This window comes from Chionomys nivalis, chromosome 24 (genome assembly GCF_950005125.1).
Source record: "Chionomys nivalis chromosome 24, mChiNiv1.1, whole genome shotgun sequence".
NCBI lineage: Eukaryota > Metazoa > Chordata > Mammalia > Rodentia > Cricetidae > Chionomys > Chionomys nivalis.
The window spans coordinates 23,467,036-23,611,214 of record NC_080109.1 but is presented as its reverse complement, the minus strand read 5'-3'; the positions used below and the strand labels follow the sequence as shown (position 1 = coordinate 23,611,214).

At 42.9% G+C, this 144,179-nt stretch overlaps 1 protein-coding gene across 2 annotated transcripts; it reads right to left on the bottom strand.

Annotated features, from left to right (window-relative positions):
• Positions 1-102,644: 102,644 nt before the first annotated feature.
• Positions 102,645-143,642, bottom strand: Cog6 (component of oligomeric golgi complex 6). 2 transcript variants are annotated; one of them, XM_057757256.1, is made up of 19 exons: positions 143,463-143,642; positions 141,997-142,140; positions 140,612-140,683; positions 138,819-138,877; positions 136,905-137,016; positions 134,879-134,961; positions 134,467-134,537; positions 132,513-132,606; positions 127,587-127,715; positions 127,419-127,510; positions 124,752-124,816; positions 122,159-122,250; positions 120,337-120,454; positions 117,508-117,639; positions 117,024-117,191; positions 114,204-114,311; positions 113,120-113,173; positions 111,281-111,360; positions 102,645-103,667 (listed from the first exon to the last, which is right to left on the bottom strand). In XM_057757256.1, the coding sequence occupies exons 1-19, from the start codon at positions 143,613-143,615 to the stop codon at positions 103,520-103,522; spliced, it is 1,974 nt and encodes a 657-aa protein (XP_057613239.1). In that variant the 5' UTR covers positions 143,616-143,642; the 3' UTR covers positions 102,645-103,519. The 2 variants fall into 2 exon arrangements, with proteins under 2 accessions (XP_057613239.1, XP_057613240.1); XM_057757257.1 differs by lacking the exon at positions 143,463-143,642 and adding an exon at positions 142,600-142,636.
• Positions 143,643-144,179: the final 537 nt, after the last annotated feature.

The window sequence follows — 144,179 nt, the reverse complement described above, 5'->3', positions numbered from 1 at the left end:
TATGATCAAAATACATTGTATATGCATGCATGAAATTCTCAAAACTCTTAATAAAGATATTATATAAAAATGTTTCCCCTTTATTGAAAACAGATTTTTTCCTCACAGTATTCACCCTGATTTCAGTTTTCCTTCCTTTTACTCCTCCCAGCTCCTTCCCACCTTCCCTCTCATGCAGAACTGCTTCCTTTCTGTCTCTCACTAGAAAACAAACAGCCTTCTAGAGGGTTACAATGTGTCTTTGTATAAAGATACAAACAGAACTAACACATTGAAATTGGACAAAACACATCAACAGGAGGAAAAGAGCCCAAGAGAAGGCACAAGAAACAGAAATTCACTCATTTCCATACGCAGGAATCTCATAAAAACACCAAACTAAAACATTGTGTGTGTGTGTGTGTGTGTGCAAAGAACCTATGGAGTAAAAAGAAAGAAAAAAATACATAAATAAAACAAAATTAAAACTAAAATGATAAGGCAAAATGAAGAAAAGGAAGATCTATGACACAACATTATGACACAAAGAATCTCCAAAGATGCCATTGAGTTCATTTTTTGTTGGCCATCTACTTACTGCTGCGCTATTCAGCCTACTCTTAAGAGCAGTTTATTTGCCCAGTGAGGCTCCTTTCAGGGAAACTAAATTTACATTGGCAAGTAGTTATCAGGTGGAGCTAAGTTGTGGAATATCATTTTAAGATGTATTAACGTTTGTTGATGCTGTGGAACATCCGTTTTATTGGTGCAAAGGTGCGTTGTATTCTTTTACGTTGCATTTGTTTAACTCTGTAAAGCTGTGTTACTTTGCCTGTCTAAAACACCTGGTTGGCCTAATAAAGAGCTAAATGGCCAATAGCAAAGCAGGAGAAAGGATAGGCGGGGCTGGGAAGCAGAGAGAATAAATAGGAGAAATCTGGGAGAGGAGGAGGATCAAGATCGAGGAACAACAAGGAGAGGAGGATGCTAGGGGCCAGTCACCTAGCAACACCGTCAGCCATGGAGTGAGAGCGAAAGTAAGGTTACAGAAGTGAGGAAAGAGAAAAGCCCAGAGGGGAAATGTAGACGGGATCATTTAAATCAAGGAAAGCTGGCTAGACTCAAGCCAAGCTAAGACCAGGTGTTTATAAGTAATAATAAGCCTCTTGCTTGAGATTTATTTGGGAGCTGGGTGGCGGGCACCCTGAAGATTTAAGAGTTAAAGAGTTAAAGAAACAAGCAACAACAGAGCTAGCTGCTGGTTTAGGGATAGGAACATGTATCCACTTCTTTCAGCTCAGGGACACCCAACTGCTACCAACCCTCGCAGGCCCAGAGCATAGGTCTTGTTGCTTTAGAGGGCCTTGTTTCCTTGGTTTCCTCCATCCTGATTAGCCTTTGCACTGTTTTCACCTCCTCTCTGATGAATTCCCTCAGCCCTGGGGGAGGAAATCAACGGAGACTTTCTGCTTCCAAGGTCTCTCACTCTCTGTAAATTGTCTGGCAGAGGGTCTCTGTATTTGGTCCTATCTGCTACCGGAGGAAGCTTCTCTGATGGTAGGTGAGCAAGACACTAATCTGTTTCATTGGTCTGCACCAAGATTGTGTTTTAAAACAGGTACTGATCATGTGAATTGAATTGTTGTGAGAGATTCCCAGGCTGGAAACAAACGCAAGGAAAAAAAAAAAAAAAAACAGCTGGGCGATGGTGGCGCACGCCTTTAATCCCAGCACTCGGGAGGCAGAGGCAGGCGGATCTCTGTGAGTTCGAGACCAGCCTGGTCTACAGAGCTAGTTCCAGGACAGGCTCCAAAGGCACAGAGAAACCCTGTCTAGAAAAAAAAAATACAAGAAAATCCCTCAAGTGAAGAATCAAAGTTTAAAAGAACTGTTCGAATACTTACACTCAAATAACTTTTACTGTTTTTTTGTTTGGTTGGTTTTTGGTTTTTTTTTTTTTTTTTTTTTTTGTTAGGTTTTAGAGACAGAGTCTAATTATGTGCCCAGACCGGACTTGAACTTGCAGTCTTTCTGTCTGAGCCTTCTTACTCTTGAGATTACAGGTATGTGATAGTTGACAAAAAAAATAATTTTTTAAAAACATCTAAAAAAAACTCACATTAATGCTCATCAATTAGGAATTTCTGAACAATAAGCACAGAAAAATATTCTGTATTTCTAAAGCGTCTTCTGTGATATTTTAGTATGACCAAGGACTAAAATCATGGGGGAAGGACAAAGCTCGTTAAAGTCCCATATGAAGCCAAACAGTAAATCCAGTGTAACGGTAGCATGAAGATGTTCTCCAATGAACTGGGCTTTTTAAAATGTCGTCACAGTATTAGCTAGAATACAATAGTGCAGGCACGCGTTTCCCTGGTCCTCCTCTCCTCCGACCACAGCCTCCCACCCTACCCCTGCCCCCAGGGCTGGGTTGCCCCTCCTCCTCAGTTTCTAATACCCAGACGGTGCCAGAGGATCTCCACTGAGGGCCCTGGACGGCCAGAGAGTAAAAGACAGAGAAAACAAGGACTCGAAAAGACGCTTTGATAAGGTGCTTTCAAACAGCCAGGACCCATTTTCTGACTCAGTTCCAGGGCACTGTGGTTTCCAGCTATGACTTGCAGATGGGCACGGTTTTACTGTATTTGGGCAGGAAATTTAAAATCATTCAATGCCATATTTCACGGGATGCTGGTGATGATGACGATGATGAAGATGATGATGAGTCAAAGATTTCCCAGGAAGAAGAAAGCAAAAGCAAATTGTCATGAAAGTGAGCCCAGAGCTCATGATGGTGGGCCCAGACCTTCATGAAGGTGGGCCGGAGCCTCTGAGGAAACACGGGGCACCTGAGTTAGACTAAAATGTTTGTTTCATTTCCCCCACATAAGAGCATGGTTTTCAGAAGAGCCGTCAGAAAGAGGACTCCACCTCCTTTGGATACATATCTGTTCACAACAGAGTCACACATTAGGAACCCCATGTGATAGCCAGAAACACTGAGCCTCCTCTTCATTAAGCCAAAGTTACCTCCTGCTAGAATATACAGGACCTGGGAGAAGAAAAAAACGGGTGGAATTTTTTTGCAATTAAAACTGTATTCCTTTAGCTGGGGATTCCATTCCTTGTTAAGACGCAATTACTCGGAGAGATTGCAGTGTGTGAAACTGCGAGGAGCCATTGGAGTCTTGCTATGACCAAATTTTAGAGACTTTGGAAAGGCAGGATTTCATAGGTGAAAGGGGCCACCGAGTAGGAGTTAGGCAGCACACAGAGAGGCCCACCCAGCCTCTGCATGTGTCTCGGGGTCTCCACTGTTACAGCCGGCCTCAGAGGTATCTGGAAGCTTGTTCATTAACACGCAACAATGGCATCTTTACGCTAGCCCAGGTATTGCTTGAGGTTCTCAGGACTCCAGTGAACCAAGCAGATAATGAGCTCGGTCTTTAATAGAATGAGAGAGAGAAAAACATTTGCACAGTACCTAAAATTATATTAGGCAGCAGCTTAGCAAGTGACAAGTTGTTCTGGAAAAGAGTAAAGCAGAGGCTTCCGAGGTTAGGAGCACCGAGGTATTAGCAGGAGGCCCCGCTTTCCAAAGAAGCTAGCGGTTGGCGTTTTCAGGGGGAGGAACGCAATAAGGACAGCGTGGAGGACGCAATAGGGTACCACACTGAACAACTTCCGCAAATAGGATGCCGCACTGAGCAACTTCCGCACGCTGAAAACTCACACGACCCCTGGGCTAATAGGGAGCGAAGGAGCTCGTTATCCTTTTCGGATATTTACAGATGTGCAAATAGCATGACATTATCTCGTTGAGTGTTTGGTGAATACGAGGGAGGTGCTGAGCTTCACAATCAAAGGCAGAGGGAAATGCATTTTTTTGAGCTATGGCAGACGTTCCCTTCTGCCTCACCTGCAGACCTGCGCTTGTACAGAGCAAGACTAATTAGCTGGGTGTTTCTCTCATCAACGTATGGAAATGCTCAAACATTTGAATGAAATATCCTGTTATGAAATATCCTGTTACGGGACAGAAATTAGCATAAATGTTTGGGGGGTGTTGTGATCTGCCTCACACTGACAGAATAAAAGACGGGAGATAGCACTGACTGTGAACACCATCCCTGTCTAATATGCAGTCAGCCCTTAATCGGGTCCTGAGCCCCCCCCCCCCACATCATTAGCTTTCACGGGGTAGGGAAAAGCAATATTTGAAAATGGAAGCTCATTGCCATTGACAAGGGATAGCCATCACAAGCATCACACAGATGAGGAAGAATTTAAATCAATCTCATTTTGTCTCACCCCTTGGTAATTCTCTCTGTGGTGACTTTGGCCTTCAGACGGCTCACTCATACATCATAGCTAACAAACCTTGTGTGAGGACAACAGAAAAGACGTGCCTGAAGTGTCAACAATCAGACAGACGTGATTAGCAAGGAAAGGCAGACAACCAATGGCTTTCAGCCTTGTGAAGGGAGATCACATACCCTGAGCCCAAGCAACAAATGTCTCCAGCGGAAGCTTTGTGGGGAAACAGGTAGAGTCTTGCTTTAAATGTCTTGAGTTTGAAGGTTTTAAAGATCTTTATGCTAAATATTTCTTATTGTGCTGTTACGTGCCCAATTCTTAGTCCTGTAGGGAAGAAACCCTCTCTAAGTTAGGGCTAGCTAGGTTCTCTCTGTGGCTACTCCTATGACTCAAACAATGATCTACCTAGAGACTTTGCATTTTGCTTGGGATGGCAAGATGGTCGCAAGGCGGAATCAGTTCATTGCACCTGGAGTATAACCTTAATGCCAGAGGTAGCCAGCATGGTGGCAGTGCCCAGGGTTGTAGCAGGAGTGACTGCAGGGGTGGAAGAGCACATCAGCAGGGCCAATGCCTCCTTCGGTACAGCTCATTCATCTGTGAGTGTGCTTTGTCAAGTCCTGAAGGTGTCCTGTTCCAGCCCTTGAGTCAGTCTCCCCAGCCGAACCCACAACTGGACAACTTCTGGATACCCTGTAATAAAATCTCTTTCAGCTCAAGGTACCTAAGGTTGTCTCCATCCTCAATGGAGAACCTTATCTGATTCCATCCATGGGAAACTGGATTGGTTATCCATCCTCTTCATCTCATGAGAGGAGAAGATGTCTCATGGAAACTATGGCATTCTTGAGTTAGCAAGCAGCAGGGTCTTCTGAATTAAAGATACAGAAAAGATGATGAGCAATCCGCATGAAATGCAAGTCTCCAGTCAGGGGTAAAACTACTGCTCAGCCTCAGGAAGGACCTGAATCTCGGAAAGCATTTATTTAGGAAGTGACAGCTGAGATGGTTTCACAGGTAAAGCTGCTCACCACCAAGTCTGAGGACCTGAGTTCAATCCCAGGGAACCACATGGTAGAAGGGGAGACCCGCTTTACCCCAAGTTGTCCTCTGAAGTGGTTTTATAATGGGGTAATAATGAAATAATAGAAAACTGCATTTTTATATTAATGAGTTAAAGATTGGCTCTGAAAAAAAAGGATATACAATGCAGTCATTCATGGAGTCAAAAGGGCATTGTTGCCCATATGACATGGTTCTGGAGAGCAATGATAAGGTAAAAGATTAGTGGTGGTCTCTCTGGACCAGATATTTCTAGGTTCTAAGCATCTTGTTCAAAGAATAAAAGAAATACAACTGGCAAAATAGTAAGGAATGTCATTCATAAGTGAAACAAAAGTACAAGCAGAAGTACTAAGTGTAGCCAGATCCTTGAGCTAGAGTACTCAAGAACATCAAACCACCAGTTGGAAGTCTGCTTTTATGAGGTCTAAGAGGAAAAACAGTAGGTTGCCAAGGGTTGAAGCCTGTGTCTTGCTTGTTTAGGTTGACAGCCTTGTGTTGTATAAACCTTTGCTCATTGTGTATATTTTTTTCCATGAAGCACCTTATTTTAATAGTATGCAAGCTCAATCATACATAGACAGAAGATGATAAAGATAAGCTTTTCTTTAAAACTTTATTTTGAGGAACACAATTTTTCTTACTACACATGTACCCCCAAATGAGCCTAGGCTGGATTAGTTCACTGTCCCGAGTTCCTGGCTATGTTCCAGGATGAATTTGATCACAAAATGGGAGGTCCTAGGGGCTGCTAGGGAGCTGTAGTTTTGAGTGACAGTAAGTATTTGTTTAAAGGATGGTATATGTACAGCTTGGTGCAGGTGGGGTCTGAAGATTGCTAAGTGTGCTGTTGGGAATAGAATAGATTCAGAGCAAGCCAAGAGGCTTCTAGGCTTCTAAGTTATCTCTACTTTTACCTGCCTCGGATATCGGTGATTGCTTTGATAAATACTTAAAAGATTTCTAGGCTAATACATATCAATACCTATTTGTTTTTGTTGTTGGTGGTGGTTTTGTCGGCTTGGGTAATGACCATGCTGTCTCTGGAGCTTCTTGCTCACCTTGCAACACGATGCTTCGTTGGGAAGAATGAAGAGTCCCTGCATGAAGGCATGGGATATCATCGGAGATGAGCTAGCTCAAGTCTCTGAATAGCCTTGCTCAGTTTTTGTATAGAATGGAAAGGTCCAAAACAGGAGAATAAATTGGATGGAGAATAAATCTTTTAAAATCTCAGCGACAGCCTCTCCTTCCATCCCGTAAGTTGGGAATGCTTGTTAAGGTTTTATGTGAGGTTTTATGGAGCAATACAATTTATTTTTGTGATGGTGCATTTTATTATTGTTGCTGCTTTTGTAGTTGGAGAACCACCCCTGGCTATTTTATGGTCAATAATTTATGTAGCCTTGCAAAGAGTTGCTTTAAGGTCACCAGCCCATAGAACACTCACAATTGTCTCTCATCGAAAGGCTGGCTTTTAAGTCTCTAATACTGAATTTAGGATCCAAGGTATTAATAGGCTACTGTCAAGACGAAAAAGAATCACACCAGTTGTTAATTAAATCAAAGAGAAGTGATAAGTAGAAAATAATCATGTTAATCATGAATTAAGAGTTAAGTATAGCACCCACAGAGCCTGCTGAAATCTGCATTGTGGCATATAATGGTTGCCATCATCATCATCACTGCCCATGTGGCATGTCCTTCGGCATGACATACAAATGCCAGCGTGCAGGAAGGGGCAGTAGCTGAATAACGCACCAGCCCAGCATGTGACGTGAGCGTTCCATGACTTCACGGCAACTTGTTTCTCTCTTCAGCACCTACTGCCCACTACCCAGTGGAGGCAGCAAACACTGGCTAAGCCAAGATGAGAAGTCCCTGCTCCTGCACCGAACGACAGTGAGGAATGCCATCTGCTCCATTGCTGTCCCAAGGTCACGGACAGTCACTTATTTCATGGGGTCTTGCCATTAGTATTTGAGAATAGTTAAATTCAAATCCTGCTATGTCAGGGCTATGGTGTTGAGTTGAAGAGGCTCTTTCAAACACCAAACAAGGAAATATTTTTAACTACAGGCACTAAAGGAGGTGCTTTTTGCTCTTTATTATATAAAGTCTTTCAAGGCAAGATCTGAAACACTTGGGGCAGAAGAACCTGAGAAGGGGAACAAATTCCTTCTGAGAGAACAACAATATCCTTTAGATAAAAATGCAAGGTCCAAGAATTTCAGAACTAGGAACTTAGACGTTATCTGATTCAACTGTCTTGTGTTCTAGAAAGAGAAGCAGCTATATAGGGAGAGTAAGGGGGACTCTCCACATCAGAGGTGGACTAGAATCTAGTCTCCTGATTTTCCACTGCTTTTCTTTGTTGGAAAGATACCTCCTGGTGCTGGGAGTTCAGGACTTGCTTCCTTGGTTGCCGCACAAGACTACCCCTTTGCCATTTTGAACTGTGGACAAATTGTATCCATCATCACTGCCCATGTGGCATGTCCTCGGCATGACATACAAATGCCAGTGTGCAGGAAGGGGCAGTAGTTGAATAACGCACCAGCCCAGCATATGATGTGAGCGTTCCATGACTTAACGGCAACTTGTTTCTCTCTTCAGCAAACGAAGACTTGATAGAAAAATATTGAGCATTTCACTGTCCAGTCGCCTACATCTAATATGCTCACCAGTGTGGCTTGGAAAGAAGGCTGAAGTTAAGGGGCTTTTTACCGTTTGGCACAGGAATTGTTACAGGGGAGACAGAGGCAGGCCACCGTTACTCGGTTATTTGTTCTACTATACCTTGCCAATCACGGCCACAACTCTAATGTACTTTGGTGTACACTGTTACCTAAATGTCAATTTTGGTGCTTGTCCCTGACCTATTCAACCATACCTATTAACTGTCATTGACCCAAGCGGCACTCACTTTCAACTTGAGAAAATGTCTCTATTTCTCTCTCTCCCCCTTTGGGAAACTTTGTAGCGTTTTTGCAAAATGGCTTGCCTTTGGGTCAGCTGAAGTTTCATTGCTGTAGGTTATTTCTTTGAAAGTGCTACAGAATAATGTCCAATAAGATGGCATCTAACTTTGATTTCCATTAGAAATTCCTAAGAAATAAAAGCCTACAGTTAAAAATCTATAGATTTTATATCTATGTAAATACAATGCTTCTTTTTTATTTTAACGCTAAACAACATGTGTAGGGGGAGGTGGTCAAAATCACGCCCTCATGTATAATAGGCCCATGCTGTTTCTATGGTGCTATGTAGATATGAACACAGCACCACCGGGCAGCATACAAGGCACGGCTTGTGCAATTCATCCCCATTAGTCTCCTTCAGTAACCAGATGATTCATTCTTTACTTTTGCTCAAGTCTTCAGTGATGGATAATATTGTATTGGTCACCTAACTAGCAATCAAATTAATTTGAGCTTGCTTAATCTTTCTTTCAAAGTCACATATGGTTTTATTATTATTCCATTCCTTCCTATGTACTTAGATACGCCCCCAAAACAATGGGAACCCAAGCTGAAAAAATAAGAGCATATACTACTTCCAAGTAGCATATGAGGTCTGTTATGAGAAATAGTTTCCACAGGAACTGTGGAAGCAGGATGTGGTGGAAACCGGGTTGAGAGCGCTTGCTCCCATCTCTAGTTCTCAGATGATGATTTAAATCTATGTGCTATTTATCACTCCATTATGGTATGGCTAACACTCTTTCCTTTGAGTCTGGCTTATTTAGCACTATAATTGTAATATTCGCTTTTTCTAAGTTCTTGTTTTACATAATATTTATTACTTTTGTAAGACACATGCTAGATTTTGCGCATACAGTCCATAGGATCTTTGTATAGTGCCATCCCTTTTGTGTGACCTCGTGCCCTAGTAGAAACGCATTACCAGCATCCCAAGAGTTCCCATCTCTCATAATCAAAGCTCTCAGCATCATAGATTAGCATTTGGACCTTATTTTATTTGCAGCTTTTCTTCTTCATTGCTGAGCAACTGTCCCAGTTAGGGATACCACTGCTGAGACAAAACACCACAGCCAAAAACAAGTTTGGCAGGAAACGGTTTATTCAGCTTCCAGGTCTACAGCATAGTCCGTTACTGAAGTCAGGAGAGGAACTCAAGCAGAGCTGGTACTGGAGGCCGGAGCTGATGCAGAGACCAGAGAGGGGTGCTACTTAGTGGCTTGCTTTCCATGGCTTGCTCAGCTTGTTTTCTTATAGAATCTAAGTTTACCAGCCCAGGGGTGGCCCCACCACAATGGACTGGGCCCTCCCCCATCAATCACTAATTAATAAAATGTCCTACAGTCTTGCTTACAGTTCTGTCTTATGGAGGTATTTTTTAACTGAAACTCCCACCTCTCTGATGACTTTAGCTTGTGACAAGTCAACATAAAACCAATCAGAACGGCAAATATATAATAGTTCTGATTCTGAACCTCTCAACACACACGCATGCACGCACATTAAATTCCTTAGGATATATCTTATTTCTTGTTTTTTTTAAGGAATGTAATAACAGAGGTCCTTGCCCAGTAATGTCACATTCATCATCAAACCCATATTTCTTCCCACTTATTACTGGTCAGACTTCAAAGTTCCTCTAGTCTGCATACCTACTAACTCCATCAAGGGACCATTGTTCTCTCCTGTCACCAGCTGTCCTCCAGGTTGCCCTGCTCAGGGTCCACCTTCCTTCAGCATCTCAGTGGGAGATGTGTTTTATATGTTTCAAGGTGGAATTCCCCCTCCTCCGTGATTCACTGCACAGCTGTGCTTTTTTCGTCTTAAAAGAAAATTAAAATCCCCTATGTATTAATTAGAGAGAAAGGCTTTGTTTCCTAAAGACTCCTTGAGGCACTCACAAGCACTTTTCTCTCATTTCTCTGGACTGATTTAGTTGCTTTTTTCCCCTTTAAATATTGAAATCTAGGAATGATGCCTCCTCTTGCTTTGGGCTCTGCATCCATCAAGTTTTACTGTACGAGACTCAGTTGGAGACTTGTGTTGCCTGCTCTATGGCTCTCATTCCTGTTCACTTCTCTCCCCTGTGTCAGAGTAAAATGCTGTCTGGGGCTCCCTTCTCTGCTGCTCACACTGATGCTTCCTCCTCTGTCTAAAGGCCAGCTCGGATGATGCAAATGTGAAGGGTCTCTTTCCCAGAGGAGGGCCAGAATGACTATCCCCGAGGAAACGGCTTGAGTGCTTTGAAGAATTTAAAGAGTCGACACTCTAACGACATCTCGCATTTGTGATAGAGTTGAACTCTGGGGATACAGAATATTATAGATGATGAAGCTCTTGATGGGGAGACAAGGAACACATGTTCTTTGCTCAGGCAAGCGCTAACTGGCCGTGGGACTATTGCAGGATAATCTTCCTTTATCTGCAGGATTATTAAAGGAATTCACAGTGGGTACCAGACGTGTGCATTTAGACCTTCAGAGGATACATAAGAAATGCCCAAGGCTGCAATTTCATGCCCTTAAATATAACAAGACAAATTCTTCAAAATTAGCCTGGGTTATAAAGATACATGGAAGCTTTATTGCATGGAGATATGGGTTTTAAAATGTCAAGCAAGATTATCTTCAGGGTCTTTAATTTCTGATATTTTTGAAGAGTATCTCTAGGCTCCTTTAATTTCTTGAATGGTTAGCTATATCTGTCATTCTTTTGGGGGATACTGTGCTCTCAGGCAATCTGCTATATAGTTTATGATACCCTCGGGATTCTGGCCTCTCTAGTTTTGCCCATGAAGATAAACACTTCCTTTCACTCAGAAAGTAATATAATAAAAAACCAAGGAGCTGAGTTCATTGAGAAGGAAGCCTGACCCTCCCGCCCAGGGCCCCAAACTTGGCTCTGTCAGAATTACAACCCTGACTGAGCATGGGGTGGAAGTAAGTTCCAAGCCTTTTAGGTTCTGCGCTAATTGTTGACGGGTTCCAGGACATACAACCCCAAAATACTTCAAGCTAAAAGAATTTGAGAAAACAGCAGAAGCAGGAAGGTTATTCTGACCTATGCTCCACCCTTCTTCCCCAAGCAGACCATAAAATCTAGGAAGGATTTATGTGACCTCCCCTGAAATAGATTGCAGACCCTTCCTTCTGTAAGAGGGGCTCTTATCTCAGAAGGCACAAGGCAAGGACAGGAATCCAAACAAACGAAATGCCTTGCTAAATGCCCTGTTTATTATCATTGGGTCATATACTCCCTTTGTCCAATTGTATTTCTTCAAGATCTTGTACTCTTTACCATGCTTAGCATAAAAACAAACACGTTGCTATTTCTTTGGTCCTTAACTCCTTTATAACGGTCCTGGTGTCACTTTTAACTCGTGTTAAACGAGTGCGCGTTTTTCTTCAGTTGATCTGTCTTTGTTATAGACAAAGTTGCAGCCATAGACCTAGATATTTTTCCCTTTCCAACACTGTGGGAAATAGGCATGGTGTTTCAACACTAGGGCTCAATCCTTGAAGAACAATTTGCTGTTTATTCCTCTGTATATTCTTAAAGTTGGCTGGAATCACCCATGGGGTGAGCTTCCTTGTTATAATAACAAAACTCCGGGGCACTCCGTTGACCAAATAAACTTTGCATCTCCAACTAAGGTTTTCACACCAGTGGTGCTGGGCTAAGCAGGGCGGAGGAGCCCTCTCAGCAGACTTCACGATAAGCCATGCCAGAATAACAGTGTTTGTGGAAACGGCGTTTGAATGATAGGAGACAACAGCTCTCCTATTCATGTCTCAGACCTGTGGAGCCACCAAAAAGGACAATGGAATAAAAGAATTTCTTAATGGCCTCTGTTGTAACAAGATGTCCCAATAAAAACAACTTCAGGGAAAAGGATGGTTCGGGCTCACAATCCCAGGTTATGGTCCATTGCCGAGAAAGTCAAAGTGAGAGAATCTTGGAACAGCTGGTCACAGCATACCCACAGCCAAGAGCAGGTAGCAATGCATGTCAGCTATAGAGTTCCAAATTCCTAGGGAATGGAGCCACCCACAGTGGCAGGGTCTTCCCACATCAATTATCATGATCAAAATAATCTCCTGTAGACATAACCACAGTCTAGCCAAATCTAGGGAGTCCGTCACTGAGACTATTTTCTGAGACGATTGGATATTGTGTCTAGCTGACAAAACTAACCATCGTAGTGGAGAATGGTGACCCCTAGGAAACAAACTCTGAGATCTTACTTCTAACAGCTCAAGATATTTAGGATGTGAACGAAGCCAGGAAAGGAAGCAGGGGTCCGAGTCTTGAGATAATCACAGACTTAAGTTATTGGAACACAGTTTTAGGGTAAGTTGAATGTCACCATAACATCTGTCTTACATTGTCACTTGACCGCACCTAAGAACTAAATCCAGATAGTGAATCTCAGCAAGAATCCTAGGTGAGCCTTTTCTTCTCTTAGGAAAATGTATTAGAAAGAAGCACATTACCCTGGGTACCAGCATTCAAAGAAGAGTTCAATAGAAAGCAGAGAAGGATAACAAGGAGGACAGATGGGTTCCCATGAGTGCAGGGCTTTTCCCCAGACCCTTAACACCTCATTTGCATGCGACAAGGATACATTGTAACTGTAAAGAATTAGCTGGCATAAGTAAAGCAGTGACCCCTCCCCATGCAAAAAAAAAAAGGTTAAAGTTTTTTACATCAATGCGCACACGGGTGCACAAGGGTATGTACATACATGTACGTTCATGCGTGGGCACACAGATACAGCAAACACACCTGCATAATGGACCTTTCTTTCCTCGTGACTGTCAGGAGCTATGGTGTCCCTCCATTACACAGCATGGTGAGCAGAGGGGCTCATCCCAGGACTTGGAGGTGTTTTGGTCAAAGGCATGGAAGGGATGAGTCTGTTTTGCTGACTCCCACGGGAAGTGGTGGGCGGAATCCAGCTACAGGCTTTCCTGTGTTCTGTAAATTGACCCAGTGTGGGTAAAACATTTTTCTCTGATGAAGAACGAAGCCTGTCTGCATGCCAAAACTAGGGAAATGTACTGTGTCTCTGCATCTCTGTCTCTGTCTGTTTCTCTGTCTGTCTGCTTGTCTGTCTGTCTCTGTCTCTCTCTGTCTCTTCTACCTCTTGTTCTTTCAAGCCATTTTCATTTTTGGCAATCACTCAGGGCTCTGGGGTTCTTTCTAGTTTCTCACATGGTTTTGATTAGGGAAAAAAAATTCAACAGACACCAGAATTGATGTTCTTTTTTTCCCGTCCCTTTTGGGGGAAAATATATGCTTAATTGTTAAACTTTATGTTCATATTAAAAGTGACAGACAGCATAGGTAACCTAAAAACACCCGTTTTTAACCTACTTATTTTTGAAAGCTGCCTTAGATCTTTAAGTGTACTAAAAAGAAATAATCAAAAACCCTTTACCAAATGTCATTTGTCTTCCAGAAAGACCCACTCGAGCTGATGATCAGTTATCTGGCTTCTGATTCTGCATCTAAGTAGCTCTGTGATTTTTCTTTTTCTTTAAGCTTCTGGCGTTAACTCTCTCATCTGTAACCACAGCTAAGTTAGATCAGGTCATCTTCTGGGAACCTGCCTGGTGCATGTGACTATCTTCCACGTCAACCACCATGTTGGGGAGTTAGACCTCTCCCAGCTGGACTTGGTGATGGCTTATACCTCGTCATGGATGAGCGAGCATGGTCACAAGATCCTCAGCAGGGTGTACTACTACCTATGAAATAAGACAGGGCACAAAATCAAAGCACACTTCAATTTAATTTCATTGTGTTATTAATAGGTTATGTGCAGCAGGGTCATGGATTTCAGAGCTGCTCACAGGGTATGGCCTTCAGTGTGTATGTACACAGTCAATGAAACCTGAAGGAGGCACTGTTTTGACCGTAAATGGCCTGGAACCAGAGTGCAGACTACATAAAACTTCCTACTTAACAACCGTGTGATTTAGAATTTGTCTCAACCTTGGTTTCTCTAACTACAAAGCGGGGTTAACTTCAAATCTGACTTGGAAACTCCAACAACATAACAAGCATGGAAAGAATTTGCAAACGGGAAGATAGTTGGCATATGTTCTGCTTGTTCGGGGAGCATCTCGTAGCGTGCTCGCTGCTGCCTTCGACTGAGCATGCGCTGGACAATTTTGACCCCTCACTCATTTCTCCCTGAATTACAGCTGCCTCTGGAAACATACCCCATCAGCGATGTGAATGAACAAGAAGAGTAGACTCGCGCAAATAATTTTTAAAAGCTTCCCAATAAATTCTTCTCACCATATGGGGGGGAAAAAGTATTCTCTCTCAACTCTCCAAGAGGGGCTAGAAGTTTTTTCAGGGTAAATATGTCCCATTCAAGGCAGAGACCTAGAGCAGCCTGCCTCTATTATGACCCCAGGATTTTTACTCATTTATTGACAAGTTTTTAAAGCTTTTTATTTGGAAGTATTTTCAAATTTCAGTAACTTTAAAAATTAAAATTAGTACAAATGCCTACAAACCTTTGTCCGTATTCACTTCACATTTATTTGTATGTTTTATTATTTGTGATCTGCCTACCTGTCTAATTTACCTACTATCTATCTATCCATCTATCTATCTATCTATCATCTATCTATCCATTATCTATCTATCTGTCTATTTACCTACTATCTATCCATTATCTACCTATCTGTCTAATTTACCTACTATCTATCTATCTATCTATCTATCTATCTATCTCTACCTATCTATTTGAGGCTAGTTAATCTTTTTCACCTCTAAATATCTCAGTGCTCATTAATAAAGTATAACGTAGCCAGAGTATAGTGATCAAGTTCTCAGGATACTTTTTCAGGACCCATAGCTTCCACAAAAGATGGCAGAATGTCTGGGGGTCAGGATTCTGTTTCCATCTGATTCCTCACTAACCCTTGTAAGTACAACATACAGCTTCTTCATGCCTTAGTCTGTATAACAAGGAAGGTGGCCTCCATGGCCCAGAAGGGCCTCAGGTTTATGCATCTGTTACCCGTGACACGATACATTCTGCCCTAGTTTTCCTGACCCTTAGGCTCCAGGCAACTTGGAGTAATACTTGTTGTGTCTAGAGGTTTGGAGAGGGAGGCGAGGAGAACCACACAACCTCACCCTTGGCCTTACATTGCATAACTGGATCCTTCTTTGAAGACATTTCCTGGCACAGTCGGCTCATCTTGCTAACCTTTAACTGCGACTGAGACATTCCACCCAGGGTTCAGTGGACCGCTATCATCAAAACACCCTGGTCCCAAAATACAAGATACTGCCCCTTTCTATCAGTGTTTATGCATGCAGTGTGCTGAAGGGGAAAACGAGCTGTCATAAGCAGCAAAAGGAGTCGATATGTTGTTTTCCACCTCAACTTAGGGATCGTGATTTTTATCTCACCATTTAGTGAAAACAAGCCCATTTGCTAGTAAGAATATCCCAAAGTTGCAACGGAAAGATGAATGCTTACAGGCTCCCCTAAAATTTATATTGCGTACTATGAAACTGGGTTATTATTGTATCGCGGACGGAGGGAAGTGTTTTTGCTAGAAGGATGCAGCTCACAATTGTTCCACTCTTGGGTGACCTGGAGGGACCGAGACAGGCTTTTCTACTGCCTTGTCTGCCTGTCAGACTTCTCCGAAGGAACGTGCAAAGTGTTAATGCTCCTGACACAGATGAGTTCCAGGGTCAACAACCTGCTGGATAGGTGATTTGTGAGAACAACTGTCAGGCTGAAGAAAGAAAGAATAAAAATGTTTGAGGAGCGAAGCAAGGAACAAACTCCCAATTGCAATGTAAACATCTTTTGAAGTTGGTGACATTTACAGTTGGGGGTTTTACTCACAGTTGTCTCTTGCGTGCCCCCAAATGACTGTCGTTACGATTATTCATCCCTCACGAGCCTGAGTGTCACCAGCAGAGGGAGGGGTGTCTGTGCTATTTTTAAACACAGAGCCTCAGGGAGCAGAGGACACATACCACATCCATGCTGCTGAAGGCTGGCCGCACCCTGTCTCATTGACAGTCGCTGGGCAGCAGCCCACACTGGGTGTGTGTGTGTGTGTGTGTGAGAGAGAGAGAGAGACACTCTACTGAGGCTTGTTCCAAGGGGAGTTATGTGGTCGTGAAGGCTTGCAGGTGATGAGAAGGAAGGGCGTCCCAGACAGGAGCTCGAGTCATGGTTTACTGTTCACTGCGGTCTCAGAGACTGTCAGAATTCAGTCAACCAAGATGTCCAGGATAGACCCAGACTCCTCCGTAGGCACAGAGGACACACAGGATGAGGTGAACACTGCACTAGAGGGAAGAATTTGGCTTTGAAGAATTTTTAAACACCTAGATTCTGAAGAATTGTGTGTGGCGAGGGGGTGGATTTATCTTTGCCAGATCAGGTTCCAAGAAAACCGCGAGGTTCTGAAGTGTGAAGCCAACATACTGTTAAAGCCTACTCAACCAGTATCACTCCAAGGGGCTCTGTGGCTTGCTAAACGTTAAGTGCCCCTCCCATCATTGTCACCTCTGATGGAGGACAAGAAGGAACCAAACTTACGGCTTTATCTCTAGAATACGCCAGTAAAAATTAAGTCAGGTGCCAGGAACTCCTTGCCCAGAAATCCCACATCTCTGCCTGAGAGAAAAAGATCTGCCCTGTTAGGTTGAATGAAAGGCTCTCAAATTGGGTCATAGATTTTGGCACTTTATCTGCATTTTTGCTAACTAGCCTAGACATACCACCATAAGACAGAACACCTAACCTAGTCTGATAGCTGAGCCCCTTCCCCAGTGCCAGCTGCTGTTCCCAGTGCCAGCTGCCATGGCGCTAAAACTAATAGACATGAAAGTGACTTTAAAGGTATAAAACACAAAAATCCAGAGGTATGCAGAAGCGCATTTCTGAGTCTCTCTACCAAATGAAGATCATCCCAAAAGCCCTCTTTCCTTGTAATGGTCCAAGCAAACAAATGTGGCAGGATTTTGGAGACTGAGCATGCCTGCATTTCATCAATTTGTCAGGAAGCTGAACAATGTACCCATTAAAAACTCATAAAATTGGAAACCATAATTCTTATTTTTATTTATAACTGAATTCAGTGAGTTGGCACCAACCTTTAGAGAGAGTTTTTTTTTTCTTCAAAACAGAGCATGACTCTGAGTCAAAGCCAAATTGATTCCAGCTTTCTCAGCTTATGAACGTCTTTTTAGTTTCTGTAGCTTCTACAGCCACCACCATTGAGACCACATTATGGAGCCGTTGGTTCCATGGGCACCTCTGTTTTCCTGGAGATCGTGTAAAGAAGGGCAGGGTCGGCCTTAGCGGTTCAATGTCACTACAGAGTAAGAAAGTCCAAGGCCACATGTTATCAGTAAAAACAAGCACACAAGGAAAGAAGCAGTGCATTCTTATCAGTGAGGAATGGGAGCAGGAATGGAGACACTAAAGAACATTCATTTATTAAACCAGTTATGTGGGTAGTGGCTTCTCCTTTTTTAATAAATTTATTTATTTATTTATTTTTATTTACTTGTTTTACAGCCTGGTCCCAGTTTCCCCCACTCCTTTCCTCCCAGTCCTCAGTCCCTCCTGCTACCTTCACCCCTCTGACAGTGGCTACTCTTAAGTCACATCTTGGAAACGTTATTGGATTCTTCTCAGGTGTCCAAACAAAAGGCACACATACAGTATCCTTTGCAATCTCAAAATCTGAACATACATTCTACATCTAGTCTTTACTGGGCTATATCTTGAAAATTTATTTTAGTACTGTGGGATTTATACGTAGTAGAAAATCCATTTTCCAATATTACTTGGTTTTAGTTTTGTCTTGAAGATTCAAAGCATTGCCTAGTAAATGCCTACTGCAGTTTTGGACACGTACGTATCACATCAGAGGTATCCATCCTATGTGGAGCTGTCCACATGATTCCACTAATTAATGTGATATACTGCACAGATTGCTTCTCGAGTGTCAAACCATCCTGCATTCTGGGAATACAGCTCACCTGCTCCTGGATGCAGGCGCCCACCTCTTAGATGGTGTTGAGCTTGCTTTGCCAGCGCTTTCAAGAGGCCTTTTCCAGCAATATATAAACGGAACGTTGTTCTTCAGTTTCCTTTGGTGGTAGGTGGAGTGTTTTGCTGGCCCCAATATCAGATAACGCTGAGAGAATGAGTTATAACAGCTTCCCTCTTGCCAAGTATTTTTGGAAGATTTGGAGGCTGAAAAAAAATCTCAGAAACCCTAAAACTCACCCATTAATTCATTTGTCCCAAGGCTTCTCTGTGCTGGGAGGCTTTTGACTACTGATTCAGTACCGTTTCTAGTTACAAGACTAGCTGGATCCCGTTTCCATATGATTCAACTGTGGTGGGTATTTCTAGGAACTTCAGAAAGTTCCCTGACTGGTTGACTCACAAATGTGGATGGCACCACCGTATGACATGTGTTCTCATTATAAAACCAGTAGTGATGTTGCAATTCGACTTCTGATTTTCGCTTTAATTATTCGAGTCTCCTCTGTGTTCTCTTGGCCAGTCTAGTTAACATACTTGTCAGTTAGCTCATTGGTTCAAAGAACTGCCTGTTACTTTAATTGACTTGTTTGTTTTTTTTTAATTGCTTTTCTAACTTTGTTGGTTTGTTGGAGACAGGGTCCTACACTATAGCTCAGGCTGGTCTGGAGCTCAGTCTGTAGCCTAAGCTGGCCTTGAATTCATGGTAATCCTCCTGCCTCAGTTGTCCTGAGTGCTGAGATCAAAGTCAAGTAAGTACCATCACATCCCAGTGCATGCTGCTTATCTCTGCTCAAAGGGTCCATCGTTAGCTCATCCTTTTGCAAACAATGAGTTTAGTTATTTTTCTTCCCACAGGTGAAGAGTGAAGTTACAGCACTGGTTTGGGTAATTGTTGTTTTGTTTGTTTGTTTTCTCTGTAGCTTTGGAGCCTGTCCTGGAACTAGCTCTTGTAGACCAGGCTGGCCTTGAACTCACAGAGATCCTCCTGCCTCTGCCTCCTGAGTGCTGGGATTAAAAGTGTGCACCACCGCTGCCTGGTGGTTTGGGTAATTTTTAATATAAGATTTTGCTTGGAATTTGCTCTTAGAACTGATTTTTTTTCATTCTATATCTTTTTGGTATGTTGTGTTATATATTTGTTTTACCCATCTCCAAGTAACTTAGTTTCTTTTTTGATCAACGGGTTAAAAGTTTCTTGTTTAGTTTCTATATATTTGAATTTGTTTCTTGTCAGTCTTCTGCCATTTAATAGTTAATTATCCCACTATGGTCAATATATAATTATAGTTGTGTAATTATAATATATTGAAACTTATTAAGACTTGTTTGTGGCCATTCTGATGAATGTTCCATATATAAGTGAGAAAAATATGCATTATGTTATTATTTGGTGGGGTGGTCTATATGTCCGCCAGATCCAATTGCTCTATAACCTCCATCAAGCCTACTGTTACTCATCCTTAGTTCGCTTGTTCTACCCATTAATTGGGAGACACCGAAATCTCTGTATTGGGCTTTCTGTCTGTTTCCTTCATATCTATCAATATTTGCTTTATGCATAGCTGGTACGTTCCCTTCATGAGTCAACCCTTTTAACAGTATATAATACTCATTTCTTAAAGCAGCATTTCCTTCCAAACCAATTATGTCTAATATTTCTACATAACTACTAAATTATCATTCTCTTAGCTACTATAGAGATATAATGTATTTTTGCAGACTTTCAACTCAGTTCTATATTTAGGTCTGAAGTGAGTCTGCTGCCAATAGCTCATAGCTCTCACTTGAAAAGAAAATGATCTCTGTTGGTGCATACCTTTAAGACATCCACATTAATGCAATTACTCCTAAGGACCAGTGTGCTATTTTTATTTTGTTGTTTCTTTTTGTATGTCTTACATATACATTTTGGGGGGTTGTCAACTTCTGTCACTGCTTCCTTTTCTGTATTTGTTGAGTTTTGGTAGTAACATCGGTCTTATCTAATGTTATGTGTATTCTAGAAATGCTTTCTTTATTGAAACCATGACAGTTTTGTACACTCCCCTAAAGTTAGAGCAACCTAATTCGAATTGATATGACATTAGCTCTAGTACACACAAGCTGTGTGCAGGAAGTGCTACCCTCTTACCCTTTTATTAATTTTATATTAGCATTTACATACTAAATTAGTGTTATATATTGCTAACAGATTTGTAATTGCTTCTTATACACGCATCATCTAATCTTGTAAATACTAAAGAATAAGGTCAAAACCTCGTTTCAAAATACTGACCATTATGTTTGCTCAGCTATCGACATCTAAGGAAGATTTTCACATCTCCATTCAGTGAAAGGACTTCCTTTAGATTCTACGGTTACTTTGTTATAGAGCCTCACCATTAGTCCAGGCTGGCCTTGAATCCACTGTGTATCCTAGGATGTGTTAGAAGTGGCAGGAATCCTCCTGCCTCAGCCTTCAGAGTGTTGTGATTACAGGCATATGCTACTGTGCCCTTTACGGTTTCCTGTGAGCCAAGCCTGGAGCTGAAAACTCCCTTTAGGCGTTGCATCTTTCACCAACTCTATTTACAGTCTCACTTTGGAGCAGCTTCGCCAAGCACAGATTTATCAGTTGACATCTTTTTTAGAATTCTGGGTAGACCGAACCCCACAGTCTCTGGTGTTTTAGTTTCTGCTGAGAAGCTGGCACGCCATCTGACTGAGGGGGCCTAAGTCTGACAAATTTTTCTCCATTACCACATCTAAGAGTTTCCCCTCAGCTTTGGCTCTCGCCGATTGATTGAAGTATGTCTTCATGTAGGTCTCTTCAAATGCTACCAGGTTTAGACTCAGCCAAGACTGCTTGATTCATGTCTTTCATGAAACTGGAGGACATTTTTAAAATTAAACTCCTTGCCGTTTTCTCTCTCTGCCTCCATTTGGGATTTCCATAGTGTCTATGTTGGATTTCTTGAGGAGGTCTCCAAGTCCTTCAAGGTCTGCCCAGTTTTGTTATGCTTTTTCCTTTCTACTACGCAGACTCAGTAATCTCAAATATTTTATAGTCAATATCTCTCAGTATTTCTTTCACCATTTCCAGTCAGTTTCTGAATCCCAGCACCTGCTGTTATTTAGTGATTGTAGCCCTGAGCTCCAGAGTTACTGTTGGGTTTTCTGTCACAATTCTGTCACCATTGTTGGCACTTTTTCTCGATTTCCTCTAGCTCTTTGTCCACATTTCTCTTAGCACTTTGAGCACATTTAAAAGATTTATTTTAAAGTCTGATGTCTGGGATCTCTTGGGGACAGTCATTGTTGATTCTTTTTGTTCACTTTAGTGAGTCATAGTTTCCTGTATGAGGACATTTTATTCTCATTGTATCTCATGATTTTTTTCTTGTTAAACATTGATCATTTGATTATTAAAATGTTATGATTCTGAAAGTCACATTTTCCACTTGCCTCAGTATTTGCTGTTTTGGGTCTGGCTTGATTGTTGAAGATGACGGCAGTTCTTTTGTTTAGAGATCTTGTTTTCATACTGTCTTTACAAAGTGTTCCTTATCACGTGTGCCCACTGAAGTCTCTGTGTCTCTAGTTATGTAAAGGTAATGTTTTGATCGAAATTCTTGAATACAGGAGCAGGGAGATGGTTCTGTGGGTAAAATGCTTACTGAGAAAACACGAGAACCTAATTCAGATCCCCTCTATCCATTTCATGCATACAAACAAGTGGGTGCAGCTACACACACACACACGCATACACACACACGCACAACACACACATACATGCACAAACATACATACACACACACATGAACAAACATAAACACACATACAAACACACACACACATGAACAAACATACACACACGCACACACAAGTAGAGGGTCATCTCTTTGATTCTATACTGTAGGTTGCCCTGTTTTGGTTTGTTCTAACATAGAGACCAGACCTAGTGAAAATCTAAGGCTTTCCTAACTGCTAACATTTGTGTTTATTAAGGTAGACAGGTAGCTTCTAGATCACCCTCCAAACAGCTGCTCTTTGCTATCCTGATTTCTCAAGAAGATTCATTCCAGCTTCTCCTCTTGCCTTTAGGTGGTTTATTTAACGTCTCCAGTGAGAATCTCACCTCTAGAACTTGTGGATTTATTGTTCCTCGGTAGGTTCTGTGATAAGTACCCATTGCATTGCCCTCCAGTTACACGGTACAGTCCCCCCCACGCCCCACCTCGCCCTAGGAATTCCCAGGTAGACGAGAACAGATATACACAATAATTTCCAGGTAAAGTCTGTTTTCTTGCTCTGGGTCAGAGAGCTGGGAACCAGGTTGCTGCCAATCAGGAACAACAGAGGACAGGAAGACAAAAGTAGATCAAAGACTACAGAGACGACCTGCAGCTCTGACGGTGATTGGCTGTTGGTCAGGCATTTTCTTTCTTGTTATGTGTGGGGCTGGGCTTTTTTTCTATTTGTTTTTGAGAGAGGGTCTCAGCACATGCCTATCCTTGAAAGACTAGGCTCAATCAGTCCTTGTCCAACCTCCACATAACAGAGTCTGAGAGCACGAGACTCTTTTATATTAGCATGAAAGAATGAATTTGGGACTTAGGTGTTTGCCATTGCCCTAATGCCTATGAGCTGGGATTTCACCCTCTGTTCTATAGTCCTATTGTCACCTTTGACCGTCCTAGGGTCTGTCCTACAAAGTGAGCTGATAGGCTTCAGGCTTCAATTGACTTCCTACACTGGCAGGAGAAAAGGGAAACACCATTTAATTCCCTTCCTAAAGAATGCACAAGTTGACCATGTTTTCCAGCAAAAGCCATGGCTTCCTTCCAGTGACCATCTTCGAGAGTTAACATCTTTGAAACTCAGACATGGTGTATTTCCTTCCCAACCAGGGGTAGTTGAGCGTTCATCTCTCATCATCACCTCTTCCTGCCGCAGCCCACCACCCTTCAGCATCCCTTGAGCATCTTCCCACACTCCTAGAAACCACCATTGTACTAAGACCTCTCATTTAATCCAGTTTGAAAGTGCTATTTTCTGCTGACAGGCATACTGCATTGTTGGCCTTTTTTTTTTCCCCCTTCCAGACAAATGCATTTGGATCTATGAAACTATGCTCAGATACTATCAGATTCAAGGGTCAAGAGACGGGAATTCACTCTCCTGAATGAACTGAAAGTAGTCATCGGGGACTAACAACAATACCATTACTGTCATCACAAATCACCCTGAGGGTCAGAAAATGACACTCATGAGACACACCGCCTTAGTCTGGTCTTGTTGTTAGACACAGGAACAAATTTACTACTCAATTTCCACAAGCAAAGAGAGTGTAGAGTGCATATCCTTCCTCTCCTCTCACAAGGACAGTGAAGGACAGCGATCCTTTGTCACAGTGCCCTGTCCCAACAGCACGATCATCTTGCCTTCCTCAAGCCGAGGTGACCAGTCAGTACTCAGGAAGAAATAAAATCGGCGAAGCTAGAGAATCTTGTGTGTAGAAGAGAGCTGCCTACAATCAAGCATATTAAGTGTTTCCTCTGAATTTCACCCTCTTCTGACAAACCCCTCTGTACTAGATTTGGTAAAGGTCACCTTCAGCCACAAAACAAAGATGACAACTATTTAGCCTATAGGCAGCCACGCTCATCTTCCATGGCACGCTCATTACACAGAGCCACCTCAGTCTTGGATCTTCTTACCACAGCTCCCAAGTGGCACAGGCGCATGTGCACACACACACCCCCCCCGCAACACACACACACACACACAGTTTTATAGTGCAATGAGGCAGTAAACCTATTTTCCAAACTTGCCCTTCAAGATATAGTAATTCAAATCAAAAGCCTAGGATTCCAAAATGTGAGCCTAAACCTCCTATTCCCTTGCGCTGTCTTTACCCCTTTGCACCTTTCTTGGCACACATGGAATAATCTGAATATCTGTTAGACATTTATAATTCTGGGATTTAAAGTTTTCTTTACACATGGGCATATGCAGCATTTAAACTTAGAACTGAATGTAGTTGGAGCCAAATATGTTTGCAGTTGGCAGCTGGACCAGATAAAATTTGCAAATTAGTATGATATATTTTTATGCATTTATTTAATCACTTAAAGGATCGAGTATGTCTACTAGATAAAAATAAGAAATATAGTCCTTATAGATCAAAATCTGCATGAAGCTCACTAGCCTTCACCTGGTCCCTTCAAATTCTAGGCCCTGGTGGCATTGGTCCTCTTACAGTAGAGGAGCTAACACCTTCACACATGAGATCAACTGTTTTCTTAACCGTAGCCCAGCTCACCAGACTGTAACACCTTACTTCTGAATCTGGCTCCAAAGAAGGTCACAAACTGCTGTCCCATTATCCTTCTCAAGTCCCAGTTTCTTCTGTCCTCAGGAAAAGCCAACTGCATTGTCGCTGCTGGCTCAGTGGAGCTATAGGCTTGTTAGCAGTCATTTACTGACTCTGCATTAGAATTTCAAATTCTGTTTCCTAAACAGAAGAGTAGAACAACGACAAAATCCCAGCACCTTTAAAAATAGAATCCAATCTTAAGCTGTAAACAGATTCTGCACACATCCAACTCTGACCCTTCAGCGCCGGCGAGCATCCACCCAGTCAGTGCTCACATTTAGTACACGGCATTCGGGGTCAGGTTGGAGGCCAAGAGAGGTCATTGTCTGCTCTGCCGGAGTGTGGAGGCCCCGGAGGGTAGAAGACATGGACACACACTGCTGTCGTTGTTACTGTCCAATCACTCATTTTAAACTGGATTCTGTGAGTAACATTTTTCCAAGCTAGCCCTGATTGTACACTTTGTTGTGTGGTGGGGAATGCCTTTTCGTTTTTCCCTCTGTAAAGCGGACATGATTTATTTCATTTCAAATGTGAAGAAAGTAAGGCTCAGAAAGTATGGACAATGCAAGGTCAATTTACTCGTAAGCTCTTGTTTCCAAGAAGCCAGAAGTTAACGATGGCAGAGATATGCTTTTAGGTAGACACACTGAAAGTGTTAAAATGTTGTAACAAGGTACAAATCATTCAAACAGTAAGCTGTCCATTCCTGGATAATTCAAGCTATCCCAAAAATGTGGTGGTAGACAGCCCCAGAGACAGTTTATGTTCTGAGCAATTTCTTTCTTACCAAGATCTTAAAAAATAAAATAAAACCCACTGGAAAATATTTTCAAAATCTTTTTGAAAGCAGCAAAAACAAATTTAAACCCGTTTTTTAAAAAAATGATTGTAGATTCTGATCTCAGCACAGGATTTATCTTTATAAATAACCCAGGGTGGTATGTGGATGTGTGGCCAAAAGTGATAAGATTTAAAAATACCAACTAGAAAGACAGTCACAATAGTGGAGTCTGGGAGTGAAAATTATTTTTTAGATTGGGCATATTTGAAATGGCTTCATTTATATTATTGCGCCAGCATGTTTTGAATGTGGAAACAGAGGGTAAGTTAGCTCCAGTAATACTTTCGCTAGGGAGAACTTTGAATTCTGGGTAGTTACCAGTTGAAGAAGCAAAATATGAAATCCAATTACTCTGTTAAGAAATTAAAATCGTTAAAAAAAATAATCAAAGAAATGTGCATTTCTTCAAGGAGATTCATTCATTCATCAATTCATTTATTCATTGTACTTCTGAGCCAAAGTCTCATCACACAGACTAGTCTCCAACTCATCATGTAGCTGAGGCTGTCACTTAACTCCTGATCCTCTGTCTCTACCTCCTGGTTGCTAGGACCGTAGGCATGCACCGCTATGAGCAGCCTGGGTTATGAAGCTCTCCTCACCAGAGATGGATTCCTGTCTCTTCTGTCTCAGGCCTCCCCTTCAGTCAGGGGTTGATCAGGAGCTTTATAACCCAGGCTGCTCATAGCGGTGCATGCCTGTGGTCCTAGCAACCAGGAGGTAGAGACAGAGGATCAGGAGTTAAGTGCCAACCTCAGCTACATGGTGAGTTGGAGACTAGCCTGAGACTATACCTCAAAAGAACAATGAATGAATGAATCTTCCCTGGAAGACTGTGAGCTATGCTCCAGATCAACTCCTCCCCCTCTTCCCTTCCTTTCATTTCTTCTTCTTCCTCCTGCCTAACGTATTTATTGACTACCTAGGCTATACACCTGCGGTAATATTCTACTCTCTGGGTTTAGGTCAAGCTCTTGAGTTTAAGATAACGGCAGATAGAGTTAAGTTGTTGATACCTAGAAAGAGGAAAATTTTTGGGTAAGTGTTGATTAAGTGGTCTTGAAATAACTAGAAAACTGAGTTATTTGGACTCCTGTAATTTAGACTTAAAGTGGCCTATGGGGAAAAAAGAACACCTCTGAGAAGAGGTGACATAGGACAGACAGGGTAAAAATAGGTCAGGGAAACAGCTGACATCTGTTTCTTAACCTGACCTGGGTCAGGGACAATGAGGGATGGGGGGGGCGAGTGGGCTAGGTCCTCTATAGTAGCTTTGGGACGGTGACATTGGGAACCGCCTGCCAGTAGCATCAGGCACGGATTTCCCCAGGGATTGCTGAACCTGTGGCAGAGACAGGAGCGGGCATGTGGCCTTCCCAAGAAGGAAAACGTCATGGTGATGAATCACTGTGTCTAGAAGGATTTTCTTGATTCAGTTTCCAGCGGATTCCCTTCTCGGGGGGCAGTGGGCTGTGATGCTACGGTGGCACTTGCGTTGTATTTATGTTTCATAATATTCCAAAAGGTTATGTAAATCCAAGCAGCTCCTGGAGGTTCTGAGTAACATTTCGACATCTCGGAAAACGGCTGGTTTTATGGAAGGATCTAGCTCTGTCTAACGAGGGCTGGTGTTTTTGATTGCAGAAGTCTAGCCTTAGCCTTTGTCTTTTAATACGTGTTCTCAGTTCAAAATGAAAGCCCTTGCGCTCCCTTGGGTATGTGACTGAAGTCAGTTGTATCCGTCTAAGTCTGTTAGTATTAGATTATGAACGCACAGCTGCAATGTTCTGATGAGCATTTTCAAATTCTTATCATTTAAATCTTTGTTTCCGTCCCCGCTTTTTGCTAGTTGGAGCTTAATGCCTCTCAGGCTTCCTAGGCTGGCAAGTTCATGTTCATCTCTGCGGCTGACCCCCGCGATATTTACTTTTGACATTCATAAAAATACCCTGCATGCCAAAACTGTCCGCTGCAGGAAGATGATAAAACATGAAAATATTTAATCAGCCAGTGGGAATTCCCTTGCATGCTAAATCAAAGGCTCTCTCAGAGGGTCCACAGTGACCTTGGAAGGCCGACAGAGTCACCCCTGCTAAGCAACAGCAGGGGGGAAGGCTGCAAAGCCCTGCTCTGGTCAGGGCCCCTTTGTGTCTCAAATAATAATAATAATATAATAACCCAACCCTGCAGAGGAAGCTTGGCTTCTTTGTGGAGGTAAAGGGGTCAGGGTTTCAGATACCACAAAGCTTTTCGGATGGAGTTTGGATGGCTCGCTATATTTTCCCCAGGTCCCTCCTACTCAGGACTCCTATTCTCTTCTTTCTTCTGAGTATGTACCCTCTTTCTCTGATGGGAGGACCACGGAAGAGTTCTAAGAGGAAAGGCTTGAGATGATAAAGAAAGAGAGGTGTTGGGAGAAGCATCCTGGAGAAGAAGTTCTCTGCCAGCACCTGGGGCAAATTACACTGAAGCTCCGGAAGCTCACAGGTGTTTGCTTTCAGCCCCAGTAGGTTCCCCTTTCGAGGAGAACTTGCCCAGAGTGCTGGCATTTATTCACTAGTCCTCTAATGCCCATGTCGGTCAGCTCCATCCTCTCCAGTCTGGGTCTTTGGATATTGTACACATGATTGATTCACAAGTGTATATATTTGCAAACTGTCTTGCTCATAATAAAGGAGGTTTAAACACAATTGGATCAAAAGGAGATATTCATTCAGTATAGACATAATTTGGAACTCAACACTACCCTGGAGTCCAATTTCTTGACATTCCTCATGGAGAGCTGTTCCCTGCTCCCACTACACAACCAATGGAACACAGCACTGAGTCAGCCTATGTAAGAGGAGAATTTGCATCGTATGGTTCTCGAACACAACCCTGCATTTGCAAATTCCACAGGGTGAGCATGGGATGAAATGCCTTTCTCTCCTTGGAGTTATTTTCTGCAAGAATAGAAGCAAGAAAGTATACTCATGTCTCTACCATCTGCCAAAATAGTGATGGTGTTGTTGTTGCTTTTTTTTTTTTTTAAATATATCTCGTCTTTGAATTTTGACATAACCGTTTCCCTTCCCAGGACTCAGGAAACTGGAGAGTATTGTATTGAGATACAGATGAGTGACAGGCAGCATGATAACTTGGAGTCACTTAGTCTCTCACTGTAGATGCTTTGCTGTGGGGCCAAGCTTGCCCTGAGGTGATCTTTTCCAGACTCAGGACATTGTGTAAACAATTTCCAGAAACAGCCAGCAGAGGAGCTCACCCAAGTCCCAGGAGTGGATGTCACTAGCCCGGCCGCCTTTATCACGCATTCTTCTTTTGTTCCAGAACCTTTTTTGCGAAAGCCACACAAAGCGAGTTAAAATTACACCATTGCCAACTCGATAGAGCAATCCTGCAATCTGAGCACTCAAGACATAGAGGCAAGGGGATTGCAATTTCAGTCAGTATAACCTGGACTATGTGGAAAGTGTGGGGCCATTGTCAAATCATTTTACCGTTTGATTTAGCCATCTGTCATGATAGATGCCTAAGCTTTTGTCCTTGACTCGATTGTGTATCACTGTGATAGATAACACTGATTCAAAGTTCTATTGTTAAATTCAAATAACAACAACTTAACTGGAAAACCATAAAGAATTTTAACATTCAGCTACTAAATAAAATCTACAACCACAACATCAAAAGATGGTCCTGTTGACATCCTGTGTGTTTGTTCACAACTTCTCCACATATAGGCAGCTTTCTTTTACAGCAATTAGGTCATTGGCACACGAAGCATCATGACTCACTGGTCTGACTTTAAACAATAACACCTGACTGGTTTCTCTTATTAACTTACCTTCTTCTGCAATATAATTTACGATGAACAAAATTAACTCAACGATAACATTTTACAATAGAATTTTGACTTTTAGGAGGCCCTCCACATCACCCAATTTTTATGACATCATTCTAACTTTTATCATTGGGATTCTAGTATCTAAGGGAATTATTTTAGGAAAGATTTATTTTGGTTTTAATGGTGTGTGTGCACTACCCTCAGAGACCCAAAGAGGGAGGTAGATTTTTTATAAGCATCTGTGAATTACCTGTTGCTGGAGCCCAAACTAGGATCCCCTACAAGAGCAGCGTTTGCTCTTAGTGGCTGAGCCATATCCCCAGCCTCAAAAGAAATGCTTTACAAAAATATTAAGCATTTTAAATCAATATTGCCCAATTTTACCTTGGCAAGATGAACTAGTAAATATTGGTTTTTATAGTTTTTAATCTTTACTAATTGACAGAGGAGGAGCAATATCTTGGTCTTGCTTTTAATTTAAAATTGTTTGCATAATAGTAAAAATAAATAGTATTGGTCATGTTCCTGTCTTTGTTGGGCAGTGTCTACTCATGTTATTTCTCATTTCCCTTCTGCTGTGCTCATCTATTGTCCATTTCTAAGAACTGATTATATATAATTTAAGAGTTCTTTTTGATTTATATGTAACAAATACATTTTTCTAGTGCTCTGACTTTCTTTAATGTTTAGGCGATTTATGCTACAAATAACTATTATTCCTTTTCTGACCTGTGTTTACATCATGTTTAGAAAGTGATTTATGACTCCCAAGGTTATTACAAACATTGATTTATTAACATGCAAAGGTTCTAATGATTTTTGATGCTAATGATGCCACTCGTATTTCTGTTCTGATAACAATGTTTTGTTTATATGCCTTTTCCCTATTCATTTTAATTTCCTATTCCATTCACACCCAGGCATTCACTCGGTCCTGCTCAGCCTCCTTCTTTTTCTGTGTTTCTATTTTTAGCTATCATGCTTTTAAACGATTCTGCCACCAACACAGCACGTCTCAGTTTTTATAATGGCATAATATCCTTCTAGGCAATTCTCTTTTCTTAACTCGGCCTGGTATTTTATCTGAATAAATAAATAATTCATACACCTTTGATACAGATGGATTCATTTACATGTCTGTCATAATGCCTCTATGTGCCCCTGCTTTTTAAAATCAGTTCAGAAACAATCAGGATGTTTGGGTAGCCTAAATTGATTGCTCCAAGGCAAAATTTGAAAATATACTAAGGTAGACGTTGAGTTCAATTGCACCAAAATGTCTCACTTCTCTTACTTTGTTCTTGTCACACCGTAAAGGAAACTCTCTAGGCTGCCACCCTTCTTCCCAAGTCTCAGAGCTTTATGGTTAGTTACAGAATAATTGTTTTTTTAAGAGTGGCCAAAGAAACGCAGAAAGTGCAATAAAGTAGTAACTCTTTGTGTTTGCTGAATTTTTGTTATTTTTTGACTTGGAGATGTGTATTTGAAGGGAAAAAGTTCCTACAAGCACTATGAAAATACACGGAGCTGAGAGGCATATTCCAGAATAAAGAGACCTACTCGACACAGGTTTCCAAAGAGCCCAAGAAAGTGTGGGGTGAAGGGGAGTAACCTGGGCTTTCATTGAGATTAAGATCTCTTCATTAACCACACTCTGTGAAGAACTCAAGAATCAAGTATGTGCCCATTTTTCGCTGTTATCTTAATAGTTCAGTTAATTAAGCAACAAACATTTGTGAACTTAATAATGTTAAGTATTGTTCTAGACATCAAATGCAGCATTGAACAAAAGGGCAAAGCCCCTTGGAAGCACAGACTCAAGTGGTACAGATCAATCATCGTTAGCTGGCGATGTACTATCGCAATAATGCTTGATGAAATATAGAATTACTTAATTGGTTAGAGAGTCAACTTATTGAACAAAATACTGACTTCATGAACACTAAACAAAGGCCCAGGGGTGAGACCATAACGATGAAGTCTATATTTATAATAGGTCATTCATAAATCAAATTCTTTGAGCTAGGGAGAAAGCAAATTGTTACTTTAGGATTCCCGGCTCTATCTGCTCATCTTTCTTTCTGCCTGTCTATAACATTTACTAAAGGCAAGATAGTGGACACATATCTGAGTGTGTTTGGTTGGACCATACTATGTAGGGGCGCAACTCTCTCCTACTTCTTCAGGTTAAAACAAAACAAAACCAAAAAAGTTTTATTTCCTCCACTCCTATCCATTCCTACTCAACTCCCAGTTTGAACCAACCATCAGTATGTTTTAGCTTTAACTTGAACACATTCTTGAATGTGTCCTCTGCCCTGTTACTACTGCAATTGCTTTAGGCTAAGCCAAATGTGTAGACACCATCCCAACTTGATCTCCCCCTTTCCTCTCTTCCTTCTTGCCATCCCTTTCCACAGGGTAGTCAAAGGAAAAACATTTGAAGGTAAATCATATTAATCCACTCTCCACTTAAACTTTGCTCTGGCTTCTCCAAGCCCTGTGGCTAAATAACATCTTCCCATGGTCATGAAGTCATCATGAACCTCTAGAAGGGTTTTTTGGTTTTGCCTCCACACACACCCTGCACGATGCCCTGCCTTGCTACCTCTCTCCGTACTCTCCCAGCAAGCCCAGCTCACTCTGACTTAAGAGCTTCTGTATGGATGTGCTGCTGGGATCATACATACAGCTGGCTACTTCCCAACCTTTACACTTGAGCTCCAGAATGCTCTTAGAGAAAGGTGATGTGACTATCGTCTCATTATACCTCTGGATACAGTGCCCACGGTAGGCTGGCCATGCCTCTCTTCTTTGTGCTCTTAAACTAGCAAGAGAATGATGAGAAGTAGGACTACGGGGACAAAGAAGAAGAGCGCAAAGAGGGGAGAGGAAATCCATACTCTTGTTGCATACAATTTCTATTGATAATTCCCCAAAAGTCTCTCAGTTGAGTGGGCAGAAAGGGGCTGTGGTCCACACAACAGCCATAACAGAGGGAAGCCAGCGGACGTTGGCTGAGACCATTGGCTCTGACCATTCCAGTCAAATCTAGACGCGGTCCTTGAAATGCCCTCCTCTAAAAAATTCCCACCCAGTGTTGATTTTAATGCATAAGCCACTGGTAACAAGAAACATCCAGGCCCCGGTCTGAAACAATGAGGCAAAGCTGTATGCACGGAACAGCTCAGCTGCAGAGGAGTCCCTGAGTCAACTAGTGCAGAGGTTCCTGATTGTATCAGGGTCTCATTCTCTCCCTCTCATTGCATTTGGCCTGGCTCAGCGTGGGTTTGTCTTCAGGATAACTCTGTTAGTGGCTGGCTGCCGCAGCTCCAGGCACCTCACTCAGACCTCCCAAAGTCCATTGGAAGAAATGGTCACTATTCTCAATGACTTTATTTCTACAAATAAAAAAGGCCTTGTCAGAATCTTTCATCCAATTTTCCTTGCTTCTTATCAGCCAGAAATAGCATCTAAGCAAATGGTTAAAGTGAGTACTATTTCATTGCGTAATACTATATGCAACTTACCCTGAGTACGCTTAGGTTTATTTCCCTGAAATACGAATGCCTACTAACAAGAAACAGGTAGGGAGAGGGATGGGCTTTGAGTTGTCAGCTAACAGGAACTGCTACACACATCCTTCCTATAATCTTTGCCAGTTCTAACTTTTCCTTATTTGAATCTAGTTCAAGTTATCAGTAGGGATTGGAGTTATTAATCTGATGCTATCTGCAAATCAGTGACACTGACCTATGAGTTGGAAAGAGGACACAGGTCCAAAGAGCTTGTCTAGGACATTCCAGTACACAAAGGTCAGAGATATCAGTTGGAATCTCAAAGAAGACTGAGAAAGAGAACCAAGGAATGTGGTAACTTGGTGGACAAATTTAGAAACAGATTCGAGGAGGAGGGAGTGGCAAGTCTTACCGTGTATGGTTCAAAAGATAGGCGGAGGTTTGAAGTGTTGGATTCAGCAACACTGAGGTCCTAGATTAAGTGGTGAAAACAAAGGCATTATCGGAATAAGCTTCAGAGAGAATGGGAGACAAGAAAATGGAGACGCTTAGTATAGCCAACTCTGCTAGGAGTTCTGATGTCAAGGGTAGGAAGGGAATTTGTCCTCTCCACAGGGAAAGGACAGAAATAGAAACCGTTCCAAAGGTGGTAGGAGAAAGACGACTGCTCAACAAACAGAGGAAAGAATCGCTAGGCAGTGTCCTTGACTAGAACTCAGGAAGCAGAAGTTTAGTTTCATCAGAAAGTTCAGATGTTCATCTTGCCAAGGAGTCAAGATGCTACATCCTATTTGAAGAAAGGGATTCCATCGTACCAGTCTCATGTGCAAAGCCAGTAAGATGTCATAAAATACTTATGGGGGTTCACTTTTGATTGCCTTTAATTTTCTCAGGTAAAAAGTTATTAGTTCAAAGTAAGAATAGGGCAGAGAAAGTTCCAGGGGAGAAAAGGTTTGAAGAAAGAAAGTATGAAAAGAATTCCAGTGAGCGTGGAAAATAGAATAGTCTAAAAAAACTGCAGGCGAATTTCTTTACTTGGATGTTGCTATATATCAAATTCCAGGCTAAAATCTAGAATGAACTCATACCATGCCAAGATAATTAATCTGCACTTATGAGGTGCCAGAAAAAGAGGTCACCATACTCTCTCAGAGACAGCCAAGCAGCCCACTATAAAACAGAGGACAACGTCTGCTTGCTCACCCAAACCAGAGTCCCAGCTCTGACATTTACTGACCACGAAGCTTCTCCATCGAAGACACTCATACCTTCGGCGATTGGCTATATTGATGGCAACAAGCTAGGTCATGTTAGCATTGTCTACTGTAGGGTGATATGGGCTTTAACACCACCAGGTGCGTGTCACCTCTCCATGGACCACAGCCATGCATGATTTGGTCACCTAACACATAACATAGTGGCTGGAACAATAGGTGTAGGTACCACTTACACTGGAACTCTGACCCCAGCTCCTGCGATATGGCTTGAACTGGCCCCTAACTCATTGTGCCTGTTCCCTCATCTGTGAATCCGAACAAAAATAAAGTTGTTATGTGCCCTGCTGAGTGAAGCAATCAAGTAAGGAGCCCAGAACTGTGCTGGTGCACTGTAAACGCTCATAAATATTAACTGCTTTTTATGGTCATTAGTCATTGTTCAAAACTAAGAAGTTCCTGGAACTGGTCACTAAGAAGAACAAATCAAGAACTGACCCTGCCTGGCTGTAAACTAAGGCGGAGGTCTCCCGGGTGTGCTGTGCCTTCCTTAGTTCAAGTGAAATTTATCTCGCACCAAGCTTTCAACACGAATCTGTTAAATCAAAAATAACAACAATAACGAAACTGGATTAGTTGCATGGAAACATATATAATAGCTTCATGCACCTATATCTACAAATGTTGATATTAGCTTCCATCTGAGGGTGCTTCACCAGGTAGAAATTAGGGTAATTTAGTTCCTCAGTGCCAGAGGCTGGGCCTCAATTAAGCTCAGCTTCATGTGTTCAGTGCCTTGGTTTCCCTCAAGGTACTCATGTGGGGCTGACCGCCCTCCCTTATAGTACTGGCTCTGGAAGGCTGTGGCCACAAGACCTCTTGAGTCTTCACTTCGGCCTCATAAAGACAAAACTGTACTTTCAGAATGTCCACATATTTATTGATTGCTCCCCTGTCTTATTGATTTCCTCCAAGGCATTGAACCATATAAACTTCCTGTCCTCTGGATCAGGGTCCTCTCATAATCCATCATTCATTTTCTGTGGTCTGTAAATTTAATTCCCTCATCTACATGATCTCGGAGCAACCTGCCCTTTCTGTCCCAGCCCCTTTCATACTTTCCTGGTTTCATTTGTAATTATCTCTCTCCTACCCGTTCATCATTTCTAACTCACTACAACATCTTAAACCTTTTATACAAGGCCCAATACATAAAAATGAAATAGCCAACCACGAGTGAGCCCGTATATCTATGCTGACTTCCTATGCTCCTTCCTACTGCATAACTGCTGGAATTTTCACAGATATGTTTTGCATCAAAAGAAAATAAGTTCAAGCAAACCCTTGACTCTAGTTAGTTATTTATAACCTGATACTTAGGGGGAGCTTACTTTGATAGACTCTAGAAACTAAGATGGACTCCTGGTGGATGTCACTGTGGGGGCTTGCACAGGCACACAACAGGAATGCCATAAGGGAAGTAGAAAACATCCATCAGCATTCTGTGGCAGGGTTATGGATGCTTATTGTGAAAGCCTTTCCTTTTGTTTGGCGACCCTCACAATAAAATGATTAGAGAGAAAATGGTGGCTGGAGTGTGATTAAATGACTATCTGAGGCTGGGCTGAGACCCAAATCTACTCCATCAGATCCAAGTTCCCATGCTTAACAGGGCCACTTAAGAAAAGTCATTCTTGTTCAGTGTTTAAACAAAGGCGCTAGCAGTACCAGAAAGCACTAAATCCTGGCTAACCAGCCCGGCACACCAGCTCTTCCATAAAAGGGATGCTCTTTCAGAGGAGAATATATTTTAAATCCCAGAGATTCCTCCCTGGGAGTATCGCCCCCTTCATCTTGGTCCCTTTGGGGTCTTTGACATTTACTGTAATGGTGCCGCTTTGCTCAGAGGGAGCACTTTCAGGATTTAAAAATACTTCACACGTTCTCAGTGATGACAAACCCTTGTCCTTTTAAAGGATCCAAATGTCACCTGCAAGCCCAGTCAGGTGCATAAAATTCAAGGTTTGCAATACCCGAGCCAAGCTCCCTGGTACAGACAAAACATCAAAGATGCTTTTGTTCATTTGGGTTGCTTTGTCTTTTTAAATGAGACAGACCGCTAGAGTAACAAAGCCCCCTTTCCTAACGTGGCCAAGAATGCCATCCCCAAAGGCTTGCTTCCCAGTGCCTGCGTAGGGCTCTTGTGCCTTACCCACAGCAGCCCTTACCAACCTGCATGAAAACAACATGCTTAGTGACTGTCTTCTGTGGTCATGAGGAATTTCACAAGACAGGGACCTTCCAAGGTTTCTCATGCCTTCTAACACAGTATTTCATTTTTATTTAGGAATAATTGCTTGGTCAAAGTATGACTTCGTGAGTGGATGAATGGGTGAACGGACTGATCACATCATCTGCCTTCAAACACTGAGGCTGCCTGCTGTCTCTTGAACACACGGCCGGTATTTGTATTGTCATGTGCTTTCCTTAGTGTGATGGCCTAAATATGCGATGTTATACAATGATTGGAAAAGAACAAAACCACATGTTACCCTAACGTTTGCTATCGATTTCTTTGGGGGGGGGGCTTGTAATTGTCATGAATAATTTTTGGCTATCATCCTTCAATCTTTGAAGTAAACAATTTCATATTTTATGATAGCAAGTCTTCATTTTCCTCTTGCCTTCTTTCTGTAGAATCGTAGGTAGCAGTATAGATCATTACAATCATGAAGAAGGGATCATTGCGGGGGCTGGAAAGATGGCTCAGGGGTTAAGAGCATTGCCTGCTCTTCCAAAGGTCCTGAGTTCAATTCCCAGCAACCACATGGTGGCTCACAACCATCTGAAATGAGATCTGATGCCCTCTTCTGGCCTGCAGGCAGACACACAAGACAGAATATTGTATACAAGCCGGGCGATGGTGGCGCAGGCCTTTAATCCCAGCACTCGGGAGGCAGAGGCAGGCGGATCTCTGTGAGTTCGAGACCAGCTTGGTCTACAAGAGCTAGTTCCAGGACAGGTTCCAAAGCCATAGAGAAACCCTGTCTCAAAACAACAACAACAACAAAAAAAAATGTATACATAATAAATAAATAAATATTAAAAAAGGGATTGTTGCAGCAACAAAAAAAACAAAGCACAAACATTTTTCATCTCTGTATGTGTAGTTTTATTCATAGATAGACTTTGAATATTATTGGATTTCTTCACACTATGTTAGGACAAGTCTATGTGCTATCTTGTGCTATGGTTACCATTATAGAGTAGCCAACATCCATACCACATGTTCTTATATAAAGTAATAACACCATCCATGTGTGTATTGGAAGAAACAAGCCAGCAAAACCCTTGAAAAGCTGGGCTTCATAGTTGATGTCAGTCAGTGATGCATATTGCCTGTGTTGAAGTGTTCTCAGCTCCAGAGTACTGAGCCAGCTCTGCTCTGTGTGTCCTGGTACAGTTGGATCCCCATTGTCCCTGCTTAACTATTATATTTAAAATTCCACTTCCCAGCTCCACTTGTCTCTGGGTCCTTGGTTCTCTTCCTCAGCCATATGGCTCCTGGGGGTTGAATTCAGGTCAACAGGCTTCACCACTGAGTCATATCATTGTCCCTTATCTCTGGGTCCTTGGTTCCAATCTTCCTTCAGATCTTAGCTGCTTTCTTCTAGACTCTGTTTATTATTCTGGCCATTCTGGCCTCCTTCCTCCTCCAAGTGTGCAAATGCCATCCCTCCCAGGACTCAGAGATTTTCCCATCAGCTGTAGCAGCGTCACACTAGGAGCCTATACGAGTTTTGCCACTGAGCATACATCCTTTGGCTTGACACTAACAGAAGAGAGAAGGAAAGGTTTAGTGCAACGAGTCAAACCAAAAAAAGTGAATTTTGAAGCTTCATTTAGAATGTGAACAATAACAACAACAAAACCAAAAAAAAAGATAAAACTGTAACCCATCAGGCAGCCTACAAAGCACAAGGCCTTTGTCTGAGAGCTGATTTAGTCCGTGGTTAGAAATGTTAGATGTTAGCTTGAGATCACTTGGTACTGCTGCTATCCAATCCCCCTCCTTCACTGTTTGGATCTTATTCTGTTCTGGTGCTACTTACATAGCAACTGCTACTCCATGTCTTGGTTGCAAGTATGGTTGCTGCAAATACAGTTGAAAATCACATAACTCCCCCGCTCTTGTTTCCTTACAGAAATCACAAAATGTCTTTTATAGTCTGAGTCTTGAAGTCGCTGCCTTTGGGAGGGTTGGCAGTTACTGTGTACTTCAAGGACTGGAGATGTAAAGCATCCTACTCCACAGGTCTTTGGATGGAAAGGGTCCAAACTTTGGGAGCAGACAGAGATGCTAATGGAATAGAGTGGCTGGGGCTCGATGCTCTGACAACAAGCACAAAAAGAGGATGGAGTTGAACAGCAGGCATTGGTAAGAACTGTAAACACCTAGACCTCTAAAGAACACAAAGTCGTGGCTAAGGCCTGGTTGTATATGTACCAGGTACTGTGGCTTTAACAATGGCAGCGGTCTACATGGTGGTGTCTGGTATGTAAGATTAAACCACTATAGTGGTGTTATCTGCAACCCCCCCTTTAACTTTAGAAACCAGGTTTTCCTTGTTGTAAAGAGACACCATAACTATGGCAACTCTTATCAAGGTTTAATTGAGGTGGCAGCGTACAGTTTCAGAGGTTCAGTCCATTGTCATCATGACAGAGAGCATGGCGGCATGCAGGCAGAAAAGATTCTGGAAGAGTGCCGGGTGGTGGTGGCGCACGCCTTTAATCCCAGCACTCGGGAGGCAGAGGCAGAGGCAGGCGGATCTCTGTGAGTTCGAGACCAGCCTGGTCTACAAGAGCTAGTTCCAGGACAGGCTCCAAAACCACAGAGAAACCCTGTCTCGAAAAACAACAAACAAACAAACAAACAAAAAAAAGATTCTGGAAGAGTAGCTGAGAGTCCTCTGTCTTGTAGGCAGCAGGAAGTTGACTGACACACTGGGTGGTGTTCCAAGCATAGGCAACCTCAAAGGCCGCTTTCACAGTGACACACGTCCTCCAGCAAGACCGTACCCACTTCAACGAAGACACACCGCCTCATAGTGCCACTCCTTGAGAGATGATGAGGGCCAGTAACACTGAAACTGCCACATATGCCAATCATAAAATTGCAGGGTATTGGGTATTGTGTTAACTCTTCCTGGGGAAATCAAATGTGTCATCACCCCAGATGTGCATCCACAGCAGCATCCATGGCAGGTCAAAGGTGAGACTGATGAGCTTATGGGGCTTCCTTACAGCCCATGAGATGGGGAGGTATTTACAGGAACATGAGTAACGCCTCCTCCCACAATGAGCTGCATTCTCACCAAGTCCCTCTCCATCATGGGATGGTGATCTCATTGAATACAGATTTCAATTAACCCTTTCATTTCCCATACACTCTAGCATCTCTCATCGGGGAAGGCTCCCAAGTGATGGTCTCCTAATCCTTCCTTCCTTGACTATTTAGGGAGGCAATAGCTCTGTCACCATTACCATATACCCAGCTGATACAGTACTGCTCTGCTCCAGTTGTCACGGCTACCAGGGACAGGCCAAGATGTCATTTTAACCTACCCAGAGGAAAAGTCACCATGCAGTGCAAGCACCAACCACTAGACTCCTTCCCGCTTGCTGAAGCAACAGAATTCTAATAAGATTTGGTGAAGGCAAGAGGTGGGAAAGTTCAAACTATTATCTGGCTTTGTGTATCTTACAAAAGCTTTCTCAACAATAAGATTTTGTTGATATTTAATGTGGAGCACATGTGATTTCTTTAATTAACTTAACAATGGACACTTACTAGATTTATCTTTTACTATAGCCATACCTTTTCTTATAAATTATCTTACACTCCCTTTAGGAAATACCCAGATTATAAACATATTAGCTACTTTTCTTATTGCTGTAACCAAACACCTGACTATACTCTGAGAGGCTGAGCTATCATGGCCGGAAAGGCGAGGAGCCAGGAAGGTGAAGACGCTTGCTTGTGTGTGGATGGATCAGGAAGCTGGCTAAAAGGAATTCCCATACTCAGCTGGTGTGGTTGCTGGATCTAATTGTCAGCTTGACAGAGTCTAGAATCACCTGGGCAGGAGTCCCAATGAGGAACTGTCTACATTAGGCCGGCCTGTGGGCATGCCTATTGAGGACTGTTTGGATTAGGGGAGACCAGCCCCCTGTGGGTGGTACCGTTCTCTAGGTGGTGGAACAGGGAGTGAATGACAGAGAACGGGGCTGTATCGCCTTCTGCTCTTAGCTGCAGAAGTGATGTGGCCGCTGCTTTAAGTCCCTGCTTCCTTGACTTCCTGCAGCGATGAACTGTGGCCTGGAACTGTGAGACAGCAAACTCCTTTCTCCCTTAAGTTATTTTCTCGTTAATAACTGTTAGTGCTAGCAGTACGTGTGCGGGTGTAGCATCCTCTACTGGAGCGTGGGCAGCCTCCCAGGGGTCACAGCTTTGAAGAAAACTGACTCTTCCACCCCCAGCGGCTGCCATCACCCAGCAGCCTTCAGGTGTTGGTATGTCCTCAGGTTTGGGTAAGGGCTTCCTTAGCCCCTTCCCCCATTGCTAGGCTCTCTCCTGGCTTGGTTTTGTACTTGTTTTCTGATGCAGGCGCATCCACTGTGAGTTTATGTGTGCAATAGCCCTGACCCTGGGAACATTCCCCGAATGAAGGTCATCCACTATGAGTTCACCTGCGCCACAATCCTGTGTTGTCCAGAGAAGGGTTTTGCCGTGGTCACCCATTACTTCTGACTCTGACAGTCTTTCTGCTCCCTCTTCCTCGACGATCCCTTAAACTTGGGAAGAAGAGATGTGATGCAGATATCATCACATCTGTACCAAGGGGACCAGTGATGTCCCCCGTGGGTAGGTCAGTGACAGTCTTGTCAGGTTCTCTTCTCCAATCTGAACAGAACAGCCAAGGTAATAAAGACAACTCATGGTATGTCTCAAGGTCACCATGACCCTGGAAATCTACTTAACTCATCACTACAAGGGTTTCTTTCCCAGCAGGCTTAGAAATGAGATCAACTAGAACATTAAGGAGAGCTCCTTGTCTGGGTAAGACTTGCATCAGCTGCACAGTGCAGAATAAAAAAGTATCAGCATCTGGAGGGCCGGATGAGATGAAAAGGCTCTTGGGTGCAAATGATGCGTCAAGGAGACAGGTGACCCAAAGATGCCAAGATCAGAGGTCAAATCAATGTTCTAAGGGGAGCATGGTCACCTACAAACTGGATAACCAAGACTTACGGGGGTGGGGATGGGCAAGTGTGGGTGCCTCCAGCACCCTGTGTTTCTCCAATGCCCCAAGAGGTTGTGGCTCAGTATTTTTTTCTAAATGTTGTGTTAGATAGTCATAGTTATTTCAAATATATGTCTGAAACAAAATTTATTTTTCTCCTAATGTAGGAATGACTCTCTTAAAGCAAATAGCTTTTTTGTTGTTTTGTGTGGGTTTTTGTTGTTGTTGTTTTGGCTTTTGGTTGTTTTTTTTGTTTTGTCTTGTTTTTTTGTTTTGGTTTTTTGAGACAGGGTTTCTCTGTAGCTTTGGAGCCTGTCCTGGAACTAGCTCTTGTAGACCAGGCTGGCCTCGAACTCAGAGAACTGCCTGCCTCTGCCTCCCGAGTGCTGGGATTAAAGGCATGTGCCACCACTGCTCCGCAGTAAGTAGCATTTTTAAATCAGAAAAGGAAAACAGGTTGGTCTCAGAAATGTGTACAGAAATGAGAAACCACCTGTTGATATTTTCATGTCAACTGGTAGTTCCAGGTTTCAGGGGTTCCCAGCCAAATGGCAGGCACATCCTCCAGTAGAAGTGGGTGACTGAATGCCAGCAGCCATAAAGACCGTCCAACTCAGCCCCCTTTTCTTCATTCTCAAATCATTAAGTTTTGATTTCTCTTGTAGCTTTGTGTATAAAAGTCTCTGAACAAATAGGAGGGCCTGGTCTGTTGCTTTGCTCCGTCCATACGTTTCCATTTTGGCTATTATACATAAGTGACTGAAACTCAGCCAATGTGTCTGACCCAGAGAAGGACCTATTTTTAATTATTCTTTTCGTCTCTTCTCCAAGCCTGCTGGGCTCCAGACAAAACCCCAGTTATAAGGAGTGAACTGATGGCAATATTTCCACCGAGCATCTTGTGTTTTACAGCTGCTATGGGGGTGAGTTTATACTCAACCACAAAGTCACATTCTCAGTGAGTAAGAGAATCATCTCCTCTTGTTTTAAAGCCTTACCAATTTCAGCTGTGATTTTTCTCAGACTTAATAAACATGGTAATAGAATATTTATGAACTATGATCACTAGTGAAAGCAGGGATTTTTAATTGTTTGTTGAATCCTATTGACTGTACTTGCTGTAATTGCTACAAGGCAGGTAAGTGCAGAAGAATATATTCATATTTTACCATTTTATCAACAGTTTACCACAGAGACAAAATAAAGTCAGAATCTATACTATCCCCTCTGAAAAATGTTAGGTCACCATATGTTTGTACAATGTACTTAAAATAACTGTTGCTTAGTAAGCAACTAAACATTTCTACCAGAGTGTTTATATTCTTGAACAAACTATTTTTTCAGAAGTATGTGAAGCTGTAATAATCTTATGATAAAATGACTCAAAACCATGAAATTCTTAAGAGAAAACACATACTCCAGCTTGCTAGCGTTGGTATCTGGAATGGGTCATTTGTCTGCTATTTTTTTATGATTCAAAGCTAAGGGAAAGATGCAAGAGAGATTTGGACAGATAACTGTGTCATTAAAATGCAGGAGCTGTAACCAGTTTTCTTTTTCTCTGTGCTCGTTTGTGTGCATGTGTGTGTGCCTGTTTATATGTGCCTATGTGTGTGCATGTGAATGTCCATGTGTGTGCATTGTGTGTGCATTTTTATGTGTGCCTGTATATGTGCATGTGGATGTCCATGTGTGCATGTGTGTGTGCATGTTTGATGTGTATATGCATATGGATGTGTATGTTCATGTAGGTGCCTGTATGTGTGAACGTGCATGTGTATTCCTATGCAGGTATGTGAGGCAGAAGACAGCATAGGTGTCATCCCACAAGAACTATCTGCTTTGTTTTATACTTACCATTCACTTACTAATGTGTATGTGCATGTGTGTGTGCTTGCATGCATTTAGGTGCACCATGAATGTGCAAGAGCCTGTGGAAACCAAAAGAGAGCACTAGATCTCCTAGAATGGGAGTTATGGACAGTTGTGAACCGCTGGGAACTGAACCCGGGTCCTCTGAAAAGCAGCAAGAGTTCTTAACTGCTGAGCCCTCCAACTTTCTTTATTGGTACAGGATCTCTTACTGGCCTGGAGCTTGCTAAGCAGGCTAGGCTAGGAGGAAGTCCCAGGGATCTGTCCATCTCTGCCAGCCCAGCACTTGGGCAACAATACTGTACCAACCTCCATAGCTTCTTTCCATGGGTCCTGAGTGTCAGGCAGGTCCTCACACTGGTACAGTGAATTACCAGCTGGACTATCTCCTCAGCCCCCACTTTCTTTCTTTTCTTTCTCTAGATATGGAAATAGCTCAAACAAAGTTAACCCAAGAGGCATATATGCCTCTGAGAAATGGGATTGTTGTTTACATGATTTCAACCTTTGAAGAGCAATCTCACTTCTCTATGTTCAGCTTTAGGGAGTATGAAGAGGGGAGAAAGGCAACAGCTTTATGCTTGGCTACCATGTTTATTGCCAGTATGCCAGTACTAGACTTTTTCATTTGCCTTATAGCTCTTGTCTACCCTTGTGTGTGGTCAGTTAGCCCTGAGGAATTGGACTGAGGATGAAACCCACATTCCTCATATCCCCTGGCTTCCAGCTGGTTTTGGCAAATGAGGAAGCTACAGAGATGGGGTGGGAAGGCAGGCTTTGAGTTGTTATTCCTCCGGCTTCCTTCAGCAGGGTCAGGACAGTCATGCTGCCTTCTCTAGTTGCAGAAGACTCTCTTGCTGCAGACTTCCATGTGTCTGTAATGTTCTGTACATCCTCACCATCATGTCTGGGGTGGTTAGAACTCAGCACAACACTACCGCCAGAATACTGACAACCCACTACTTCTGGACCACATTCTTGCTGTGTAGATGCCAACCTTACACTGCAGCTGTATCTGGGCATAACCATCGGTGCCTGAAAATACTACAAATAGAAATTCATTCAATCCACCTATGAACATCACACCTTAGCAGCATAGAATAGTACAGCTAATGGCCATTGTTTCCCTTCTGGAGCATCGGGCTTACTGTAAGCTGCAATCCCCTGAAACCCAGGATATCAAGATAAATGGGACAGAATATCCCTGACCTGAGAAAAGACAAAAATTCAGAGGATAATTTATACTGCATTCATTTTGCTTCCCCAACACTGTGAAGTGAAAATATAACTTCAGAATCACCTGGAGTTAGGACCAACTTCACCCCATTCATCTCAAGTTACCCACAGTGAGTGTCCACCCCGTCCTTTTATTTCCTGGGATTCTCTTGTAGACATTATCTTGGTTGTCTCTTGTCTTGATCTCCATTAGACCCTTTCTTAGGTAATGAAGCGAGAGTCTGTGGATGCTGTAATACTGTAGTTAACACATATTTAAAGGGTAAGAATTAGAGAGAGCTTCCATTTGCCAAAAGACGGTCAATCAACTCTTTCACTAACACCGAACTTAAGTTTGGGTCTCCTCACTGACATAATCACACCCTCTAACAGAAAAGTGAGGTTAAGCGCTTTAGACCTAATACCCTACCTGGAAGTAAAGATACATCCTAAATTAAGACTCGAGGGCTAAAAGCTAGAGAGAAGAACCTGAGTGGTCTCTGCCATTCCTCTTACGCTAACAACAACGAGAGCTGAGAGTGAACGGTAAGTACATGGAGAGTCGGGGTCAAGGGTTCTACCTGTATCAGCTGATTAAATGCCCAAACAGATCTATAGTGTGAATCTTGGTTTAAAGTGGAGAAATGAAGAATGGAAGATAAAATCACTTGGCTATAGTGATACTTTTCATGCTACTCCTCCATGGTTTCTGGAATATTCTAACCAGTTGGTTCCTATTCATCAATTCTAATATACTAATGTTTTAACTTGAAAACACTTGTGTTGTTCTTCCATCTTGTAGATGACTTGGGGTCCAGCACCTTCAGTGATAACAACGCTGAGTTTTGTGAGGTTTTAACTTCAGTGATTGTTCAAATAAAACGATCCTCATTCATCCTGACAGCCTCAACAAAAGGTATTTCCATTTCTGACCATCTTGCTCAGTAAGCACACCTGGGATTGTGAACTAAAGCAAACCCTTTCCCCCTCAAGTTATTTCTGTCAGCGTCTTTGATCTCACAGCGACAGAAATGAGACACTCAAGCTAGAGTTATGCATTCCACAGCCAATAGCGCCACGCCATGTGATGGTTTGAGGCACAAGCTCCGATATCAGGAAATTGGAGTCAGCTCAAGCTCAGACTTTTCACTTGATGGTTGTTTCAGGGAAAAGTGCTTAATCTCGCCAGTCCCCGGCTTTCTCATCAGTGAAGTGGGAATGGCAAAATCCAAGAAGTGGGATTAGTGTATTAGGTCAACCATGCCTTAAGCAAAGTACTCAATAAAATGCTTAGCCATGTACATTGTTACTGCAACAGTTCACTTTTTACATGCATCCTTTGGGAAACGAGCAGATAAATTTGCCCAACACAGACAGCTGATAACCCCTGTTATCATGTAGAGCACCCTGTTAAAAGGATTATATAAGGGTGTGGGTATCTGAAAAGATCACCCAGGAGTATGCATCTCTTTTAAGTCGTTCTATATTTTAACTTAATCTACTTTATTTAAGCTAGGAAGCTCAGAAGCACAGTTGCACAGCTGAAGAGATGTATAGGACCTGGCTTTCTGACCATTCCAGGTAAACAATGAGCCAAAGACTGTAATGCTTAAAAGCGAGGTCATTCATTACCAGCTAAACTCTGTATCTTAGAAGGGAGGTTAAAACTCTTCAATCAGATCTTAAGTTCATAGGTGACAAACAAACCTGGCAGAATCCTTGCAGAATGAATAAATAAATAAATAAATAAATAAATAAATAAATAAAGGAGGGAGGGAGGGAGGAAGAGAGGGAGAGAGGGAGGGAGGGAGGGAGGGAAGGAGGGAGAAAGGGAAGGAGAAAGAAATTAACTCTGTATTCTAAATTGCAAGTTGATTCTCAAACATTCTAAGTAATGTTTTGTTTTAAATATCAGGGTTGCCATCAGACAGCGATGAAGGCCATCGTCATTCCTACATTGCAGTATGGTGTGACTCTCTTTTATACAAATGCATCGTGTCTCCAGATGCTATCCAAGTGAGATTTCCCATGCTGCGAAGACACGTTCACCAAAAATAACTTGGGGAAAGATGGGTTTTACAGGTTACAGGATTTTCTGGAGGGAAGGCTGGGCAGGAACTCAAGGCAGGAACCCGGGGGAGGAACTGAGGCAGCATGGAGGAGCATTGCGTGCTGGCTTGCTTCCTTGATTGCTCAGCTGCCTTTTTTTTTTTTTTTTTTTTTTTTTTTTTGGTTTTTCAAGACAGGGTTTCTCTGTGGCTTTGGAGCCTGTCCTGGAACTAGCTCTTGTAGACCAGGCTTGTCTCGAACTCACAGAGATTCACCTGTCTCTGCCTCCCAAGTGCTGGGATTAAAGGCGTGCGCCACCACTGCCCGGCTTCAGCTGCCTTTTTTTTATTACTGTAAGGTAGCACCCACGGTGATCTGCACCCTCAATGAGCAATCACGGAAACACTCCCACAGACCCTGCACAGACCAATCCGATGGAGCAGTTCCCATGTTGAGGTTTCCTTTTCCCAGGTGTGTCAAGCTTCCAACTGAAGCTAAGTGTGCCAGATGCAGAGTGAAGGACTCAAAGGTGTGTGTGGGGGGGCATTAGAATATTAGGCAGTATCTTAAAATTCAATAAATGTGAAATAACAAATTCATTCATGGGCGATGTCGTCTCAATTTTATGACTGTGCTTTTATCTTATTTCATTCGCCCTTTAAGAGCCGTGGTCATTAAGATATTCTTTTAAAAAAAACTCATCCCCAAAAAATCTAAAACTGTATCAATATGTATTCACAGCTTGTCATTTCTCTTTATGTTTAGGCAATAGATGCTGGCTACAGTCAGCTATGTAACCGTACTGAAATAATAAGTGGTTATTATTTCCTATTTTCAACAGTCAAGCTCTCTACTTTTGTCTGCTGCTCTTTGTTCAGCGTTGGCTTCTGTTCCATCTCTGAATATGTGTAAAAAATATTTCATCTCACATGTTTCCAGTGCTTGCATTAGACCCAGAGCTGCTGGCTTCTCCAAGTAGCCAAATCTAGGGAGTCAGGGCTTCTGATCCCAGATCCCATTTGTTCATTGATTCAACAAGAACATCAAGTCTGTGTCAAGAGGCCAACAAGATGGCTCAGGTGGTAAAGGCACCTGCGTCCATGCCTGACAACCCAGGTTCTAGCCTCAGGACCTTCATGGGAGAAGAACTCTTGAAAGCTCTGGCTGTCCTCACACACTGTGGAGCAGACAGCATCGCCACCATCCGTGAACAATAAAGGTAATTTTTAAAAAAGACTGTGTTAGAATTAGATGAATCGGAACAGTGAAACCCATCAACCATCTCCCCCCACGTATTAAGAAGAAATAGGCACTGTGTGTAATCAGTCTTTCTGGGTTGTACAGTTGATTGATTAATTGCCTTCATTGTGAATCTCTTTTCTGTGGGTTTGCGCTGTAACCTGGGATACTGGTCACAATTGCATCAGGTAAGTAGAGTGGGCATTTAATCCATCTGTTTCCAGGGAAAGAAGGGTACAACTTAATGACATAAATGCACCTACAGAAAACAGCCATGAAGCCACAAAATGAATTCAATAGGAACTTGAATTCTACAGTGGAAAGGAGAAAATGAGGGAGGGGTACCCAGCTGAGCTTTAACTGTTGATAAAAACTGTTCTGTTTCTTTAACACGATTAGACACAAGAAGCAGACAGCAAACCTGCTAGATTTGGTTGAAAGAGCTCTCTTAGTGCCGGTTAGACAGTTTCCTGAGACTTGAAGTATTTCAGGTTTAAAAAGTTTACCATGATGGGAAGACGACTTTTAACAGGGGAAAATCCCAAAGCTTGAAAACCTACCTGAATACCCGGTTTGAGAAAAGCTGAAAGACAGTAACTTTCCAGACAAAAATTAAAAACAGAATGTGTACCTCATCTGTGTGCTTTAGTGACCACTTCCTGGTGTGGAGCTCTGGATCGCGTCAAGCGCGCTCACACGTCAAGCGTATTCACACTCCACGTCTATGCTTTGGGAATTGAACTACCACCTTATTTTCAGTTATTCTGTTTCTTTTTGAGTAATTCCTTGACCTTCAGAAATTTGAAATAGAAATTTGCCCAGTAGTATTTAAAAATTCTTAAGCATCAGGTCTTGGTGGATGACTCAGCCATTAAGTATCTTTTCTCCTCTTGTAGAGGATCCAGGTTTGATTTTCAACATCCATATGGCAGCTCCCCAGAGTCTACTCTTGTCTTGGGGATATGATGCCCTCTTCTGGTCTCTGTGGGCGCTACATACATGTGGTACACTGGCATATAGGCAAACACTCATACACATAAAATAAAAAATAATACAAATTATAACTATTATAAGAATGTGATATACATGAGTAATGGATCTAACTGCTTACTGTCAACTCAACACTTTAGCTGTGGTATTTTGGAAATTTTAATATATGATCAGAAGGAGAGAGAAGCAATGGGGCAAAAGCTGTATTGGAGGAAGGACAAGACTAAAAAAGAAAAGAGAAGAATGACTAGGAGGAGGAAGGAGAGAGGAAAGAAGAGGAGGAAGAAGGAGTGATACAATGTAGCATGTCCAGGGACCAGGACGTCTGATCATTGACAACTACTTTCTATTATTCTTGTATACACGCATGCACATTTACAAGGGTCTGGTCCAGAGGTGAGCTCCTAGTGTTCTGAAATCAAACTGTAAACATTTCCCCACTGGTATGTTTTTGATTGATACGGGATTTTCCTCTGTATGCTGTGATTACCATTAATGAATAAAGAAACTGCTTTGGACCTATAGCAGGGCAGGACTTAGGTAGGCAGGGAAGACGGAACTGAATGCTGGGAGAAAGAAAGACAGAGTCAGAGAGATGCCATGGAGCCTCCAGAGAGAGACACTGGTCAGAATTTTAGCTGGTAAGCCACAGCCATGTGGCAATACACAGATTAATAAAATGGGTTAAATTAATACAAAAGTTAGCCAATAAGAAGCTAAAACTACTGACCCAAGCACTGATTTAAATAATATGGTTTCTGTGTGATTATTTCGGGGCTGAGCAGCTGGGAACAAACAAGCGACTCTCCTTGCAACATTTGGTATTTGGATTCTTATCCCAAAAGAGCGATAAATGAAGCCAAACTTCACTGTATTTCTTTCTGACCTGAGGTCACACACACAGACAGGAGCTGTTTCCTTGACTCCAACAGGATTAAAAGCTAGTTTTAACATCTAACTGCTAAAAATAAAAAAAAAAAGGGCAAAATTGACATTTCTGGGTTCCTCCTGTTTTGGAAAATTCCTTCCAAAATGTCTGTGAAGTTTGTCATAGTGTGCTATATATCTAGGCTCCTGTAAAGTTTGAAAACTTAAGAGGCCTTGAAAATCCATTTTCTTTCAAAGGAAGCCCCAGTTTTCAAGGGTCAGTTCCCACAAAGCTAGGGCCTGTCCTGGAGCAGATTGTCTGTTCAGACTGAGGTCTGCACTTGAGCATTTAAGAACATAACTGTGCAAAACAGATCTGGAAGTCGGCCACAGGAGGGCCTGAGGGACGACGGAGGTGGTGGGGATGTTAGAGAAGTCTCAAGCATCCTTTCGGGTCCTTATTGTCAAGAATTTTTTCAAGTTGTCCCCTCCTCCATGGTAGTTGCTTAAAGTATGGGTTTTGGCTACTTGAGTCTGCATTATGTTTTACATATTTATATACATACATATGTATATATATATGTATGCATATACACACATATGTATACACACACATATATACATTTAGATAAATGTCTTCAAAACATTTTCAAGTGTGTATTTTCCTTTCTATAAGTTACGCGGTGACTGTGTTTGAGACTAAACTCTCAAACATCAAGTAACAAAAGCCACTAATCCCTAAGACTATCAGATAGCACTGCATTATGTAAATGAAACGTAATAATATAATCCCAGATACCAACACACAATGAGTTCTGTGCTGAATAATGGAGAAAGTTGAACACTTGCATTTACTTCAATTCCAAGAATGGTCTTACGAGCAAGTGAACTCAATGTACCCGCGGTAACCCTGAAACAATACTCTCATTGGTTACACCTGAGGTGTGGAATAACATAACTCTGCTTGGCGTTGTTTTCAAGGTGAAGAAAGCGGGGTCTGGAGGAGTTAATTCTACACCAGGGAACACCAACGCTGGCATTTCTCTTTTTGATCATACGCCAGGCACCAGGGAGCCCTCACCGCATTCTCTGGGACACCGAACACAGCCTCGTCAGTAAACCAGGTCTAGACTAAGAACACATAATGGCCCGGCGATAGGGAGGAAGTTCGGGGATAAACACCCCGCGCGACGTCCTCCCATCCATTTGTCGCAACTGCTTCATATTTTGACACCTTCTTAACATGACTTCATTCTCATAAATACTTGTCTTTAAGAAAAATAAGCCATTTATCCCCCTGATGGCTGAGGCAACTCTTCTTTCCCAGTGACTCTCTGTGGTGGACGATGACTGAGAATTCTGTCTTTTGACTCGGCTCTCCCAATGACCTCACACGGTTGGTGCCCAAGTCTCCACTTGCTCCCCCATGACCCAGTGCTTCGGGCAGACTCTTGCTTTCTCTGGCTGGACACACTGTGTGAAGCCATCTGTCTAAACACGGAGTCCCTTAGGCCACACCCTCTCGTAGCTCATGTTGGGCCCTCTCAGCGGTCTCCAGCTACAGCCTTGGCAAACATCAACAAAACAACTCATGGCGCTACCTCTATTTTGAATTGTATTTAATCATGGAAAGTTAAGTTTCATAATAAATGATGTTTTTAATCGCCTATGCGTGGCTTTTCTTTCATCATCTTGACTCTCAAAGCAACAGGTAGAAAAGATTCCCCCCCCCCAAAAAAATAGGCTATTTTGAAGGAGAAAACTAATCAAATAAAAGTGGGGTATTTATACATCTATATGTCATCTTAACAGTGCTTATGGAACTATCTAGTGATGGGGGAATGGAGGGTACCTTTACTCCCTCCTCCCGGTAATTCTGCAACATAGTTGAGGCCTCACCTCCCTGAAGGGACAACTTCTGAGACTCTGTATACTTTCTTTCACGGCTTTCAGTGAGAAGTCTGAAGAACACATATTTTCCCTATTTCAGTGGACCTGGGCCTTATTTACAAAACCCAGTCCCTAAATAATTAGGCTAAGGAACCTTCCCTCCAGCCCACCCGGCCCCATGCTACCATTTAAATCTGTTCCTGAACTGAATGTATGCTCGTGGATAAAAGCCCCACCGTGTGGCATGATAGTGACTACCAAGTTCACCTTGCTTTCATGAAGTGATTGCCAAACCCTGAAGTGATCCAGACAGATGAATAAATCTTTGGAGCAGGTGATAGCATGGTTCCTGGGAGAAATGGAGAAGAAAATCAATCAGGATACTCATCTGAATAGTACCTAAAATTCACTTGTAAGTCCATTCTGAACCATGGGGAGGAAGAAGTACATCATTTGGACACAAAACATTTTGGTTAAGGAAAAATATAAATTCAAAAATCCCTTCAAATAGAATATGAAACTGAACTGCAATGACTTCTCCTTCTCCTTCTCCTCCTTCTCCTTCTCCTTCTCCTTCTCCTCCTCCTCCTCCTCCTCCTCCTCCTCCTCCTCCTCCTCCTCCTCCTCTTTCTTCTTCTTCTTCTTTTTTTTGGCAGCGACCACTTTAGATGTTTGCCTAATAGGAACTGTACAAATAAATCATCAGAATTTACTATTATAAGTGAGTGCCTTCATTAGGAAATTTACAACCCTGGAAAAACGTGGAGTTAAGCAGCCAGCCTGAGTGTTACTGGGAATGGGGAGCAAAGTCCTGAAAAAAGGCAATGTGTGTGTGTGTGTGTGTGTGTGTGTGTGTGCGTGCAGTCTACTGCTGAGAAAACAAAGTACCTTTTTCTATAGCAATGTCTCAACCTTCCTAGCGCTGTGGTTCTTTAGCACAGTTCCTCATATTGTAGTGACTGCAACTATAAAATTATTGTCGTTGCTACTTCATAACTACTGTTATGAATCATAATGTAAATCTCTGTGTTTTTCATGATCTTAGGTGACCCCATGAGAAAGTCATTAGACACCCAGAAGGATCTCAACCCACAGGCTGAGAGTTGCTGTTCTGGAAACTGCTCCTCCACAAAGACAACACTAATGGTGGTGCCTTGATTCCTCTTGATTCCCCACTCCCAGTGTGTACTTTTTCCCTGTAATATTTACCTTGAGAAGTCAAGGAGAACTTCCATTCCACTCCAGACAGACTGCAAAGGGCAGTGGCTGGAATCAGTGACACCATTGTCAGTGCTACCCAAGTGGCAGAGCCAACCAGTGCTCGTGTCCCAAATTTGTGACTTCCTCAAAGAGCCATGCTGCAACTAATTGGAGTCAGTGGATTTCATTTCTTTTTTTCCCCAATGAGATGATTCAGCTGCAGTAATTAAGACAGACGTTCCCCGCAGCAAGGACCAGCACTCTCTGATGGCCAACAGCATCTCAATCAGACCACTTCTCTAGTACAGAAGCACGCTAGGGATCATGGGCCTAAATTATGGGTTGGATAAATTGTGTTTTCTTTTTCCCAAAGTGGAAAAATTGAATAACCTGTGTTTGTTGCTTTGCTGTTAGTCACAGCAAAAGGTCAAACCGCTAAGTTGATTTCACAATTCTTTGGACATGTCTTTTACGATAGAAACATTCAGACAAAGACTAGTTGTTTTATTTTGTTATATCATCACCATCATTATTATTACATTATCATTATTATTACTGCTGGGGATCAAACCTAGAGCCTCTTGCATGTAAGACAATGGCTCTACCGCTGAATTAACTCCCCAGTCCAGACTGTGTTGTGGAATATTCCTTTATACTGTGTGAAGATGTGTCACTGTGATTGGTTTAATAATGAGCTGAATGGCCAATAGCTAGGCGGGGAGAGGTTAGGCAGGACTTCTGGGGACAAAGAGGTCTTGGAGGAGAAGAAAGGCGAGAGACATCAGAGGGCATGGAGAGGAAACAGGAGGTGCAAGATGGAAGGGTGGTAAAAGCCACGAGGCAAAACATCGATTACTATAAATGAGTTAATTTAAGTTGTAAGAGCCAATGGGACAAGCCTAAGATGTAAAATAACCTTTCATAGTTAATAATAAGCCTCTGTGTTGTTTTTTGTGATCTATCCACCCAAAGAAAAATATGTCTACAAGATTGTCTTTTCTTTCATGAAAGAGTCCCCTGCTGAACATAGGTGAGGTTACTCTTGCCTATACCAGCACATCAGTTAGGGTCCTTCTGAACATTTCTGCTTAAACAGCCCCAGGCCCAGGACTGATCTTAAAAAGGACTTTCTTGGGACACTCTCCAGCTGAGTCACGTTCAGACTCACCTGTCATCCTGAGACTCTCAGAGCCCCACAGCCTTCCTCATGTTGTGGTGACCCTAGCCATGACATTATTTCGTTGTTACTTCATAACTGTAATTTTGCTACTGTTACAAACTGTAATGTAAATATCTGATATGCAGGATATCTGATATGCGACCCCCAAAGAAACTGCACCCCACATGTTGAGATCCACTGGATTAGAGTCACACTCAATTGCGTATTCTGACCTGAGAGATGCATCCACACAATCTATACCACAGAAAACAGAAAATGAGCTCGCTGGGTTTCTTCCTTTTAGAACTTATCTACTCTCATCTCAACCTTGATAAGCAGGTTCATATGCCCCCTTCCCGCTTCTCATTAGCTGTGCAACATGTGGTCTACCTAGAAGTCCCCTGTCAGCTTGTCCCAACATTCCAGACACATGGCTCCAGTGTAGATGCATGGCTCTAGAGTAGACACAGACGCATGGCTCCAGTGTAGACACAGACGCATGGCTCCAGTGTAGACACAGACGCATGGCTCCAGTGTAGACACAGACGCATGGCTCCAGTGTAGACACATGGCTCCAGTGTAGACAGACACATGGCTCCAGTGTAGACGCATGGCTCCAGTGTAGACGCCTTGGTGCTTCTCTACAGGGTGGTTCTGCCACTTCTCCTGTGGTCTGTATCCGGAGTAAGGAACATGGCCACAGCAGCGTCGATTCTTTCGGAATGAATGAATGTCTAGTTAATATTACCCTAGACAATACATGTGCATTTAATCAGAATAGAATATTACTTGCCCGAGAGACTTACTATGCACATTTACTAGTTATCTGACGATACATCTAGTATCTCTGGTTTACAAAAAAGAAATGTCAGAGCACTGGATGTAACTTACCGTCAACTAGGTGGAGAGAAAGTAAACCGTATCTGGGCACAGTGACCCATGGCTGTAATCCTTGAACTTGGGAGGTAGAGGTAGATTTCTGAGTTCAAGATCAGCCTGACCTACATGATGAGTTCCAGACCAGCTGGGTCTACATAATGAGACCTTGTCTCATAAAAAAAAAAAAGTAAATAAAGATAAAGTGAATTGTATCATTAAAAAATATTTTTGGGCCTTTCACTAGGTGACTGACACTAGGTTAATGTGTGACTTATTTTCCACATGACTGTGACCAAAATATCTGACAAAACACCTTAAGGGAAAAAAGACCTGTTTGGTTCATTGTATCAAGGATCCCAGGCTGTCTTGGTAAGGAAAGACCATAGGAGCATCCTCACACCTGGACTGCATGGTCTCAGACAGGAAGCAGAATAAGGCAGCCTAGAACCAGGGAGAATATAGCCTCCAGAGCCTGCCCCTTTTAACCTACTTCTGCCAATCAAGCCCCCCTTCCTTAGGTCTCCACCGCCTGCAAAACAGCAAAGCAAATGAAGAACCCCATTTGCACAACACGTACCTGGAGGGTACATTTCAGATAAAACCTGTTGACAACAGGGCAGTGGTGGCGCACGCCTTTAATCCCAGCATTCGGGAGGCAGAGGCAGGCAGATCTCTATGAGTTTGAGAACAGCCTGGTCTACAAGAGCTAGTTCCATGTCAGGCTCCAAAGCTACAGAGAAACCCTGTCCCCCAAAAGACAAAAAAACAAAAAACAAAACAAAAACAAAAAAAAAACCCTGCTAACAGCTGGGAGCAGGCAGTCAGGACCCTAAATTCATTGGAAATCCTTTTTTTCCCAACTTGCAAGGTAGACTCCTGGGAATGACCCTTCCTTGGCTGTCTGCTTCTGTCCCTCCTATGGTAAACTCTGTCTCTTGTCTTCACTTCTCTCCATTTTCCCCTCTGCTAGGTCCATCCAGATTGGACTTTTCCCATAGCTGTCTTCCGAGTGCCACACTTGATCCTCCGTCTTTCTCCAGTCATTTCCCAAACATTGCGACAGAAAACTTTCCCAAGGATGTGCTGAAGCCATCACAGGCTGTTTCCTCTGCCAGGTGCCCAGTCGCATTTCCAAAGGATACTCACCTCCCTTCATTTTTCAGATTTTAGTTTAGCGGTCTCTTTCTTCTTTGTGTGGATTTGCTTACTCTCCTATTTGCTCATTCTTTCTCATTTATTGGTATTGTCTGCGTCTCTCAATGGCCTCTGATACCCAGGCAAAACATGATGCTTTATTAACTAACAAACAAGCCTAGCAGGCAAATTGCTGGACTTTAAATAACTCAGCCATCTCGCATGGCTTTTCCAAAGTGAACAAGACGTTTGTGAAGAAAGCCTGGCAGAGAGAGACATTGGGGAAGCTCTTCGGAGTGTAAGCACATGCCCATGGCAAGGAACTGGCAGGTGAGGGAGGCTGACACCGTGATACCCAGTCATTTACTGCCCATAAGAAGCTTGGATGAAGACAGCGGAGGATTTGAGATGTCACTTAGAAGCCATTTAATTCTCCACCTTTATAACCAATGGGGAATTAAACACCAGAACAACAGACCAACTAAAGGTCTCCAGGGAGAAATGAACTAGGGTGTTCCTGGTAAATCTGATCATTGTCATGGGATCTCCCTCCTCCACTCAAGACTTTAATCCTACAGTAAAAGGGCCAGGTGGGTGGGACACAGTTCTTGTATTCACCAGCAACCAGACCACAGTCATTCCTCCCAGGTTTGGATCAACAGCATCTCCTAGCCTGGCGGCGGGGAAGAGAGCCTGGGTGATGATGTTGCAGTAAGATTCTTAGGCCAGAGGAAAGCCTGTGATTTGTCAAAGAAAAGAACAATAAGAAGGAGAGGCACAACCTTGGCCTTTATCCTCTGGTATGAGGAGCCAGATATGGGAGTGCAATGTTGGCATAGCTCCCGAAGGTTTCTTAATCTCCCGGGGAGAGTGATGTTAGGCTCCTAAATACCGCATTGTGTGAGTTGCTCACCTGTAGGAAACTGTAAGCATACTCAGAAGGTACCGAATTCCTTGCCCTAGTTAGCTCTCTGATTTATGGTTCGCTGTTCAGTCTTGTATGTTGTGATTGGGGTCTGATATGTACAGTGTTCCACATGGTCTGTGCCTGAAGACGGAGACGTCAGATCCAAGAGAGTTACGTAGAAATGAGCAAATGATGTCTGTCATGAAGCTTCGAGAAGTTGTGGCCTTTAGCCTTTCAGGACCAGACTTGTTAATTCAGCTTTATTAAGGGTGTGAGAGAGGAAAGGGAGTGGAGTAGATTGTCATAAGAGAAGAGAATTAGATGTTTAGGGCTCAAATCACCACACATCTGAACAGCTAGAACTGACAGCTGTCTTACTCTCTCCCACAGACAGCAGCTTTCTATGATGTCAAGTGCCCACCCTGACAGCCACCGGGAAGCCCATTGCACACTGGAGAAGACCACTTCTCCCCACAACGGCTTGGATCTCAAGTCTTATAAAAGCTCCTGGGAGGCAGTGGGACCTTTAAGAAGTGGAGCTTCCTGAGAGGCCCTTGAAGAGGATCTTGAGACCTTGATCCTCCTTTCTCTTCACCACAGGTGAGTGGTTGGCTCCCCCAGAGAGCCGGGAAACAGAAGAACACTACTCAACTGTGTGTGACCATTCCCTGGCATTAACAGGATCTACCCAAAGGTTTTTCTCACTACCATCTATGAATCCATTCTTCATCGGAGATGCAGAAGAGACCCAGTAAGAGCCATGCGCATCTCTTGACTCCCAGACACTTTCTGCAAGCAGCTCCACCCAAGGGACTCCAGTCACAGCGTGTCAAAGTGACTTTTAGCATACATAATAATATATCACATTTTAATCAAAGTACCATTTGATTTTGTTATTAATTATCAAACATAAGTTAAATATTAGATATTAATGAGACATTAATGTAAATTAAGTTTCCTTAGTCTAGTAGTACTTCCTGGAAACAAACAGAAGCTAGTGTTTCTTAATTGTCTGGGAAATATTGCAGATGGAAATCTTTATTTCCATCTGTCTCCGCTTGTGACACCTTAGGATTCTTCCATTCCTACTCTGAGTTCTATCTAGAGTGCTGTCCTATCTTGTTCCTTATTACCACCAATCTATTCTCCATTTCCACAACCTATAAGATGTTTACAAATGGACAAAAGCAACATTATGATAAGCTGAATAAAAGTGCACCAAAGTACTAACATGTAATAACACTAATTCCATATGCCGACTACATTACACTAGATGGCAAAAGATCCTCTACAGATGTAATTAGGGATCTGAAGGAGAAAAGAACACCCCAGATTGTCTGGGCAGGTCCAATATAATTACAAATATTCTAATGGTAAGAATGCAGGGAGGTGAGAGCTACAATAATGAACAGAATGACGATAAAGCATTTAGGAGGCACAACAGAATGAAGCCACAATGGAGGAAAGTGGTCTTGGGATAATCCCACTGACAGTCATCTGTACTGTACGAATCAATGGACTTGCTTTCATAGGCTGAATAGTAATCACAGTGTACATGGAAGACAGTGTTTAACTTCTCCCCTATTGAGGGGTGTTTGGCTTGTTCCCACTTCCAGACTTCTTTCTCAAGATGATACAAGCACCACACACAGGTTTGGATGTGAACACAGCTTTCCATTCCTCTGTGGTGCATGAGGAAGGGTGTGATTGTCAAGCCCCATGATGATCAAATGTCTCATTTTGCAAGAAATGTCCATACTTTTCCAGAGTGACTGTACATTCCTCCCAGAAATGTCCAGATGGTCCCCTTCCACTTCTGTGCTTGAGGGTTCTACCTCCTTTCTCTTTAGATATTAACTGGAGTGTGGCAACACTCCATTCTGTTTTAGTTTTCTCTTTCTTAACCACGAATCTTTAAGTCAATGGTCCACATTAAGTTGATTTTTGTTGTAGATAGGGGCTTTAGTTTAGCATCTGTTGTTTATTTAACCTGTAGGAAAAAGACGCCCTCATCACTCTACTTTTCTCCCACATCTAAAGAGCTTATTTATGTTGATACACTTCCAGGATCTCTGCCCCATCACGCTGTTTCCCGATTATAGTTTTCGCGGTATAGTTCTGCTTCCCGATTAGCACCAGTCTCGCTTACAGAAGAACTGTGTCTTTCTTCTGTATCACCATTTTTTTGTCAGGATTGTTTGAACTGCTCTAATGTTTGCATTTTTGTTGCTGCTGTGTTTGAGACAGAGTTTCTCTGTGTAACATGTAACAGCTCTGTTCCAGCTGTTCTGGAACTTAGGTTGTAGACTAGGTTGGCTTCGAACTCACAGGGATGATAAGTGCTGGGATAAAGGTGTATACTACCACTGCCCAGCTAATGTTTGCATTCTATATGCAAACTTTATAATAAGGTTGTCTAAAAAGCTTTGCTGCTATTTTAGAAGGAATTGCATTGCCCTATTGACTGATTTAGGGAGTATAGACATCTTTACTATACCAAAATTTCCAACCTATGAAAGTTGAGACTATGCAAAGAAGTGTTGCATTTGTTTAACTATGAAAAGATGTGTTGCTGTTTTACCTAAGGCACCTGATTAGTCTAATAAAAAGCTAAATAACCAATAGTGATGGAAGGAGTATAGGTGGAAATTTCAGGCAGGGAGAGTAAGCAGGAGGAAGAATTTAGGCTACGGGGTGTGGAGGTGGGGTGGGGGGAAAAAAGAAACACCGTGAAGATACCAGGAGACAGACAGACAGACAGACAGACACAGAGGAAGAAGGAAAGTAGAACACACAGAATGAAAAAAAAGGCAAAGCCCCAAGGCAAAAATGTAGATGAATAAAAACAGGTTAAATTAAGTTGTTGTTGTTTTTAAAAAAAAAAAAAAAACCTAGTGGGACAAGCATAAGCCAAGGCTGAACATTCATGATTAATAATAAGTCTCTGTGTCTTTATTTGGGAGCTGGTTGGTGGTCCAAAGAAAATGCTAATGACATATGAACATAATATGCATCTCCAAATTATTTAGTTTTTGTAATTGTTATGTTTTGTTAGTTTTGTTTGTTATGACAAAGTCCCTGGCTACGGTGAAACTCAGTATGCACACCAGGCTGACTTCAAACTCACAGAGATACCTGCCTCTGCCTGTCTGCCTCTCTGCCTCTGCCTCTGCCAGAATATTGGGATTAAAGACATATGCCACCATGCTCAGGTGGTTAGCATGAAGAGACAAGGAATTCACCAAGCAAGCTGACTTCCTAGGCTAGTTGAATGGGCAATCTCTGGGCTAGAGTGAGAGATCATTCCTCAATATACAATGTGAAGACCAAGTGAAGGAGACAGCCAGTGTCAACCTCTAACCTCAACATGTACGCGTGTACATGTGTACCTGCACACACAAGTGCACCCACATGCATGCATATCACATACATACACAAGAAAGGAAGGAAAGGCAAAGAGAATGAGTTTGCCCATATCTGCTTAAAAAGATGACTATGATCATGTGGACAACTTTTTTTCAAGACAGGGTCTCTCTGTAGTTTTAGAGCTTGTCCTAGAACTAGCTCTTGTAGACCAGGTTGGCCTCAAACTCACAGAGATCCGCCTGTCTCTGCCTCCTAAGTGCTGGGATTAAAGGCGTGTGCTATCACCACCCGGCATAAGGCAATTTTATAAATTTTCATTAAAAGAATGTTAAAATTTGGTGTTAATACATTTGAAAAAAAGAAGTAACTTCAGTTCGGTGCTTCTGGAATTGCTGCTGAAGATGAAAAGGCTTCCTGTCAGCTGGCTCCCCTCGGCTGTCCTCTGCAATAGGAGCCGGCCCTGCCATGCTTGTCCTTGGCTGCAATGAGCATCCCATTTCTTCTTCTCCCTCATAGCGGAAACAGCTCTGAGACTGTCTGAAAGTGGAGAGACAAAGCCAGGTCACAGCAATGCCTCCAACCCTCTGCTGTTGTTTGTTGACTGGGAGGGATCCTGCAGAGACAATGCCTGCAGAATCAGCCCATACTCATCCGTTACCGCACAGGTCGCCAGATGTATTCTGCTTCTTTAGTTGAATTGGCCCATTATTGATAAATGTGGGTTTCCAATGAAAAACGAATAAAAGTCTAAATAACTCAGCCCAAACAGCACACGGGCCCTTTCCAGGGAACATCATAAACAATTTATCTGCCATTTGTTTTTCAAGGATGAGGAGGGGGATCTGGTATTAAGTTGAAATCTAAAGTAAGGTACATTGATTTACAGGAAATTGTCCCTGTACACAGAAATCCATCATCTGCAAATATTGTTTCAGGGACGGTGCTGGAGGAAGGCTTGTTTTCTGAGTCACACATGCCACCATCTGTGTGTCTGTTTATAAACAGATTTTTAGCAATTCAAGGATTCAAAGTTTACAAAAATTACTTTTTTGTTTTAAGTCACCCCAAGTAGGCAGCACCAAAGGCTTAGGGTTTGTGTGCATGATAAAAGTGTAAGGCATGTAGAGAGACTGGGGACACACAGGGTGTAGCCCACCGAAGAGTTAATGCCATTTCCCTAGGGGATGGTGTTGCATTGTGTCTTTCTGAAACCAAAAGAGAATGGGGGCATAATCCAGTCTCTGCTGGTGTGAGGACTTTAAAAATCCCCATGGCTTTCCGCTTGTCACCGAGTTCACAGACAGCCCTTTCATTGCCTCGCAGATTTATTGGTAGAACTTGGTGTCCATATGCTATGGAAGATACGAGCCTTTAGTGACAGGTAACAAGATGTGTCCTGAAACCACTTTCCGGAGCCCAGAGACTTGACTTGCTGATGAAGGGTGATGCAGTGTGGGGGGGGGGGGGGCTGGAGTTGCTTGCTATGGCTGTCAGCTTTGCCTGGCTTCCTTCTCCACCTCTCCCCCCACTTCCTCCATTTCCTCTCATTTTCAGCTCAGTTAGGACCGTGAGCCAGGACAGTTGGCCATTTCTGATTCTCTTCATTCAAGGTCAAATGCTAACAGTCTTTGTATTTCTGATGCAAAGGGCCTGAGAGGGCCAAGTGTGCCGCCGCCAGCCAAGTGACTGTATGTGCCCATAGGGACAGAATGGTGCCAACTGCTGTGCTGGCTTCAGATATGGGTTATCCAGGTAGAAAATACTAGGTGGTAGGAAATAGGGGTAGGGGTTATTTTGCTTTCTGCTCTGTCTCTAGTTCTCTATCTGTCTCTCTGTCTCTGTCTCTCTGTGTGTCTCGATTTCTGCCTCTCTCTGTCTCAGTCTCTTTCTGTCTCTGTCTCTCTCTCTCTCTTGTTTCAAACAAAATACTCAAAAATCAATGATGTGGGATTTCCCTCTGTATGCTGTGATTACCACTAATGAGTAAAGAAACTACTTTGGGCCTATAACAGAGCTATAGGGGAACAGAGCTAGGTGGGAAAAACTAAATGGAATGCGGGCGGCGTGGGGGGGGGGGTAGGCGGGGAAGAAAGCAGAGTCAGAGAGAAGTCATGGAGCCGCTGCCAGAGTCAGACATGCTGAAACTTTGCTGGTAGGCCACGACCTCATGGCGATGCACAGATTAATGGAGATGGATTAAATTAAGTTGTAAGAGTTAGCCAATAAGAAGCTAGAGCTAATGGGCCAAGCAGTGATTGAAATAATATAGTTTCTGTGTGATTATTTTGGGACTGAGCAGCCAGAAACAAACAAGTAGCCCCTCCAACAAATCAATGAATGTATATTTTAGACATGCCTGGTCCCTTCCTAGAACCCTAAGCCATTCCTGTGTGACTGAAAGGCGCCGGGATTCTGAAACCCAGGCAAGATGCTAGCCTCAAAGACATCTGAGCAGGCCAGAAGCTGGTGACTTCGTTTTTACTTCCTGTGTAATCCTGTGCAGAAATATGAAGAACCAGCAATCAGTCACCAACACCAGCTTCCATCCTGAATGCTCATTTTTCATTCATGTTACCTTGAAAAGAAGGTTTGATGTTGGTCAGTTTCCAAAGCAGTGATTTACTGTGATTTGTTTGCTTCCTTGTGCCATGTCTCAGCACTGAGCGCTGAAGAGTTGTCGTAGGCTGAGGGTGACCTGTCTCATGCCTATTGCTATAGAATAGAGCACAAAACCACACACGCATGCACAGGTTCACGCATGCACACACACACATATGCACAGGCTCTCGCGCATGCGCGCACATACAGACACACCAAGGAGCCAGAAAAGGAAGAGCAGAGCTGGCTCCTGCACCAGACCTCTTGCTACATTCCCAGAGACCAGTAGCACTTCCCAGGCCCATGCCCTATGGCTCCCATGGCTCCAGAACACACTGCAGCCAAGTCGGATGCTTTTCAGCCAAGACTCACCAAGTTGCACCAGGTCTTCCCTAGGATCTCATCCTATGGGCTCTGAAGGCATCTTTTTTTTTTTTTTTTTTTGGTTTTTTGAGACAGGGTTTCTCTGTGGTTTTGGAGCCTGTCCTGGAACTAGCTCTTGTAGACCAGGCTGGTCTCGAACTCACAGAGATCCGCCTACCTCTGCCTCCCGAGTGCTGGGATTAAAGGCGTGTGCCACCACCGCCCGGCCTTCTGAAGGCATCTTTTAAGAGGCAGATTGAGATGATGTCCGCAGCCAGCCACCTCATTGCCATGTTGACTTAGAGAAAAGTTTGTGGCTTCTTTCAGTTTGGCTTGTTTTATTATTTTTAGCCTAGGTTTCAAACAAGAGAAAATGAAAAACAAATTCACATCTATTCTGTGTACCCACATCCTTTACCCTGATATAAGGCTTTCATTTATATTTCCATGTTTTCACCCTTTCTATGGTCTCCACTAGGCATCTACGGATTGTCACCCAGGACCATGCTAACAACACCTAACTTTTGTGTTCCTAAAAGGGGACCTTCCATTATAGACTAGATATGGCCACATTTTTAACTAGAAGATACTCTTTTCCAAAGCCCCATACACCTACGGGCTCTTCTTCAATACATACTAATATTTAGGATTCCACTGGGTTTAAATAAAATTGCTTTCTAATTGCTTCTGACTGGTTACTGTGGGCTGATCCCTAACACCTTCCTCCCCCATCACGCCATGTTTGCATGCTATTTCTTTCTTTAACCCTCCTGCCAATCAAGTTCATATAATCCATTTCAGGTAATGACAGAAAACTCTCACTGTGGCGATTAGCCACAGCTCATCAACAGCTTCGGGAACCTGCTGGAATTTTCCTCAGAAATCAGTGCATTCAACTGTGGTATTCTGATTGAGATAATGAGCTGCAAGATGAAAATTAAGAAATAATGGAATAGATATCTTTTTTTTTTTTGTCTCTGCATGAGGAGAAAAGGATGGAAAAAGAAGAGAAGGAACCAAATTTAATGTCTTCCCGCAGCTCTGCAGCCTGAAGCGGTCCCTGCCCTGCTGTCCCCTAAGCAGGGTGAAGTTGAGCTAAAAGAGAAAGACTGGCCTGGATACTCTGATGCTGCAGCTCGTGTTTTAGGGCGAGCAGGTTCAGCGCAAATCTTTGTCCTTTTTGTTTTCCTGCCACCTGATGAACTTCGATTGTGAGATTTGCTAAGGCTGAAAGTGAGACGTCACAGTGTGGAGTGTGGACACAGTGTGCATGCACAGACACACGTGTTTGTGATGGCCTGCGTTGGGGCCGTGAGTGTGAATTCAGAAGACGTCATGTCTGGAGCAGATATCAAACATTATGTCTGCAAATCCAGGCGGCTCTCACTCCGGACATCTTGCTGCAGGCCTGACAACACTCCTCTAATCCCGGTGGAGCCTGTGGCTTGTTTATGAGTTGCCTTTCGTCACGATGGGCAACGCTGTCTGTGAGCCTGCTTTCAACGGCCACTTTAGAGATCACAGTGTCCCTCAGAAAATATGAAATGCTCATGTGTGCGCTCGCGTAAATCTACAGCTTGAAACGAGACTTATATATGTTCAACAGCTTGAAACTCATTAAAAGTGATTAAATTTCACATGAAAATGTTACTTCCTAGATATCATTATATATTCATACATGTGTGTGTACATGTACACACACACATGCAGTAGAAGAAACACATTGCCACAATGGGTACATTTCCTTTTTCCTCACAGTTTTCTGGCACTTTATTCTTTCTTTCTTTACAACTTATTGTCTCTTTCCCAAGGACGGACTACTGGATATGAGAGGAGACAGCCTCGCTGTGGGGAAATGCCCAGAGCTGCTGAGTTCAAATCCTTCCACTCTATACCAATGCATCAATGTTCTTAACTCATTCCTTCAACTTTGTGTGCCTTGTCCCCATGAAGAAAGGAGCTCATGTATTAAGGAGAGGATGGAAACCGACTCCTTGCTAACATTGGACCTATTGAGATTCTCAGCTCTGTTTGCTCTAATGTATCCCCACATTCCAATGTCTCTCAATCTGCATTGTCCTGTGATGGCTAATATAGCATGTTACCTTGGTAGTACATTGTTTTCCTTAATAGTAAATTAAACAATGGTACTTTTTACAATTGTATCTAGGCTTAAGAGAATTAAATTGGGATTGAAAACAGTGGAGGCTCACACCTTTAATCCCAGCAACAGTTTTTTCCTATCCCCCTTACTCCAGTAGAAAATTGACACTGACTACAGATATTTTTAATTGTCATAATGAGGGTTAACTATTAACATCAACTACCTAGAGGCCAGGGATGCTAAACATTCTAAAATACGCAGGGAAAAAAAGTACCTGTCTGTGGTGGTTTGAAAGAAAATGGCTCCCATACATTCATAGAGAGTGGCATTATTACAAGACATGGCTTTGTTGGAGTGGGTGTGGCCTTGTGAGAGGAAATATGTCACCAGGAGGCAGGCTTTGAGGTCCCATATATGCTCAAGCCACACCCAATGCCTCAGTTCACTTCCTGTTGCCTGCCGATCAAGATGCAGGACTCTCAGCTCCAACACCATGTCTGCTTGCATGCTGCCAGGTACCACCATGATGATGATGATGATGGACTAAACCCCTGAACCTTAAGCCAGCCCCAATTATATGGTTTCCTTTATAAGAGTTGCCATGGTCATGGTGTCTCTTTACAGCAATAGAAACCCTAACTAAGACACTGTCCTCAAGTATCAATAGTACTGAAGTTAAGAAACCCGGCTCTCTTTTATTCATAGAAACAACAACAAAAAAAGTAATAAGAGGATTGACTGACCTCTTTAAGAATTACTCTCGCGATCTCTAAAATGGGTCATTCCAACTTTGGATGAGTCACCTCATCCGCACCTCATCTCTAGAAAGAAGCCAAGTGTCCTGTCCTCTCTGCTATTTCCTTCACTCCTTCTCTGCATTTTTACTCCTCAAACTCCTGCAGACACAGTTGCCTCCAGTATTTGGACCATCTCTGTCCCCTGCCTACAGTTTAAACAGCTGGAAGCTTGACTTTGACAAGCAAAAATCAGGAGTCTTGAAACTCCAGGAAGCAAAAAGGAAATGTGTGCAGATGCTTAAAAATATCCCCCCTCAAAGTATGTCAAGGGGAGAGTCTCTAATCATAAGCGTTAGGGGATATTCTAAAAATGTTCAAGTAGAATCTGAAAATCTGACTGAACATCTTCTCTCAGTTTGCTGTTACATGCGAATCAGCGTGAAGCAGTGAAGGTTAGACTATTAATTCGTAGGCCCTTCAATGAGAACACTATCTTCCCTGCCCTGTTTGAAACTTTAGCCATCACCCCCATGGGGTTTTGGTTCTTATGCCAATTTATTTTTCATCATACTTCTGCCTCTATTTTCGTTCTTCAATGTAATGTAGAACCATAACGTCGGTGGGCATTCCTATTGCGAGTATTTGCATTTTTGAACAACATCTGAGTGGCATTCATGAGTTCAGATAATTTAAAATTATGAGCCTTGCGGGTAGCAAGCAAAATGATTTTGCACAGATAAAAATTACTGCACTATGCAGGGAACCACAGCAGTGTGCTCTAATCCATGAAAGAAACCAGCCACAAAAGTGTGAGAAGTGTGAACATTTGCCTTAAACAAAGCAGAGCTGATCTCACACAGCATCCGTGTACGGGAGCTGTTTGTGTTTTTACAGTTTGTGAATATGTGCTCTTCGTGAATCCACTCACGAAGAGCCGGTCCCCCACACACATGCTCACAGATGTCCGCTCCTCATGCAGGTTTCCAGTTATCACCTGTCTCAAATATGCCTCAAATTTGACCTTATAAAAAAAAAAGAGTTATTAGATGAGCATGCTGAGGGATTTCAGAAGCTGACGATCTGCTCCAGACTTACACTTACCTCGTGTCTAGGCAGGCGAAGCCCCTTTCCAGCACATCTTATGTATTTCCACACTGAAGTATGATTCTTTAAAGAATACATTTTGCAGTCACTCAGAAACAATAGGGTAATGCAAGCAACATTTCTGAAATTACTGAAAAATCTTCCATAATTGGTGTCAGTAACAAATGAAGGGATTTTGATCATAAGAAAAAGAAAATCTTCAAGATGGAAAGAAGCAGCTGTGAGAAGGGAACCTTGCCCGTTAAGACATGATATTAAAGGAGAAAATACAACCTAAAATGGCAATATTTTCAACTATGGATTTGAATTGCTTATATTCTACTTCAGTTTCATTTTTTCTGAGGGAGAAAGTAGGGTAAAGCACTTCCTTGCGTCTCAGTATCTACAAATGTAAAACAGGGTAAGCAACCGGAGTTAGCATTTGATGTAACCAGAGTTACACTTGATTTAACTGCTTAAAGAAGGGCTTTGGGATGTGGCACCTTTACATTGCAAGGGCGATATTACATACCCAGGAGAAAGCATGGCTCCCAGCATCACTGACTCTGTGGTTAGTGTACTCTTCTCTGCTCTTCCTTAATGATTCCAAGGCAACCAGTCATCATCTACCAAACAGATGAGCCCATGATCTCCCAGTATCTCCTACTCCAGACTGTTACAGGGTGGTACTCACTGTTATGAATGAGGAAAATGGCCCTGCTGTCATTTTCATGTCTGTGTCAAATAAAATGATGAGGCTAGAATTTAATAACCTTTTCAAGGCTCAAACAGTAGCTGACTTTCATTGACTGATTAATGTCAGACTCAAGCCCGAGTTCTTCATATGGGTCTTATTTAAGGCTTACTGCAAATTGGTTTTTAACAAAGAGTATTGTAGGTATTGGGACCCCTCCTTTACTTATGGGGAAACCGAGGCTTAACAAATTCAGTAGTCTGAGTAGCTCAGATCATAAGGCAACTAAGCTTTGGATTTGAAAGACTATGACGATGACTGGTCACGCAGTCAAGTGGCATTGGGATATGGGTAGACACTGAAGACAAGGAAGGAGAAGTTGACAGAAGTCACTACATTTGAGGTGTCAGTCACATCAGGTTAAGGCTTGAAGGGGTTGGAGGAGGCAGTGCATCTGCCCTGCCAGCAAACCAGCTAGCCTAGACACGTATGTGCTTCCCTTTGTGTGACAGACAATTGAAACAAAGGCCCCAAATAACTCAAATCTCCCATGCAAGGAGATGGGAAAGGAAGGAGCCCTGGCGTCAGGCAGAGGATAACTTCCGTCCCAGGAAGGGATGCCACCAAGTACCAATAACTTGTCAGTCCACTTTGCAGAACCAGCTGAATCTAGATCCAACTGGATCTAGACAGACTGGTTATGTCAGTCAGACCACTTGCCATCTATTTAACTCTAAGTTTCATGTCAGAAACTCAAAGACAGACTTGAGGATCACTGGTTCCTTTTGTTAAGTCTTGTCCTTAAGGGCTGCTGGAGCCCAGACTGACTTTTACCTAAAATCTCCAGCAACAGAAGTCATATTCTAAGATAAAGATGGAACCAGGTACAAAGAGGTTAATATGAACCCAGGTTGCTGAAGCAGTTGGAAGGACAGGCAAAAGAGGCTGGGGCCGAGGAACCCATGACTGTAAGAAAGAGCCAGGGCACAGTACAAGTTCCTATTGGAGCTTGGCCCCTGTCTCTGCATACATGATGCAAAGAACAGGCTGTCATTTCCTATTCCTCCCTCTGCCTTACCAGGTAGCCTTTCTGTGCTTATCAAGGCATTGTGAATTTCAAAGCTTTGGTCTAATAGCTCATAGCCAGAAAGGTTTACTGAGTCAGGAAGGTTGAGTAGTGCCCATTTGTGAGAAATTACTTACAGATTTCCTTTACCAATGTTCCAAACACCACCTTTGCACACAAACAATAGATTTTATCGTTTTGATCACAAGGCATGATTGTAAGCGACAGGTTTGTCTTGAGGAGTTTCTCCAGAAGAATTTTACAGACATAAACAGCATCAGGATGATTCTATAAGCACCGTGTTCTTCCCTGCTCTTGTATAATTTATTGTGCTGTATGCGATGTGCCGGCCTTGCCAATTGTCTCCTACTAGCTGCTGAAGCTGTACTGAGTCATTTGCTACCTTGGTGAGGGATTTTTTTTTTCCTGTTTTCACATTTATGAATTTGTTCCCCTGGGAAACATCAAGGTCAATTTCTGCCATTTGTTTCAAAATGCAGAGGGTTTAACTGAAGGTAATGTTGATCATGCCTGTAGCTGAATATAGACCTGGGTCTTAATGCACCTATTTAAGAACTGAAAACACTGACACAGGAACATGAAATGGTGCAAAGTAAACAAGAAAAAGTGAAACCGAAAGAAAAAGAAAAGTGGAACAAAATAGGAATTGTGTGACCTTAACTCCCAGTGTCCCACTGTGTGAGAAGGCCTGACCTGACCTCTGCCAGGGCTGGTCTGGGTTAACTAGAAGAGAGGAGAATGAACATAGAATGGTGATGGACAGCGGCTAACAAATGAAGTTTTCAGTTATTTCAGGGTCTTAGCTTAGTCCAGTGGTTCTCAAACTTCCTAAAATGCTATGACCCTTTAATATGGTTCCTCATGCTGTGGTGACTAACCCAAGCATAAAAAGACTTTTGTTGCTATTTTAAAATTAAAATAAATTGTTTCTGTTGTGAACTGCAATGTAAATATTTTTGGAGATAGTGGTTCTTCTACGGGGGTCGTGACCCACAGGTTGAGAAGCAACTGCTTTAGTTGCTGTACTTCTTTGTGGATATGCTAATTTTGTTTGCTTGCTTGCTTGCTTTGTTTTGTTCTGGTTTTTCGAGATAGGGTCACAGTGCATTAGCTCAGGCTGGCTCTGTACCTGTCATTCTCCTGAATAATGGATTACAGATGTGAGATACCATACTCAGCTATTTTTAAAGAAAGTAAATAGCCAATCTAACTTCAAGAGAAGGCTTTAGCCCATGGACAACTTATTGAGTATCTTTCTAGACACTTGGCTTATGGCTCTGGAACCCCAACTGTGTTGTCTACACGCAAGAAGCCAAGGACAGAAGGTAACCAGAGAACACCAGGGCATGGGATTCAACAGCTACCCTGATACTGTGAGGGAAACGTGAAGAAAAACTGTGAGGGAAACATGAAGAAAAATAGTCTTCAAGATAGAAATCGTGTTTCATAAAAACTAAATGACAAAGGCCATATGGAAGCCAATGTAGATGAACATAAGCACAATGAGACAGCTGCAGTGCTAACTTGGATGCCAAAAGGAACAGAGCTTTGGGTGGTCATAGCAGAACCATGCTGTAACAATAAAGGCCAGAGAGACGTTCTAAACACTCAGGGCTCTGAAGATTTAATGCCCAGGCATCCTTTCTAATGACCATTATCCACAAAAAGAAGGGAATAAATCAAGAGCCAGACTGAGGAAGCAGGGGCTCCCATAATAGATCTGGGAAGATCTATTAACCCCTGGAGATTGCCCAATCCAGATTAAAAGGAGAGAGAGATCATGGGTGGGTGGCTGCCAGGAGAAAGGGAATTGGTAGGCCATGAAACCAAATACAAATAATTTTTATTTTTTTTTATTATTAAAAATTTCTGCCTCCTCCCCACCTCCCATCTTCCTCCCCCTCCCCCCAACAAATAATTTTTAGATGTAAATTTTATATGAGAGTACTATTGTCTTTTCTTTCTCTTCTACCCAGTTTTTGTTGTTAGATTTATTGTATATGTATAGTGTTTTGCTAGTGTGCATGCCTTGTGCCCATGGAGGTCAAATGAAGGCATAGGATCCCCTGGAACTAGAGTTTTGAATAGTTGTGAGACTCCATTCTTATACACACAATAAATAAATCTAAATTTTTATCTGTCTGTCTATGTATTCTCTGTCTATCTGTCTATCTATTATCAATCATCTATCTATCATCAATTTATATACTATCTGTAGGCTTAGATGTTTCCATAAGGGTAGGGTGCCAAAGACTGAACTAGTGTCCTTATAAGAAGAAAGTCAGAGCTCTTGTTCTCTTTCCATCTCCTCCCTGGCTAGCCCTCATCTTCTTTGCTGGATAAGTAAGAAGGAGCTACCTCCATCCAGGGAGCGGGCCCTCTTAGACACTGTCCTTGCTGACACATTTAAATAACTGAGCCTTCAAGACTACAACTTTGAGGGAAATAAAGTTTTGGTATGAAAGCCACTATGTGCATAGTATGGGTCCGTGGCAGCCATTGCTAACTGTGGCAGAATTTATTGAGCAATTTCTATACGCCCCCCCCCGCATAAATGCTGAGGGTGCAAGACAAAGAAAGTACAGTGTTTACTTTGGGGAATCATAGTCTAGCTTGGGCAACAATATATAACCAAAAATTTCAGTACAATTTGACCAATGCATGGGACCATATGTCCCGACAGAGATCTTCCAAACTGTTGTCGCCAAACAGCTCTGTCTAACCACTTGTGATGCTGAACTTCTGAGACCCCAGGAAATAATGGGTTTCCTTGTGAGTTTGGCTACTTTTCAGTCCTTCAATAGAAGAAGAATCGTTGCGCCTGCTCTTAGTACAATCAAACCCTTTCAGCTTTTTGTTTCTAAGTTTACCAGCTGTTGGTTTGATGTTAACATTGGTCACGAATGTCTATATAAAGGTAGATTGAACAAGGCTTGAAGCAAAGAACGAGAGAAAAAACAAATGTCCGTGCTCCATTCATATGATGAAAAACAATGTGGGGAAATCGCAAACAAATATAACCAGTAAGTCTAACTCTAATCCGATCTGTGTGGCCTTCCATAGTACAGTATGCCTATCCTTGTTTACCCTCAGTTTTTATAGCCATAGGTTGGGATAATAATAGTCTATATTAATAGAGTTATCCTGAGGGTGAAGTAAGGTCAATTATGGGTCATACATGATAAGTCTTCATTGGCTCTTACATTAATACTGACATCAAAAACTTTAGGAAAATCTGAATCAAGCAAGCCTTGTGGAGTGGTTTGTAGGGTGGAGACATTTGATATGGACCTTGAAGGGAGATAAAATTAATGTGAAGGCAATATCAACTTTTACTGTCACCCCCATCACACATTGGTTCAACAGTCTTCAGGGTAGATTAAACAGGGTGTTTTTCTTTTTGTGTTTGAAGGAGAAAACGGCCTCAATGAGTAGATTTGGCTAGGGAGGTGAGGGGAGGGGAGAGTTGCTCTTGAATACTGTCAATGAGTTCTGAAATGGTTTGTTGATCCTTCACACTAGAGCACTGATATCTTAAGAAAAGATCTCAGATCTCTGGAAACCATGACAAACCAGCCTGGCTCTACAGCACAACAGCTCCATTTACCGTTAGTATATAAACACTGGTGTGGCAATAACATAGACCATATGAGCCAGAGGGCCCCATTCGTAAGTAAACTATTTGGATAAGAAGAAATGCCACTACAAACACAATCTGTCTATGAAGACAAATTAGGGGGAAGAAAAGGCATGGATTTAAAGACTGACATTGGCATCAAGAAATACTTTGGATATATGAAAATAACTTGGCTAATTGGCTGTGTGGAAAATTCAAGAATTCTTCCAAACTGGTTAACCACAATTACCAAGTTCTTCAAGTGGCGGGCAAATGAACAATGCTCAAAATATGTAGCAAAATGGCAGAATCGAACAAAACTGGTACAAAACAGAAATTATCCACCAGTCAGAGCCAATATCAGCTGTTACATGTGGTTTGACTCTTCTTAGATAGACCTATTGATGACCAAACTGGGGTGAGCATCATCATCACCACCACCACCATCATCATCATCATTATCATCATCATCCTTCTCTCTCTTTCTCTCTTCTTTTCCTCACAATGGACTCTTCCAGCTCTTTAATTCAAAACTTCAACCTTTCTCTGTGATTGAAAGCTACAGCAACAATTTCCATTTTTATTGGAAAGATATGTAAGAGAAGAAAAGAGATTTAAAAATTAAAACTTTTTCAAAAGCTGGAAGTCATCACGTAGAATGTTGCTAGCGTTGTATTATGGGGGGACATGGCAGAGGAAGATAACAGAGGAATGAACAGTTGTGTGAGTCCTATCTGTGGCAAAGCCGAGAACACCATGTATTCTTCTAGAATAGCTGAAGAAGAGAAGTAGAAAATCAAGACCCTGGGAGAGACTGAAAAAAAAAGAAGAAGCACGACATCCATCTCCAATGTTTGTGCCTTAAAGGGATAAGAATCTATATTTTCTTTCTACACCTGCCGAAACAAATGCTCTTAATAGCTTCAAGTAGTATGATTTGAAGAATTAATGAGAAAGAATGGGGATGTAGCTCAGTGATACACAGCTCAGTATATACTTAGTGTATACAGGTTCAATCCATAGTCGCGCACACATGCATGCAAGTGTGCACGTGTATACACACACACACAGAAGATTAAATGAGAAATCATACAGATAAGTCAATTATTGCAGAAAATAGTCTGCCAATGAGATCAGGTGGCAGAGTACTGAGCTTACTGATGTGTGTGTGTGTGTGTGTGTATGTGTGAATGGATTCAACAAGTCATCACTTGTGCAAACAACCTTAAATATTTAAAAAACCCCTTCTAGTCTGAACCTTGGCATTGATTCCTCTTCCACACAATTCTCCTACAAATCACTGTCCCCCCCCCACAGCTCAACCCCTTTAAGGATGCCACCAAGGAGGTAGAAAAGGATTGCTTCATAGATTCAAAGTAATATGCAAAATACTTACATATCTAACAAGTAAACATTTTGACCCAACATATTCCTGTGAATTTCAAATCTTCACGTCAAACACTTCTCCTAAATCAGCAGCATGAAGCAGAAACACAAGGTCTAAGAGACGGCACGGTAGGACAGAAGGAAGACAAGATGTACGTCAGCTTTCATTTGAAAGGACTTTGGCACTGCTCCTCTCGAAATGATCTTTCTGCCCCTCTTTTTATTGCTCAGGACAGGAGATGAAGACAAGCTAGGCAGTTTTAGGGTGAAAGAACACAAAGGAAATCCAGTAAAATTTTACTAAAATCCAGTAAAGTTCTTGGACCTGTGTTGGTAGCTTCATACTGGAGGCCACAGATGCCAGGAAGACAGTCTGGATTTTCCTTGTCGTCTTCCCTGCAGTGAGCACTCATTTCTGGAAACCTGGAATGGATACAGGACAGACCAGTTCATCACTGACTGTCTCCATTCCTTTATCAGGTAAAGCCTTAGTAACTCCAAGACAGCAAGTGACCCTCAAATGGCACCCCACTCCCGGAGACCCCTCTTACATACCGGGGCTCTCATTGACTTTCTTCCTTCTTTTAAGATCCTTATAATAAAATACTTCTTTCTAAAACTCAGCCACTGCAGTCCATGAATTTCATTCTTCAAATTCATAAGACAAGAACCCAAAAGCCACTCACTCAGGAGCGGGGGTGACTTTGCTTTCCTCAGATTATAGGGACTTATCCCTCCCACACCCCAAGTTAAGCTCACCAAGGGCCAAGAAAGGCTCTTTCATTCTTGAAAATACCCTAGTGTCCCTGTTCACAGAATGCATCTGAATACTGATATTTCACAGGTCCCTCGGGTTCTGGTTCCTTCCTTAAAGTATTTTAATTTTTGCATTTCAAAACTTCAAATGGCTTGCTTTATTCTCTGGTGTCTTTGAATATCTGACCATGGACATGCCATTACCTGCTCATAATTACACATTTTAAAATTAGTGACCACAAGGGTGGACACTGTAATCATCCTCTGTGTGATAGGACATTTGCTGACTGAAGAAACTAACTTTGTGTGGACAGAGAGGAGAATCGGGAAGTGTAAGAAAAAAAAATAAGAAAAAAATGACAGAGGAAAAAATTGTTCAGTAAATGGAACTTTAGGACAAGTTTTTAGATCACCTATCCTTTAATAATTTACAGATAAATCTTCAGAGAGCAACACACAAGAATATCAATGACAGAAACAGTTAACATGCATGTAATTCTGCCAGACACCATTTCCAGTGCTGTGTGTGTAATTTATTCATGTAACTTCATAGCATTCCTACATATGCTCTGTGTGTGTGTGTGTGTGTGTGTGTGTGTGTGTGTGTGATTATCTGAAGAGTTAAATGGAATTTCCCTTTGGGTGACCCAGCACAGCATTGTATCAAATCAAGAGCTGCAGATAAGGCCGATGACAAAGTCACCTGGCCACACTCTAGACAGGCTAGAGTTTTCCAAGACATCATTGTCACCTCCCATCTCTGGCACGGCTCCAGAAACACAAGGTCCTGCATGGGTCACACGATTGATGATGATGATGATGATAATGGCAGAGACAGCAGCAGCCATGGGGTGGCCCAAACAGGAGCACACGTCAGCATTCAAAGACAATGTTGTCACTGGTGGGATTTCCTGCTCTGAAAAGGTTCACATTCCTGAGTATTCACAGTGAGAGCTGAAAGAAAGATTTATCCAGGGTCATCTGACGGGGATGGGTGGAGACAGACAAGGCAATAAGGTTTTCTGCACACACAGGTTTGAGATAATGTGATGTATCTAAATGGCTCACAATGTTGGATGAGTCTACGTTGGCTTGGGAGAGAGAAAACAAGGGGCGGGCACCTGGATACCCAGGTCTTTCTTCCCTGGCCCCAGGCGGCCACACCCTAGCCAAATGTGATTGGCTGAGCTCTCCCATCATCAGTGGTTGTGAAGTGAGAAGATCCACATCCCAACCTGCCTTCTTTCCTCCGTTCCCGCCTACATATCTAAAGTCGCGAAATTCCACAGGAAGTTTACCTACTGTCTGGTAACCCAACCTTTTAAATGAATATGTGCTTATGGGTGATTAACCTTAAATAAACTATATTTTACAACCTAACGCAGGGAAGTAAGCCAGATGTGTGCTATAAATCTTCCCTCTGTGCCTTAAATCAAAATCACTTCAACGGTTGTCTTTTGTAAGATGGGCTGATTCTCTTTTATAAGATTGTTGTGAGGATTACACGCACGCATAGACACACACCACTTCACAGAATGCAGCCCGACACCAAAGCATTTGGTTAACCGGTCTGCTAGTGCTAGCTAGCATCAGTTCCCTCCCACTTCCTCCAACCCAATTAACCCCATCCTCTTGGCAGACAAAGGCAGAGTACTTGGCGGAACTCAGCCTGAGCACCTTGCCTGGAACTAGGTCTGGGTGCCCCGTAATCACCCACGCACTTCTGCTCGCTCCCCTCCCTTCACCTTTGACCCAGTCCGCTCACTGCAGTCCACGGGGTGGTGAGCCAATAACACAAAGAAAAGGGACATTTCCTACCTTTGAAAAGAACGGGCAGAGACCCAGCAGACTTGTGGTGCCTGCCATTTCCCATCTGTAAATTTCTCAAAAGACTTTCCTGTAAATGCTCTCTCAGAGCTCCTATCGTGATGAACAGCGCTAACCGTCTCCGTCATTGTGAGCCTTCTCAAGAAACTGGTTTCTGAAGAACAAACAGTTGCTAAGCTATGAATGGGAGACGGCCTCCACCACTCTTCGGGTTGCATGTATGCTAGAATCTCGGGGGCGTTGCCGAAATTAATCAACTAGTAAATGCTTCTGCTTGATTCCAACAAGGAATTAATGGTATCATTGTGGCTGAAGGCCCAAGGTCACCTCCAGAATGTGGGGCCCTCAGTCAGCAGGCGGCAACAGAACTGGCGGCTCTTTCTGAGAGCACTTGAAGAAACAACTCTCACTTTCACTGTTTGAAAGGCCAAGTTGAACGCTACAGGTTCCCTTGTGAATGGACCTTCCCCTATCATTTTAGTGGGATGGGGTCGTCTTGACTCCCGTTCCTACCTATGCCCCACCCACTCAGCCATAACGCTGCAAGGTCCCACTATTGTGCAGCGCTGCACGCCTTCTTCCAGTCCTCCCCATTCTTCCCCCACTCCACGCCAGATAGATTTAGACAGGCTGCGCCGGGGCTGCGGGGCCGCGCTCTCTTTATCTGCCTTCACATCCCTTCCTCTGCCTATTCATGCCGCTGTGTAGGGCTGGACCGGCTTCCTGAAATCTTGTGGGATATGGGGGCTTTTCTCCCTGTAGCATGGCCTCTGAGCCTCGTTGTTTTGGATCAGTAATTTCCTCCCTTCTCACTGGAGGACACAGCTTCCTTTGCTCAGCCTGTTCGCCCCCTTGCACCGCTGAGAAGTTTGCCTGAGCCGGGGGGCCCTCCCTGTGCTCTTTAATTTCCTGCTGTCAGAATGCAGGATTTCCTGCCTGGAGGCGTATATGGTTGAGGGATGGGCTAGGCTTTATCCTGACCACACCTCTCAGGCATCCCCTTCCTCGCTGTACAATGTATCATACTTACGTCCCAGGGTGATGAGTTCTGTCCCTCTGTCTTTGCCTTGATAAATCATTTCCTTCATTCCTCTAGGCCAAACAAACCACAAAGTCCTCGGTCATCTACTTACTCTTAACCCTGTTTTAATTGGAAAAGCTTTTCTTTTTGTGTGTGTGTGCTTCAGTCTTTAATTGGAAGGATTTCTTTAAAATAGCATTTAAATAGCTAGGCAAGAACGTGTTGCAAGAAGTTGAGTCCCACTGAAATCTCTTTTGGTACCCTATTAAAAACAGTGGGTAGCTAAAGAAAATAAATAAATAAAAAGGTTGGGAGAAACACGGAAGAGCGTGCTCTCTGGTATCTTATCTACTGAGCATGCGTGAGCACCACTGCGTGCCTTGACAATTCCCAGGTGTTTCCTAGACTCTGCAGGGAGCACCAGCCTTACTGGTGGAGCAGAACCTCAGAGGCGCCCCTTCAATTACCTTCATTGCTGCAGCCCAGCACCCAGGTTTCCACCCAGGACAGAGTAGGGTGAGCTCCAGACAGTTCAGAGAAGTGCCTTTTGCCTATACCAGAGTCGCAAAGCTGAAGCAGTGACATTTGGCCATGAGCAATAATGCTGCCAGCACGAGGCTGGGCTACCCTCCAGTTCCAGCTCAGGGTAGCTCATCAAGTTCAACTTCCTCATCCACAAGGCAATGCTCACTTACGTGTTCCTACAATTGAATGGGCCTAAGTTCTCCACATTGACACCAACCCTTTTTTTTTCTTTCTTATTTGTTTGTTTTGTTTTTTTCTCGGTCCGTCCTGGAACTCACTCTGTAGACCAGGCTGGCCTCGAATTCACAAAGATCCGCCTGTCTCTGCCTCTTGGGTGCTGGGATTAAAGACGTGTGCCACCACCACTCAGCTCCAACTCCTTTTCGTAGGCACATCCCTAAACAATGGAGTGTCCTCAAGGGGAACCTATACATTGGGGGCTCCTGAGCAACCTGCTTCCTTCAACAGATGCCCCAGGGTAAGGACCAATTTAGAGAGAGAACCCAGTTCTATCCTCTTAAGGAATTTACCTGGATAGCTTCACTCTTCCCCCTGGGTCTTGACTAAGGACCTCCTCTTAACATTTATTAATTATTTATTTATTATGTATACAATATTCTGCCTCCATGTATGCCCGCACGTCAGAGGAGGGCACCAGATCTCAGTACAGATGGTTGTGAGCCACCATGTGGTTGCTGGGAATTGAACTCAGGACCTCTGGAAGAGCAGCCAGTGCTCTTAACCTCTGAGCCATCTCTCCAGCCCCCAACATTTCTTAACTTTGAATCAAAGGGAATAAGGACCTAGAAATCTTGCAAAATCCAGACAATGACTAGGTGAATTATTCATCCCCTCTCAGGAGACTAAACCCTTCCACTAACCCCAACTCAGTTATCAGCCTCCTTGTTCTAGCTTTGGAACTCACTGTGAGCACGGTTGTGTCTGATCCCTACAGCATCTTGGATAGAGCAGATGTTCTGTATAAATTGGTCGGGTGAATCTGGTGCCCCTCGGTCATCTTTTCTTTCAAGGTGGCATTCGTCTATTCTAATTCTCTGTTGGATTTTCTCAACTAATTCCAGCCTTTATTTCTAGAATCCACTTACTGCTCCCAGAGCTTCTGTCTATAAGTTGTCATTGTGACAAACACCCGAGGTAAATCCACTTGAAGGAATGAGGAAGGGCTTTTCTGGGCTGGTATTTTCAGGAATTTCCACCACAGTTCCACGGCATTCTTGCTCGGGGCATTTGGTCACGTAGTACCCTAGGGTGGAAGCAAGGTGTGACAGAGGAAGTAGCCAGGGTCCCTGACTCTCTTCCAAAGCACTCAGCTCCTTCTACTGGGTCCAACTTAAAGACACACTGTTTCTGAACACTGCAGAGAGGTAATTAAGCCTTCACCACATGGGACACTCCATGTTCTTTCCTTATCATACTGCTTCCGCCCCCCGCAAAAGTTCATTTCCAAGTCAGTCCACCTCAAAGTGTACCCAGAGTCCTAACAGCTCCAGCACTGCTCAGAAGCCCAAGTGCAAAGTCTCCTCAGAGGAACCAAGAAAATCATTAGCTCTGGGCCCTGTCAAAATCAATAGAGCAGGCTATAAACTTAGCCCATTAAGCAGGTTAAGTGTCCCCATTCTGTAAGTGGGGAATAGAGGTATAGACCAAAGATAGTAAAAACCACAAGACAGAAAACACTGAGTGTGTAAACACTCCTGGTGTGAGCTCCAAAGAGCTTGGAAAGTGCAACCCTTGTGGCCTTGCTGGCTGCAGCCCACATGCTCACACCTCTTGGGGTGGCGCTGCAGCTTCCTTTGGCACAGTTCCTGATCCTGGTATCTCCAAGTTTCTGGAGTCTGTAGGGACGCTTTGGCTCCACTCTCACAGGCCCCCTGTCGGAGCCACGTGCAGACTTTGCCCTGCGACACACTGGCATCCCAGGCTTTTCTTCTGAAATCACAGAGGAAGTTTCTGTGACACCCCCACCCCCCCATAAAGTCAGCAGTGTCTGGATATTCTGAAGGCTCGCCAGCAGGAAGAGTTACCTCAGAGCCCCTGGACCATGTCTGCATCGGGGCCTGCCTTCCTCAACTGCTCACCACAGGGAAGTAAATCCCAAGGGAACCGTTCTGTGGGTTTCTCACCATGCATGCAAGGCTCCCTGAGACTCTCTTCTCAAATAAAAGATTTAAAAGGACTTTTAATTTTTAGATCTTCAGGGACTGTAATGGGTAGGTTCTTGAAGATTTTTGAGATGCCTTCAAGGCCTCTTTCCTATTGTCCTAGAAGAAAAATTTGGCTTCTTTTTCATGACACCGGCCTGGAATGTCACATGCCTTTCTATTTTTGGGGCGGGGGACGGGGGAGGTGGGGTAAACTGCTAAGTTTCAGAACTTTCCACCTAGCTTTTTCCCCTTCAGTTTTGCTATCTGACTATAAGCAGCTGGCAACAGTGTGCAGGATGGAGCCTGGATTTTGTGCTATCTTGTTATTTTTTTCTACCTCGATACTCAGCCACACATGGCACGGACAGAATATTCTGAGATTCTTGGCCGGTGTGCACCATGGCGGGACTGTAGTCCAATCTCCAGCAGTTCTTACTCCCATCTGAAACCTCTTACTGTTCCTCCTGAGCCCAAACGGACCATAACCCTAACGGTTCACATTTCTACCAGAATTATTTATTTTATTTTAGAAAGCCAGCGCCAAACATTTTTATTGCAATAATAAAACTCAAAACGTACAGGTGGCATACGGAGTGGGAGACAAAGCATCACTCCTCTCACCCAATCACTTCACAGAAGAGTAAAGGTTAGGACGGGTCTTAAAGGAGGACGAGCCAAGAAGCTGAGATGAGCATCCAGTACCAAAACCCAGGAGATGCTGAAGCTGCAGCGGCCAACATCACCTCTCAGAGAACAAAGGGTTTGTCCCGACAGCTGGGCTCTTATTGGATGATAACAAACAGTGCCTCCAAACTTAAACCTAACACGCTTAAAGCTTAGGAAACAGAGTTTGGATAGTTGGAAGATTACAAGTCCTAAAAAATCTACTAAAAAAATTGCAGGATGGGAAAGAAAATTAAGCCAGGTCACAAAGAAGGCTTCTGGGGACCCTGCTAGTCTAGGGACAGATGCCTGTACCAGTGACACAGCAGCAAAGGGACTCATTTTAGAAGGCAGAGGATAGCAGCAGGTGGAAGGGGCAGGCTGACAAAGGTTTCTTTGCCTCTCCCCAGGGCATCTTGGGTAGGGCTTTAAATTATGAGAAGGACTTCGCTCCCGTGGGAGAACAACACAGCCCTCAACACTGCAGAACCTGCCAGGCCTCGGCAGCACGGCAGCAAGGATGTCTTATTATATAATAGATTAAGATTTCACTTAAAAATAAACATTGGCGTAACTCACACCACATCCAATAGTCCAAAGGAAACCCTTCGTCTGTGCCTCGATGAGATGTGTACTTGGAAGCCTAGATCCCATTGACTGAAGCTGGTGTTTCACTCCACGCCAAAATGAGTGTCTTGAGGTTTATGACATATAGTTTAGGTCCCATTTACAAGAAAGAGGGAGAGGACATGGAGGTGTTCAAAGCCATGTGACAAGTATGTATTGGGTAGGGTAGACAGCTATACAAGAAACACAGCGGAACATCAGGAAAAACTCTAGATGGATTTGTGGATATGAGTCTGGAGACACCAGAAATTCCTACGACAGAGCTATGTGCAAGGTGCTGAGGGAGAAGGTCACTTCGGCCCTTCTAGGTTTAGAAGCTCTACATCGAAGACAGGAGTGACGTGTGGTAGGGTGATGCCTGGGTGCCCAGTGGCTCCATAGGCATATTCTGGAGAGGGCCTCAGATGACCATGGTGCCCTCTCATGAAAACTGCCGACAGCAGCGTCTCTGAAAGATAGTAGTCCCGGGTTCTCGTGCCAAGACTTTAACAGGAAGCAAAGAAGAAAGTGAGAGAATTTTAAAACACGTTCTCATTTATTGTATTTCTAGGTAAGGTCACTCTATGACCTTGTGCTAGCCAGGATTTTACAAGGACAACATTTACTTCCCTCTGAGAAGTCAGCATTTCTTAACAAAGGGCCTAGGACTGAATGATGCAGCTTTGTCTCCACCTGCAGGCATGAAAAGAATTATTTCTTGATTGAAAATATATGAAGTCTCATAGATTCTCATAGAAATCTATAGAAGTCTCATAGTATAATAATAGACTGTTATTAAAATATAAAATGGAAAGAGAAAGTATATTCAACAAATGATGCTGGCATAGCTGGGTATCAACATATAGAAGAATGAAAATAGACCCATATCTATCACCATGCACAAAACTCAAGTCCAAATGGATCAAAGACCTCAATATAAAACCAACCACACTGAACTTCATAAAGAGAAAGTGGGAAGTACACTTGAAAGCATTGAACAGGAGACCACTTCCTAAATATAACCCCCGTAGCACAGACACTGAGAGAAACTATTAATAAATGGGACCTCCTGAAACTGAAAAGCTTCTGTAAAGCAAAGGACACAGTCAACAAGACAAAACGGCAGCCTACAGAATGGGAAAAGGCCTTCACCAACCCCACATCAGACAGAGATCTGATCTCCAAAATATACAAAGAACTTAAGAAATTGGTCATCAAAAGAACAAATCATCCAATTAAAAAAAATGGAGTATAGACCTAAACAGAGAACTCTCAACAGAGGAATCTAAAATGGCTGAAAGACACTTAAGGAAATGCTTGACATCCTTAACCATCAGAGAAATGCAAATCAAAAGTGAGGTATAATTAGTAACTCTTATGGTATACTCATTCATTTTCCTATAAGAAAGAAGGTCATTTCCTTCCAAAGAAGGTCAGGAAAAAGAAATGTCTAATTGGTGTCAACCATTGTACTCCTTCTGTGATAAAATAAAAAGACTTATTTTAAAAATGTTTTTATTTTATGTGTATCGGTGTTTTTCCTACATGTGTGTCTGTGCACAAGTGTGTAGTACCTACGGAGCCCAGAAGAGGGTGATGGAGTGTCTGGAACTGAGTTGCGTATGGTTGTTAGCAGCTTCATGGGAGCTAGGAACTGAAACCAGGTCCCCTGCAAAAGTAATAAATACTCTTAGCCACTGAGCCGTTTCTCCAACCACTTGTTTTCTCACATTTTAACTGAACTATATTGTACATCTAGGGGTGTCCAGCCATCAATGCACAGCTTCATTAAGGATGAAGCCATCCATCCCCGATGTACGGCCACAAGTGGACGCAGCTGTGGAACTACCATCCACAGCAAGACTTAGACATCACCTGGGGCGCTCTCATGCTCTGCACTTGCTTTTAAGTAAGGACCCAGATTCTTAGTTCTTTACTTAACCGTCAGTCACAAACCACAGGAGAAAGGACGGTGGGCGAGAGACGAGAAACGGGTTGTAGGGTGTGTTTTTGTCCCCTGAGCACCGTGGTCCAGGAGCTGCCCCCAAGGACCATCACCTGTGTCAGCTTCCATGGCGGTTAGGGGTCAGCCCTTGACCTTCTGTGGCTCCCTGCTGCAACTTTGGATGCTATCAGTTGGGGCTTTTGCTCCACTATGGGTCTACCTTCATCTTCATTTACATGGTCCTAAGACTCATCCGTACAAAAACTAAACAGAGGTGGAGGTTTCTTTTTTAAGGATGTCTCAGGGAACCATGGTTCACAGATTTAGGGAGGAGTCTTGTCTAACAAGATGAGAGTGAGGTACCAAAGGTTCCCAGCACCCACCGGGCGGAAATCAACATTTTACACCCACATCAAATAAGCAGTTGGAGGTCTCTGCATGTGGCCCATACTGTAACTTCTAACCAAAACAGTTCCTACCCATTTTAGGTCACCTGAAGCCCAGGATCTCCTGACCATTGTTTCAGGGACTTTATCAGGTTTTGTTTGTTTCAGAAAAAAAGGTTACCCTTAGGCCCTTTCCTCATCTGGCAGGAAAAATTGACAGTGTTCTTCCGTGACCACCTCTTGAGAAGGACAGAAGTTCCGGTCCCACAAAACACCAGGCAGTTCTTAACCTCTCTGTATGTAACAGCTGACTTCCCCTTTTCCTGACCTATGCGGTTGCTAGTTGTGTGATCACAAAGTCTATTTCCAGGCTTAGATTTAGGATCAATTGAAGATGTCATCTCCATCCACCAGTCCCTCCGGGAGACAGCAATTTCACCGGGTGATGCTGCCAACCAGGGAAGGGGCGCCAGCAGATAGGAGGAGAAAGACGGATGGAAAGCTCAGCAAATCACAGGAGGCTTTGTCTTCTTGCCCCTTGAAAAAGCCTTATTAAGAATCACTCACTAGACATTTCTTATACCAGACTGTTCTTGTTAAAGTTATCAAAAAAAATAAAAATAAAAAAAAATAATTACAAGTGAGTGCTTTTCAGTCGGAGTTTAAGCCCATCTCCAGAGGGACCTAGGGAGGCTGCCAGGTGCTTTTGGTAATGGACATAACTAACTCATCTAGTGCACACATATTTTGGGCACACTTTAGCTATTCAAAGCCAGATGGAGGAAATAGAGGAGTGGGGTAGGGGAGGGATGGGATTTAGAGCATGAATAAAGAGGCAAAAATGTCCCCAAACTCTTTGCTGTGGCTCTCCATGGCTTGAAAGCCCACATTGTGTGAAGCAGCAAATCAAAATAAGGTTATTCAGCAATCACAGACTGCATCAAAAATACGAAATTGTTCTCTTCTAGCTGGCTAGTTTCTCATACTGCTGAATAAAAAAAGCCTCTTCATTAACGACTGTGGTTTATTGTCCTAGGGGCCACAGTCACTTCATATTTTCAGGGAAACATAATTTTAAAAATTTTTTCTAACTTGTCAACTAATTTTGCAAAGTCCAGTAAATATAGATGAATTCTCAGACCTAATTTGATGTTAAAAAGAAAAAAAAGTCCTCCAGCCAGCGGACTCTTAAGTGTCTATGTATTCTGTGGGAGAGCCGCCCTCCCTTCTGTGTCCTCAGAGGGTCCCTGTCCCCAACCCAGCCCCTTCACCTCTGTCTATTCTCCTTGCATAAGAGCCTCACAATGAATAGGCAACTTTTTTTTAAGAAAGGAAGAGGAGAGGGCATTATTGAGAAAGAGAATTAGAGGTCAAATGGGGCCCTTGGAGGAAAAGGAATTCAACGACTAATATAACTCAATGGCATTCCCTTTGCAGAGAGTAATGAACTTTATACTTAGCTAGCCACAGTTCCCCTCATGTCCTCAACTCATCTGAGACCATTTTTCAAGAATAAAGAAAGCCATGTGGGTCTCAGCACCATCTCTGAGCAGTGCAAACCTCCGTCTGCCTTTTCTGCTGGATTTTTGTGCTGGGAACGCAAAAGCTCCTCCCTTTGTCTCCCTCCTGCTTCCTTGGGTGGCGTTCTTTTGTAGAAAGAAATGGAAAAGTTGATGGTTTGCCACCTATATGGAAAAGGTAAATTTTGCCTGAAAAATATATGCGTGCCATAATTTGGTATAATCTTCCATGTGCAAATGTCCTCAGATGTCCCCGAATAACAGAGTGTATATGAAACACCCAAATATTTATCCCAAAGTTGGCTGAAAGTATAATGTTGTAAGAAACTACAAGATCTCTTTTTCTTGTTTCTTCTGTGTTAATACCGGTGCCTCGCCAGTCATAGTAATTTTCATGTGCTATGTTACTATCTATACATTACTTCATTCCAGATAAAAGGCGTATTTCCTCCAGGAAGAGTCGGTCTCCGGGACCCTCAAGCTCCCCCACGGCTCTGGATTTTCTTTTGTTTTATGTATTCCAAGGTAATGTTATTTTGCGTTTAATTTGGTTAGATACTTGGAGTGGGATTACCTGAACCCCTCGAATGTTGTGTGTTTGGAAGAACACATGCTGACACGAAAGCACATCTGGGAGAAACAAGCCGTAGTTGGATTTCCGGAGTGAACTTGATGTATTCATAAGTCCAAAGTTAGAAACACTCATTATCCAACCTTCTGAGACATCCTTGGAATATCATTGTGCATTTGTACTCCAGGAGATTAATCTCTCAAAGTTCTAACACCGTTGCAAACATATTTATTCCTCACTCATTTGAAAGTTTATTCCAAATCAGCAAACACTGTGAAACTTCACAGATCCTACCTAGTAAGTGGGTAGTAGCTGGATTTATTATAGGATGCAATTTGCATGGACTATTTGGTTACTAGATTCTTGAACATTCTTATAATATTTATTCATGATAATTCAGTTGTTAGGAGTGAAATCAAGATAGAGGTCCCTTTTTTGTAACATCAGAGACCTACTTCTAAGGTGACTTCAGGTCAGATTCCTAAAGAGGCTCTGGTTTGATGAAGCCACAGTGAAAATCTAAAAGAGTCTATTCAAGGGCTCCCGGATAGCTCCTGGAGATGTCATCTGAGATTTATACCTCTGATTTCTCCAGCACCCCTGGGCTCCATTTGACATCCCTCCCCCCCACCTCCTTACTGTTGAATCTGAAAGTCCCAGCCTGGAGGCGCCTTGCCCGTTCACTTCCTCTAGTGGGCAAAAATAACAAGATTTACAAAGGAGAATGTGTGCTATCTGGGCTGAGTTTCCAGACCATGCAGGAACAGTGCTTTGGTTCATGGAAGTCTGGAAGGACCACATAGAGATTAGCTTGCTTATATAATAGGAATAATCAGTTTATGGCTCCCCCTCCAAACTGCCAGCATATAATGTTCTGCAGAGTTGTGGAGCCTCCTGGTACCTCCATCATAGGTTAAAAAGGTCCAGAATAGAATAAATAACCAGCATAATTGCTGATATTTATTGAGCACTTAGCCATTTGTCTTGTATCATGCTAAGGTCATGTCTTAGTTGGGGTTTCTATTGCTATGTGGAAACACCATGACCATGGCAACTCTTATAAAGAAAAAATTTAACTGGGGTGGCTCTCTTACAGTTCAGAGGTTCAGTCCATTATCATCATGGTGGGACATGGTACTCGTGCAGCAGAGATGGTGCTGGAGAAGGAGCTGAGAGTCCTACATTCTGCAGGCAACAGGAAGTAGTCTATGATACTGGGCGGTATCTTGAGCATAGAAGACCTCAAAGCCCTCCCCACAGTGACACACTTCCTCTGACTAGAGTGCCATTCCCTATGAGATTATGGGGGTCAATTACATTCAAGCTACCACAGGTCCTTTCAGTAATTATTATTTCAAGTGGAGAAACCAGGGCAGGGGATTTAAAATGACTCGTACTGATCAAATAGTATGATGATTCAAATGCGTGCAAAATGCTTTGCAACTCCTTCCAGAGTTGAAATCCAATTCTACTCTCTTTGTTTGAGCTGACAGTAGAGACCACATCCTAATGAACATGATGCCATTTGAGGGATGTGATGCTCCCTAGGCTAAAGTTCAAAACGTTTCCCTATCTTAGTACGTGCTCTCATGGGTTTCTCCCTCCCGGGGATGTATGCAGCCTTGCAGTGCCATGGCCAAGCCATCGGAACACAGAATTTGAAGGCAGCCATCACACTCTACCATTCTGCCCTTCCTGAGAGCAAAGGAGGCTACTGGAGGAGTTGCGGGTCTGATAATTTGCTCATACTTGATGAGCATCTCACTGAAACTGCGAAGAACGGAGTCTATTTCTGGAACCTCAGAAGTCCAGTGATGGCAATATCCACATCAGCTACCTAGGATCACTCATTTCCTCAGAGATTCTGAATTGGTGCTGGTTGAGACCTTTTGTCCGAGCCTTCCTTTTCAAGGCTCCAGACAGAGTTACCTTTATCTGTCAACACATTACCTCAGGCAGGGCTGTTGTATCATCAATCAGATCATAGCTTCTCTAAGGGCTGCTTCTGTCCTGAGGATACCCTGCAGTTGCCACCACATTGGATACAATGTCAGTCTATAAGTCTAAAACATGAATTATCTTTTTATCTTCTATCACATTGGGGGTATAAGTAAAAGACAAGCAATTCACCTCTTTGACTGGACTACTTTGGCGAGAGGTTGTCCCCCGTGAGAACTGTTAAGACTCATTTTTTAGAACCTTTTTCTCCTGTGGCCATCTTATTATTACAATTAATTTTTATGGCCACAACACTCGGCTGAGTCAATGACAGCTCTTGACTCTCCTGTACATGCAGTTAGGAGTGTTAGTCTTCCTTAGAAACTGTTAGGCAGCTTTCAATAAGCAACCATTAACTCATGGGGTATAGGAAATATACTTTCCCCAATACCTACATTTTAGTACCAAGGTACTTGGTATATGCTCTATCCAGGGAGTCAGGAAGTCCTTGGTGATAGGTTTCCTAATTACTTAGCGCTAAGGGAGAATGGCAGTGTGTTGAGATTTTCATCACTGGGACAAATAGCTGAGAAAAGCATGTTAAAGGAGGAAGGGTTTATGTTGCTCATTGTTTCAGGGGTCATAAGCCATCAGGGGTCATAGGTTGTGGCTGGATGGGTTGTATTGTTTCTCTGTGGTAAAGTAGAACATCACGGGTTGAGAGGTGAAGCTGCTCAGTTCACAGTGACCATGGAGTAGCAACGAGGCTCAGGCCACGGCAAGAAACAGGCCCAAGGACACATCCCCATCTAGGACTGGAACCTCCCCAAACAGTGCCGCCAACTGGGGACCAAGCCTTTAACACTTAAGCCTGTGGGGATATTTCGTATTTAAACTGGGACACATGACCGTAAGGATACGCGAAAGAGAAGGGAGAAGAGTTAACCTGACTCTGCAATTTCACATCTTTTAAAGGGCAGGCACCACCACTTCTTTGCCGCCACCTCTGCGGGCTTTCTCCATAGCAGCCTCGTGGCTCCTCCGCCTGCACTTTAGGAGTTAGCTTCCCCTAAGTAACACAAAGCTTTTCACTCCTGGGCCTGGCCTCGCTCATCTCCTAATTCCTCTCACGGTTTCCACTCTAGTAACACCTGACAACCATTCCTTCCAGCTTCACACCCCTTTCCAACTCAGGCAATTCTTACTGGTTAGGGACTCGGTAGGTGGCCTGTGATCTGGGATATCACCCCCTCACCCAACCTGGTCTCTGCTCTTGACCCTCTCCACTGTGGGAGTTGACCCCCCTTTCCACTCCATGCCCCAGTTATTCTGAAGAGAGCCCATGTTGTTCTGGTAGTCTCGGTGGAACGCTTCCTTCCCGTTTGTAATAAACTCACAGACCTCATCAGAGATGTTTCTGTGTGCTGTGCATGGCAGTCCATGCAGACACTCAAAACTGTCAAAGCACAGGCAGGAAAGGTGTCTGTCGGTGGCGTGCTGAGCCACAGATGAGGTTCCTGTGTGACACCCACAGCCTCCCAGGCTCAGATCCGTGGAGAAGTGGGACAGAAAGCTTGTGAGATCCAGAGACTGGGAGACCTGGGGGGGAAACAGCATCTTCTAGATATGACAGGACCCCTGCGTGTGGCGTCACGGCAGATGATCTGGGCTGCACAACACCTGCATAAGTCAGTCAGCCTTCCAGCACGGATGAGGAGCAGTGTGTGAACCCCAACTCCTAGACGAGGGGCTCTCGTTAGCCTCTGAGGGAAGAAGACAGATTTTCTCTGAGGATGTCGTCCCTGGTAGGAAGGTCCAGTGGATGATCACAAACCCACACTCTACTCGAGCAGTACAAATCGGACTCGGTGAGTTATTTAACAAAGGGGGGGGGGTGTGAAGTCAGGAAGTGGTGCAGAGGTTGGGGTAGGTCTGGGAGGAGCTATGGGAGGAGTAGCTGTGAATTTGATCAAAACACATTGTATGCATTGTGAAACTATGAAAGAATTAATAAACATACTTTTTTAAAGAAAAGAGATCATGTGTGCAAAGTCCTCTACCTACCTCGTGACACAGTGCTCACGTGTGGCTGTTGCTGTTGCTAGTGTGCAGCCGAATCAATGGTTAAGCTCTCCTATTCCTGGCAACCGTGAAAGAGAGGAAGGTTGAAAGATAGGTAGAAAAAGACACAGGGAAATCAATGAAGGCTCTTAAAAACAGGTAGGAAACCAAGCGAGCCAAAGCAATGAGACTAACAAGAACATTAAACAGAGCGAGGGAAATCTGGCAAGCCTTCCCAGTAGCCAGGCTGTTCTTGCTAGGAGAGAAGCAAAGTCCCTCTAATGTGTCACTAAAGACCAGACCAGACAGGCCATTCCACTGACGCAAGACCAGCCATCAGCCTTCTGACTGGCTTGGGACTTGAGTCCTCAGTTTCTTAGATTCCTTCATAAAGTATTTATAGCAGACCATGAAACACCCTTTACATCTTTCCCATTTATTCTTTCATCCCCTCTTCCCACCCAGGGCAAAGTGTGTGGTATCAGTTTCACATATTAAAATTACTGAGCAAGGGGACTTTGCAAACCTAGAGTGCCTTATATTCAGCAACACAACCGGGAAGAGAGACAGCCCTTATACTGGGAGCCATCTTTTTAACTTGCCTTCATTGTTTTTATTGGGTCTACATTGGAAATAAGAAAACAAAAACAGGGCAGAGTGCTTCCGGGTATTTGTTGATTTATTCTTTGAATAAAATTGGTCAGAACACATTTTCTTAAAATAACCACCACATACAACATACAAGGTATACTTTGTTCCCCTGGCCCCCGCTGCCTCCTCTGGCTCCTCCCCTCTCTGCCCATTTTCAACTAATAGTTCCTAGAATCGAAGGCAAACACTAAGAGAGCTGATATTATTGCTCTCTTGTATTTCATTTTTTAAAAGGCTTTTAAAATACAGCCATTTCCCCCAATTCTTTGTTGATCAGAATTCTGCCTAGAAAATATCTTTCAGAAGTATCTCTCGAAAGATTATTTTAGAATGTTGGTATTGCTTTCTTTAGGTGCCTGCTCAGTGCTTTAGTATTGCCTTAGAATACTGTAATACCAAAGTAACGACTAAGTGATTAGGGTTCTGTTCACTGCATGCGCAAGATCACAGGATGTGAAAAGAGGAAAGACCCATTTTATTGATGAGGAAACCAAGTCAGAACTCTACCCCGGATGGCCTCGCCCTTCACCTAAAACCTTTTCTATCATTCCTTGAATTTCAAGTAGCAACAACACACTGCTGTGTTTTATTTCCTCCGCTCTAATACAAGCTGCATAACAACAGCGAATGCGAACAACTAGCAGCCAGAGGACCCTTATTTTGTGAACTGAATTGTTCAATAATTCTTATCTCTAAAGCCATTTGAGTCACAAGATCATTAGAGATGTCAGTCTGCTAGGATAATCTATATGAAGTGGCAGGTGACAGGCATAGGACAGGACTCCAGATACCCACACGTTATAATGGATGGTCTCTCTGCAATCAGGTTTCTCTCTCGGGTCGTGAGAGCATAGCGTCACCTGTTCCCCATAGCCTTGCACCTTCAGCTCATTAAGAATGGGTTTTCGCCAGGTGGTGTTGCATGCCTTTAATCCTAGCACTCAGGAGGCAGAGGCGGGTGGATCTCTATGAGTTTGAGGCCAGTCTGGTCTACGGAGTAAGTTCCAGGGCAGCTAGAGATACACAGAAAAACCCTGTCTTGAGCCCGGCCCCCCAAGAAGTGTTTTCAATCTCCTTCCTTTGGAATTATCTCAATACAGTAGCATTAATTTTGTAATGATGTACAGGTATGAGCATTGCCACTGTTTTAATATTTTCCAAACTACCCTAACATTAACTACTAAAAATCTGCTCCAAACTGCTGATAAAGTGATTATAAACACGAGCACCTGCCACATTGTATAAAAAGACACAGAAGGAAAGAAATTTCACAACATCCCAACTCGCTGACCAGATCTGTGGAGCATTATATAAATGGTATTGGATCTAAATATAACTCTTCTTGTTTTTTTCTTTTTTCAAAACACAATTTAATGAGTATTTGATATTCTGTTCTAAACAACAGAAACAATTGGCCTGAGAATTTATAGAAACATCTTTCCACTGGCAAAGAGAAAGCTTCATAAAGCCTTAAAATTACATGTTGTTTAGGAAACAATAGGGATGCGTTAGACTTTGAAAGTCATGACTAAGGGTTCCTTACAAAGACATAAACTTGAAACTGATTAATGAGAATTCTATCAGTGGTGTGTTCCCACCTGCCCTTGAGAATATTAAAGAAAACAGTGGCTCGAGCCTGTCCCTTTAATTCAGCACCCTGTCTTCTATTCTGTGGAGTACCTCTGAGCCTGTGCACTGGCCACACACCATTCACCTGCATATGTGACCGCAAGGACTCCTGACAAGCGTGTTCCTTTGTGTGACGAATGTTTAAGTCATGTCATTAGCATCCACGCACTATGTGGTAAAAAGTAAAAAGTTAGCAAACAGACAAAAGAAATCAAGACGTTTATAATTTATATAATTTATATTTATAATTTCCATTTCCATCTGGACCATTAAGTCAGCAGATTTTAACAGTGTCCACCTCAGTATTTCTGATTCTAAGACTTTTTTAAGCGGCGAGGGACTAGTTATGAGGAGGGTGGACGGAAGTCATAGAAAAGTCCTTTAACCCGTGTGCAAAGAGCACCAACAGATTCTGGAAGGAGCCAGCCTCATGTGGACAAAGGTCCATGAGGGGACCCATATCTGTAACCTACAGGGCACTGTCAACCTAACCTCACACGACCTTCAGTTCCCCATTTTCACTTTGCTTTCCTCTTGGTCTAATAGAAGCAGAGATAGAAACAGGAAACCAGCTCCTGTAATTGACCCTCTTGGTAGCCTGGGTTCTCTGTTGTCAGTGGGCACCTTAGTAACTTTCACATCACCATGGCACAGACAACCTAAGGGGGGGAATCATTTACGTACATGAATTCGGACACTTTCAGTCAGTTGACCCCAATGGGCTGGCATGGTGGGCAGCTCTGTCCCTGGAAGCAGGACTGTCAGGTAAAGGCTGTCCCCATCATGGTGAACCCAGGAACAGAGTGGACAGAACAAGAGGTAGCTATAACCTCAAAAGCCCTGCCCCCGGTGATCACCCCACCAAAGCTCCTCAGCCTCCCAAAATGTCACCAAGGTCTAGGGAATAAGTGTTCAAGACATGAGCTAGTAAGGATGGTACATTTTCAGAACCCAACTATGATGGGGGAAAAAGTCTAAGGTTTTTTTTTTTTGTTTTGTTTTTTTGTTTTTTGAGGCAGGGTTTCTCTGTAGCTTTTGGAGCCTGTCCTGGAACTAGCTCTTGTAGACCAGGCTGGCCTCGAACTCATAGAGTTCAAAGAAATGTGTGGAGATCTCAGAGTACAGCTAAATCCCCATGGGTGGGGGAGAGCAGAGGATGGTTGGAACTGTTACCTGCTGAGCACTGCCCAACTGGTCCTGAGTTGCTGGGCATGGACAATTGTCCCATCAGCCTCGCAAGGGCTGCTGGTGATGGCGTACCTGCTGCTCAGGGCACTAATGAAGCAGGGTTGTTTGGTTTTGGGGGTGGGAGGTAGGGGACTGTGTATTTTTTAAGACAAAGAACACTAAAAAGACAATTAATACAAACGAACAAGGAAGGTGACGGGGCAGGAAAATGGTTTTGAGAGAAGAGCACGGGAACACAACACTTCAGTTGTTACTAACCTTGGCAATAATTACAACTTGATCGTGAAGATCGCGAAGCGTGAAAGGCTGTGACCGCAAGCCTTTTTCATGACAAAGGAGCTTTCCAGGATTCATTCCCCAGCCTTTCCTGTTAACACAGTTGCCAACAAACTTTGTTCCGTGATTCTGACTAATGGCTATTGCCAACTGGAGACACAAACGGATTTCCTTCTCGTCTTAATACAGGAAGATGGATTAAGCTAAACAGCGTTGAAAGGAACAATGGATAAGCAAATGCTAAGGAGCAAAAGGTGCTGAAAGGCAGAGAAATCACTGAGCCGATGAGGGAAGGACCAGAGGCTTTAGAAGGGCTTTAGCCTCTTCTCATCTCCTCTTCATTTGTGAAAGATTGAAAGTAACTGTAAGCTGGCGGACCCCTATGAGGAGGCCAAGGAAAGGCTGCATGGGGCTGCTTCCCGAAGGCTCAGAGAGAATGATGCTGCTCCCAGCATCCCATTGGGATGCTCCATTGCTGTCACAGAGCCTTGGTGTAACATGGGCTGCCTGTGAGCTCTGAAGGGGATGACACTACCTGACAGCCCCAAGGGAAAACCCAATATGCTGAAGACAAGGGCCGCAGTGGTTGATGCTAATTAAGTAAAATCACCCAACTGCCACCTGTAATAACAAACCAGAGAACATTTTTACCTTATGGTATTAATCTCTATTTTTTAGGGCAGGGTTGTGTGACTTCTTATATGGAAATATGAACAAATGTCTATTGACCCAAGATAGGGCACTGAAGACAGATTAATTAGTGAAATTCATCAGTCCAAGCCTAGCTTGGTTACTTACAGGAGCAGGAATGACTCAAAGGCAGCTCTGTATCACCCGAAAGTCACCTCAGCATCTGCATCCCTGGAACTCCCTTCAGGACTCATAGGCAGCTCAGCTGGTTGGAGAGCGCTTCACTTGAGTTAACTGTTATCCTGAATTTCTTGGCCTATCACTTATGATTTTGACTACGAGGTCTGTTCATAATTTAAATGTGTCTCTTGTGTAGCTATTTCCCCTGAGTTGACATTTTCCTTCCTGGAGGGAAAAGGGAGGCTGATAGATTCAAGAAGTGAAGGAAATTTACAAGGCTCAGGAAGTAAACAAAACTTACAAGACTGAGGATCCTGCAACAAGATTCACAAGGCCTTTTTCTGAGGCTATACAAGGAATAATCAATTATCAAAGCACTGGGTTAAGAGGGATGCTACATTTCATGATGTAAGGAGTTCACCAATGTGACTAGCAGATGTTACTTTAAAAGATTTTTTTTTGTATATGAATGTTTTGTCTGCATGTACATATGTGTAACATGCCCATGTAGTGCCAGCAAGGCCAGAAGAGGGTATTGGATGCCCAGAGGCCAGAAAAGGCTCATAGATCCCCCAGAACCAGAGTGATAGATGGTCATGAGCCATCATGTGAGTGCTGAGACCCAAGCCTGGGTCTTCTGCAAGAGCAATGAGTGCTGTAAATCACTGAGCCATCTTTCCAAAAGTACGGGATGCTTCCTGAACCTGTCATCTGCACAGCCGCCATGCTAGCCCTCTCTCTATCATTCCAGTTCTGTGTGCTGTCCAAATGAACACTACACGCTTCATCAATCTGTTTTTTATTAAAATAACCAAATACTGTAGCATGGGAACCTATGATAGAAACCTACTGTTTACAGCTGTCATAGCCAAGAGGTCCAAGGGCTCAGCAGATTAAAGGCCCTGGGGGCTTTTCCATTCTCAACAGTACTCCAAGGGTGAACAGATGAAGAAGCTTCCCTTGGCTTCTTTTCTAAAGGCACTAGATACAAATACCGATTTATGAATCACCTGCAGAAGGATCCCCTCTTCATCCCCTCACCCTCAGGGTTCAGTTTCTGCATGGGGGTGAGGGATGAATACAGAAAGCATTAGAATGGTGCATTTGACTCTTTCCCTCCACTCTCAGCTCTGGGCCTCACACATAGCTAATGGGCATTATTAGTGTCTGTTGCTATGGTAGACTATTTGGCATGCACAGATTAGCTAATTCTCCTAGCAAGCCCGTCCCACCTTACTAGAGTCAACTACCCTCCTTTACAGAGGAGGGAACATGGTCATTCACATTGTAGCAAATGCGTCAAAAAGTCAAAGGGAAGTCACCTCGAGAAGGATGCGGCCTTAAAAGAGTCAGAGCAAGCAGATCTAGCAGTAACAAACATTTGTACATGGAAAAGGTTAAAAAAAATCCTCAAATGAGAGGTAAGAGGAAATTCTAGCAGTTTCCTTCGTGGACAGGCAGGCGGGACACGGAGGACTACGGGAGAGCACTGAGGACATTCCAGGTATGTAACGTTCGTAGGTCACGGCTCTGTCATGCTTTTTGGTTCACATTTTATAAGTTGGCTGTAATATTTTGAACAAAGTGTAGGCCTATCTTTTAAAAAGTGGCCATTGATGGGGGCTGGAGAGACGGCTCAGCGATTAAAAGCTTTGCTGTTCAGTTCACAACCGTCCACAACTCTAGTTCCAGAGGATCCAAGGCCCTCTCCTAGTCTCTGTAGGCACCAGGCATGTGTGCAGTGTGCTTATTAGAGGCAGGAGCTTAAACATATAAAATAAATAAATACCTAAATAAAATATCTATAAAATAAAATACCTATAAAATAAAAACAATCTTTTTTTAAAAAAAAAAAACTTACCATCGAGACTTAGCTACAAAGCGAAATGGCTGAATCAGGAGCCTCCTCTTCCTTCCCCCAACCCCAGGCATGAACGCCCACATAAGTACCAAAGGGAAGTCATCAGTCCCAGGTGCACGGCTGTGATTAACCAGGCCTGTTTTTCTGGTCCCTCCAAACTAAAGGACTACCTGGGGCTCTGGAGCCTGGATAAATAATCCTGGCAGCACAGAGAAGCAGATGAGGAAGATGTAGGCCACCCACACAGGAATCAAGAGATCCTCTGGGTGGGCCAGGAAACCCTAATTATCCCTGCTCCGTATCTCGCTAAACCACTAGCAGAATCCCAGCAGGGGCAGCATTGGTACCCGTGTGCACAGAGCCCTCTGGCCCAGTGGACCAGTAAGACCCACTCACAGGTCAACGCCCACATGGTGTGGCTGAAGCAGTTCCAGAGGGTGCACAATTGCACACAATGGAGCAAAAACATAATTACCTCGTTAAAATGGGTCACTCAGTGTCTTTAGCCTGAGTGTGGAGAAGACAGGCTCCTGTGACAGGGCAAGATGAGCGGAGGGATCTGAGCGTGCCTGGCAGTGTCACCTAAGGGGCAAGAGACCCTGGCTCCTCTTGGGCCGTGTGTGAAACCCACATCTCTTCTTCTACAAGGAGGTCTACATTTGGGGAACCTTAGCTCTTGCTTCGGAGACACTCACTCTCTGTTATTTTCAGTTTGTCCATGCATGGTCACCTGAGCCAGCTGTGGCAGTCACTTCCCTGGGAGAGTTCAGAAGAGGAACTAGGGAGGTCTAAGGATCAGAGCATGGCTACTCCTGCAGAGCTACACCTGCCACTCCAGAGGTAAAAGAGCCCCCACAAGTCACAGCCTCCCTTCCTCCACTGGAAGTTTGCACAGGACCCAGGCTGTGCTTGGGCACAGTCAATGGTCCCAGCATCCCCCCCCCCCCCCCCCAGATAAATCTATACTCAATCCCAGAAACTGCCACTGCTCCTACTAGGAGTTCCCCAGAGAAGACAGTCTCGGATGCTCGCTGATTTTGGAAGGCTTTGAAATAAATCATGATTCCTGACAGTACTCCCATAATGCCTTAAGAGGTTGTGGGTTCTCTAACTGGAGAACAGTCTGACAATTAGCACAACTTAGGAAGGAGCAAAGTTAGCTCCTGAGCCAGAGCCCTCACACACTGAAGTGTCAAGACTAATGAGTTGTTTTCTTTTCCCTATTAGAAGGCAGATAAATGCTAACAAATTGGTGTCACTAAGTGTCTGCAACAAAGCTCACAGCATGTAGAATGTCTATTGTAGGCACAGCTTAGGCAAGGGGGCGGAGAAAGAAAAATCAAAAAGGCAAGGAAGAAGAGGGCGCATACCCCAACTCCAGCTCACGCCCCCGATTGTGGTCCATCGCCCTGAAAATCAGGAAACACCAAGGCCAAGGAGGGTTAATTGCTTACTCCAGGTCCACTAGCTTCCTTGCTGTCTCTGCTGTATGCCCGACTTCACAGGCAGCCGTCGCTTTCAGGGACAGATCTGTTTCTCTGCATGATTCAACACTGCTGGTTCCCCGGATAAGTTCAGGAGTGCAGAAGAGGAGGAGAAGCATTTTAATTATAAGCAATTCAGCTTGGCATACAGAACTCTCAACCTGTCCAAGTCCCAGACTTCTGACCCTCTCCAAGACGGCCATCTGCTTCTACTGTGGCAGCCTGGGGAGGGGCTGCCCATGCAAGTTCCCGCACAAAGAGAGAATCTGGGGCCAAATGCTTAGTGCTAAGAAGGACTTAGTTCTGTTGAGATATTCCATGGCTCTGGTTTTGGAGTAGAGGAAAATGGGGTACTGTGAGGGAGCTGACAGAACCCGAGTTCAGTCCATATTGATGGAATGTAGGAGTTACAAAGGCTACTCTTGTTCCCTCCGCCCCTCCTGGGTTTCTGGTGCAGTTCAGGGTGGGCTGGCTGCTACAATCCTCTGAAAGGCTCTAACTGGGTTCCTGTGCTGGCTTTCCTTGAGTGGCAGGCCACCCCAGAAGCCTCTCAATGCAGGCCCTGAAATGTTCAAAAGCGAGTTGGCAATGCTCTCCTTCCAGACCTCCAGGCTGATGAAGCGCTGGGGGCATTGTTGCTAGAGGCACAGGAAAAGGGGAGTGTGATGTCTGTTTAGTGTAGTGAGCCAACTGGCAATGTGCTCCCAGCCCCCACAGGTCAAAGTCAGGCAAAGAGGGCAGAGGCTGTGCAGCATGGGATCCAGAAGGCAGAGCGGGCTGGGTAGCAGCTGCAGTGTACCATCCAGGCTGCCACAGCTATCAGGGATCCGAGGCGCCCCCCTCTGGCGAGGCAAGGCTTGGCCACTTCATCCTGTAACTGAACCTTGGTTGCAGTGACTGGACTTTTGAGCCTCCAAGGCAATGGCACCTGGCTAATGGCTGAGAATATGTGCCCAGCAAAGAGGAACCCCTTCTTCATACTCCGTAACTATGTGCACACAGCAGTGAAGCTAAGAAGTCTGGGTTCCGCTCACTCCTTTGCTAACAGCAAAAGTTCTATGAAAGTTTCTCTGAGGCTACTGGCTTTGAATGAAACTCAAGAGTTTTACGGTAAGTGCAGGTTCAGGATTAGAGATAGTTTTAAAACAAGCAAGAGATCCACCACACGAGAAAAGATCTTCCCGGGCTGGAGAGATAGCTCAGTGGTTAAGAGCATTGCCTGCTCTTCCAAAGGTCCTGAGTTCAATTCCTGGCAACCACATGGTGGCTCACAACCATCAGTAATGAGGTCTGGTGCCCTCTTCTGGCCTGCAGACATTCCAAAAATATAAATGTATATATAGAAAACCCAATTCAGAGGAAACAATGTCAGTTAGGAAGCGGCCTGAATGAAGTATAGTCAACAGGTACAGTTAACTACATTTCATCGTACGACAGCACACAGAACTTTAAAATGTAATATAAATTCATGATATCCATACTAAAGAACTGTAGCATAGAAATAAAAATACAAAGTTTTGTTTATCCTGTAAGGGGAGAGTTATCAAAAGTTGTTTGGAAGACAGTAACTCCCCCAATTAGGAAATATTAATATATTATGATTTTGATGATCAGAAATAAATTAGTTCAAAATACATAAGCACATAATTCATGCTAATATATAAGTAAATTGCTTTTCCGGTGGCAGAGCTATAACATTTATATGAAATATAAGATCTCTGAAAATTTTAGAGTAGCTCAGACTTCACTGTTTTTAAATAGACAATTCCACTTTGCCAGAAAGTTACATATCCCCCAAAGTGAGCAAATTTTTTATATGATTTGATACATTTGATCCTGTCTAAAATTCCCTCCAGTTCAGCTCAGTTTATAAGCTTACTATTATGGCGAGCTTTTAGTTATTTTCACTGCAGATGCTTTTTAATATTCACTGGCATTAATGCTAGCTGGATTTGATAGATTGGCATGCTATTATTAATGCAACTTTTACCCCAGTTTCTCAGCTAACATGATAATTTTATATTTGGATCTATATTATTGCATCTGTTTTCAAAAATAATTTGAGCATTAAAGTATTTTCATAAACATATGACTGATAATCACACTTAAATACAATTAGCACCTCCAAATGACCATATGTAGGTCTGGCCACACTATCTAAAAAGCTAATTTAACTTAAAAAAAAATGGCCAGGGGAGATGGATCGGTTGTTGAGGGAACATCTGAAGCAAGCATGAGGAATTGAACTTGGATCCCATCATCCATGTAAAAAGTCAGGTCCAGGGGCCTGCAATCAGCAATCCTTTTGCTAAGGTGTCGCTAGGAGAATCCTTGGGTCTTTCTGGCCAGCCAGTCAAGCTGTACTAGTGAGCTCCAAGTTCTGAGAGACCCTCCTACAAAATAGAGAGACACAGAGGCCTGATTTCACCTCTGGCTTTGGAAGGCTGTGCACACACCTGTACCCCTTCCCACACATGAGAAAAATAACCTGTTGCAAGAAGTCAGTATTATTGATCAACTCTTCATTCTACTCAAGAATTCAGTATCCACTGTTTAGAAAAGATAAATATTCCTGACGGACAGTTGATAACACTCCACTGACACTCACAGGAAAACACGCCTTACCCTCTGCTTCCCAACAGGCTGCGGGGTGGTGGTGTTTCTAAATCTCAAAATCACTTCAGATGGTAATATTTGAGTTTAAGATATGCCAACTGGCATGTTTTCACTTTCTGTTAACTTTTTTTTTTTTAAAATCAAAACTTGTCAAAAGTTTAAATTTACCAAGTGGCAAATTCAAAGAGTACAACGCAGTAGTTTGATAGTATAGTCAATATTACGACTACATCACTCCTAATTGCAGAGTCTTTCTGCCTTCCTCCAAAGGGACCTGGCATAGTCAGTTCCCACTTCCTTGTCCCTCCGCCCCTGCAAGCTGCTAAGCTCTTACCACCCGCACACCTCACACAGAAGTCAAGCTAGATGCCGCCTTTTGTGCTGGCTTCTTTCCGTCAAGCCTCGGCTACACTGCAGCACGTATCAAAATTTCACTCTTTTCTAAAATGGGTAAATGACACTGATGAACTTTTGGATCCTATCACTTGGGGTGGTTATAGACGCTGCCTTAAACAGTCCTAGAAAAGTTGCGTGTAGATGTGCTTTTCTAATCACCTTGGCACTCTGGATTGCTAAGTCATATGGCGATCCTCTTGAATTTTTAAAAAAGCCATCATGTTATTTTCCACACCCATTTTACACTCTCAGCAGCATGCATAACAACTACTCACTCCCACACTATTGCCGTTTAAAAAATGTTAATGTTAGTTGGTGGTGGCAGCAGAGCGCACACCTTTAATCCCAGCACCCAGGAGGTAGAGGCAGGTGGATCTCTGTGAGTTCAAGTCCAGTCTGGTTTACAAAAGCTAGTTTCAGGACAGCTAGGACTGTTACACAGAGAAACCCTGTCTCAAAAAAACAAAACAAAAAACTGTTACCCTGCTATGTGTGAAATGGCATCCTGCTGTGGCTTCAACTTGCACTTCCCTAGTACCTATCAGGATGGAGCTTCTGTCCTCAAGCTTGCTGGCCGCTTCTGTGCCTTCTTCTCAGGGGCTTATTAGCCATCTTTTGTATCTTCTTTGGGTAAATGCTTACGCAGAATGCACCTATAAAAACTCAGTCATATTGGAGTTGTACATTGTATTCTGAAGACATGTGGTCTGCACAACAGGCCTTGTCAAATACATAGACAGGGTTTTTCTGGGTAGCTCGGGCTGTCCTGAAACTCGCTCTGTAGACCAGGTGAACCTCAAACTCACATAGATTCTCCTGTCTCTGCCTCCCGAGAGCTGAGATTAAAGGTGTGCACCACCATTCCTGGCTTGTTTTTCATTTTAATTTTTTATATTAATTCTTTAAGAATTTCATACAATGTATTTTGGTCATATTTATTCCCTTCTTCCTGTTCCCAGGCCTACCTCCACCACAACCCAATTTCATGCTCTCTCTTAATCAAACCCCTTGAGTTATATTGTGCTGGCCAACTACTCTTGTGCGATCTGCCCTGGCATGTGGTAAACACACCAGAGGTCGCAACAATAAAGAAAACTGACTTTGCTTCTCCTCAGAAGCTAAAGGCTGAGTGCAGACCTCCCCGTCTATGCTGGGATTTTATCTGGTTGGATTTGTATAAGCCTTGCCCTTTAACACACATTTTAAAACATCTACTGAAATCTATCCCCCTCCCACTGGGTGTGGTGGACAGCAGCAAGTCAAGCCAGCCCATTGTCACCAGCACACGCTCCTAATGCTCTACGTTGGTGCTGTGTGGCCGAGTTCTGCTGTCATATGGTTAGGCAGATGGAATATATTTCCAACTGGGCACTGCCCACTTACTCTGGGCTTCTCAGGACAGAGCCCCATAGCAGCCCATCCTGGTAGCAGTATACACTGTTCTGAGTACTAATACACTATGGTTGGTTTTGTGTTTAAATAAATATTAGGGGCAGTTTGTCCATTTCTGAAAGAAAAAACAAGGCAGATGGAATTTCATAGGGACAGCACTGATCTGGTCACTGGGTGCACTGCCACCTTGAATCTCCAGTTCCGCACACAACTCATTCCCATGCACCACGTCATCTTTAATGAGGTTATAGTCCTGCAAATCAACACAGCCCAGGATACAAAGCCTGGCATCAGCAGACCTCGGTGTTGCGTCTGTGCTGCCCCCCCAACCTTCCATTTCACCGCGCTTCTCAGCTTAATACTGCACCACACCCTACCTGCTCTTTCCCTCCGCTGTACAGGACACATCTGTGAGAAGTGTAAAAATACTACAAAGACTGTTGTTCCAGAAATAGTTTAATATATATTAAGAAAACCAAGTAACAAGAAAAAATATATTTTCTCTTAGCAAATATGCTAAGTGTGTCAATCTTTTTCACAGTAGAAATAAATTACACACAGTGTACGCTCCTGCCTTGTATTCTGCTGTTTTATAAAATATGCCACATATATTCACTGAAAAGACCAACAAGACAGACTGACACCACAATGGATAACATATAGTTACTTTTGCTCTGAACAACCTTTTTAGTGTGAACACAGAACAGAGATTGTAGGTGGCTAGATTAGGTGAATACCCACCCGGAAACACGAGGCTTTCCATGTGCAGGCTTTCTGACCTTTCAGCCCAGTGTATATTTAAACACACACAAATGTCTGCAAGGAACGAGGCTGCAGGTACAAAAGTAAGAGAAAGGAGACGACAGCCTCAACTTTGCTTCTTTCTAACAAACCCTGTGACGCTTATCTGGTTTAAGGTTTAAGAAGCAATTCATTGCAAGGAATGCAGAGGAATCTTCAATAAAGGGACATTCATTACCAACAACAGCTGCAGTTTATGTCACATGGTACTTAATCCTGAAATCTTCCCTCTGACTTTCTGCCTCCATCTATAATCCCAAATCAGGGAGACCTTTAAGCTGCTATGTAGAGGCAGCCAATGAAAACAGAACGTTGCTACCTAGAAAGGAGACATAGCAGTATAGACTCAAGTCAAAATTGATTTATCTCCATGCAAGCTGAGAATGAAAGAAACTGACCTACAATCTTATATTAAGAAAACTATAATCCCCAAATTTCAAAATAAAGACTAAGATTAAAAACCCAAACCACCCTTGGTGTTGCCAGGCAGCAGTAATCTGCAAATGCCATCAAGATCATCAGGAGAGCAGTGTCTTCACTTGCTCAGGCGACCTGTGTAGGATGCTCTCCGGATCTTTGTATGCGTTGACGGGATTCATCACGGCTGCATGAACTTCCTCATAGGCTCTGCAGACCAGCTCGGTAGACTGCTTTACGATCTGCTCCCTGTTGATGAGCAAACAAAGCCAGAACATGACATGACCCCAGGGACTCTACGATCACACATCTGAATGACACCTGAATGATACGCTTCATCTCCATGCTGAGCAGTTCCTACTGATGGGGTGAGTAACTACTGTTTACTAAAGTCTTCCTCATTAACATGCAGCCTCCAAAAGTCAGGGGCTGCGCTTCACCCGCCGCTTGGCCATCACGACTAAAACAGCACCTCACATACAAAGGTTCCTTGACTCAGGGTGGGCTTACATCTTGATGAATCAAGCTAAAAACATGGGAGAAGAAAAAAGCATTTAACATCCTTAGCCGACCAAACAGTACAACCCAGAATACCTTAAATGTGTTCAGAACACTTAACCTCAGCTTAGAGTTGCGTCAAACCATCTGATAAAGGCAGTAAAAAATTATTCTCGTTGTCATACATGTCTATGCAATGAAGTTGCCAATAATAGATGATAATTCTTTAAGATATCTTTCTGGGATCTATGTTCTTCTCTATAATAATGCCCCAAATAATTTGTAAGGCGATCTACAGACACAAGTCTGTGATTTGTAAGTACAGTATGTGGATGGGAGCAGGAGAGGAGTCCATTCCGAGATGTTGGGTCAACAGTACCTGGTTCGGATCTATCCTTATTAAGTTAAAGAAACTTGATTATTTTTTCAAAAATTGCTAAATATTGCAAAATAAGAGCAGAGAGAAGGAAGGCACGTTGAATAAATGCTCTGAACACAGTGCACTGATGTTTACTTTCTGCTAGGAAGGCGGGTGCCAGAGATTGACGGAGAGCAAATAAGGCTCAGCAGTTAAGACTACTTGTTCTGCCATCAAGAGGATCCAGCGGCCATGTAAACTGCCTAGAACCCTAACCCCAAGACAATAGGATTTGGGGGACTTGATGGCTACAAGGTTCAGCATGGAAACATAAGCTCCAGGTTCAGGGAGAGACCATGACTCATGGGAATAAGCAGAGAATGACAGAGGAAGAAACTCCACCTTCACACCCAGATGCACTCACACAGATAAACCCTAAGAAATAAGGAAGAAACTGGTTGGGAATCTACTTAGTCCCATGAGACTTCATGTGATCTACTGTCTGGTGAATTATCCTGTAGTTAACTGACCTTTACAACAAGTGTATCAAAATAATATCAAAACTATTCTTCATAAGTAAAACAGTCAAAGCCTGTTCTGAGATGGCAATTAACAACTGTGACATACATTTGAAAACCACATTTTGTTGGTTCTTTTTTTTTTTTTTCATTTTGTTTTGTTTTTCAACAAGTCAGAAGTGAACTTTAGAAGCTGTTTCTAGCTCATCACTCAGAGCAGGATGATGGATGTTGTTATTAGCCCAGCCTCACACCTCATAGTTTGTTGTAATCTGACTACAACATAAAGAATATATGGAAAAAAGACTATGCTGCCATACAACGGGTTTAAAATCATAAGGCACAAGAGGGCATTAAATATCATTTTAAAAACAAACAACTGACAAGAGTAACACACTGAAAAATCTTATATAGTAATTTAATTTTAGTTTTTAAGTCATTATAAAAAATTAGTAAAACCAAGTTGCAATTTGTACCACGTTTCTAAGCTAAATTAGCTTACAAATGTCAATAATTAACAACAGTTGAAAATCAGGATAAAGGTGAAATACAGATGTTCTGAGTGTTGGAATGTGACAGCCCGGCCTTCCCCATGCTGCTCCCCGTTTCAGAGGCCACTGAGATAGGGAAGGAGTTAAAACTGAACACGGACTGTGGAAGACAGAGACAGCAGAGGTGGTGGATCAACAGTCTTGGAAGCAGTCAGACAGTGGAGGGAGGAAAGGCAGGGTTCCTTCTCCCTGCCAGCTCAGCCACAGCCAGAGGCGAGCCAGAAGTGGGGATTCCCTGCAGTGAGCCACGTCTAACCCTCAGTTGAGACTCATGAACTCTGACAGTGTGGGATCTCCACCAAGTCCACACATTCGCTTTCCTTAAATGTTTCCCGGGGAAGTCTATATGGCATGGTAGAGAAAAAACAATACTGGGAAGAAATTCTAAAGCCTGGAACTCGGGCTAAGGCTGTGGCATTCATTACAGTTACCTTGACTGTACTCTGTGTGTCCGTACAAAGCTCTGCGTAGATAAATCTTTGTAGAACATCTTCAGCATTTAAACTATACGACTCAGTCGACAGATGAGAGCTTTTTAATGAGCTTGTCTTAAAAAAACCTATACATTCATCTTAGTGCACACACACACACACACACACACACACACACACACACACACACCATTCTACACAGAGGAAATGCGGTCCTAAATAGGCTGTTGGCTCTCTGCATGTTAGCTGTTATTTATGCAGTGCTCAAACGACTCTGCTTCTATTTCATTTTGAATTCTCTCCTCTCTCTCCTCTCTCTCTCTCTCTCTCTCTCTCTCTCTCTCTCTCTCTCTCTCTCTTTTTCCTTCAAATAGAAACTACCCTGCAAGCTCACCCTTTATCCTGGAAAGCCTATGTAGGTGTTCTGTCTGTGCACCACACTGTTTTCCTTCCTGCCTGGTGTCAGGCTATCGCGCTAATTAGCAGTCTCATGAAATAGTCTGAAATTACGAGACGCATCACAGTGACAAACTACTGATGTCTAAAATGGAACAGCTTGAGGGACTGTGTAGTGAAATCCAAAGTGATCAAGAAATCATCTAAGTCCAGTTGTGTGCTTGGGACCTTGGCCCTCTTGCAGGCAAGCTTCTCAGCGGTGCTGTGGAGCAGGACTTCGAGCCTGGGCACCCACCCACCTGCATTTACATCAATCACAGTCAAGTTCACGGCTGATGGATGAGAGCTAGGTTCAGAATGCTTTCTGTGGTACAAAGACTCTAAGCACCAGAGGGACTGGCCGGCTATAGTGAAATGGTTTTCCAGACCCAGCAGGCTAGTTATCTGCTCCTATGCACTCAAGAGTGGCCAGGGCTGCAAGCACAAGTCCCGCACAAGGTCAAGCCAGCCACGCCAGTGCGGACAGTGGAGGAGCACACCAGACAAACTCCCAGGGAACTACTGGTGACTGATGGCTGCTGGGGAAAGGAAAAGTCACCTTTCTCCAAGGTGGTGGCTCCTGAGAGGCTGCATAGTTTGAGACCTTTAAGTTCCAAGAGCAGAGCCAAGTAAAGGCTCACCTCCTCCACGGGTCTCCCCTGTGGGGCAGGTTGGCAGTCAATGACACCAAGAAACTAGGCTACTCTCCAAGACCTAGTAACTCCCCAACACATCTCACAGTTAGAGGGCGGCTGGCCACACCAAGGATCACACGCAAACAGCATAACCACGGGGCTAAACTACCATGAGAAAATGAGTGAACTGAATCTTAACGTCACATTTTTACTAAAAGGCAGTGCCGTTTGTTCCCCTGTACTTCAGGATGCTGGACATTAAGAACTTGTTTACAAATGTCAAAATTTCAAAACTCTTAATACAGACCACTACGGAAGTGCACAGAGAAATCATTCTCATTAAAATCTGCTCATGCAAATTGGTTGTATTTTAAACAAGTTATATACAGAACTGAGCTAGCAAATGAACCGCTTGCTTCTAGAATCAGGGAGCTTGTTAACCAGCACTTAGGATTCTCGTTGCCTAACAACCTGGTGCAACTTCAGCATTACCATAAACCTACTGTTCCTAAAAATAGCTTCTTTCCACACGCAGGTTCTGAGATCACTAAGCGTGAGCTTTGGTGAGGCCCAACCATGTGCACACCAGGAGAAGGCTTGCCCAGTTAAGGGCTGGGAAGATAAAACATTGAGGAATCATGAGTGTTGGTGTGTGCAGCTTTAGCATTGCTAGTTTGGTTTTGTGTTTAGCTCTGGCTGGCCTGGAACTTGTTATTTAGACCAGGATAGCCCGGAGCCCGCAGAGATCTGGGTAGCTTGGCCTCCTGTGTCACCATCCCTGGCTCCATAACTACTGTACTCCATGCTCTTCAGTGCTACTGTTAGACAAATGCACCAGCACCCTTTATGAACTGATGCCATTATCACCGGGAAGTGTTTTCTGTTTCTCACGTTAGCACCTCGTCTAATTCCCCTGGTGTTGACACAGCTATCTCAGTGTTATTGTGATTAGTGCTGCCTGGCTTCTACCGTCCTTTTAATTGTACACTGTCTTCTGCACTCAGGGTGTATGTATTACAGACCGCAGGCACACTGTCTTCTGCACTCAGGGTGTGTGTATTACAGACCGCAGGCACACTGTCTTCTGCACTCAGGGTGTGTGTATTACAGACCGCAGGCACACTGTCTTCTGCACTCAGGGTGTGTGTATTACAGACCGCAGGCACCTGGGCCATGTTTTGTAATTCAGTCTAAGGTACCACTGCCTGTCTATTGGAGCACACTGTCTTCTACAGTTACCTGCCAGGCTGCACGTCCATCTATTGTCTTGCTGTTTTCTCCTGTCCCATTTGCATTTCTCTCCTTCTTTGCTTGTCTGCTTCAGAGACTGCTGGGCAGTTTCCTGTGTATCCTCCAACAGCACTGCACACCCCACCTCACAACAGCACACTCCTCCTTCCCTTGACATCAGTGGTTCACATGGATTGCGACCTCTTTTGGGGTCAAACAACCCTCTCACAGGGGTCACTGAAGCCCACCAGAAAACACAGATGTTTACATTATAATGTATTACAGCAGCACAATTACAGTGACGAGGCAGCTAGGAAATAATCTTATGGTGGGGGTCACCTCAACATGAGGAATCGTATTAAAGGGTCCTGGCATCGGGAAGGTTGGGAGCCACTGCTCTAGGCGCTCCCTTAAATGTCCACAGTTCACTTTCATGTTTAGCCTGTCTTCACTCTTCATCACTCTGAGGTTACTTTCCTTCATCCTCAAGAATTCCCTTTATTATCTCCGACACTGCAATATGCTGGTGTTTTTGTAGATGGTAAGATGTATTAATTTTGCTATTAGCTTTCAAGGATTTTTTTCCTTTGGTATAATTTTTGGTTTACTGGGGCTAGGAATTGAAGCCAGGGCTGCAAACACCCTAAGTAAACTCTCTACCACTGAGCTGAGGGTCACACATTTCATGCTGTCACTGTAGTTCAGTGTGCTACCAACACCACACTATCTTGTAGTTGTATTGTTTCTAACACAGAGTCAGTTCCTATGAACACCAACTCGTCCCCCTGGCTGCTCTAGATGGTGCTGTTTACAATCAGCTTTTGATGATCTGACGACAGGATGCCCCGTGCATTCTGCTCGGTTTAACTTATTGGGGATGAGGATTCCCATTTGACATCACATCTGGAGAAAGTTTTCCTTCCATTAAATGTTTTTTTCCGATAACGGGACATTCCTATCACATATAATTGAGTGTACACACATGTATGTGTGCTTACTTCCCTCTTTAGCTGGTGCTGTTTCCCTCAGGAAGGACGAAGGCTTCATTTTACATACTGGACTTTCCAGGGGTAAGTGCAGCAGCCTCAGGGAAGTGTCCTTCTTTACTCTCTCAGCATAATGAAGCTTTCCTGTAATCCCTGGACACACTTCCAATATTGCTATAACTATCTGCTAGTTCTGTAAGCATCGTCTGTGGGTCTGTCTCTATTAATGGATCTCTTGTCTCCTTTGGGTTCATATTTTCCTGCTCCTAAGCAGTTCTGGGGACTCACGCCTCTATGTGAGGCACCAGCAGGCATCCTTCAGAAGCCCAACTGTGTTTGGAAGGTAGCGCACTGAGTTGGAGATTAGTGTGGTACTTAGCGTGAGTTGAAGGTTTGGGCTTTCTGAGGTCTCGAGAATGTTGTCCAGGCTATAGCTGCTTTTCAGTTGAAAGGTCACCAGGAGTTATTCTTTCACTAATGTTTCTTTTCCTTTTCTTAATTAAAAACTTGTTTCAGTTTTGTTTATCTATGTTTAGTTTTGATTATACAGATAATGAATACAAGTGCTCTCAAATCTTCCTTAAATCAAACAAAACAATTATTTCACTGAATCTGTGTTTTTACTTTTAATATAAGAAAAAATGGAAGAAAGAAATTGACCCTAAAGAAACAGTTCTTCAGTCACATAGCCTTTCCTGCGAACTTGTCCGGAAGCACGCACACTCCCTCCTCTTGTCAAGCCCTATGAACTCTGCTCTGATGCCGACATGGCCATAACTGCAGACTCTGTGGTGCACAAGGTGAACCCTGGGGGCTGGCGGCGAAGAGAACAGCGCCTTTCTAATTTATCCCAGGGAAAAAGGAAAAACTCTTTAAAACCACTTAATTTTTCTATTTCTTTCTTCGTTTTCTTGACAGCCTTACTTCCTAGTCCCTTAAATATGCTCAATATTTTCCTTTATGACTGAATGTCCAATCAAAACTCTCCTTTGAAAGCCAAATCTTAAGACAAAAAAAAAAAAAAAAAAAACCAAAACAAAACAACAACCACCCGAGAGTGGAGCACCTGTACAATCACAACTCAGAACAGCAGCAGCAGGGGGGCAGGGGTGCGGAGGATGCTCACACTACACAGACCCCTGCAGGGCAGGGACTAAGGGCATAAGGTTGCATATATATTTACTTTTGCCTAAAATGAGTATCATTTTGGAGAGACTCGCAATTTAACTAGATAAAAGTTATCTGTTCCTACTTCAAGTACTATATAAATAAGATCAAATATACCCTGCAATGGATATGAGAAATGCCTAGTTTTGAAGGAAAAGAAACGCTACCAGCTAAAAAGAGAAAGATGTCTAATTAGCATACACACTTCAGTGCTGACTGTGTACACTGCTCTCTATGATCTAAATGTTAGAGAACAGGACAGGCAGGATGGTCAGTCAACAGCAGTGCCTCTGCCAAGTCACAATCTGACTTTAATCCCTGAGGCCCACAGAGGTGTAAGGACACAATCCCACTCCCTCAAGCATCTTCTGACCTCCACAAGTGCATTGTGGCAGCATATGCCACACACACCCCCCAAATGTTATAAAAGTTTAAAAAGTAAACAAACTGAAAATATTTAAACAAAAACTGATAACATGATTTTAAGATAGCAATGCTATTTTTAATTTTTTTTCTTAGAAACACAACTTGAGGTATAATACACTGTTTCTTTAAGAACTCTCAGGTGCTTAAACTCAGTTACAGGATAATAAAATAATATCACCAAACACATTAAATTTATTATTTAAAAGTCATATAATATGAGAATTTCTTGAACCTCTATGCAAGAGAGCTAAGTTCTTTCCATGGAGCCTATTTTGATGCTTCTGGCTCTCACTTCCAGCTGCTAGATTTGGTTCCTGTTCCCCATCCGTGCAGAGGACTGTGATCTAAGACAGTGATCTCCTCTAAAAAAATAACCCTTTATTATATGTAATTCTGAACTAGTGTGGGATTATTTTGTAACTTCCATCATCAGAAGATTACATATTAATGAGAAGGAGGGAAATACAAGTAAGGAATAAGTATTGCCAAGGTTAATTCCCTAGGGTGCAAAGGCAGGAAAAACACTGAAAACTAGCTCTTCAAAGGCGAATGTCTGTCTGAAAAGGAGAACTATCTACTGTTTAAAAGGTTCCGATTCTCTCCCACCTCCCTCTGAGCAGCACTTACTTCACTGTGGCACTGAGGAGGAAGTTCAGCTGCGGCATCAGAAGGTGGTCTGGGGCTGAGAGGTAGCGGTCAAACTGAGCCTGAGAGAAGAATGAGTGAGAGATGTATGGACCCGCTAAGGAGCTACTGAACAGCCACTTCTGGGGAGTGCTAAAACTTCAGACCCTGCCCCCCAAACACAACTGTCCAGGGATTTTTGTTCAAATGAGCACTTCCTATAACGGACATACCCTAAAACTGCCTATATTAACTTATTTAGAAAGGTTGGCAAGGGATAGTGGGTAGTCAAAGAGTGTGTGTGCATATTACTGTGTGCACGTTTGTGGGTGCCTGTCTACACGTGTGCATGTGTATTCAGAGGATGGAGGGCAAGGCTGGGCATATCTATGATGCAGGCACAGAACAAACACAGTACAGAAGACCATGCTACATGAAGTGGTGCTCATACTGAAAGGAAGGAGTAGGGTGTGTGTGTGCATGTGCGTACGCATGAGTGTATGTATATGTGTTGGAAATATATAGGTGTGTTAATGACTATGTGAATTTGAGTCTGTCTGAGTGTGTATAAATATGTATGAGTGCATGTGTGTATCATGCATGAGACTGTAACTATATGTTTGTGAGTGTGTGTATGAGTAGGAATGTGTGTATCAGTGTAAATGTGCATATGTGTGTGCCTGTGCGAATGTGTATCGGTGAGTCTATGTATGAGTGTGCTCATGTGTGTGCCGGTGCGAATGTGTATCGGTGAGTCTATGTATGAGTGTGCTCATGTGTGTGCCGGTGCGAATGTGTATCGGTGAGTCTATGTATGAGTGTGCTCATGTGTGTGCCTGTGCGAATGTGTATCGGTGAGTCTATGTATGAGTGTGCTCATGTGTGTGCCTGTGCGAATGTGTATCGGTGAGTCTAGTCTATGTATGAGTGTGTTCATGTGTGTGCCTGTGCGAATGGGTATCGGTGAGTCTATGTATGAGTGTGCTCATGTGTGTGCCGGTGCGAATGGGTATCGGTGAGTCTATGTATGAGTGTGCTCATGTGTGTGCCGGTGCGAATGGGTATCGGTGAGTCTATGTATGAGTGTGCTCATGTGTGTGCCTGTGCAAATGTGTATCGGTGAGTCTATGTATGAGTGTGCTCATGTGTGTGCCTGTGCGAATGTGTATCGGTGAGTCTATGTATGAGTGTGCTCATGTGTGTGCCTGTGCGAATGTGTATCGGTGAGTCTAGTCTATGTATGAGTGTGTTCATGTGTGTGCCTGTGCGAATGTGTATCGGTGAGTCTATGTATGAGTGTGCTCATGTGTGTGCCTGTGTCTTAGTGTACATGTTGTACAGTGCTGAGGCCTGAGCACAGGACGGTGTACATGCCAGGAAAGCATTCTACCACTGCTGCAATTGTTTCCTCGAAAACAAAGCCTAAGCTAAAGGCTTTGTGACTCTCGTGCTGAAAGTAAGATGCTATTCTAAAACAGGAATCTGAGTTCAGTTAGCATCTCAAAAAGAACAAAATACAAAAAAAAAGACAGGCGTTTAAGCCAGGAATCACGGCCAAAGAAAGTCTGCAGTTCACAGCCCAACCCCACATGTGCCACCACTCCTGTCCCCATCAGATCAGGAACCAAGCTCTGAAGATGAGGAGATCCTAAACTGCAGTACATCTGAGGGGAGAGGACAACAAAAGGCAACCCTGGGCAGGGCTGATAAAAGGAGCAGACACAGAGCTGCAGGGCACATCACGGGAGGAAACCTATCACCCAGGATGTCGTCACCGCACAGTGAAGCACAGCCAGTAGTGCCTAAGGACGTCCACCTTGAAAGGGTTTGCGATGCACTTACCATTGCAGCCTTCAGTGCCACCGAGTCTAGGTTGGGCAAATTGGCTAAAGAACCCTATGAAAAAGTTATAAAAATGGTCTGTTAGAAGATTTCAGAAAAATCGTGTAGTTGCTTCTAGAGAAGAGTTTGCTCTTCACTGCAGTAAGAGAAGGGCCATAAACGAGGGGCAAAACCACATTTATCAACAAGGGAAATACCACCACACTTGAGATTTACTCAAGCAAGACAAGCAAGCGACATAAAACTTGGAGGACGCTGGTGAGGTGTGGGGACCACGGTGATTTAGGGAGCAGACAACGTGAGGAACTGACTCCCCTGTCAGTCAGCTACAGTAACACAGAAGGGTGGAAGCTGTGAGTTCCTTGCTTTCTGAGGCAGCTTATTTTTTGGTTTGCTCCGCATTTATGGCCCTATTCTTACTGCGGTTAAGAGAAAACGCTTTTCTTTGGAAGCACTTACATGAGTTTCTGAACTTGGGCAATCTTCTAAAATCTTACTTTGTGTTAGGGTTTCCCACCTCTCCAGGACCTCTTCCTATTGGGGTTCTGTAAGATCATTTTGGCTCAGAACATTTTCCTTCACGGATCTGCTAAACTAGATGGAGGATAATTTTACTTTCATAGTAATCCATTTATTCATTTGGCTGAAGGTGAAATGGGACTTTAAAAATTCACCAGGACAGTCGGGTGGTGGTGGTGCACGCCTTTAATCCCACCACTTGGGAGGCAGAGACAGGCAGATCTCCATGAGTTTAAGGCCAGTTTGGTCTACAGAGCAAGTTCCAGGATAGGCTCCAAATCTACATGGAGAAACCCTGTCTAAAAAGGAAAAAAAAAATCACCAGTATGAACGTCTTGTATACTTTATAATACTCATTTCTGTGTATTTACATCATATGACAGTAATTCCTAAATATTGTCATTACTTGTAACCAAGAATTATCTGCATTTTCAGGCACTCTCCTGATCCATGACAGACACTGATTAGGCCTGTCTCAGCAGAGGACAGAGAGAGCCGCCAAGCAGTGGCAGAGCCAAGTTAAAATCTACAGGTCCATCTCTAGAAGCCACCCCTCAGTGCTCACCTGCTCAGGTTTGTGTTGCTGTACAGTATTGTAAATGTAGCTCAGGCCAACTCGAGTCAAAACATAAGACGCTTGCTCATTTATCAGAGTGTCCAAATGGGCTTCAATCTAAAATAAATACAGAAGAAAAAACACTGTAGAAGAGAACCAGCGGAGACACAGTAAAGGAAGAGCATGCTGGGGCTGTCGTCACAGCCTTGTCTTGCTGTGGCCCAGATTATGGGACCCAAGGCAGCCTCCACAGCAGATTTTTCTTCCCTCTGCGACTTAAGAAGTTACAACTAAAGAGGATTCTAAGACGGCCACCAGCTAAGGAACATGGATTGATTCTCAGCTATTTCAAAAGAGAACTCAAACAAAAGTCACAATGACTATGTAAAAGAAATTACTCGGGGATAAGAAGGGCTTGAAGGCTGCATTCTGAGCCTCCCCTCCACTCCCTGAGGAGCCCCATCTCTCAAGAACCCTGATGGGACCTGGCCCTGCAGCTGAGGAATGGGGCCCCTGAAGAAAAGCACTCCAATAGAAGAGGCTGCTCCTTCCATCTGCCTGGTCCTCCCCATTCACACCACAGGGTGTCCCCAGTTTAACCTGTTTGCTTGCCAGCGACACAGAGCACCCGCCAGCTCTTTCTGTCGCCACATGAGAGCCGCCTAGTTCGAGTGACTCCAACACCTGTATTCCTCCCACAAAGAAGCCTGCCACATTGTTCTTAATGAAAATACTCAAGGAAGTACAATTAAGAGTCGTTATTTCTTGGATTTATGGAAAACCAAATATTAGTAATAATTATAATAATTTGCTTAAATATAAGCATTTAATGAAAGTGAAAAGGAAACTAGTTGATGCTAACAACCAAATTAGTGACCTGAAGGAAAAATAGAAGAGAGAGAAAGTATCAAAGAAACATGCTAAAGAGAGAGAATAAATTGGAGAACAGATTCATAACATAAAATAAAACAAAGACAGGACCTGCAGAACATAAGATAGTAACACACAGAGAAATTATTTCAAAAAAAATTAATGAGTAAATGAAAGGTTTGAATCTCCAAACTGAAATTGCTCTCATTGTCTAAGATGGCAATAATAAGAGAAACGCCTAAAATATTTCGGGGACGTACCTGAGCCCAAAGGAAGATCTTTACAGGCCTCTAGGTAGACAGAGCCAGTTGCTCCAAACAGGAGACTCAGATTTCCCTGGTGTTACCAGCCATGCTGGGGAAAGCTGAGGGGGAGTTCAGGGAGATGTCGCCTGGGCATCTAGAACCCACGGTCTAACAACATAAGCTGTGTCTCTGGAGGACTCTGAGGAGCCGTGGCTTCTAGCACAGCCCTTGCCTGTCTCTGACATGCGTGTGAAGAGTCCAGCTGACACATGAGATGTGGGTGGGGAGAACAGACCCTGGACACACTAACAAACTCCACTGAACAGGTACGGGATGTCATGCTGGCAGGAAAGGTGCACAACACTGTGGAGAAACATCACACGGCTGACAATGCAGAATAATGGCACTGTAAGAACATACATCTGAACCTTTCAAGAAAGAGACAAACGGCAGAGATATCGATAAAAACCATATTATGAAGTTAAGTCCGCGGAAATAAAGTTATTGAAGACAGGAAGTGTAATCACTCTCTCCGACACGGCTCAGCTAGCACAGTATCTGTGCTGACAACGTTCAGCGCAGCAGGGGTCTCACTGTCCAGCTGCAGTGGGAAGACGAGAAAGTTCGGGGCGAGGCCATCACCCGTCTGGAAGCATATGTGTAGGGACCAAGAAAGCCTGGGGATCATGAGACAGGAGGATGAGGGCGTGAGGGAGGTGGGACACGGAGAGCAACAGAAGACATAAAATATGCAGGAGGAGGGACTGAGGGGATGAAGGTCACCAGCTGGAGAGGGGGGGGAGGGCAATGGAGGAAGAGTGAAGGAGACCAAAGAATCAAGCCTCTCTACAATCTCAAGTGGCAACACATACAAGTATTTAGAACTACCAAGATAAATTAAAAAAAAAAAAAAAAAAAAAAAGAACATCCAGAGAGACAAATGGGAGAGATTGAGAACTGTGCCTTTTTACAATAAACTCCAAAATTATTAAGACTTTATGATTACTGATCATTCTCAAATGTTCTCAAATGAATTAGAAATTAGAAAATTTAGATGTATCAAAGTCACTCTTCAGAAAAATGCAAGGCTACAAATCAAACTTCATTATACCCACTATCAGTCTTCAGGCTTTTAGTGGCAGACATTTTGGGCTCTTTGCTTCAGCCTTGTTCTCCTGAACATTGCCTCTACCAGTACTATGTCAGTACCAGAACCCAAGTATTATGTACCTTATGAATGGCTTTGATTTAGCCATCATACAGACTTTTGAGAGACACCAGCTGGCTTATGGGAACAGTGACTGCTAGACCAGGGCATTTTGGCTAATACTGCTTTACACACGGACAGAATATGTCTGGTCTTTGTAACACTTGCTGCACCCGCTACATGCCCTGCAAATTACAATTGCAATATAACACGACATCTGCACACAGCACTGAACACTCAAATGAATCAGAGAGCTTTCTCATACCATCCTATGATATAATATAATCAAGTTCCTTAACCATTTCACACTGTGGCTTCTTTAAAGCTGAAAATCAGAAGTGTGTGTGCATGTGTGTGTATGTGAGAGTGTGTGTGCACATCCTTCAGACAAACTGCCTTAAGCAACTGATGAAGTCAGGCCATTAACATATGTCAAAAGTTAGTAACTTAGAGCTATCACACTGAAAAAGCAGACTCACAGAGAAGCCACTTCCTAGCAAAGTTTACCTGAAACTGAAGCATCTCCAGGCGCCTGTCTGTGAATTCAAACAGAGCCAATGTCGTCTTCATCATGTACAGTGAGTTGACCATGAACGTGGCCATGTCAGCTGTGCCTAAATTGCTGGCTGATACTGTACACATCTGGAGGAGAGGATCTAAGACACATGACAAAACCTGTAAATGATAAAGAAATGGATTCTTATTTCTTAATCAGAATATAGTCCTGGGGTTATAGCCTTTCAGAATTAAATGCCAAGCTAACTGGAAGACAGCCAACTTATAAAAGTCCATGAGGTCAAGATTTAATAACAAAACCAAATAGCACAAAAATGGGCATCATTGAATTCCCCTTTAAAATCAAGAACTGACTTAATATTTAAGAAACATCAAAAGTAAAGGGGTTGTCAAAGTATACAGACGCATACGCCACCACCATCTCACAGAATGTCTAACAGAAGGTGAGCAAGCAATCAAGGAATTTACAAGCTACCTGCACGAAGTCAGCCTGCCGAGCATCCAAGGGGACAACTGAAGAATCGTGTGACGCCAGAACCTCCCGCAGCAAAGTGAGTGTCTGACTGAGGGCAGAGCTGGGTCCAAGGTCAGGTGGTGGGAGTTCAACCTGCACCAGAAGAACAGTTTACCTGCTGCCCAGGTTTTCTTCAGAAGGTTGAAGCACATAGAGGGCTCATGATAAAAACATAAGGATAACACAGCGCATGTCTGATGTATTAAAAACTCACAACTTATTGCCAGTTTATTTTGAAGTATGTTGCTCAGAGTGACAAGGTTTTACCAGCCTGCCCCAGAATTGTTATTATGACTTTCTACGTTAAAGCTCAAGAATTTATGAGAAAACTTGATGTTTACTTGAATTGTAGAATTACATTTGTTTTATACCAAACATAACCTGGTTTTATTTTGTTTTTAGCCCAAATTATAAGAATAAAAAAATCCCCACAGCAGCAGTATCACTGGAGAATCATCATCTGCTCTTATGGCTCGGGGTCTAGGAATAGGCTCTTGACTCCCTTCTCCATCAAGGGCCCCTGGAGAATTCCAGGTTAACCCATAAGCTATGCACTTTGAAAAGTGGTTCACAGAAAATAAGTACCACTAAAATCTTGAGAGATAGGTTTAATCTTCTCACGGCTACATCCTCAGAGCGTCAGAGGGTCTCTGAAGGGCTAGGTGGAATCCTGTATCAGCTGTTGACTTGAGCCTGAGTTACTCTGGAAAGGGAAGCCAAGTCCAATGTCACTGCTGCTTAGAAGGACCACCAGAGGGCCCCTGTGAACTTCCTTTTTACTATTATTTCTTTTTAATACAAAAAAGAACTTGCAAGTTTGAGATTCTGCCTAGAAAACTTTAGAAGGGTATCAGAATACTTTTAACTTTAACAGATATGTATTGTAAATAAAACAAAATTTGGCAATTAGAAGTCTTCACAAGACACTATAGCCTTGTGTTGGACATAAAAAGAGGAAACTTTTAAATGTCAGGATTTATTTAAAATTTTTATACATAAAGTTAATGAGTAATTGACATTAGTAGAAATGGCAGAGTGACCTGTAAAAATACTTTCTTTTCTGAAAGTAGTATTAACAAGAAAAGTTATGAGACACATGAGTAGACAAGAAAATGTGGTCTGTGACAGCCAAAGGGAAGGACGGAAACAACGGTGCAACAGACACAACTGACTACCAAAGCGCTACAGGTGAACACTAACTGGAAGACAACTTCACTACAGCGTTCGCCAACAGATGTGAGCAGGCACAGAAAGGCCACTGAACTTGAAGAGGGGCAGAAAGAACGAAAATGAACAGAGCCCCATGGGACCAACCTCAGCTTAATCCAAAAGAAACAGAGAACAAGGAACAGGAAGTGCCTGAAGAAACAATGGCAGATGACCGCCTCCCCCCCCCCCAAATCTGCTGAACACTCAACTCAATGGCCAAATAGCTGACTGAATTCCAACATAAATCTGCAGTGGTCTCCATGGAGACAGAGCATAACTCAAAAGAGAAGGGCTGGGGAAGATGGTTCAATGGTGAGGAAGATGGTTCAGTGGTGAGGACCACAGGCCAGTGTTTCTTCAGCACCTGGATTCAACTCCCAGCGCCCACATGGTGGCTCGCAACCTTCTGTAACTCACTAAGATTAACAGCCAATGTATCACCAGAATGCACCAAATATTGCATACTTAAGGATTGGAAGAAGTAAAACGGCAGCCAACAATTGTGTTTCTGGGAGAAGTAGTCTTCAGAATGCAGGAGAACATGATACTATCAATACAAAAATATTTTTTTAGTAATTTTGTTTATATTTTCTTTTCCTCTTTGTGAATGAAAAGATTACTTCATGAAGACAAACCGCATGCGGTAAGACCAGCACAAGAAAGAGGAGAGCTATAGAAGAGGGGAGCTATATAGTAAAGGACAGAATGGCGAGACAGGGATGAAGACAGAGGAAAAGAAACTCTACTCTCAGGAAGTCATCAGGATGTAAATGGGTTACACATACTAATTGAAAGGCAAAGACTTGAGGATAAATTATTTTTTAAAAACCATACTCAAACTGCATGTTATCTTTTAACAAGTTCAAAGGAAAAGAACATAAAAAGACATGATTTGCAAATAGCCAAACGAAAGCTAGTATAGTCACACTAACACAAGACAAAACACCAGTAAGACAAAAGCATCACCAGACATAAAGGCCATCTTCTGACAGTAAAAGGATCAACACGTGATGAGGACCACACAGCAGCTATGTCCACAGACACATCCAGCAAGACAAGTCTGAAGCTGACAAAGAACAATCGTTCCTGCTGCAGAACTCTGTGAGAGTTACAACGCTAGACAGACAGGTCCCTCGGATGTAGCTGTTTGCTTATATCACATGGAGCTTCTCTACTCGCGTTCATAAACGTTCATGGGTGTGACACAGAAGATAAAGCTGCGCCACTGGGAGGCGAAACTACAAAACCGTCTGGGAACATCTGCAGGGGCTCCAGGTTTCATAGGTCGCAGTGGCTCTCACTAAACAGAAGACTAAGCTCGTCCTAGTTACACATATTTGGAATGGAAAACTCTGCCCTGAAAAATGTTTAAAATTGAAACGTTTAGAAAACGAGGTAGTGAAACTCACCTTGAGATATTTCTCCAATTAGGATACAGTTATGCTAATCCAGAGAGATGAGCTATGACCTGAGGTACACTAAGCTTCCCCAACATGAATTTGAAGGGGAAAAAAGTCACTAAAGTCAGAACATGAAAGAAGTCCATTATGGCTGCAGCTCAGGGAGGCTGAGCACACCCACCTTGTCCATCAGTTTACTTGCATGCAGACTCAAGCTATTGAAGAATATTTTTTTGCTTAGCAAGTGCATTTCTTCAATTGTCGTCAGTAGAGTAGCTGCACTATTTCCAACGATGCCACTAAACAAAGAACATTTCATTTCAGATTGGAAAACAGAAGCTAACACAATTCAGCTCACTGAGCACAGCGCTTTAAAAAGAGATCTCGATGTGGAGGCTGGGGAAATGCACAATGAGTAAGACTGCTGTTTTCTAGCTGGAGGGGCTGAGTGTGACCCCTAGCACACAGAAAGCCATGCCGGCTGCATGTGCCTGGAACCCCAGCACCAGGGGCCCCAGGAGCCCCGTGACCAGTCTAAAAGGCAAGCTGCAGGCCCTCAAGGGAATAAGGCAGACAGTGAGAGAAGTCCCCTGGCATGGGCTCCACAAGCAGGATGGGCATATGTCACACGCATGCACATACACCGTGGGCGAGGGGAGGGGGTACTAGTAGACTGACCTGGGCTACAACAGTGAGAGCTAGCAACAAAAACAGATTTATACAGGAGTGTGTGTGTGTGTGTGTGTGTGTGTAAGAGACAGAGACAGAGAGAGACAGAGAGAGATCTACACACCAATCACTCCAGTTTCATAAAAAATGTCAGTTTCCTTTTCATTTGAGTAAGGAAATTAAAAAGGGAAAGAAGCAAACTAAAGTTTGAGCAGCCATAGTACCGGAATCTGAAATACGAAACTGTACATCACTGTTTAGAAAGCTTTGGGTATTTAGATGAGTGGTGTTGGATTGTTAGAGGCTTTTATAACTACTCCACAATCCTGATCCCAAGCATTCTGGGTAAGGTTTAGTTAACTTGTACCACGCTTCCAATATTTCCTAACATATTCTAGCAAGGCTGTGAGTCAGGACTGACATCTGTGACATGCAAACACTGTCTTCTCAGCACAACAGACATGCATCCCGATTACACAGCAAAGTCTGGTTTTAATTTTAAGAAAGAATCAACAGCTCATACCGATTTGATAATTAGATTGCATAATACTGAGTTCTTTTCAATAAAACTAGCATACCTATCAAAAATATATCTACAAACTAGTTATTAGACTTTATACAGCTGCTTAAGTAGCATTATATTTAAGACTAATTATAAAACTATGCTATTTTGAAATAGTTATATTAGCATATCTGGTAATATTCAATTTTCTATTAAATAGATGCTTATTAGAGCTATCTAAAGAGATTTCTCCTGTTTTGCAAGGAGATAAGTATGTACAGTTATTTTCCTCATTGATACATTAGAAGGGATTTCAATTATAATATATTTAGGTAAGACACAAGATTTCCAATTCAATAAACTTACTTTTCTGGAGAGAAGATGAAGCTATGTCTATGTTATCATTCATGCAAAACTAAATGCTAACAAAGAATTGAGGACACTGGTGCCCAGATAACAGAGTTCACCCATTATGTCCTATTCTACCTATAGCAATGGCTCCAGCTGTCATGGATCTCAATTACTAAAGCAGCAAGGCTTACTTTGTAGAATATTTTGTTATGTATATTGTACGCCTCTCTATGTATGTGTGTGTCTCTGTATGTGTGTCTATGTCTGTGTCATCTGTGTGTGTATGCCTCTCTCTCTCTCGTGTGTGTGTGTGTGTGTGTGTGATTCACGGAACAGGAAGGGGAGAAGAATGACAGCCCCCAAGGCATACAGGAACACTGAGCATGCATGGTCTTACATGATACACACAGAGGAAACAGAAGTGTGTACTGAATACAGAGAAACACTCCAGGGTACACAAGCACATTTACTATCCAGTTACCTGATTGTATGGTGGTAAAACTTGAGGAGGTTAGAAATTTTATATAATAAAACTGCCCCAGGTTCAGCAAGTATTACTTGTTCAATTCGAACCTATGAAAACAAGAAGAAAAAAAATCCTGAACATTTATTTCTTAAAAGTATACCTTTTCTTCATTAATAATGAGGTATAAACAACATAAAAATACTTGAAACAATTTCATTATTGCAGTAATCCCAAAATGCTTTCTAAAGAAATTCTGTATATTAAATTATAACATATGATAAACATTTTAATACAAATTCTTAAAAGTGACTATCCACAACATTTGGCTCAAAGCAGGCAATACTGGAAACGAGAGCAGGGCCACTGTGAGGTTGAGCACCACTGTGTAAGTAGACCTGGTTAAGACTAAACTGCAAAAGCAGTGCAGCGTTACTGAACAGATGCTTAGCCAGCAGCACTCATAAAAACGAGAGAAAGAATTCTGTCTGCATTACACGTTTGTTCCTATTAGCAGAGAGTAAAGTCATAAGTGAATATCAACAAATCCGTCTGGCTGTAAGGCTACCGGTATGAAGATGAACTTACTCTTCCAGGAATCTTCCAATTAACTCCTCCCACCCACTGCTCTCCTTGGTCAGCATCCCTCGTTACTGATGATGCCCACACCATCCACTCTGTCTGTCCTTACGCTGCTACTCCTACGGTCACCTTCCTGCTTTCTAAACAGACACTGTTTCTTACTCCAATCTCTGCAGCATCTGGTACAACAGTGCGCACATGTTCAATAAGCCCTCTCAAGGATGACGTTTCTCTGTTCTGTGCTCCCAGGATATAGACTCTGTAAGCAAATATGTGTATATTGTATGTGTAACATTTTCAAAGACCTCTCTCTATTCATGGGAATTAATTTATCTTCACACTTGCATGTTTATGAAAGTGACTCCTCTTTGGCGTGAGGCAATAAGACAAGGAATGACATTTACATTGAAAAATAATCAATTTCTGTATGAACACCTTTTTTGGTGTGTGGATACGTGCACACACGTGCATGCTGCACGCAGGTGTGAATACTATTGCATGCAATCTACACAAGGTGTCTTCCTTTATCACTCTCAACCTTGTCTTTTGAACACGGTCTTTCACTGAACCTGGAGCTCACTGGCTGACCCCACGCTTATAATTACGTATTACATCACTAAAAATGGTGTTTTTTGAATGTTAACACAATCATGAAACTGTAAAGGACGTTAATTGTAAACAGAAGGACAGAGAGAGCAAGGCAGCACATAGTACCAACCTCTGCCTCTGCCTCAACTTCTGCTGCTAGGATCCTGCCCTGACTTCCCTCAGTGATGGACTGTGACGTGAAAATACGAGTAAAATAAACCATTTCCCCCCAAGTTGCTGATGATCATGCTGTTTTATCACAGCAACAGAAGCACTAACCAACACAACTTTCATTTTAATAAATATTTTTCTTAGTGACCTACTTGCTTTACCTCACTAATGTAAAATTCATTCAGCTAATGGTCTCCTAATAACATAATAGATGTTTTGGCTATTAAGAAAAGTTGGAGGAAAATAAAATTTTGGGGTGGTGGTATTAACACAGGGTGTTTCTGTGCTGTGCAGACTGGCCTCAAACTTATTTGTTATCCCGGTTGTTCTCAAACTCAGTCTTCCTCCACAGCCTCCTAAAGTGCTGGCATTATAGGTATGCACCACCACATTTGGTAAGAGCTTAATTTCACTCTCTCTTTTAATCTTTTTAACAACCAGCAGTATACAAAGCAAGTAAAATGTATATGGATTAGGAATGTCTGAACATCACACTGGAGGATGTATTTCATTTAGTGAAAGACATAAAATAATTTCAAGCACTTATTATCAAGTTATGGTGAGATTTGAATTTATAAACATATTACACTGTCAAAAGGTAGGTTATCTGAGGTTTTTTTTTCCTGGATCAAAACACCAAAGAAATTCTTAAATAATAAAAAAAAGTTCAGTTCATAATAAGAATAAATAGTAAAACGTAACGTCTACACAGTAGAGGGGAGTCATAACGGAGAGGAGCCTGCGGCAGGAGCAGCCCTGGGAACCATGCAGCTCATCTGCCTCACTTTGCCCTCGACACTGTGCAGAGGAGGCACCCAAGCAGGGCCCACGGGAGCACACTGCAGCCCAGAAAAGTTAAGGCCTGGGACAGGAGCAGAATGAGTTCTGAACCTGCTGACTCCAAAGCTTGCCCCTGGGTGGCAACAGGTAAATATGTTCACATTTGGAGTAAACATTATTTATTAGTATGATAAATGGAAGAAGGTACTGTGCTCGAGGTAACACATTAAATGCACTCATTCGCTGTTGTTCAATTTAATGCTTTTCCTTGCATGCTTACCAGTGGCACAGGAAATATAAACTATAAAATCAGTTCATAAATGCAAACTAAAGCTCTTCCTATTGTAGAGAGCAGGCAGTGGTTTCAGTTTAAGTGTACTTTATCAGCCTAGGTGATGTATTAATTTGACAAAATTGTAGCTCGATTTCAAGCTGTTACTTATCAACTTATCTAAACTCCTAAGAACAAGTCAGTACTTTGGTCAGATACCTTCAGAGGCCGACACACACCCTCAGTGATATGTCCAACAACTTCTTGAATATTTTCTTCAACACCTAAAATTAAGTACAACATTTATTTCTTCCCAAGTTATACTTGACTCATACGTTTTAAGAACTATTAATCAAAAATAATTAATTAAATGTCATGAATAGCATTTAAAATAAACAGCAACATTTTGTTAAGTATAATTTTTGACATGTTTCTAATGGTGCTAGTACCCAGTATGTATCTACAAAATGCTGATAATTTGTATGAACAATGATTAACAAAATGAACCCTGTTGTAGAATATTATTTTAAGATGTGTTACATTTGTTTATGCTGGGGAACATCTACTTAATGATGCAAAGATGTGTTGCATTCTTTCATGCTATATTTGTTTAACTCTGTGAAGCTGTTACTTTGCCCATCTAAAATATGTTGCATTCTTTTATGTTGCAATTGTTTAACTCTGTGAAACTGTGTTACTTTGCCTATGTAAAACACCTGATGGGTCTAATAAAGAGCTGAATGGCCAATAGTAAGGCAGGAGAAAAGAAAGGTAGGGCTGGCAGACAGAAAGAATAAATAGGAGGAGCTTGAGAAATGAGAAAAGGAAGAGAGAGGACTCCAGGTGCTAGCCACCCAGTTACACAGCAAACCACGGAGTAGGAAATTAAGAAAAGTATTTAGAATAGAGAAAGATAAAAGCCCAGAGACAAATGGTAAATGGGATAATTTAAGTTAAGAAAAGTTGGCTAGAAATGAGTCAAGCTAAGGCTGGGCATTAATAAGAAAGAACAAGACTTTGTGTGATTTATTTATGTATTTGGGAGCTGAATGGTGGGCCCCCAAAGAGATAATCATCATCATCATCATCATCATCATCAAACCAACTACAGTACCCTTGTGTGAAGAACCCGACTGGAGCCCTGTGAGCCGGAAGAGGCAGGGAAAAACAGCAGGAGGGGTCTGGAGATCCTCGCCTGAGCACGGAGTGGCTAACATACAATGGAGTAGAAGGCTGAAAACTGATCACGCCACACCAGGAGAGATGACATTGCTGCGCGATGATCATTACCAAGCACCAGGCATTTATAAGGTGAGGCAGACAGGTAACCATTTTCATCTTCAGGCTCAGAATTTAACCGAACAATAATCTATTTTCAAAGTTCTAAACAGTCTCTTATATAAACTGTTCTAAAGGCACCTTCAAGGAAACACATCCCTTCTTCCACCCCACACTCCCACTCTGGGGAGGGGGTAGGGCCTTACTATGTAGCCCTGGCTGGCCTAGAGCTCACTATGTATAGACCAGGCTAGCCTCAAACTCACAGAGATTGCCAGTCTCTGCTTCCTGGGTGCTGGGATTAAGGTGTGCACCACTGTGTTCAGTCTGGAAATGCATTCTTTTAAAACTGCGTAAGAATAGTAACAAAGGAACAACAACAACAACAAAATGAGTACAATTTCATTCATGCCTATAATTTCAGCACTTAGAAGGTTGAGACAGGAAAGACAGTTTGAGGCCAGTTGGGATACACAGAAGACTATGTCAGACTGTGCCTTACATAACAAAAAATGCAAACTTCTTCCCAATCTAAGACATATGCTTCATCAAGTCTCAATACTGAAGAGCTGAGCCTGCGACACAGTGCCACCACCAAATTGCACGTGGCTTCTCCCACAAACCATCTGATGAGCTACTCTGTACCACCCAGTCAGGTGATACCACGAACAGTACTTCTACTTCCTATCAAAATCAGAACACCCTTATCTTACACACTAAACCCTATGCTCTAAAATAAGTCTCCTGTAATGCCTGATTGCATCAATCTGACTAGATTTTAGAATCAATCAAGACACAAGTATCTGGGTATTTTTGTGAAGGCATTTTCTAGAGTCGTCTAATTTAGGCAGAATATTCACCCTAAATGTGGACTGGGTCCAAACTGATTCAAATGGGAAGAAAAACAAGAGTGCCCGAGACACACCAGAATCATCTCTCTCTGCTTCCTGACTAGACCGCTATGACCAACCACCTCCCATGCCTTGCCTGCCTCAGTGGAGCTCTTTCCCACCGTATATTGCTTTTGATGGGAATTTCATCACAGCAACCAAAAAAGTAGCTAACATACCTCTTAAGAAAGCTACAACTAAGAAAATTAGAAGTTTTACAGACATCAGCACCTCTAGAATATAGCTGTTATTCTCACTTAAAACCCAAACTAACATTTTAAGCACCTATGGTAATTAAAAAAAAAAAAAAAAAGCAAAACAAAGCAAAGTGCCCTGAGAATGAAGAGTCTGGGTGGCAGAAACAAGCCATTCCAGCTCAGTGATAACAGTAATATAAGGAACACTCAGCCTGTGCACTGTATTCCCACTGGTCTGAGCTAACGTATGCTGGGCACTCCAGTCATGTCTTAAGAGAAAGCAGCAGTGTAGCAGAAGGTAAGCAGATCCTAAGCAACAGACAACAATAGCACAGAAGTCTATTAAATAGAAGTAGGGCGTGTGTGTGTGTGTGTGTGTGTGTGTGTGTGTGTAAGGACAGCAGGAAGCTTATGTGCCATCTAAGTGTGAAGTGTTTATCTTAGTGAAGACAGCAATGGAAACACAGGAGCCACGCCCATTTTCTCTATTAAGCATTAGCAATAACTGTTAGTACACTCACCCTGTGCAGTTACTTGCTTTAAGAGAGCTTCCAGATGTTCCTTCTCAGAGGCTGTAGCTTGATGGAGCCATGCCAGCATATCCCCCACATACCTACAGGAAACCACCTGTTAGTACAGATGTCCCCAGGGAAAAGTATCAAATCCTCTACTAGTGTTGGTTACTATACCTCAGAGGGTCGTGGGAGTGCATTTCAATGGGTCTAGGTGTACCTCCTGGCCCTCCTCTTGTGAGAGCATCAATAAACCCACGAACGACAGTGCTCCGCCTGGCCGTTCCGAACTCATCTAAGGTATACCTAGAGGGAACACATCATGAGATGAGAAGTAGCTCCGTCCCTAACAGACTCCTCACTCCATGCCTAAGATCAGGAAAGCTTCAGCAGGCGCATGCTCCTCAAGCAGGACTACCTGGAAACGAAGAGTGACAAGTCAGTTGAGCACACTGAAATTCAATCGATAGGTACCAGCTCTGCTCCTTCAAACAAAGAATGCTTGGGACTAGGTAGCAGGAGATGCAGCAGCAATAGGAACAGCTGGCTTGGATGCACGGCAGCTAAAACATGATGCTCCAAAGTTCACAGGAAGCCACACTTCTCAGAAGCTGGTTAGGATTCTACAGCCCAAATACCAAGAATTTCTTCCCATATTACAAATTTCTCCTTATGTTACTGTAACTTAGCACCAAATACTGACCCAAAATTGCTACTCATTTTTAAAAGCTTATTTTGACTCCAATGAGACATATTACATTTATTAACTGGCTATCTATAGACAGTAAATATCTTTTCGCTTATATCAGAAGTCAGCCATTCTTGCTGAAAATGGAGGAACTAACAGAGAAAGAAAGCTATGAACTAGAGCACAGGGCAATCTGGGATGAATCTGTGGGCTGCTGGAATAAGCTTGTTTCCTAATATAACTGTCATTCTTTATACTCTCCAATTAAAAGTTATAATTTTAAAGTACACAGCAAAAAACTAAAAATGTAAAGTCAGCAGATTCCATACCACCAATTTTTAAATCCCCAAACAATATTCTACCAGCCTAAATATTAAAAATGGGTTCAATAACTAACGAACAGAATTTACAAGTTTCCCCAAGACGTCCAGGAGAATTATTTTCTCAGGCTATACTGGTTTCTCTGTTATGCTGTAGACAGAATGAAAAGTCCGTGTTCTGTTAAACACAGGAACATTGCTGGATGTTCTTATTATTTAAACTGTTTCCTACTGTAAGGGAGGAGTGAGGACAGACAGCTGTAGTTCCTAGGGCATGGCCCTCTTCTGAGGACTGCTCACTCTAGTTTTGACATTCTGCAGATGCAGTGTAGCAGAGGGAGGGAAATGCAGGCATCAGGCAAAGCTTTGCTACGCTGCACAGATGCTCACACTTACTTTCTATACTTTAGGACAATTTAGAATCAAACGGTTTGTGTTTATTTTCTTCTATGTGTTCTTTAATCACACGTTTAACCTAGATAAATCTTTCTGGCAATTTTGCCAACTAAAACCTCCTGGATGATCCAATGACTGACACTTATTATAACAACACCCCCAAACCTTCACCTTTTTTAAGCAGAAAAATTCAATCTTCCTTTCCTAGGCCCCATATATAGTAAGGTAACAACTGTTTCTAGGACTGAGGCCATGATTCCAGAGACAAGTGAGTCTACTTGGTGTTCTAAAGGCTTGGCAAACACTGGGATTTAACTTGTATAATAACATGAAGTCTCACTTAATGTTAAATCATCCCACAAGAAAAATATAACTTAAGAAAAACAACATGAAGTAGTCAGACATGGAACATCTGTCTCAGAGACATAGAAAACTAAAGACTTTCCCAACAAAAGTCAAAATTTCAAAATGTAGCTTTTATAAGAGTAAATATTCAAAATACATACATATTCTAAAAGGCAAATTAAAAGAATACTGTGAGCAGGGTGGTGGTGGCGCACACCTTTAATCCCAGCACTTGGGAGGCAGAGGCAGTCGGATCTCTGTGAGTTCAAGGCCAGCCTGGTCTATACATAGTGAGCTCTAGGACAGCCAGGGCTACATAGTAAGGCCCTACCCCCTCCCCAGAGTGGGAGTGTGGGGTGGAAGAAGGGATGTGTTCCAAGACAGGCCCCAAAAGCTACAGAGAAACCCTGTCTTGAAAAACAAACAAACAAACAAAAGAATATTATAGAATCTCCTTTTTTGAATGAAATACAAATTCATAAAAAAAAATGGATGGGTTTGTTGCCATATCCCCAAAGTAACTTGTACTCTTTGGGTTTACTAACAGTGAAGAATCAGCAATTTGTTTTAAAAACTTCCATTTATACTCAGATTTTAAAAAATTATCTGTCCTGGTTTCATTTCTGTTGCTGGGATAAAAACAGCCTGACCAACAGCAACTTTGAAGCGAAAGTTTATTTTAGCTCACAGCCCATCACTTCTGGGAAGTCACGGCAGGACTGGAAGCAGTCACGGCATGTCCACAGCCCAGCACAAAGATGCACCCTGCTGCACACTTGCTGCCTCGTTGGCTGCTTCAACCCAGCAAGTTCACACCCAGTTCACACCCAGAGTGTGCAATGGTGCATCCATGTGGTCTTCCCACTCAGTCAATAATCCCACCCCACCCTGGCATGGCCACAGCCAGCCTGATGGAGATAATTCCTCTCTGGGGCTCTCTTTCTAGGTGGTCCCAGGTTGTGTTGAGTTGACAATGAAAAATAATAGGGACAGTCGTTTATTAATGTAACACATTAGAATTCCAGTTATAACGACTAAGAAACATGAGCTAGGCAGCTTTCTCCAGGACTTCAATTGACTTTGTCTTGTTTGTGATACCTGCACACTGCTGACATGAAGTTCAGACACTGCCACCTGCTGGCTATGGGAAGCACCCCATAACCTGACAGACACGAAGGTAGATGATCACATAAGGAACAGAAGATTTCTCTTTCTGTCACCACAGCCTGCTGAATACCCGCCCTCCAAATACCCCCGACAGCCTGCAGCCGCTATCCCTCCCCTGTGCTTGCCCTCTCAGTCTCTGCTCCTTTCACTGGGCCTCGGAGCTTCCCTCTGCTGTCCTGTTGGGTTCACAGAGCCCTGCTTAGGCCGTAGCAGATGTCTGCCTCCCCTCTGTGGAAATGTCTAACATTACGTGATGTCTAATGGAATGAGGCTCTCCACAGCCTCGTACAACAGGCACTGTTATATCCTCATTCTACCTAGAAACTAAAGCTCACGGAGGCTCAAGGGCATGTTCGAGATACCTGACTCAAGAATCCACTCTAAAAGCTCAGTACTTGGGGTTCTAGAGGACCTGCCGTACAACCATGAGGGTAAGGTTAGGTCTCCAGCACTCATGTAAACAGCCAGGCATGACGGTGCACACCTGATATCACAACTCTGAGGAAGCAGAAACAGAGGACCCTGCAGCTCACTGGCCAGCTGGTCGTGCTGAGTGTGAGGGACCCTGTCACAAACCAACATTAATAATAGCAATAATGAATAAAGTGAGCGATAAGATACCCAATATTGACCTCTGAGACATAAATCAGTCTAGGTGCCCACAACAAATGAATGCATTAAAAATTTGGTACGTATGTACCACAGAGTGTTAATAACCATGAACTATGAAACCTTTCCCTTTGCAGCAAAATGGGTAGAACTGAAGATGTCACTGTAAGCAAAATAAGCCAGACAGATAGCCAAATTTAGCAAACTGTGAAAATAATTCTCCCCCTCTGAAAACACTTGCTCTGAAGCAAGGTCTACAAGGAACTGAATGCGGGTAGTGGAAGGCCAGCTTGATATTACCAGTACACACTGTGTGCTTGCGTGGAAATCATCAGTGTCCAAAATAGATCAGCTTCTGGACAAGGATAAATCTTTAGCCAAAGCAAACCTTGCTTAAAACCAAGCACACGTCTGAGGACTACAGGTCTCTGACAATCATTGCCAATACCATCAGGACGATGGGACTGTAAAGCCGCTGATCAACAGTCAGCACCAGTTTGCCATAGATACACATGAACACACAGCCAGTTCACACCTTCCCAACCAATTCATATATTCACACCCACTACCCCCTCAAAGAAGAATATTCTGCCCCCTCCCAGAAAACACCTTTTAACCTGAGACTCACTGTATACCATTTTCCTTGGGAAAGGCACCCTGAAGGTCATCCTCCTCTCCTATCATGGGACACTTGGGCCACAAAGCACCTGGAACACGGCATTCAGACTAGACTACCAAAGACACATCCGATTATAATCCATTTGTTTATATGATATTCCAAAGTTACAGGAACCTGAGAGAAGCGGTCAATTGATGTTTTCATCACTAGCACTCAGAACAGGACCTACTCTCTAACATGTACTTGTAAGTTAGCAAGAGCAATGCTGTCATTTCACACAGCCGGCACGGCATTCGTGTTCTGTGACGTAACCATGAGAAATACTTCAAACACTGATGAAAGGGGACCCTCCCAGGGTCTCTAGGACAGGTGACTGTGAGCAAGTCATCTCTCACAGTATCAACACTTGATGTCCTTACAGCTGGCTTTCATTCTGCTCTAGAGCTTTAAAAATGCACTGACTCTTGTTTTGAGTTACATTAAGATACAGAATTAAAAAATCAACAAATGAAAAGGCATAGGGTTCCTACCCAAAGCATTGATATGAAGATCTTAGATGGCATACTTACAAGATCAAAGACCTGGACCTTTATTTAAAAATGCCCATTGATGGACCAGACTGTGTCTATTCTTTTTTCATCTCAGAGTAACTATATTATACAATCTATATAGCTGCATTCTCCCAGGGCTGTGCTGCTATGGAGTTTCAGTGATGTACAATTCCAAGGGAGTTAATTAGATGGCAAACTGGCTATGCTACCTGTCTGCCACACATAACTAAGAGAGAGTCGTACCGCAGGACCCCATGGTCTTCCCTTAATTACATGCAGCATTCACACAACCTGATGCTCCAATAGCACACATGGAAAAGAAGTGAGGCATCACTGAGCATCACAGAGACATGAATCTCGTACTCCTACAATCAAGACAATAATCTAAGACAAATCAGTAAGTCTTACTTGTATAAGACAGGTCTGTCCTGCAGGGCTTCCATGGCCTGAGTTAACACGGCAGACACATCACAGGACTCTTGGGTCAATGCTCTGCATTCACCTGGAATATAGTCAGCATTATAACTTCCGCTATCTGTTCACGTTTCAGCTCTTCAGAAGCAATCACTATTTTATTTTATGCCTCAGTTTTAACTATAAAGTGCGTGCAAATCCCTACTATGTTCAAAGAACTGAGGACGTAGAAATTCCCAGTCTTTCAGACTCACAGTTGTGGTTCATTTCCTGGCTCACAATGACTGAGAAATACTGAGGCTCCTTAACTTGGCATAACCATTCCTGGGAGCCGAGGCTGCACAGCTGGTTAACACCAATTTAGACATTAAGGGAGCACAAAGAAAACTGAGGCAATGCCTTTGGGGAAGTTGAGTCCAGTCGCAAGGACAAAACAAACATGTAGAAAGTAATATTAACAAAACAGCACCTAGTCAAATACATGACAGTTAGCCACTGCATCACAGCGGGTGTGGACCGCTCCAGCGGACACAGAGACCCTCCAGCACTCTTGAAGGCTGGGACAAGACTAGGACATGGACAAAGGTAACACTCCAGATGGCAGCAAACCATATAAACAAGAAGAGGTAGAAAAACAAGAAGTCCAGACCTTAAACCAACAGAGCAAAGGACTAGGCATCTGCTACAGTGTAAGGCAGGCACAGCCAGCTATCTGGATTAACTCCAGCCCTTGCCCCGATCCACTAGTAATACCTAACATACTGCACATTCACACTCCACTACTGCCCAACCTAACAGTCTTCTCTGACTTAACACGCTGTTGTGCAAACACTAAAACATTTTAAAAGCACAATATTATAGTCTATCTTGCAGACTTCCATGCCCTGAGTTAACACTGGAGACATACCACAAGACTCTTGTGTTCAGGCAATATAACTTCTGAAGCTACCCACATTCAAGTTCCCGGAAGCTGTAAATGTTACCACCTTACGTGGCAAAAGAAACATTGATGATGAGTTGAAAATAAAAAACGTTGATATTGGGAAATATTTTCAAACTGCCAAAGTAAGTTCAATGTAACCCCATAGCCCTAAAATAGAAGAGGATGCCATTAATATGTTAGAAATAAGAAATGGGCAGATGAAAGTGAAAGTGAACTGGCCAGATACATGGGCTTTAAAGATGGAAGACAGTGATAAAGTCGAATCACATGACAAACAAGCAAGTGAGAACCTTAGTGAGCAAGGAAAACTCAAGACTTCACTCTCACAAATGCAGGCAACCCATCTAGTCCAACAGATGGACAAGGAAGGAGAGGAGCTACGTGACAGGCCCTTCCAACACTGTAATGTTGACAAGGTGAGAACCATGCCTGATTTCCGCCTGGACGGCTAAAGTGATACACTAATCATTCTACCTCAAAGTCTGCAGTAATTATCCGTGGACTGAAAGTTAATTCATCATTTGTAACACTAAAGTTGCATAAGTAGCAAGAGCTGCCCAATCAAATGCTGTCTTCAATTATTTTTTCTAAGGCAGGCACATCCTCTTTGTGGCTTTCCTTTAGGGAAGATACACTCTCTTTATTTACCCCATTCTTCAGCAAGGCTCCCGACAAAACATAAACACGGTGTGGGAACATGTCAAGTTTGCTCTGCTTTGTAAAAAAATACCCACTAGGGACTGAGAGAGGGCTCAGCGGATAAGATCCACGGTGCTCTTGCACAGGGCTCAGTTCAGTCTCCAGCACCCACGCTGGGAGGCTCAGAGCCACCTGTGACTGGAGCTCCAGGGGCTCCAACCCTGTTCCGGCCTCCGTGAGCTCCTGCACACACATGCATGGTCTCCACACACATATACAAATACTTTCCAAGAAACCAAATCAAGGCCAACTGAAATTTTATGAAATTAAGTATTAGTATGCAAAAAAAAAAAAAAACCCACTTACTTTGAGCCCATCGGTAAAGTCTTTCATAAGCCGTTTCTTGAAGCAAGGCCATCTGTTCCATAATTTCCAAACTTAAATGAAAATCAAAGGGTTATTACAATGCAAACTTTAGTCAACAGTTGTAGCTAAGAATCTAATTATTCATGTCTAATTACATGACAATTTGGCCCTTAACATTTTATCATTTTATGGATTTCTTTCAATTTTTTTACAATTAAATAAACATCAAATTTTAATTCCATCAGTTAATTCCAACTCTTCTTTCAGTCAAATATATAAGGCTATGAACTTCCACCTTTCCCAAAGGCAATGAAGATTAAATTCCTATTTCAGAGAATAAAGAACCTAGAATGACTCTAAAAGTTAACATATATAAGCAGCAATATGATTGGCTTGCCAAGCAGCTACTCACCCCGCCGTCTGCTGGTTGGTTCGCAGTAGAACTTTGACATCATTATGAATCTGTTTCACTTTTCCTAATGCCTTGAAAAAGTCCTTTAAAGTTAAAAATTTAAAAATTTAAATTAAAAATTTTAAAATTAAAAAAAGATTTGTGTTTTCAGGAAAACTACACTACTCTGAAATAAAAGATTACTACAAAGATGGGACAAAATTCTGCCCATTCCAGTAAAGTCTTATTGTCGTAAGTCTAGTGAAGTCAGCTGCATTGTTAAGGAAGCATAATAGGTATTTCTTCACATTTAAGACCGACATCAATCCAGAGCTTGGCGACTACTGCCGCTTGACAAAGTCGCAGCATTTCGACTTTGACGCAATTCTCCAGCACCCTTTACCTTCATTCCCTTCATGTGTTCCCTTATGCCTTTTCCTTTGGGAAATTCTGTGTAGGTTCTGAAGGATAAAAATGTATAAAATGGCAGCTTCTAAAAATAAAATAATTCTTTGGAAAAAATCCCAGCTATCGTGGAAACATAAAGCGTGATAACTCTGCGTACTCCCACACAAGCACCACCAAGATGCTGGAAAATTTAGGCGAGTGACACATGCTTGATAACTAAGGAAGATTTCTAAACCCCTAAGGTCTAATCAGGTTCACAGTAGCGTTTCTCCAGCTTCGTCTTTGCTCACTTTAAGCATTAGGTATTTGGATAAACTGAGCCATACAAAAACTGCAACATTCTATAATGGAGGGTCTGGTGCTGAGAAAGTCCTTTCCCCATGGTCAGACATTTAGTCAAAAGTTCCCAGTCTCTCTGAAGCTAGAAGAAAGTCCCTGCTGGCTAAATGGAGTTGTTCTTAACTCTGACTAGAGGAACTTGTGGCCCTTTGTTAAAATGTGGCTGGTGCCTAATTATTTGTCAGGGTCAAAGCTAGCTTCCTCAGTACCTGCTCACAAGCCACACCCAGTTCTCAAATCCCCTTTCTCCCATTTAATCCCACTTGAGCTGAGGAATATGGAAAGTGTAACAAACAGTATGCTAGTTACCGGCAATGGAAAATGTGTGAAGACTAAGTAAGTCCCTGCCCTCAGCAAGCACACCACCAAGTTAGAGGACTGTAAGCCTCAGATGGACTGAGACATCTAAGAAGAGCAAGCCTGGATACTCAGGAGCAGGGCCACCTTGCAATCACTGCTGTGGTCTCTGCTCCATGGGCACCTGTGCTCCCTCACCCAGGAGGTAATAGAAGATGCGCACTAAACAGACAAGACTCAGCTGGAAGAATACACCGGAGCTTTAGGAATTAGGAGACAGAAAGTTCTTTCTGGACAAACTGGATGTCTTTAAGGAAAAAGAGAGAGAGAGAGAGAGAGAGAGAGAGAGAGAGAGAGAGAGAGAGAGAGAATAGCCTTTTGAGAGGTTTTATGATTCTTTCATTCAGTTTGCAAAGTGTGGCAAAGCATAAAAAAAGATGAGGAGCAAATTGCAACTTCAGAAAGACAAGAAGTTATGGAAGTAAGCAATGTATTATTATCCAGTCAAAACGGGAATAAAGAAAACATAGATACGCATTGTTTACACGGAAAGAGGTGATGTAACAGGCTAAATCCTGTATTCCATTTCAGAAACATCCACTGTAGATCAGGCTGGCCTCAGACGCAAGAGTTCACCGGCCTTGGTCCCTAGCATGCTGGGATTAAAGGCGTGTGATACCACACCAGAATGAATAAAGAATATCTATCCTTTTAAACACAGATCTATAAATACAGTTTGCATAGGAGCAGTTAACAAGTAGAACTAGTTCACAAAGGGCAGAGGTGGGAAAAGGGAAATGGAGGGTTTTCTGTTGTTTTTGTTTTTTTAGTTAGGTTGTACTTTGACTTCAAAAAACATGTATAACTTCGAAATAAACAAAAACTAAAAACTAATTAATATATATGCCTTAGCCTCAAACTTAGATGGGAAAATTAGCTTTTAAAATCTCATTTTCTCTGTAGCATTTGTAATTGCTACACTGTAAACAGCTAGCTCACGCACCTCAGTGACAGGGCCCCCTCTTGTGCCTCGGAGAAGACCCATCTCGTCAGAAGTCAGCTGGAACTTGGATAAAAAGGCATCTGCTACTTGAGCTCTGATTTCTAGTCTTTGGCTATAACAAGAAAAATAAAGTAGATTGTGCTTTTGTACTACAAAGCAAATGATATCGCTGACTAGTGAAAGAGTCTCAACATCTCTGAAAGCCTTGCTTTCACCTCAGACATTGCAGGACCATCAGCAGGCACAAGACCAAGCTCATCAGGCATGCCGGCGACAGAGCCAGCTGATACTGCTTGGCCCTGCAGGTCTGAACGCAGTAAAAGGTATTGCTCATTATGGAAAGGAAGAAATACATTCATAAATGGTACCTGTATTACTAACTTACATAGCCTCTTACAAAGGCTGTTTTCCAAGACAGAGATGTGCTCTTGATTTCAAGCAGTTTCTCTTAGTCATTAATATATCCTAAAAGCTTTCACATGAAATACATAGCAAACAAAAGTTAGTTCTGTTCGTCTTTATTTTAGAATTTATGTTATTTTTTCATTAGAATTAATTTATGTTAGAATGAGAGGTCAAGAGCTTGTAAGTCAAAAAAAAAAAAAGTCATGTCTCTGTTCTGGCCTTGCCACTTGTGATGGTTGTCAACTTGGCTACATCTGAAATCAACTAAACCCAAATAACTGGCCACACCTGTAAGGGATTTTTTTTTTTCTTAATTAAATCATTTGAAGTTGCAAGACTCACTTCTAATCTGGACCTTTAGGTGGGAAGACACACCTTTAATCCAGATCTTTGACCTTTTATCTGGACCACACTTTCTGCTGGCAGCCTATATGAGGATGGGAAAGAAGGAAGCTCTCTCTTTACCGGTTGGCTCTCGCCTTGCTAGCAAGTCCACCCCTTCACTGATATTACAGTCTACTTCTTCAGGATCCCAGCATCTACCAGCTGAGACATCAGTCTTGTGGACTGAACAACTTCTGGATTCTTGGAACTTGCACTCATAGGCAGCCATTATTGGATTAGCTGGACCACAGTCTGTAAGTCATTCTAATAAATCTTTCTATGTGTAGAGAACCCTAATATACCACTCTTTCTGCTTGACAATAAAAACAATATTGTATACTCTTCAATCTGGACATAACATAAGTGGGGTAGCCGGCAATTAGGAGAAGGCATGCATTACTAGAAGGCAGCCTGCAGGGACCATGGAACTGGAAGGGTTTCCATCCAAAGGCCAGTCACTCACTGCCAGAGCTGCCTAAGCGGCAACTCAACACTCCTGGTATGTGAAGCCTGGATCTGGAGCTGTATATGTGATGGATATACAGCTGGGCATGGTGGCTCTGTGTAGTTAATTAAGGGGTTCCATTAGTGTTTGAAGTAAATACCTGGATTTAGCTCTACACAGAGCTAAAAGGTGTATGTGCTATTATCCAAAAGTCATCTAATGTGTTTTAATTTTTAGATAAAGCATCAATACTTGTTTCACAGGTTTAAAGTAATCACAAAGCATCATAAAATTCCTTGAAACAACAGAAATTAACAATTTTACTGACAACCTTCTTTGGAGCTGATTTTCGACTTCTCTTTAGCACCAGTTATCAGGCACGAGGAGAATCAGTCTCCCCGTGGTTTCATTCATTAAAATGGTGTCCCTACCATCCTGATTGATCACATGCCTTATCATTACAACTGATTCCAAATACCAGTGATCTCCACTCCAAAACAGAAATATTCTCTAAAAACTAATGATTTTTTATGTTAAAATTATAGATAAAATTTAGAAACTTAGGTCCTCTGTGAACCTCGAATCACACTTTGGATTACTTTCATTCTGACTTAGCATTATTTACCACGTTCCATTTAATCTTCATTAATAAGGAGGTGACTGTATAAAGAAAAACTTACCTTTCCGCTTGAAGCTTAGTGGTTTTTACTATTAAATCTTGAGTCTGTTCTTTTGCTGCCTGGGATTATAAATACAGAGAACTTTAGTATATTATAATTACATTAAACTAGTATTACCCTTCCTGGAGTCTGGACAAATGGCAAAGAGCTCAAAAGGCCCAGGTAATTGGCATGGATATTTCAAGGCTCATGAGCTGTCTTTACAAGAGGCGCTCCCTCAAAGGTCTCAACACGTGCATGATGCTAGAACACAGAAGATGATAGTATCTGCATGTTTCTTAGCAAAGCAAAAGTACTGGGAGAGCAATCTGAGGGCAGGAACATGGCTTCAGTTGTGGACCTGTGAGCTGCACACCATGAGACCTCTAAATGGGGCTATGAATTAAATCACTGGTCCACAGAGGGCACAAAAGTGTAGGTGACGGGAATAAAGTTCCAGAGCTGGAAGACACAGGCACTGGACATAGACCTGGTTGCAAGCCTGGAGACTTGCATTTGCTCTCCAGAACCTACATGGTAAATGAAGAGAAACACTCACAAAATTGTTCTCCAACTTACACACATATACCACGGATACACACACAAAATAATACACAAATTAATGTAATAAAAAATTTAGGGCAACAGCAATGAAAGAAAAAACAAATGGCCAAGGATGGGAGGGACACAGAGTCCATGTCATGCAAAGACACTGAGCCAGAACTATGAACAAACTAAGTCTCCAGTGAGTGCACACTGTACAGTGCCCCCTAACAGATAGCAGCACGCAGAACAGAGGGAGTCAGTCAGTGCACACCGTACAGTACACTGTAACAGACAGCAACACACAGAGCAGAGTCAGCCAGTGCACACCGTACAGTACACTGTAACAGACAGCAACACGCAGAGCAGAGTCAGCCAGTGCACACCGTACAGTACACTGTAACAGACAGCAACACGCAGAGCAGAGGGAGTCAGGCAGTTAAAAGAGAAGCCAGACTGAGCATCTCAAGGGAACGGGTCATTTTCATGCTGTAACAGTACACTGAAGAATCCAGCTTCTGTGGATCAGGTCTCTCTCTGGATCTGGAGGCAATTAAGGCCTCTACCTCCTTCCTGCAAAGTCTATTCTCAGTTGGAATTCTGTCTTCCTGCTTCCTAAACATCCTGTCGGAGAATGATGGCACCCGACCTCTAGAGATATTTTCAAGAAATACTGAACCGTGGTCCAGTGTGCCACTGACTCTTAGGAATACAGTTGAACGTGGCAGCTCTAGACACTCCACTACAACTGAGTCTCCACGTCCAACAGTGTCTCCAAATGCCTGCACTGCTTCATAGTTTCCCTTAAAGCTTAACTTGTACCCTTCGGTAGTCTAACATGAAGGCATTTTACCTTGTACAGACCTAACCGTCAGCTAGAGAGAACCTGGGGAAAAATCTGTATTTTTATTCTATGATAAATCTTGTGTATAGAAATTTATATTTTTGAAGAATTTGCTGTTTTCCTCTAAGTATTTGCTACAAGTTCCTGAAGAACTTGTTCCTGCTGGACTCCGGCAGTAGAGATCTCAAAGACTCACCAACAGTCTACAGATAACTCTTCACAGCTTAGACAAAATATAAAGGCTCTTGGAGTTAACTAATATTAAGAAGCCATCACAAAAAGAAACACAAGGGCATTCATTTATGTGTTTGGGCTCTTTTAAAACTATGACACTTACATACAGACTTCCTACATACATGTTAGATGTCCTGACATTTCTGAAACCTTCTACCAGGAGCTTCATTGAAACCCAGCCACCGTGACACACCTGTAACCTGCTTGTCATGTCTTGACAACAGCTGCTCATGGCTTGAACATCTTCATTAATGCTTTCGAGTTCCTGAAAGGGGAAAAAATAGTATCAACTATGTACATAACATAAAGACATTTCACCTTTTTAGGCCAAATTCCATAGTTTCTATTGTTTTGTCAAAGCATAACAAAAGATCTTTATGAAATCCATCATTATGTATAATAAATATCTGTAATGAAAGAAAGGAGAATCCAGATTTCAAGTTGGAAATGATTAAAAAGAATATCTACTGTTATAAAGGTGTAAAGAAACTGGCCCACTTCTTTTAGAGGGCATATAGAAATCAAAAATATCTTATCAGATGAATATTATTTTGCATACATCAACATAAAAATAACTACATAGGTAATAGATATATTAACTAGACCCAACCACTTCAAATTTATATTTACTTCAAATTTATATGTATATGTAGAATTGTATATATATTTTTGTCAATTTTTAAAATTGAAAAAAGAAAAAAAATCACAGCACAAAATAGTAAATGTACAACATACACAGGATAGTCAGGAATTCTCTAAGCAAATGAAAACTTAAATTTTAGACAAGAATAGAAAGGATGTATAGCTAACAACTCTGATGAACCTGTACTTTTCAAAGATGCCTACACAAAGTTAAAACACACAGTGCTGAGGGCTGGAGAAATGGCTCAGAGGTTAAAGGTACTGACTGCTCTTCCAGAGGTACTGAGCTCAATTCCCAGCATTCACATGGTGGCCCACATCTGTAATGAGATCTGGTGCCCTCTTTTGCATGCAGGCATACATGCAGGCAGAACACTGTATACAAAACAAAACAACAACAAAAAAACTTATGTACTTTAGGAGATAACAAAAGTAACTCAATACTAATCAATCTCCAATGAAGAAAAGATCATCTGAGCAGTGCATGAAATGGGAAAATATTTCCTATGGAAAACCATTCAGAGAAATGTTATTTTTTTTATGAAGAAGTTACAATTCCTAGCTGGGTGGTGGTGTTGCACAACTTTATTCCCAGCACTTAGAGGCAGAGGCAGGCAGATCTCTGTGGGTTCAATGCCAACCTGATCTACAGAGTGAGTTTCATAACAGCCAAAGAGAAATTCTCTCTCAAAAAAAAAAACAAAACAAAACAGACCAAAAGTTACAATTTCCTAAGATAATTTCTCAAAATAAACATTACAACATTGTAATAGAGGTAAAGAATGCAGAAATCACAATAATTCAAATAAAAACGAAGTTATGTTGGTTTCTCTTTGACCACATTACATTGTCAGCTAACATTGCAATTTAATGTTAAAAAACTTATCAAAATAGCAAACACATAGCTCCCCATAAAGGCAAAACGCACTTCCGTACCTCCTTCACCTCCTTGAAAATGCTCACGAATTCCTCATTGATGGCCAGGCTCCTACGCTCAATATCGCCACGTAAATTTCTCCGAGTCCGCAAGCTATTCTCCACAAAAAAAGCTGAAAGTGCCTTGAGAGCTTCCAACATCTCCTGCATGAGGGACAACAGAGGAAAATCACCAGGGCTGACTTTCAGACGGTTCCTGATACCTGGTCAAAGCTCAGTGAAATTATGTTTAATGGACTCATTTCCAGTAAACGACTCCAATAGAGTCCATCTTTCTAATTACTAAACAGCAATCTTACTTCAGAACGCAGGAACAATATACTTATATATAACATATAATCAAATATGTACAAGGTATTATACAGCAGAATTGTTTTGATGACAATTCTGTATGCAATTAGTATATATCCTGAGAGATTTAGGTAACTGAAGCAACAAAATGGACCTTATGATGAGATAAAAATATGGACGTTTATATTAGGTTGGTGCAAAAGAAACTGATTTTGGAAAGTGAATTTTAAATCATCGTAACTTGGTTCAAACACCTTCATTAATTAAAACAGGAACCATTACAACTGACACATTATTGCCAATGAGAAATACTTCTGTAATACAAACATCTATCTATGTTTTGGATTCAGTGGACTCCTGGGAAGCATTTTATTCTGTTAGTTATGGAAGTGGTTTCCCTGCAAAAGAGCTGTTGAGATGTTTGAAGAAGTGAAGATAAATAGGGTGGATGAGGCAAAACTTGACAGCTCAATTCATTCAAATTTTGGAGCGCTGCTCTGGTGTCAGGCAGTCTGGAGGGCTGGAGAAATGAGCTCTTTGTGCTGATCAATCCTTGCAGCAGGGTTTGCAGTTTTGGAGTTGCTGTGCACTCTTACTGGTGTAATGTCGTCTCAGCGGGATTCAAAAGGCTGTTATTGATCAGACTGGCAGTGAACCACACAAATCAACAACCACGACGTTGTTTTTATTCCGGTTTGTTTTTACGGGATTAAGGCTGAGTTCTGGGAAGTGTTCTGTAGTTTCTTCTTCAAACACCGGGCTTGCTATCCCAAGCTATCCTATTCAATCCATTTTTTTTTTTTTTTTGTAGCATGTCACAATCCTATCTAGTCCTGAGCTTTACATTTCAGTCAACATTTTAAGGATTGTTTTTAAATACGTAAGAGTCAAATTCTTGCTGACCGCTTATTTCCACTTGACCTACGTATTTATGCAACCGCTTTACAGCTCTCGCTTTACGTGTGCGTGTGTGCCACGTATATGCCTGGCTACTCAACGCTGCGGAAGGGACAGCCAGCTAGGAGAAGAGCTGCCGGTCTCTTCTAGAAGGGCCGGGGAGGCTGTGCGGGTAGGTGTTCGTGTAAAGAGCACAGCAGGGGCGGCGCACAAACACCGGTGCACAGCTAACGTCTCCCTGCCCCTCCCGGCGCCCCGACCCCGCCCCCTCCGGTTACCTTGTCATTGTCCAGCCGCGTCTCCAGGATCTTGTGCAGCTTGCGCGACAGCGGGTGGTTGGGCTGCGCGGGGGTCGCGCCAGCTCCATTACTGAGGCCGTCGGCCGGCCCGGAGGCGGGGACCGCCGCCACTTCTCCGCCGGCGTCCGCCATTGCGGACAGACCCGGCGCAATGGAAGGACTGCGCGTGTGCACCCGCCCGCGCATGCGCACATCCGGCGGAGCATGCGCGCTGCGACCCGACCGGTTGTTTCCTTTAAAATCCTAGGAGGAGGTGAGGACACATTCAGGGGAGAAGAAATCGTAGGTACTAGAAGGGACTTCAGGAATCTGAATCTAAAAAATGCCGAACTAATGATGTAAAATACGCTGAAACCAGTAGCTGGCATACGTGGTCAACAGAACTGATTCTAATTAAATTCCGTTATCTGAATTCATCCCTCTGAAAAACATCTGGAAGGTAAAGTATGGGCTAGGGCCTCTGGTGTGCGCTGGACAATCTACTGTGTGCACTGAGACAAAGGACTTAATAAACGTTGTTGGGCCAAGACAATATGCAGAAGACAATGAAGAAAGAAAAAAGAAATGAAAAGCAAGACGGTTACTTGCAAGGACTTGTTCTTTTATCTGAGATTTGAAGGCGATTCGGAACCGTGAGAAATCCGATAAACCCTACATGTAAAAGCCCAGAAAAAAAGGAACTTTGCTTTCTTGCAA

Coding starts and splice junctions, on each gene's coding strand:
- Cog6 (XM_057757256.1), bottom strand. CDS start 143,615: ATGGCGGACGCCGGCGGAGAAGTGGCGGCGGTCCCCGCCTCCGGGCCG. Junction 138,878..140,611: donor ACATGACAAGCAGGTTACAG/GTGTGTCACGGT, acceptor TTATAATCCCAG/GCAGCAAAAGAACAGACTCA. Junction 114,312..117,023: donor TGGAGATGCTTCAGTTTCAG/GTAAACTTTGCT, acceptor TATTTATTTTAG/ATTGAAGCCCATTTGGACAC.